General features: G+C 44.7%; 3 protein-coding genes across 3 annotated transcripts in view; 2 read left to right on the forward strand and 1 right to left on the reverse strand.

Moving 5' to 3' along the window:
• The window catches only part of gins3 (GINS complex subunit 3), a 6642-nt gene extending 4056 nt beyond the window's left edge, over positions 1–2586 (reverse strand). Inside the window, exon 1 of the mRNA XM_033036081.1 lies at positions 2329–2586. Coding sequence (XP_032891972.1) covers positions 2329–2499 — 171 coding nt within the window. The 5' untranslated portion in view covers positions 2500–2586. The remainder of the gene's footprint in view (positions 1–2328) is intronic.
• A 12592-nt stretch (positions 2587–15178) lies between these two features.
• Positions 15179–17278, forward strand: LOC116982910 (diacylglycerol O-acyltransferase 1-like). Its single transcript, XM_033036463.1, has 3 exons — positions 15179–15366; positions 15801–15888; positions 17198–17278. Exons 1-3 carry the CDS (start codon positions 15194–15196, stop codon positions 17276–17278), a joined length of 342 nt encoding a protein of 113 aa, XP_032892354.1. The 5' UTR covers positions 15179–15193.
• A 4375-nt stretch (positions 17279–21653) lies between these two features.
• On the forward strand, positions 21654–100928 carry LOC116982911 (diacylglycerol O-acyltransferase 1-like). The gene is made up of 14 exons (XM_033036464.1): positions 21654–21731; positions 26467–26519; positions 31719–31824; positions 37377–37505; positions 37590–37685; positions 38692–38795; positions 51917–51955; positions 57274–57315; positions 57406–57450; positions 75373–75485; positions 79614–79679; positions 83532–83619; positions 86857–86919; positions 100779–100928. The coding sequence occupies exons 3-14, from the start codon at positions 31737–31739 to the stop codon at positions 100926–100928; spliced, it is 1023 nt and encodes a 340-aa protein (XP_032892355.1). The 5' UTR covers positions 21654–21731; positions 26467–26519; positions 31719–31736.
• The last annotated feature ends 18148 nt before the right edge of the window (positions 100929–119076 follow it).

Below are 119076 nucleotides of genomic sequence, written 5' to 3' on the forward strand. Positions count from 1 at the left end.
CTGCTGGCTATGCCAAGACAGCGTGAGGTATAAATCGAGTCAATAGAAGGGAGGTTGGTTGTGCGATGGTCTGGGCTGTGTCTACAATTTGCTGCAATTTCTTGCGGTATTGGATGGAGCAGTTCCCAAACTAAGCTGTGAAGCATCCTGATAAAATGTTTTTTAGGGTGCATCTGTAGACGTTGGTAAGTGTTGTAGGGGACATGTGAAGCTTCCTAAGCCTTCCAAGAATGTAGAGACCGTTGGTGTGCTTTCTTCGTCATTGCTTCAATATGGGTGGTCCAGGAGAAGTTGTTGGTGATATTGACTCCTAGGCGTTTAAAGTTTTCAACCATCTCTACTTCGGCATCGTCAATGCAAAATGGGGTATGTGTACCCCTTCGCTTCCTGAAGTTGATCACTATCTCTTTCGTCTTGCTGACATTGAGAGAAAGGTTGTTGTCTTGACACCAGGACACGAGGTTCTCAATCTCCTTCCTGTACTCCGTCTCATCATTATTTGATCGGGACATTTCCTCAGACAAATTGTAGGATAATTATTGGTACTGTACTACACACGTATGTTGGGCTGAATGGTATCTTTCCGTTGCATGGCTCTATTCATAAACATAGTGAGATAGTTTATCTATATTATAATATAATCTATAATATAGATAAATGTGAGGTTATCCACTTTGGCGGGAAAAATAAGGGGGCAGATTATTATCTCAATGGGGTTAGATTAGGTAAGGGGGAGGTGCAGCGAGACCTTGTACACCAGTCACTGAAAGTTGGCGTGCAGGTACAGCAGGCAGTGAAGAAAGCTAATGGAATGTTGGCCTTTATAACAAGAGGATTTCAGTACAGGAGTAAAGAGGTTCTTCTGCAGTTGTATAGGGCTCAGGTAAGACCACATCTGGAGTATTGTGTACAGTTGTGGTCTCCTAATTTGAGGAAGGACATCCTTGTGATTGAGGCTGTGCAGCATAGGTTCAGGAGGTTGATCCCTGGGATGGCAGGACTGTCATATGATGAAAGATTGAAAAGACTAGGCTTGTATTCACTGGAGTTTAGAAGAATGAGGGGGGAATCTTATAGAAACATATAAAATTATAAAAGGACTGATCAAGCTAGATGCAGGAAAAATGTTCCCAATGTTGGTCGAGTCCAGAACCAGGAGTCACAGTCTTAGAATAAAGGGGAGGTCATTTAAGACTGAGGCGAGAAAAAACTTTTTCATCCAGAGAGTTGTGAATTTGTGGAATTCCCTGCCATTGAGGGCAGTGGAGGCCAAATCACTGGATGGATTTAAGAGAGAGTTAGTTAGAGCTCTAGGGGCTAGTGCAGGGGAGGGGACCCTGCGGCATTAAGTGCGGCCTTTTGAATAAATCCAAATTTTGTAGAACAAATCCTTTTATTTTTATTAATATGTTTTTGTTCGTTTTTTTATCATTTTTATGTTAATCTTAAAATGAACGTATTTAAAATACCAAAGAGTGAAAGAAGATTCAACAAAATAATCCTCCCCGACTGACGGCCACAATTAAAACATTAGTAAGTCATGAGGGCTATTTTAACAAAATAATGTACATTATGAAGTATATCTGATTGAAGTATCTTGGATGCGGCCTTATTAGATTACAGCTAACTTAAAGCGGCATTCCAACATGAAAAGGTTCCCCACCACTGGGCTAGTGGAATCAAGGGATATGGGGAGAAGGCAGGCTCGGGTTATTGATTGGGGCCGAACAGCCATGATCACAACGAATGGCGGTGCTGGCTCGAAGGGCCGAATAGCCTCCTCTACACCTATTTTCTATGTTTCTATCTCTTCTTAGGGATGGTGCCTGTCTTGCAATCTAACATTTTCTGTTTCATTTCGGATTTGCAGCATTTTATAATCTGTTTATGGATATTTTTAGTTCATGAATAAATTATTAAGGGTAAAACAAATCAGCAGGTGTCCCCTGGCGAGCAGATGTAACAGTATGAAGACTAATACAAAGTAAAAGTATCACACCCCTGTAAGTATGAAGAATGATCAGTCTGAAGAAGGGTTTCGGCCCGAAACGTCACCTATTTCCTTCGCTCCATAGATGCTGCTGCACCCGCTGAGTTTCTCCAGCACTTTTGTGTACCTTCCTGTAAATATACCTATGTTTTGGTACCCATAGGTCCCGTGATATACCAATGCGTCTCATTAAAAAATCTCTCTGATTAAACGATTCCAAAATAAAATGTCCATCTAACAATGGTGTGTCCGGAACAACTCTTGCACGTATGCCAAGCACACAATTCCCTGACCAGCCGGTGTGCACACGCCTTGCAGCGGTAGGCCCGCTCTCTTACCTCGGGGATGAGATCGGCCTCACTTCCCTTGTCCAGGAAGCCAAGGCGTGGTAGCGCGATCTCAGTCCGACAAGGGATCTTCTCCTGAGTCATCAGGATGTCATCCAGGCTGAGGAAATTTTCTTCAAGCCCCCCCGGAGGCACCACGATATACGATTCGGACTGCAGCATTGATCTGCGAACAATTATAAACGGACTCGCCGCCGCTTAAACCAGGCTTAAACGTCGCGCCCTGGCCGCTAGGCAGAAGCAGTCGAATATCGATACCGCGAACGACGGCAACAAACGCTGAGCGATTTACCCAGTCACGTTGACTCCATACATTTGTGAATATCTCGGAAGATTAGCTTCCAAAATGTAATTTGAAAAATGTAGCCGATTATTATCAGACAATTCTCATTCCTTTATATGCACTGATTCGCACGAAGCATGCAGGTGATGTAGACACAAAATACTAGAGTAACTCAACGGGACAGGCAGCATCTCTGGATGGAAGGTTGTTACATGACATCTGTCCGCCTTGGGACTCCGCCCGAAACGTCACCCGTTCCTTCTCTCCAATGATGCTGCCTGTCCCGCTGAGTTACTCCAGCTTTTTGTGTCTACCTTATTTTACCCGCAGACGTTTATTCAGACTGAAGGGTCTCGACCCGAAACGTCACCCATTCCTTCTCGCCAGACATGCTCCCTGTCCCACTGAGTTACTCCAGCATTCTTGTGTCTATCTTCGTTGTAAACCAGCATCTGCATCAACACATGCAGCTGATGTAACCCGGTGACGCAATAAACCGATGCCGTTTGCGCCCGCATGAGCGCACGTGCTTCCAGCTCGAGGCGGGTGGGCCGTTAGAGTTTGAAAAGGAGACGAGGGAGGTGCGCCTGAGACGTTAGCGAAGGACAGCAAGGGACTGGAGAATGGACGACGACGGCAGCAAGAAAACGTCGTCCCACGGCGTGTCTCCAAAACCGAAGAGAAGAGATGGTCCCAAATTCTCAACCACGGCGATCAGGACTCACAATCCCGATCGGTCAAAGTTCTATGAGGACTTGGTGGAGGAGATGCGCAGGAAGATGTGGTGAGTACCAGCGCAGTCTCGGTAGTCACGACCCACCCGATGGTTGCCGCTCCATCCATTGGATCAGTGTCACTGGTGTGAGCAGTGCTTCGGCAAAGAGTACTCTAACGGAAACGCTCCCTTCCCAACAGGAGCAAAACACAAACGTGCTGGGGGAACTCAGAGGGTCAGGAGCATCTGGGGAGGGAATGGCCAGACGACGTCCCGAGTCTTTCTTCAGTAGCAATGTTACAAAAATTTGAGATTTAAAAATCAAGTCTGCAATTTATCCCATCAGGTAAAGCATAAAAAGAAGTTTAATTTGACACCTAATTCACTTTCATATCTTCAGTATTAAAAAAGTTATGGCCATTTTCATACTCGGAAATTAGCATCTTGTTTTTCTGAAGCTCCATTTACCATTTAAATAATCGTAAACTATCAATGCGTTTTGAAATAAATTTTACTCAGATGCAAGCTAAGGAATGGGATAATTGTCAGCTGTTAATTGGACAAAATCAGGACATTTTATTATTTGCCAAAATATATTTCTCAATGCTCACAGTGGGTGCCCAATCAGGATTGTTGACATCATTCCATGCTGCAGGCTTGTCTGTTATCAGATGATAAATAAATAAGTAGTTTGGGTGATTGTGCAGGCTTTAAACAAGAAACATTGAGAAATATATTTTGGCAAATAATAAAATGTCCTGATTTTGTCCAATGAACAGCTGACAATTATCCCATTCCTTAGCTTGCATCTGAGTAAAATTTATTTCAAAACGCATTGATAGTTTACGATTATTTAAATGGTAAATGGAGCTTCAGAAGCGTTTTCATTTTGCATGTTAAAACCCACCTGAGAACCATGGGCGATTTTGCAATTTTACTGACGGATTTTTCACTTTTAAAACTTTTCATATAACAAATGAATAAAGATAAAAAGTCAATAATGCCTTACTTTTGATGAAATGCAGCGAGCAAACGCGATAATTCCCGATATTTTCCATCTTTAAATCTCCACGGCGAATGTCCGCTAAGCACTTCCGCTGTTTTTGCACCTTTAGCTCCCTCTTGAATTTACCTTCGTTTCTATCTTTCATTTGGACTGTAAATTTAGGTAGCTGTGCCTCACGGTCACCCCGGCTGGCACAGTAAATTACAGCTCAAAAACTGGCCGTTTTCGATGTTTTTAACGGGTGTGAAAGTGTGTGTTTTCAGCATCACTAACATGTACCGGAAGTGACGCATGTACCCCAGTTAAATTTTGCGGTCACGTGGGTGAGGATCTACGCTCCAGTGACCTTTCGTGAAATCACCCTATTATATGCTGCAAATCCATAACAGATAGGTAAATAAATTACAATTTCTAGCAATAAACCAAGTCTTTATGGAAAAGATCAGCTGGTACATTGGCATATCATAATCAGTAGCATCATCATACTCCTCAGATTGTAACCAATAAGCGACTCTGTACACCTTGTTTTTCCTCAACTTTTCAATTTTGGCATTGTAAACTACAAGTTTTTGCTCTTCAAACCACACATGACATGCCTTTCTGCCCGCTACTTTCCCATTAAGAATGTCCTGTAGATTCAATTTCTTTGAAGTATAAGAAGTAAAGTAGATGAGCTTGAGGCTCAGTTAGAGGTTGGTAGATATGACATTGTGGGGATTACTGAGACGTGACTGCAGGAGGATCGGGCCTGGGAACTTAATATTCAGGATTATACATCCTATAGAAAGGATAGGCAGGTGGGCAGAGGAGGGGGGGGGGGGGTAGCTCTGCTGGTGAGGGATGGAATTCAGTCCCTTGCGAGGGAAGACATAGGGACTGACGAGGTAGAGTCACTGTGGATTGAGTTGAGGAATTGTAAAGGCAAGACACTAATTGGTGTTATGTACAGGCCCCCAAATAGTAGCCCGGATGTAGGGTGTAAGTTGCAGCAGGAGTTAAAACTAGCATGTAACAAAGGTAATGCCACTGTGGTGATGGGGGATTTCAATATGCAGGTAGACTGGGAAAATCAGGTTGGTTCAGGTCCCCAAGAAAGAGAGTTTGTAGAATGCCTCCGAGATGGATTCTTAGAGCAGCTTGTAATGGAGCCGACCAGAGAAAAGGCAATTCTGGATTTAGTGTTGTCCAATGAACCAGATATGATAAGAGAACTTGAGGTAAAGGAACCGCTTGGAGGTAGTGATCATAATATAATTAGTTTTAATCTGCAATTTGAGAACGTTAAATCGGAAGTGGAAGTGATGCAGTTGAACAAAGGGGACTATGAAGGCATGAGAGGGGAGCTGGCCAAGGTAGACTGGAAAGGGATCCTAGCAGGAATGACGTTGGAACAGCAATGGCAGGAATTTATCGGCATAATCCAGAAGACGCAGGATCATTTCATTCCAAAAAGGAAGAAAGATTCTAAGGGGAGTAGGAGGCAACCGTGGCTGACAAGAGAAGTTAGGGATAGAATAAAACTAAAAGAAAAGATGTCGCCGGAAACCAGAGGATTGGGAAACTTTCATACAACAACAGAAGGAAACAAAACGGGCACTACGGGCTGAAAAGATGAAGTACGAAGGGAAGCTGGCCAGGAATATAAAGGACAGTAAAAGCTTATTTCGATATGTTAAGGGAAAAAGAGTAGCAAAGTCAAATGTGGGTCCCTTGAAGGCAGACACGGGTGAAATTATTAATGGTCAACAAGGAAATGGCAGAAGAGTTGAATAGGTACTTTGGATCTGTCTTCACTAAGGAAGACACAAACAATCTCCCAGATGTGCTGGAGGACAGATGATCTAAGGGGGTAGAGGAACTGAAAGAAATGTTAATTTGGCGAGAAATAGTATTGGGTAGGCTAATGGGACTGAAGGATGATAAATCCCCTGGGCCTGATGGTCTGCATCCCAGGGTCCTCAGGGAGGTGGCTCTAGAAATAGTGGACGCATTGGTGATCATTTTCCAATGTTCAATAGATTCAGGATCAGTTCCTGTGGATTGGAGGATAGCTAATGTTATCCCACTTTTCAAGAAAGGAGCGAGAGAGAAAACGGGGAATTACAACCAGTAAGCCTGACTTCGGTGGTGGGAAAGATGCTGGAGTCAATTATTAAAGAGGTAATAATGGGGCATTTGGATAGCAGTAAAATGATTAGTCCAAGTCAACATGGATTTATGAAATGGAAATCATGCTTGACTAATCTGGAATTTTTTGAGGATGTGACAAGTAAAATGGATGAAGGGGTGCCAGTGGATGTAGTGTATCTAGACTTTCAGAAAGCCTTTGATAAGGTCCCGCACGGGAGACTGGTGACAAAGATTAGAGCACATGGTATTGGGGGTAGGGTGTTGACATGGATAGAAAATTGGTTGGCAGACCGGAAGTAAAGAGTAGGATGGCAGGCGATTGGAGTGCCGCAAGGCTCGGTGTTGGGGCCGCAACTGTTTACCATATATATTAATGATTTGGAAGAGGGAATTAGGAGCAACACTAGCAAGTTTGCGGATGACACAAAGCTGGGTGGCAGTGAACTGTGAAGAGGATGTTAGGAGGTTGCAGGGTGACCTGGACAGGTTGAGTGAGTGGGCAGATGCGTGGCAGATGCAGTATAATATAGATAAATGTGAGGTTATCCACTTTCGCAGCAAAAATCAAGGGGGCAGATTATTATCTCAATGGGGTTAGGTTAGGTAAGGGGGAGGTGCAGCGAGACCTGGGCGTCCTTGTACACCGTTCACTGAAAGTTGGCTTACAGGTACAGCAGGCAGTGAAGAAAGCTAATGGAATGTTGGCCTTCATAACAAGAGGATTTCAGTACAGGAGTAAATAGGTTCTTCTGCAGTTGTATAGGGCTCTGGTGAGACCACATTTAGAGTATTGTGTACAGTTTTGGTCTCCTAATTTGAGGAAGGACATCCTTGTGATTGAGGCAGTGCAGCGTAAGTTCACGAGATTGATCCCTGGGATGGCGGGACTGTCATATGAGGAAAGATTGGAAAAGACTAGGCTTGTATTCACTGGAGTTTAGAAGGATGAGAGGGATTCTTATAGAAACATATAAAATTATAAAAGGACTGGACAAGCTAGATGCAGGAAAAATGTTCCCAATGTTGGGCGAGTCCAGAACCAGGGGCCACAGTCTTAGAATAAAGGGGGGAGGTCATTTAAGACTGAGGTGAGAAAAAACTTTTTCACCCAGAGAGTTGTGAATTTATGGAATTCCCTGCCACAGAGGGCAATGGAGGCCAAGTCACTGGATGGATTTAAGAGAGAGTTAGATAGAGCTCTAGGGGCTAGTGGAATCATATAACCATATAACAATTACAGCACGGAAACAGGCCATCTCGGCCCTACAAGTCCGTGCCGAACAATTATTTTCCCTTAATCCCACCTGCCTGCACTCATACCATAACCCTCCATTCCCTTCTCATCCATATGCCTATCCAATTTATTTTTAAATGATACCAACGAACCTGCCTCCACCACTTCCACTGGAAGCTCATTCCACACCGCTACCACTCTCTGAGTAAAGAAGTTCCCCCTCATGTTACCCCTAAACTTCTGTCACTTAATTCTGAAGTCATGTCCTCTTGTTTGAATCTTCCCTATTCTCAAAGGGAAAAGCTTGTCCACATCAACTCTGTCTATCCCTCTCATCATTTTAAAGACCTCTATCAAGTCCCCCCCTTAACCTTCTGCGCTCCAGAGAATAAAGACCTAACTTATTCAACCTTTCTCTGTAACTTAGTTGTTGAAACCCAGGCAACATTCTAGTAAATCTCCTCTGTACTCTCTCTATTTTGTTGACACCTTCCTATAATTGGGCAACCAAAATTGTACACCATACTCCAGATTTGGTCTCACCAATGCCTTGTACAATTTTAACATTACATCCCAGCTTCTATACTCAATCAAGGGATATGGGGAGAAGGCAGGCACGGGTTATTGATAGGGGACCATCAGCCATGATCACAATGAATGGCGGTGCTGGCTCGGGGCCGAATGGCCTTCCCCTGCACCTATTTTCTATGTTTCTATGTTAAGAAAAGGATATATATTTTTAAATAGCCTAAGTATCCAAATTTCAAACTAATCCCATTCACACAAGAATTCACAAAATAACATGATTTTTAAATCTCACTGTCATGAATTTATGCCAGATGGAAGGAATTTAATGTTTAATTCCCATAAATTAATCTAGAAACATCCACTCAATATAATTAAAATTTATTATTTTTGTAGACAATAACATAAAATATAGACGATTTAGATGCTTTTATGACATGATTGTCCAAAAAAAAGAGCATTAAAATCATCTTGCGAGCGGGTTTTTCTGGAATGCGATCGATTGGAACGTTGCATTTGCGGTGAATTTGAACCCCATATCGGCAAGAAAAACACTGCCGGTTTGTATGGGGCCCAAATCACATTTTCGCAAAGGAAAATTTGATTAAAGCCATCCCGAGTAACAACTTTAAAAGTAAAATAAACGACATACATTATGTTTTGTCCCCTTCATGCGATCCGTCACGTTGTAGGCATTGTTAGAAGCCACTTTTTATTTTAATGCAATTATTAAATTGTCTCGCGATTAAATAAATTAAAAAATCGGGAATGAAAGTCCGATCAATTGTTCTTCAGCAGCTTAGCAGCCCGAGGAAAGCTGCCTCCGATAAGCAGGAGAAAACGAAATTTTTATCTCTTCCCCCACCCCCCCCCCCCCCCCTCAAAGGCGCCAAAGTCGAGCACATGGCCAGTGGCAGAACTGCAGCGCCGCTGAAGGTAAGTTTTGTAATATCGCTATCTTCCGACTGATCAGAAAGCTGCCTGACAAACTGGGTCCTGTACTGTAGCACTTTGTGTTTTGCTCCAAATTCCAGCATTTGTAGTCTCTTACAATCTCTATCACCAGGAAACAGTTTGACTAAATCTTCCTGAAAATGCGCATATAATATACTTTTTTTGCTTGGGAAATTCCTTCTAATATGCGAGTTCGGCATTCCGAAAAACGCAAGGAATCATGGAATTCATCAAAGGTCGAACGCTATAAATGAAAATCGAACAAAGCGCTGTAGATTTAGTGAGTATTGTTTGGGTCCAATCATCTGCAGCCAGGATCGAACCCGTGTCCCCGGCGCCGCAAGCGCTGCCACTGGACCGTCCCCGGTTTCCCCCCTCCCACACTCGAGTGTTCCATCCCCGCCCAGGGGGTGGCCGGAGATGTCTGGACCGACGGGACACCAGCCCCCAGGCCCACCGCCAGCGTGGAGAAGTGCCAACCCCAGCTCACCTCCGCCTCTCCCGCCGGGCCAAACGACAGCTCCGCGTGACGACACCAGCGGCCCCAGACCCACTGCCAGCACGAAGAACCCACAGACCCACAGCCAGCGCGGAGAACCCACAGTCTCACAGCCAGCGCGGAGAACCATCAGACCCACAGCCAGCACGGAGAACCAACAGACCCACAGCCAGCACGGAGAACCAACAGACCCACAGCCAGCTCGGAGAACCCGCAGACCCACAGCCAGCACGGAGAACCAACACACCCACTGCCAGCGCGGAAAACCAACACACCCATAGCCAGCATGGAGAACCCGCAGACCCACAGCCAGCACGGAGAACCAACACACCCACAGCCAGCATGGAGAACCCGCAGACCCACAGCCAGCATGGAGAACCCAAGACCCACAGCCAGCACGGAGAATCAATACACCCACAGCCAGCATGGAGAACCCGCAGACCCACAGCCAGCATGGAGAACCCGCAGACCCACAGCCAGCACGGAGAACCCACAGACCCACAGCCAGCGCGGAGGACCAACACACCCACAGCCAGCGCGGAGAACCAACACACCCATAGCCAGCGCCAACTCCAGCTCAACCCCGCTCCAACTCCAGAGGAACCCTCTCCCCGATGGACCGCTACGGCGACAAGTGGCAGTTCGCCCACTGCCTGGCCAAGCTGCGCTCCCTCAGCCGCCACCCCAAGTACAAGACGAACCATGCACACCACCGGCTTCTGCCCCTACGGTACCCGCTGCCACTTCATCCACAACCCCGAGGAGGTTACAGCCTGATAACCAGTATACTCTTTCTAAAATGTAGCTTTATCTCAGTATCTTAGGATATTTGGAGTCTCGGATGTTTTATTAAATTATTTTTGCCACAAGGAACTTTAGGGATGAAGCACAGACCAAAAGGTTCATCATATGCTCTTCCTCCTATCTTCCTCCATTTCACAGCTCGGTGCTTGTAACATGAAGGAGGTAGGTGGGTAAATAGATCGATAGGTAGAAATTGGGACTGTGGGAGTATTTATGGTTATGGGAGGAAGTAGGAAGTTGAGACTAAGATCAGGTCAAGAATTATGTTCCATGGAAGAGCAAACATTATGCACATGAATTGTGGAATATGGACGCAAGTTTGAGATATTTAATTAATGATAAAACTACCATTCCAGTAATCTAAAAACGTAGCCTAATGATCTAAATAACAAGTTCATCTCCGCAACGGCGATTGGGCAGTTGGATTCAATTAATTAAGTCACGTGGAATTTTCATAACAATGAAAATACTGAATTGTTAAAAATCCTCCATATTTACCAATGTGCCTCAAGGAAAGAAATTGGCCTCCCCCACTGAGTCTTGCCAATGGGTGTTTAGCTCTGAACTGAAATCACAGAATGGTTACACAACATGGAAAGAGTCCATTTAGCCTATTAGATCCATTACAGGAGCATCTAAAAGGAAAACTGCAGGATACGAGGAATGGATAAGAGCAATCCACTCATCACATCCTGCAGTTTTCCTTTTAGATACTTTTTAAACTCCCTTTTGAATGCTATAGTTAAATCTGCAGCCATTTCTACCTTGGGCAATTCATTTCAGATCATAACCATCTGCTTTGTAAATATGTTTAGCTTTGTCATTTTTTATTCTTTTGCAAGTCATCCCCATCAAAGATCCTACGTGTTTTGCGTAGGAGTAGGCCATCTTGCTCTGCTATAAGATCTTTGATCCCCATTCTAATAAAAACACAAAGTGCTGAAGGAAATCAGCCAATCAGGCAGTGTCTGGGGAGGGAATAAACAGGCAGCATTTTGAGTTGGGACCCTCCTTTCGACTGAGGTTTTGATAAAAAAATTCCAGCATCAGCGGTTCTTTCCTCTCCATTCCATTTTTTGACTTTTCTGCCAACGGTAACATTTTCTCTCCATCGGCTTTTGATGTAACCTTCATGATTTTAAATACCATTCTCAGACCTCTTCACAATTTCCTCTCCTTTGAGTAGAAGGACTCCAGCTTTAATCCACACTTCCTCTTCCCTGGAATTTTAGTAAATTTGTCCAGCACATTCTCTAAAGCCTTTACATATTTCCTAAAATGTGGCCAAATTGTAGACATTTCCTAAATTGTAGACATCTCTTGTGTAAAACACACACTTGTTCCCCCATACCATCCAGCCTCCAATGGGGCGGCGGAAAGGTCTATGGAATTGTCAAAGATGCCCTCAAGAAACAGGTTTTGCAGGGTAGTTCAGGCTAAAAATACGCCTAAGTCTAGTTCAACCCAATTTGCCCTCCCACAAAAAGGAGAGGTACTTCAAGCCAGATGAGCAGGTTTGTGTTCTCAGTCCTCCCAACCAGTCCAGTCGAGACAAATGGGATGTTGGGAAAATAGTGGACGTGTGTGGAACAAAAAGATACTTAGTTGAAGTTTAAGATAGGATCAAAAATGTCCATGTTGAACAAATGATTCCAGCCAAAGATGAACCAAAAACTGAGCATGAAGTCCTAATCCCTGAGTTTTTATCTGAAAGTGAGTTGGAAGAGACCACTGTGATTGAAACACAAAGTTCAGTTAGTACAGACAAAGAAACAGATTCCTCTGGTCAAAGTCAGGGTACTAAAACAGAGCCAAACAAGTTGAGTCAACACCTAAACCTGTTACACCTGTTACTCTTAGATCTAAACCTGTTACACCTGTTACTCTTAGATGATCAGGCAGGATCCATAAACCAGTAGTCAGGTTAGGTGTGTAAGTTAAGTAACTCACTGTATAAGCAGTGGCGGAAATCCCGGGGGAGGGGCAGTGGGGACACGACCCCCTTCTGTTTTGAGAGGTGGGGGGTGATCCCCCCATTTGTTGTAATCCGGATTTTAAAACCCGGTAAAATTTCCGATCTCCGCAAGACAGTGGGGGTGGGACTGCTGATCGAGGGCGCCGATTGGACGAGAGAGACGTCAGTCAGCAGGCAATGGGGGCGGGACATGATGATTCAGCGCGATGATTGGAGGAAGGTGGTGTCTGTCAGAGGCGGAAGTATGGGGTGGGACTGAGGATAGAGTGCGGTGATTGGAGGAGGGAGACGTGCCCAGGTCATAGGGTCACAACGGCAGCCCTGGACACAGACCTGTGCCTCATCTGCGGCCAGGATTGATCCCGGCCGGCTCTCTGGAGCTGCAATCGCTGCCGAACTGCCACTGGACCATCCCCGTCCCCACCCGAGTGCCCCCCCCCCCCCCCACGCCCGGGGGTGGCCAGAGACGTCGGGAGTCAGACGGGCACAGTGCCGCCAGGCCCACAGCCAGCGCAGAGAAGCAGCGCTAAACCCAGCTTAACTCTGCCTCTCCCGCCAGGTTAATCTCCAGCCCTGCCTGGACTTAAGGGAAATATGGCCCAGGCTTACAGCCAGTGCAGAGAAGCAGCGTCAGTTCCACGGCTCCGGACTGGTATTCCGTCAGTCCAGGCGGGGCTGTAGGTTAACCCAGCAAGACAGGCAGAGTTGATCTGCATTTAGCGCTGGATTGAGCTGTAATTACCGTTCACAGGGCCCACGGTAGAAGCCTTCGAAGCTTCGTGTGTGTGAGTGTGCTCATGCGCACGAGGCCGCCGAGAAATTGTGTCCCCCCCTGTCCCCTTCATATTTTGATAGCGATTTCCGTCACTGAAACGAAAATGTGTAGATAGTAAAATAAATATATCATGTTTATCATTTAAGATTTCATAAATACTGGTTTAAATCAAGTATCACAACAACAAAATTGTAACTGAGTACTTAGATTTAATACTTAAAAAAAGGAGAGCAGTGTAATGTATCCATACATATTCATGTATATATTAATGAGATGGTGTTCAATATAAGCAGGGAATGTTGGGCAATAAACTTCTCTCGTGATCCAGGCAACCTGCGTGCAAGATGTTATTCATTCTGCCATCCGGAATATGACAGTATATAGATACTAGACCAAGTGGGATCCGTTGGGCCCCGTTCCCCCAACACAATAATCCACCACTCACCCGTTCCCGCAACGCAACTCGTTTCCACCACTCATCTGTTCCCCCAATGTAACACGTTCCCCCAACGCAATATTCCACCACCCACCCATAGCACTAATGGGAGGCCTGGTCCCCCAACGCAACCTGTAAGATTCCACCACTCACCCATAGCCCCCAACTGAGCAGGCGCGGCTGACGAGTTCCCTTTGTGACATAATCCCCCCACACACACACTAACCCCCCTCCACACACGCACACTAACCCATCCCCCACACACACTAACCCCTCCGCCCACACACTAAATCCCCCCAGCACTCCCTCCTCCTCCTCTTCACCCACCCTCTTCTTTCCCCTCTCCTCCCTCACTCCCTCTCACCTTTTCCTCCCTCTCCTTTCCCCTAACCTTATTTATTTGAAGGTTACTGACTTATAATCTATCATATATATCTATTAAAACTGTGTGTGTGTGCGTGCGTGCGTGCGTGTGTGTGTGATGCAGCATGTGAATATCCTCGAAAACCAGACGCCAAAACGCGGAGAGCTTGACCATTTTGGTAGGGATTTAACTTATGAGTCCAGAAATCCACACCTTGGTCAATTATCTCCATAGATTTTGAATAAAGTTGATCACAAAACTCTTTTTTTTAAATATAAAATATAAACGCCGCTCACCAGCTGCTGATGCCACAATGCCCACATGCCCACAAATCCAGGCCCACCTGCCTCCAGCCCCCCCCCCCCCCTCCCCCACCGCTGTGGATTAAAATGCGCAGAAAGATCGAGAAAATTCTGCAGAACAAACAATCTACAGCTCCGTTCCGCTAGAGCTTCTTTGTTATAGGGGCAGCGACTCCTCAGGCTCTGAATCTACTCATAAGTTCTCATACAGCTCCGTTCTGCTATAGGATCACGCGCTGAATTTTCTCATCACTGTTGGCGCAGTTCTTGAAGCCCTGCACGCTCATTCCAGCTGTGGGTTTCCAGAGTCAGAAGCCGCTTCTCTCTCTCTTCATTTGGCAGCCCGGCTCCCCCCCCACTCCTCTTCTCACCTCCTCTCCTCTCCTCCCTCCCTCTCTCCCTTCTCCTCTCTACCAAAGATCCTATACACGATACTGCACTTGGTCTAGTATTATTATAAAACTGATCTTAGATGTTTACTTGTGGGTTTGCTTGCTTGCTTGAACTTTTTCTTTGATTCACATCTCGAAAACCCGAAGCGGTAACGGTGAAATTTTTACATATTCCAGTAGAGATTTACCTCATGATCTCAAAAAAACCCCCATCAGAAAATTTGTTTTATCATTTCCCGAGTTTTTTACTAAAATTGTTCACCAATCTGACATCTTTTTAAAATCTAACGTGCTGAAGCGCGCTGGATGACGTCACAATGCCTCTGCTCCTCGAGGCAAGCTGTGCAAAATTATCAACACGCAGCCCCACCGTTTTCCACGAGCTGCGAGTTAAGTGGCCCAGCAGCCCTCCCCCCCTCCCCCCCCCCCCCCCCCCAGGGCTCTGGATTGAAGCCGTTGAACATGTGCTCAAGTCGTGCAGCGCGCTCTGCTGGGTTCCTTCAAGTTCTACAACATGGCGGTGGCGGTCATTATCGCCGTGTGGGTGCGGACAAGCACAGTGGAAAAATAGCCGTGGCGGCCGTCACAGGGGATGACCTCCTCTCCGTCTCCCCCGACGATCGTCTGTCTCGTTGGTGGGTGAGCTTACCCTCACGGAAGCCACGATTGGCCGGCCCTCAACTGCTTTTCACCGTCCTCAGATCACTCCGTGCCTCGCTCTCCCCCCACCTCCCTCTCTACCTCCCTCCCCCTCCCTCTCCACCCCGCCTGCCCCCCCCCCCCCTCGCCTGCGCAGTCGGTTATGCGTGAGTGGATAGGGCGGGGGATGGGGTAAAAGGAGCGAGGGTTAGTTATCAAGGGGGGGGGGTTAGTGTGTGTAGGGGGTGGTTAGTGTGTGTGTGACGCCGAAGGCCGACCCCCCCCCCCCCCGCAACCGCGCGTTGAGGGGACGGTACCCAACGGGTCCCCCTTGATCTAGTTACAATTAAATATATTAAAATGCAAAATACATAATAATAGTTGTAATAAGGTCATTTCAATTAGATTGGATTTCTGCTTTTTTATATAGTTGCCACAAAGCACGAGAATCTCTGTTAAGTTCCTCCAGTGGATTTCTTAACTACCGTGGGATTTTGAATTGGGCTGTGGTTGTGCTGGTAGGTACTATGCTCAGATCTAACTGAGTAAACAATAGTGAGAACTATAATTACATGCACTTACAGAGTTTTTATTTAGATTTAATACACTGTATATAGTTACAAATGGAAAAGAGCTTGCCAGAGACATCTACTTCTTGGTCCTTTTACAAAACAGTGTGGCCTGTAAAAGGTGGCTAGGTTTCAGGTGGCAGAACCCAACATTTTACCCAAGCAATGTCATGATGATCTAGTTGGACTTGTTAGGTTCTCATTGGGGTGTCAGGTTGTCTGATCCTTTGCATTCAGTAAAATTAAATTTTTAGCAGGCGAGGACGGCAGATATTGTGGCTACAATGATTCAACACAATACCTTAAAAACATGTGCACATTCAAATTCTTTGAACTTCCAGCTACCTAAAGTTGATATAGCGAGCAAACTAGATAGGTAATTGACATGAACTGATTTTGCTGAATACTAATAACAGCAGGCCTAGATAGAGTGGATGTGGAGAGGATGTTTCCACAAGTGGGAGAGTTTAGAACCAGAGATCATCGGCTCAGAATTAAAGGATGTTCCTTTAGGAAGAAGATTCTGCTTCTATCACTTATGAACTTATGAACCAAAATGTACCCCGAAATCAAAAACTGAAATATTCACGCCATAACCTTGATATCAAGATATGTTCATGATATGAATTGTGATATTAACCTCAGGTTACCTCTATGTTATTGACATTGAGTGTCTTGAAATCAAATGAACAGACCAAAGATGTTTTTTAAAAACTGATTGTTTAATTATATTTAAACAGGTTCAGTTGCTGTGGAATTGGATTTTAATGATGTACAATGAATGACTTGTAAGGTGGGTAGGCATGGGTGACAATCATTTGGTAAACAATGATCTTTTAGATTTAGAAGAGTTAGATTTTTCAGGCTTTTTGACGCAGTGCAGTAGTAATTCAAGTATTTAAAATTACCCAAAAGAGAACTAATTAATTTCTCGATATTACGAATTGTAATATTCCAGAAGAAATTATTGGTATTCAAGAAATATCAGATATCTCTAAACCGATACTGAAGGAGTATCCCAAAAGTAAGGGAAAATATCACTCGCAACCTGCAATCATTTGTAAACCGAGAGTATTTAACTATGAATACACGAATGATGTATTTCCTACTAATTGGTATAATTTTTTCTGTACGCCTACTGACAACTTATTGCATTGCTGTATGTGGTATTAAAGTGATTTAAGAAATTTAATATAAGATACAGCTTTCATTTTATTACATAAATACATTTATGGTGATTACCTTATTTTCTTCGTAGGTTTTGACGCACACACAAATGGTTTTAGAAAATTTGATCACGTATGTATTGTACCTACAATTATCTAGGTTAAGACTATGAACATTAGGGATTTTTTAAATTATTAAGCTTATCATTTGTAAATTGATTTTCTACTAATCCATGTATTTACATTTGATTGCTCTGTGAAAGCTTTGGCTAATGTAGACTGATCTCTCAAATATTGAGTTTTCTGCCTTCGGCAGTTTCTAAATTGAATCATACATTTTTTAAGCCTTTAAAACTAACTTCTTAGTTCTAATCACTTATATCTTTCCTATCCCAGAAAAAAGATTCAGTAACATTTGATTTTTGTGATGTCAAACTATGAAAGTTTGAGTGTCAGCTGTCAGTCACATGTAAACCAAACCCACCAAATTAATTAATTTAAAAATATCCCAGCATGCAAATTTGTGCTGGAGCAATAATTTGAAGTGTAGCTCTTTTTTCCAAAAATGTAACCATAGCAAACCCTCGTTATAACTGATCATAGGAAGGGGGAATTGGAGTTTGTTATTGCCGATTGACTGATATAACCGAGTACGGTATAATCATTGTACATAATTGAAACAGAACTGCAGATTGTAGTTAAAACAAAAAAGACACAAAGTGATGGAGTCACTCACAGGTCAGGTAACATCTCTGGAGAACATGGGATAGGTGACATCGGGAATCTTCTTCAGACTGTTTCAGTCTGTTGTGTCACTGTTGTGTTACTTTGTGTCATTTCACCTTGAAACTAGGTACCGATGCCACTAGTCTGCACCAGTGAGCCCTTCACTGGTTCATGCAGCTGTAGCTGCGGCTCACGTTACAGCATTTGGGGACAGGGCTTTCTTCAGGATGCTGCCAATAGCAGGTCACCGTGGACCTCTATCCTCTCTCACCAGCTGCCGCTTCCAAGGTAGAGAATGTCGGCAACTTGGGAGAACGAGGAGGAGGATGCGGCGGTGGAGAGAGAGAGAGTGGGGGAGGGGGGGAGAAAGGCCAAGTGGACAGAGCGATGGAAGAAGGAGGAGGCAGCTCCAGTTGAGCGGAGAGTAGACAAAACAATAGCCGACGGGAAGCTTCCGCAGGTGGGAGAGGACGAAGCCCTACGGAGACCGAGTGTGTCTTATCGATGGCGGCGGCCTGAAGAAATGCTGTCCCCGGAGGTTATAACGTGAGAACAACAACAGCCATGTCAATGGACTGTGCGATGGGTGAAGAAGGGCTCGTTGGAGCACCTTGCGAGTCGGGAGTGGCATCGGAAGCTGGGTTGGGGAGAACTTGTCAAAGTAAACAGGGTATTATAACTAAAAAAATATTGCACCATGAAAGTTAAGGTTTTCTTTTCTTTTAGGCTGTGGGCCGAGGAGCTTTTTCGTGCAGTTTCGTGACCCAACTCACGGAACTACATGAAATTTTCACATATTGTGTAAAAATATATAAATCATCCCTGAAACTCGTCAAGAACAAAACTTGCACATTTTTATTAAATTAGAGAAAAAACTTGGCTGAGAGTGTTTCTACTGATGCCTGTTTTACTGGAGATTCCGATGAAAGTTCTTTGTTGTTCTGTGGATTACATGTCGTGGAAACTTGCAGCAGGGTAATTGAATTTAGTGGGAAAAGCATTAAGAAATCTGAAGAATGTGCAGCTAAGTGGATAGAAGTGAAACAAAGCCTTGAAAGCAAAGTCCCTGCTGAGCTGCTGCAACACAAAGAGGACAGCCAATTCGTGAAACCAGTCAAACTTTGTGAATTAACTGGAACTGAAAGGTAAGATCTAAAGTCTGAATTTATGAAAATGAATCTGTATGGACTTTAATTAATTTAATTGCACCCTTTTATAATGTGAAAAATTAGATTTGGAGGCTGTACATTCACTCATTCATTCACTCATTCATTCACTCATTCACTCCCTCATTCATTCACTTATTCATGAAGTTGAGGGCCTAAACTATGTGTATCCATAACAAAGTAAATTAAACATTTCCACTAATGCCAGCTTGTTGAAGTCTAATAAGTTGTCTTTAACATCTATTCTCGGAGCTGCCTACGATAACTTACCGGGAAAAAGTGCTCGGACCTTTTCTCAATTAAGAAGCGGCCGATTCGCGAATGGAGCCACGGAGTGTGTTTGGATCATCTCCGCGGGGGGGGGGGGGGGGGGGGGGGGGGGGGGGGGGCGGGAAGGCTGTACATAGTGCCGTCCATAGCGGCAGTTTCCAGGCCCCGACCACGGGAGAAAAACGGAGGAATTATTCACTGCACTTTATAGGCTTCCATGGGAGTGAGAAATGGTCAGAAATGGATGATGTTTATGTAGAAATGAATTGGTGTATGTGAACTTGAACTTGAACTAATTTATCTATGGTAGTAACAATGTTATTCTCATTAACATTAAGAAGAGGTTGAAATTTTATGAACTGAAGTCCATGCAGACTTAATGACTGAGATGGGGTTTTTTTGTAGCCTCTGCCTGACCCTCCACTTGAACTAACTTATCAATGGACTTATCAAAACTTATCAAATGACTTGGAATCTAAAGAAGAATATTCAGATGAAGATCAGATGTAATGTAAACAAATAAATTGGGGAAATAAATGATTATATAAAGTTTTATTTTAATGTCGATCGTTTCACTGTTTATTTGGTCAAATTATTTAAACAATGAGTGAATTACTTATGATAATGGCATGCTTGTGAATGACAGTGCAACAGTCCACCCACCCATCCACACATACATACATCCATACACACATCCACACACACATCCATCCATACACACACTTCCATACATGCACACACACACACATACATGCACACATACATCCGCGCACACACACATCCATCCGCACGCAGACATACATGTACACATCCATGCACACACATCCACACATACATCCACACATACATCCACACATACATACATCCATACGCACACTTCCATACATGCGCACACACACACACACACACACATACATGCACATATACATCCGCACACACACACATCCACACATCCATCCGCATGCAGACATACATGTACACATCCATGCACACACATACATCCACACTTACATCCACACATCCATCCATTCACACATACATACATCCACACATACATACACACTTACATCCACAGATACACGTTTGACAGGTATACACAGACAGACACACAAGCTACAGATACTCAAACAATGCAACACTTTTAGGGTTATTTTAGGTTAAAGGTAATAGCCCTCATTTGCAAAGGCACCATTGGGGGGGGGGGTCTCTGACATAAATATAGGCTCATTGTAGCTTAAAATGAGCATCAGAGCATTTGATTCTTGATCAGGATGTGACATTTACATCAGAAATATGTCTTATTCTCTCTTACAGGTCTGTCACCCAGCCTGGCACTGCCCCAGTCCCACTATGGCCATTACCCCCACTCTCCCCACTATGGAAGTCAGTGGGGTTCAGTAAACGGGGGAACCCAGAGGATCTGTCCTGACCCGTTAATTAGGCAGGTTCATGAGCCCTGAAAACCTGGGACCTCTGCTGCAGTCTCATTAAATTTCCTATTAAAGCGACTGGAAGATGCCTTGCAGGACCGTCCCCCAGCCTGGCACTGCCCCAGTCCCACTATGGCCGTTACCCCCATTCTCCCCACCATGGCAGTCAGTGGGGTTCAGTAAACGGGGGAGCCCAGAGGATCTGTCCTGACTCTTTAATTAGGCAGGTTCATGAGCCCTTAAAACCTGGGACCTCTGCTACAGTCTCATTAAATTTCCTATTAAAGCGACTGGAAGATGCCTTGCAGGATTGTCCCCCAGCCTGGAACTGCCCCAGTCCCACTATGGCCGTGACCCCCACTCTGCACACTGGCAGTCAGTGGGGTTCAGTAAAGGGAGGAACCCACAAGAACTGCCCTCACCCATTAATTAGGCTGGTTCAGGAGCAGGACCTCTGCGACAGTGTCATTAAAAAAACTCACAATTATATTCATCATATTATTTTTATATAATATAATTATACTTAATTATATATGATTACAGTCATAGTTACAAGTCATATATATATATATATAGGTATAATAATATATAGTTTAAATGGACTGCAACATGGAAATAGGCTGCCCATGGTGTAATATAAATTGGCCACTAGATGGCGCTTACTTTCCCGATCTCATTTTCTAATTAGTTTAAGTAATTAATGTGCAACTTTCGGCACTGACGAGTTATGACATCCTTCTCAATTATATTTCATCTAAATCTGTGGAAGATTTCATGTAGTTCCGTGACGTGGGTCACGAAAATCGATTTCTAGACATACTTTTGATGCTCGGCCCACAGCCTATTTAGTATGTCAATGATAACATTTTTTTCAACTTTGTCTCAATGAACATTGTTTAGTTTGTAGGTTCGGGTGTGATATTAATGACAACTAAAGTATCTACACAGGTATGGAATTCTTGTGGATCCAGTTCAGATTATTGCATTTGCTTTGAGTGACCCCAACACTTGGCCAGGGTCATATCTGATTATTGGTGAGTGGAACCACTTGGATTAAAATAGTTGCTAAATTACATTTTATTTTCATTGAATTTGAATGTCTTCAATGCTCTTGCATCTAATGATTTTAAAGATATATCATTTAAAAAAAATTGTTAGTGATATTTACAAACTTGCTTCATGTAGCATAAATGTAAACAAAATTAAAATCCTATTCAGTCATTCAGCAAAGCTATATTTCTAATATTTCAATATTGAACAAATTCTTTAGATAACTAAAGGCATAAATCACCTTAAGCAGAGATAAAGTATTTCCTGAAAAATACACATTCGTCATTGTGCTCTGTTACTGATCTCATTATGATTACCCATTCTGTGCAAAACTATTTATTTACAATTCACTTTAATTAGTTGTAAATGGCACCAAGTGATGCTTCCAATGTCATAATTTGCAGTGTCTACATAAAACCTTTCATATTGTAAATTACTTTAGTTCATCAAGTGAAGTCATAAAGACATTTCCATTACTGAAATGGAATGGGATTTTCCAGTTTATTTTTTGGGGGGGGATTTATTCCAAAAAAATCCCATTTATTTTTATTTTTTTTAAATAAAAATTTGTTTTTTGGGATATGACTTTCTGGTGCTAATGAGATTTTATTTCCATGTAATGGATATGATTTTCATGTTCTTGCCTGCAGTAATGGAAATTTGGGTAATGCAGTTCAGTGAAAGGTTAAAAAACAAGACACGGTTAAGTGATATTTCCCCCTGTTTCAGTTGAGGAATCCAAGTCAGGACCAAGATTCTTTCATACAATTGAAATGGAATATAGTGTTTAGTTTTTTGGTACACTGCCTTAGGAAAGATGTATTTATCACTGAAGGGACCCAATGCAGGCTCACCAGAATTGAACCAGAATCAAAAGATTAAAGTAGAAAGATGGGTTTCAAAACTTGGGGTGTATTGTCTTTAGTTTACCAATCAGATGTTGATTTAATCAAGCTGTTAAAATAATAAACACATTAATTAAGACAAATATTTAAAAGTAGTATATGTTAGGGGAATTGCAGACAGAAAGGCTGACAGAAGTTACAGCAAAATATAGATCATCTGCAGAAATGGTTGGAGAAATGGCAGATTCCAAGCAAGTGCGAGGTGTTGCACTTTGAGAGATTAATGTAAGGGGAGAGTATACAATTAATGGCCATACCCTTTACAGCATTGGGGTCTTCAAGTTCATAGCTCACTGAAGGTGGAAGCAAAAGTAGATAGAGTGGTAAAGAAGACATATGGTATGCTTGCATTCATTGCTGAGGCATTGAGTATAAGACTTAGAAAATCATGATGCAGCTCTATCAGAATTTGGTTAGGCCACATTTGGAGTATTGCGTGCATTTCTGGTTTGCAGAAAGGATGTGAAGGTTTTGGAGAGGGTGCAGAGGAGGTTTACCAGAATGCTTCCTGGATTAGATCGCAGGGAGAGGTCAGATAACTGTGGATTGTTTACTCTGGAACATTGGAGGTTGAGGGGAGACGATAGAAGTATATAAAATCATGAGATTGTGGACAGTCACAACCTTTTTCCCAGGGTGGAAATGTTCAACACTAGAGGGCATAGCTATAAGGTGAGAACTGGACAGTTTAACGGAGATGTGCAGGAGCACGTTTCTTATACAGAGAGTGGTGGTGGAAGCAGATACGATAGTAGAATTTCAGAGGACATAGAAGTGCAAGGAATAGAGGGATATGGATCATGTACACGCAGATAAGATCAGTTTAGCTTGACACTGTTCGACACAAACATTGTGGGCCGAATAGCCTGTTTTTGTGCTGTACTGTTCCGTGATCTGATGTAAATAGTAGTGTTTCCCAGGATTTGTATTGGGATGTCATTCTTTTTACATAAATTATTTGGGTTTAAACTTTGAGTGAATAATATTAACAGTTGATAGCAAAAATGAAGGGTATTCTATTAAAATATATGGAAAGACAGAACATCATTGATTGTGTACAGAAACGGGAACATTTTGGAAAGCAAAGTCCAATACAAGTCAATGCTAATTGTCGTACCATTTAAAAATAATAGAAAATCTATCTATCTTTTTTTGGACCACCTTACTCACAATTGTCCTGTGGTGTGTTTAATCACGTTTCGTTCAGATTGATGTTATATTTTACAAGTTATTCATATTTTCAACTTTACAAAACCCCACTTTGAGAAAAATCACTTGAACTTGCAGTGGCAGTTAGCAGGGTATGATGTCACAATGGGATCTAATTTACATAAATTGGCCATCAGCAGTGCTTCACCCCACAATGATGTCCAGGGGGTAGGGAGGGGAGAGGGATTATGGAGGGTAGGGAGTGACTGAAGGTAGGGGAAAGGAGAGGGACGGAGAGGTGAGCGGAGGAGGGAAGGACGAGAGGGGGAGAAGAGGGAGGGTGAAGAGGGGGGGGAGTGATGGGGAATGAGGGGAAATGAGCTGCACCTGCACAGTTGGGGGCTATGGGTGAGTGGTGGAATATTGCATTGGGGGAACGGGTTGCGTTGGTAGAACGGGTGAGTGGTGGAACGGGTTGCGTTGGGGGAACGGGAGAGTGGTGGAATATTGCGTTGGGAGAATGGGGGGTATTGCGTCGGGGGAACGGGGCCCAAAAGATTGATGCTATATTTTACGTTATTCACATTTTGAACGTTAAAAATGTAACTTCTCACTTTAAAAGATTCAATTCCCTCGCCCGTTACAAAGTCAGGGCACTGAGTCCTGTCATTTGAAACATAGTAACGGGCAGGAGCAGAGCAAGGGAATTTGATTTTTTAAGTTTTAAAAGAGGGAGGGTGAAAAGGAGGGGCAGGGAATGCTGGGGGGATCAGGGGAAATGAGCCGCGCCTGCGCAGTTGGGGGCTATGGGTGAGTGGTGGAATATTGCGTTGGGGAACAGGTTGCATTGGGGGAGCGGGTGAGTGGTGAAATATTGCGTTGGGGAACGGGTTGCGTTGGGGGACCAGGCTTCCCGTGTGACAGGGACCCAACGGGTCTTACTTGGTCTAGTATATATTCGTTTGTTTGTATATATGTATGTGTGTTCCCGAAACTGCCAAAACGGTACACGATAGCGCTACAATATTTGGCCCACCTTACTCACCATTGTCCTGCGATGTAAATTAAACAAGTTTAGTTCACATTGCCTGTGCCTGCGCAGTTTGGGGAGGTCCGTCAGTCCCGCACGTTCGCCTCCCCCGAGCTGCGGTGGGTACGGGGGCGGGGGAGGCTGCGCCGGTAACCCGGGGCCTGGGCACTGGGGCTGGGTCTGAGGGCGGCGACGCTGCTGCTCCGGGCCCGCAGGGAGGGAAATGAACGGAACCCGGGGCAAGGACTAGGACGCAGACTCGGCCTCTCCCTCTCCCGGCTCCATGCCTCTTGGCCCATCCCCCTCACAGCCCCCTGCCTCAAATACAAATTCCCTGTAATACAAGAATGAATAAAGACATTGAGGAGGTAGCTTCTGGAGTACTGTTCTGTTGTATGCCATAAAGATAAATACTGGAGACAAATAATTCTGAATAGGGATGAAGGTTTGCAGCTTAATGCAAAAAATCTATTCTACTGCTCTTTGAAGAAAAAGGTTATGGAAAATCTAAAGAACCTGTTCAAATTGTGAAAGTTAGAGGATAAAAACAGGTAGTTCTGCTATAACATGTCTTTCCACAAAATAATTAGGAATTAATGACTTAGGGAACATTTTTTTGCATTCCACAGGTCTAATTGGTTTCAGTGCAATTTTATTTGAGAACGAGAGAACGAATTGAATGTTACTTTGGAAATTGAAAGCAGAAAAAATGCTGTCTTGGCGGGAAAAATATATTTCCATGTGGCATCCCCTCAGTAATCAGACGCCATTGTCTCTTAAGAACACAGCTGCTACTTTCACCATGGGAAGCAATTGAAATTGGCAAGCAATCACTTTTAGACAATTGACAATAGGTGCAGGAGTAGGCCATTCAGCCCTTCGAGCCAGCACTGCCATTCACTTTCATGGCTGATCATCCACAATCAGTATCCCATTCCTGCCTTCTCCCCATATCCCCTGACTCCACTATCTTTAAGATCTGACTCTCTTATGAAAGCATCCAGAGAATTGGCCTCCACTGCCTTCTGAGGCAAAGAATTCCACAGATTCACAACCCTCTGTTGGAAAATGTTTTTCCTCATCTCCGTTCTAAATGGCTTACCCTTTATTCTTAAACTGTGGCCCCTGGTTCTGGACTTCCCCAACATCGGGAACACTTTTGTTGCAAAAATAAAATTACAGCTATTGAAAAGAGATTTATTTTCATAAAACCTGTCGGGCAAAAATAACTTTGCTATTACGAGTCTGAAACTGTCTAGCCCCTAACCCCATTTAAACAAATGTTCTTATAACATGAGCATCTTTAGGAATACAACTATTGTGTTATAACAGAACAACTTGTATAACAAAAATTATTTCCATTGATTAATAAATTAATAACAAGCCTTTTATCTGGATTATATGACAGGCATATCACGACAAAACAATTGAACTAACGAGATAACAAGAGTAAATATAATTAAGAGGTTGTAAAGAGGATTTCTTTAGTAAAGGCACTTAAGAATGATGGAAGATTACGTATGAATTGATTAACATCATTAAATGTTAGTGTGATGCAGTCAGTCCAGTTAAATAATAGTTGCAATTATATAAAACTTGTATCAAGTCAGCAATGTGACTGTTTCTCTTTTTCAGTGTCAAGTGTATTTATCCTTATTGCTCTTCATGTCGAAAGATCGCTGTCAGCGGTAGGTGTATTTCACGCTATTTTATAAAGGTGTTATTTTCTACGAAGATGAAACAGAATGAATTTTAATAGAGATGCCAAATAATTTATGCTGATAATCAATATAAATATATAGAAACATAGAAAATAAGTGCAGGAGGAGGCTATTCGACTCTTCGAGCCAACAACGCCATTCATTGTCATCATGGCTGATCGTCCCCAATCAATAACCCGTGCCTGCCTTCTCCCCATAATCCCTTGATTCCACTATCCTCTGGAGCTCTATCTAACTCTCTCTTAAATCCATCCAGTGATTTGGCCTTCTCTGCCCTCTGTGTAAGGGAATTCCACAAATTCACAACTCTCTGGGTGAAAACGTTTTTTCTCACCTCAGTCTTAAATGGCCTCCCCTTTATTCTAGGACTGTGGCCCCTGGTTCTGGACTCGCCCAACATCGGGAACATTTTTCCTGCATGTAACTTGTCCAGTCTTTTTATAATTTTATATGTTTCTATAAGATCCCCCCTCATCCATCTAAACTCCAGTGAATACAAGCCTAGTCTTTTCAATCTTTCCTCATATGACAGTGCTGCCATCACAGGGATCAATCCCGTGAACCTACGCTGCACTGCCTCAATCACAAGGATGCCCTTCCTCAAATTAGGAGACCAAAACTACACAATACTCCAGATGTGGTCTTACCAGAGCCCTACACAACTGCAGAAGAACCTCTCTACTTCTACACTGAAATCCTCTTGTTATGAAGGCCAACATTCCATTAGCATGCTCCACTGCCTCCTGTACCTTCACGGCAACTTTCAGTGACCGGTGTACAAGGACACCCATGTCTCGCTGTACCTCCCCTTACCTAACCTAACCCCATTGAGATAATAATCTGCCCCCTTGTTTTTGCCACCAAAGTGGATAACCTCACATTTATCTATATTATACTGCATCTGCCACACATCTGCCCATTCACTCAACCTGTCCAGGTCACCCTGCAACCTCCTAATATCCTCTTCACAGTACACACTGCCACTCAGCTTTGTGTCATCCGCAAACTTGCTAGTGTTGCTCCTAATTCCCTCTTCCAAATCATTAATATATATGGTAAACAGTTGCGGCCCCACAACAGAGCCTTGCGGCACTCCACTCGCCACTGCCTGCCATTCTGAAAAGGTTAATCCTACTCTTTGCTTCCTGTCTGCCAACCAATTTTCTATCCACGTCAACACCCTACCCCCAATACCATGTGCTCTAATTTTAGTCACCAATCTCCCGTGCGAGACCTTATCAAAGGCTTTCTGAAAGTCTAGATACACTACATCCACTGGCTCCCCTTCATCCATTTTACTTGCCGCATCCTCAAAAAATTGCAGAAGATTAGTCAAGCATGATTTTCCTTTCATAAATCCATGCTGACTTGGACTAATCCTTTTACTGCTATCCAAATGCCCCATTATTACCTCTTGCAAGGTTAAGAAGGAGGCATGGGACAGGTACAGGCAGCTGGGATCAAGTGTACCCCTGGAGGAGATTCGAGAACTAAAGGGCCTGTCCCATCAGCATGCGACTGCATGCGGCTAGCGCGACCTAACGTGGTCGCTTGAGCCGTACGGCCTCGCGAGGCCGGTCCCACTTCGATCGCCGGAGCCGTATGGAGTTGTGCGGGGCTGGTCCCGACATCGCGTGGGGCTCCGAAAAACTGACACTGTCCAAAAATTCCGCGCGACAACGGCCTATCGGCCCGCAGCCGCGTTGAGGCCGTACGCAGCATCTCGACGGGCGTACGCAGCGTCTTGACGCCGTACGCAGCATCTTGACGGCGTATGCTTAGCGCGTGGCATTGCGCGATGACGTCACTGCCCGGAGTGCCGTTGCGCGATGACGTATGCAATCACATGCTGGTGGGACAGGCCCTTAAGAAGCAAACTAAAAAAGGAAATCAGAATGGCAAAACGGGACAGCAGATAGCTCTGGCAGATAGCATTAAGGATAATCCCAAGAGATTTTATGTACATAAAGGGAAAACGGGTAACCAGAGAGAGGGATAAAGGGAAAACGGGTAACCCTTAAGAATCAAAGTTGTCAACTTTGTGTGGAGCCTCAGGAGATGGACAAGGTCCTCAGAGAATATCTCTATTTTTAGCATGGACAAAGGCAGGAGAACTAAGGGGTTGGCAGACAGGAAGCAAAATTAAGCTTACAAACTCCACCTCACTGACTACAAAGATGCTCTCATTGCTGCAAAATCTGCCTACCTCTCCTCCATATTCACCGATCCCTGCCTAAACCACAGAACCCTCTTCTCCACAGTGGGCAACCTTCTCAAGCCTCGAGCCAACACTCTCCCTACCTCTACTCCGGATCTCTGCAACTCATTCCTCCACTTTTTCGCTGATAAAATCAGCACCATCTATCAATCTTTATCCCCTGTACCTGACTCCCCAGCTGACGGCCCCCTCCACCACCTACCAAGGCCCCTCCTTTCAACATCTCCACTGACCTCCTTACCCCTCCTCCACACTGCTTCCTCTCCCAGTTTGACCTGGTCACCCCTATTGAAATCTCCAAACTCATCAGCTCTTCCAAACCCACTACCTGCTCCCTCGACCCTCTCCCCACTCCCCTGTTGAAGTCCTGCCTCCCCGTTCTCTGCCCCTACCTCACTAATCTCTTCAACTCCTCATTGTCCCCTCCGCATTCAAAACTGCTGCCGTTACACCAATCTTAAAGAAACCTGGTCTTGATCCCTCCTCTCTCTCATTAACTACCGCCCAATCTCAAACCTCCCCTTTCTTTCAAAAACCCTGGAGCGTATCGTTGCGTCACAACTTCATTCCCACCTCCTTGCGTATAACCTACTTGAACCCCTCCAATCTGGCTTTCGCCCCCTCCATAGCACAGAAACTGCTCTCCTCAAAGTCCTCAACGACCTCCTCACCTCTGCTGACACTGGTTCCCTCAACATCCTCATCCTCCTCGACCTGAGCGCAGCCTTCGATACAGTGAACCATAACATCCTGCTCACCAGACTCAAAGACCTCGGCATTGAAGGCTCTGCACTCAGCTGGCTCCGTTCCTACCTTTCCAACAGATCCCACCATCTCTCTCCACAACCACACCTCTGCTACAGCCGCAGTCACTCAAGGCGTTCCCCAAGGCTCCGTACTCGGCCCCCTCCTCTTCATCATCTACATCCTCCCCCTTGGTCAGATACTCCACCACTTCAATCTGGACTTCCACTGTTACGCTGATGACACCCAGATTTACCTTGGCACCAAATCCCCCCACAACCCCCCCCTCTCCCATATCAACTCCTGTTTGTCAGCTATAAAAACCTGGATGCAACATAATTTCCTCAAACTCAACAGCGATAAGACAGAATTCCTCCTCATAGGCTCCAAAGCCACACTCAGCAAAATCAATAACCCCACTCTCACCATCGACGGCACCACTGTCTCCCCATCTCCCCAGTTCCCGCAACCTTGGCGTGATCTTTGATTCCACCCTCTCCCTTGAGCCTCACATCCGCCATGTCATTAAAACCTCCTTCTTTCATCTCCGCAACATCGCCAAACTCAGACCCTCTCTCACACCGCCTGCTGCTGAAAGACTCATCCATGCCTTCATCTCCTCCCGACTGGACTATTACAACTCACTTCTCCTTGGCATCAGCTCCACCTACATCAACCGACTCCAACTGGTCCAGAACGCAGCCGCCCGACTCATCACCCACACCAAATCCTGGCATCACATCACTCCAGTCCTCAAAAAACTTCACTGGCTTCCCATCTCCCACCGGATCACCTACAAAATCCTGGTCCTCACCTACAAAGCCCTCCACCATCTGGCCCCCCCATATCTCACTGACCTCCTCTCCCCCTACCAACCCTCACGGTCCCTCAGATCCACATCAGCCGGTCTCCTCTCCATCCACAAGTCCAACCTCCGCAGTTTTGGGGACAGAGCCTTCTCCAGGGCAGCTCCCAGGCTCTGGAACTCCCTCCCCCAACTGATCCGCAATTCCGTGTCCCTCACCATCTTCCAGTCCCGCCTCAAGACCCATCTCTTCACCTCTGCCTATCCTTAGCCCCACGTCCCCGTCCCTTTTCATCTGTGCATTAATTGCCTCATACTGTGTTTTGTATTGAATTCTGTCTTTACTTTGTGTACTAGTCATGTCTCTACTATTTATTTCATTCCCCTTACATGTTTTTCCTCTACATGCTCAATTTTTGTAAGGTGTCCTTGAGACTCTTGAAAGGCGCCCATAAATAAAATTTATTATTATTATTATTAAGGAACTTAGGGCAGTCAATCGAAGTAGTCAGTATTACGGCCGAAGAGGTGCTGAAGGTCCTGACACGTATGAAGTTAGACAAATGTCCCGGGCCGGATCAGATATTTCTGAGGATACTCGAGAGGAAATTGCAGGAGCCCTGGCTGAAATTTATCATTTGTCATTAGACACAGGCGAGGTCCAGGAAGACTGGAGGGTGGCAAATGTTGTGCCTCTATTCAAGAAGGGCTGCAGGCAAAAGGCTGGGAACTATAGGCCAATGAACTTAACATCTGTAGTCGGAAAGGTACGGAAGAGTATTCTGTGGGATAGGATATACATGCATGTCTCATAAATATGAGTTTTTTGAAGATGTGACCAAAAAGGTTGATGAGGGCAGAGCTGTAGATGTATATACGAAGTGCAGAGATCCACATGGTGGGCTGCTCTGAGTGGTTAGATCGCATGGGATCCAAGGAGAAATAGCTGAATAGATAGAAAATTGGCTTCACGGAAGGAAACAAAGGGTGATGGTAAAAGATTGCTTCTGGAGGCTTTTGATCGTTTTGGCTTTATTGCTAGTGCACTGAAGTAATTCAACAGATGACTTTGCATTGGAAATGTAATTGAAAACTTAATTTCAAATTAGCAATTACACAATTTTCAAAAATAACCAACTTATTTGTACTCATAGTATTATTCTATAAATTTTAACTGGATTACCATTACCCCATGGGTAAAGACATAGTGAATGCATGACTTTTCAATCAGTATATATCTAATGTATTGTAAGATTTTTATCTGCATACACTGATATGTTTCTTTACATGATTATTTCTATCCAGTTTACAATAATTTATTTGGAACTAACTACAGTTAGAAGGTTGGGAAAAGTTAAAAATGTGGTCAAACTTAGCAGGTTTTGTTTATGTACCGCAGCTTTCAATCAGTGAAAAAATGGGATACACTATGCAGATGATCAATCTTGGAGCAATTCTGTTTATTCCGCTATTTGTGCTTAAAGTGTTGACAACATCTACTGCAGGTTAGAAATTCTGTTTTTTGTCTTTTAAATGTTACTGGACCAAGTGCAGACCCGTTGGGTCTGTTTCCCCAACGGCGTTTGCGGGGGGAGGGGCTGAGGCATCACACTCACATTAACCACCCCCCAAACACACAGGTGGGGGGAGGGGGGGTGATAAGAGGGGAGGGAGGGGAGAGGAGGAGGAGGAAACGGGACAGATTTGGGAGGGAAAGGAGAGCGGGGTAGGGGGTGAGAGAGGGGGATGGGGAGAGATGTGGGGGGAGGGGTTGGGGAGGGAGGGGAGGAGGGAGGGAAGGGGAGAGGGGTGGGTGGAGAGGGGAAAGAGTGGGGAGGGGGAGTGGAGGGGGAAGGGGGGAGAGAAGTGAAGTGGAAGAGAGGGAGGAGAGAGGAATGGGGAGGGAAGAGATGTGGGGGGGAGGGATGGGGACGGAGAGGAGGAGTGAGGGATATGAGTGTGGAGGGAGGGGGAGAGAGGAGGGGGGAAAGAGTGGGGAGTGATAGTGGGAGGGGGGAGAGGTGGAAGAGTTGGGAGGGTCAGAGGGGAAGGGGTGGGGGGGAGAGGGGAGGGGGGGAGAGGAGAGAGGGGTGGGGGAGGGAAAGGGGTTGGCGTGAGGGAGAGAAGTGGAAGAGTGGGGAGGGAGGGGTAGGGGGAGTGGTGGAAGAGGGACAGAGGGGTATGGGGAAGGGGGCGGGGGGAGAGAGGGAAGGGGATAGGGTAGAGAGTGAAGGGGGGTGGGGGAGAGAGGGATGGGTGGGAGAGGGAGAGGGGTGAAAAGAGGGAAACTTAGAAACATAGAAATTAGGTGCAGGAGTAGGCCATTCGGCCCTTCGAGCCTGCACCTCCAGTCAATATGATCATGGCTGATCATCCAACTCAGTATCCTGTACCTGCCTTCTCTCCACACCCCCTGATCCCTTTAGCCACAAGGGCCACATCTAACTCCCTCTTAAATATAGCCAATGAACAGGCCTCAACTACCTTCTGTGGCAGTGAATTCCAGAGATTCACCACTCTCTGTGTGAAAATTTTTTTTCTCATCTCGGTCCTAGAAGATTTCCCCCTTATCCTTAAACTGTGACCCCTTGTTCTGGACTTCCCCAACATCGGTTTCTATAAGATCCCCCCTCAATCTTCTAAAATCTAGCGAGTACAAGCCGAGTCTATCCAGTCTTTCTTCATATGAAAGTCCTGACATCTCAGGAATCAGTCTGGTGAACCTTCTCTGTACTCCCTCTATGGCAAGAATGTCTTTGAGCATTGGGCATTGTGACATCACACAATGGAACGTTCACCATGGGCTGGGGCTCCTGCAAAGGCATATGTAAATGGATCCATTCCGATTGGACATATGTGAGCATTGGGCATTGTGACATCACACGATGGAATGAATCAAAAGCAAGAAAGGCAGCCGGTAGCCGTACGGACGGACGGCAGGCGGCAGGCACACACTTTTAATATATAACTAGACCAAGTGCAGACCCGTTGGGTCTGTTTCCCTAACGGCGTTTGCGGGGGGGGGGGGTGGCTGCGGCATCACACTCACATTAACCACCCCCCAAACACACAGGTGGGGGGATGGGAGGTGAGAAGAGGGGAGGGAGGGGAGAGGAGGAGGAGGAAACGGGACAGATTTGGGAGGGAAAGGAGCGGGGTAGGAGGTGAGAGAGGGGGATGGGGAGAGAGACGTGGGGGAGGGGGGGATGGGGAAGGAGGGGAGGATGGAGGGAGGGGGAGAGGGGTGGGGGGAGAGAGGGGAAGGAGTGGGGAGAGAGGAGGGGGAAGGGGGGATAGAAGTGGAAGAGTGGAGAGGGAGGAGGAGAGGGGTAGGGGGAGTGATGGAAGAGGGACAGAGGGGAAGGGGGCGGGGGGAGAGAGGGAAGGGGGTGGGGTAGAGAGGGAAGGGGGGTGGGGGAGAGAGGGAAGGGGGGTGGGGGAGGGATGAGGAGAGGGAGAGGGGGAGAGGAGTGGGGAGGGAGGGAGGTAGGTGGAGTGGTGGAAGAGGGACGGGGAGTGGTGGAAGAGGAACAGAGGGGTAGGGGAAGGGGTGGGGGAGAGAGGGGAAGGGAGGGGAGGAAGAGGGGTGGGGTAAGGGGAGAGAAGTGGAAGAGTGGGGAGGGAGGGGTAGGGGGAGTGGTGGAAGAGGGACAGAGCGGTATGGGGGAAGGGGGCGGGGGGAGAGAGGGAAGGGGGTGGGGTAGAGAGGGAAGGGTGGTGGGGGAGAGAGGGATGGGAGGGAGAGGGGTGAGGAGAGGGAAACAGAAATTAAGTGCAGGAGTAGGCCATTCGGCCCTACGAGCCTGCACCACCATTCAATATGATCATGGCTGATCATCCAACTCAGTATCCTGTACCTGCCTTCTCTCCATACCCCCTGATCCCTTTAGCCACAAGGGCCAGATCTAACTCCCTCTTAAATATAGCCAATGAACTGGCCTCAACTACCTTCTGTGCCAGTGAATTCCAGAGATTCACCACTCTCTGTGTGAAAATGTTTTTCTCATCTCGGTCCTAAAAGACTTACCCCTTATCCTTAAACTGTGACCCCTTGTTCTGGACTTCCCCAACATCTGGAACAATCTTCCTGCATCTAGCCTGTCCAAACCCTTAAGAATTTTGTAAGTTTCTATAAGAGACCCCCTCAATCTTCTAAAATCTAGCGAGTACAAGCCAAGTCTATCCAGTCTTTATTCATATGAAAGTCCTGACATCCCAGGAATCAGTCTGGTGAACCTTCTCTGTACTCCCTCTATGGCAACAATGTCTTTGAGCATTGGGCATTGTGACATCACACAATGGAACGTTCATCAGGTGCTGGGGCTCCTGCAAAGGCATATGTAAATGGATCCATTCCGATTGGACATATGTGAACATTGGGCATTGTGACATCACACAATGGATCGTTCACCAGGGGCTGGGGCTGGGGCTGCTTCTATGGGTGAGAAGCCAGTATTTTTTGAAATATTGGTGGGCGGGGGGGGCGGGGGGGCTGCGGCATAACACTCACATTAACCACCCCCCAAACACACAGGTGGGGGGAGGGGGGTGAGAAGAGGGGAGGGAGGGGAGAGGAGGTAACTGGACAGATTTGGGAGAGAAAGGAGAGCGGGGTAGGGGGTGAGAGAGGGGGATGGGGAGAGAGATGTGGGGGAGGGAGGGGAAGAGGGAGGGAGGGGGAGAGGGGTGGCGGGAGAGGGGGAGAGAAGTGGTAGAGGGGAGGGAGGAGGAGAGGGGTAGGGGTAGTGATGGAAGACGGACAGAGGGATAGGGGGAAGGGGGCGGGGGGAGAGAGGGAAGGGGGTGGGGGAAAGAGGGATGGGAGAGGGAGAGGGGTGAGGAGAGGGAGGGTGGAGGAGAGAAGGGGGAGAGAAGTAGTAGAGTGGGGAGGGAGGGAGGGGTAGAGGGGTAGCGGGAGTGGTGGAAGAGGGACGGGGGAGCGGTGGAAGAGGAACAGAGGGGTAGGAGGAAGGGGTGGGGAAGAGAGGGAAAGGGAGGGGAAGAGAGAGGGGTGGGGGAGGGAGAGGGGGGGGGTAAGGGGAGAGAAGTGGAAGAGTGGGGAGGGGGGAAGGGGACGGGGAGAGAGGGAAGGGGGTGGGGTAGAGAGGGAAGAGGGGTGGGGGAGAGAGGGTTGGGTGGGAGAGGGAGAGGGGTGAGGAGAGGGAAACATAGAAATTAAGTGCAGGAGTAGGCCATTCGGCCCTTTGAGCCTGCACCACCATTCATGGCTGATCATCCAACTCAGTATCCTGTACCTGCCTTCTCTCCATACCCCCTGATCCCTTTAGCCACAAGGGCCACATCTAACTCCCTCTTAAGTTCCGATTGGACATATGTGAACATTGGGCATTGTGACATCACACAATGGAACGTTCACCAGGGACTGGTGCTCCTGCAAAGGCATATGTAAATGAATCCATTCCGATTGGACATCTGTGAGCATCGGGCATTGTGACATCACACGATGGAACGTTCACCAGGGGCTGGGGCTGGTGCTGCTTCTATGGGTGAGAAGCCAGTTTATTTTTGAAATATTGGGGGGGGGGGGGGGGAAGGATTTGATTAAAAACGTGTACTTAAACACGACGAAATGTAATGAGGAGCGGATACTTAGAAAGAAAAGTGAAATCTCTACCGAAATGGAAAAGATGTCGGCGATTCTGCATCTGGTTTCGGAGTCTCATTTTTTAAATTAAATTTTACATATTTTGTAGCCATTGACAAAATATAGCCAATGAACTGGCCTCAACTACCTTCTGTGGCAGAGAATTCCAGAGATTCACCACTCTCTGTGTGAAAAATGTTTTTCTCATCTCGGTCCTAAAAGATTTCCCCCTTATCCTTAAACTGTGACCCCTTGTTCTGGACTTCCCCAACATCGGGAACAATCTTCCTGCATCTAGCCTGTCCAACCCCTTAAGAATTTTGTAAGTTTCTATAAGATCCCCCCTCAATCTTCTAAATTCTAGCGAGTACAAGCCGAGTCTATCCAGTCTTTCTTCATATGAAAGTCCTCACATCCCAGGAATCAGTCTGGTGAACCTTCTCTGTACTCCCTCTACGGCAAGAATGTCTTTCCTCAGGTAAGGCAGACCAAAACTGTACGCAATACTCCAGGTGTGGTCTCACCAAGACCCTGTACAACTGCAGTAGAACCTCCCTGCTCCTATACTCAAATCCTTTTGCTATGAATGCTAACATACCATTCGCTTTCTTCACTGCCTGCTGCACCTGCATGCCTACTTTCAATGACTGGTATACCATGACACCCAGGTCTCGTTGCATCTCCCCTTTTCCTAATCGGCCACCATTCAGATAATAGTCTACTTTCCTGTTTTTGCCACCAAGGTGGATAACCTCACATTTATCCACATTATACTGCATGTGCCATGCATTTGCCCACTCACCCAGCCTATCCAAGTCACCTTGCAGCCTCCTAGCATCCTCCTCACAGCTAACACTGCCCCCCAGCTTCGTGTCATCCGCAAACTTGGAGATGTTGCATTCAATTCCCTCGTCCAAATCATTAATATATATTGTGTGGACTCGATAAGAAGAATAAGTACATATGATGGACACTCACTAACAGTCAAACAGGGAAAACTGGCCCTCAATGATCAGTGTTTGACTGAAATTGGCATTTAGCTCATCATGTGTATGCCGGTTTTAGTTTTCTTTGTATTTTACCTAATCACCATAATCTGAGTCAGATTTTGCTTTCTTGCAAGCATTGCATGTAGGTGTTAGGTGACCCTTATCTCTTTAAGCATCCATAATATTGAAGAAATATTAAGATTATTTACGGTTCTTCTTCATATCTTTTTCTGTAGTTATCTTTTCTGCAATGTGATTATGAAACAGCGAATATTTATTGTGGTTGAAAATTCTTCCTTGGTGCCATCTCAATTGAACTCTAAAAGTATTGTAATGACGTGGGAGTGAGTAATAGAAATTAAAATATCAACTCATAGGCACACAATACAAAAATAACAACATATAAAATGATTCATTATATCACTGTTTTCCTTTCTCCCTTTTTAATTATTTATGCATGCAGTTGGATCAGCAATGGTATTAACATTGCACAGCATCATTTTCATGAAGTTGTACTCGTATCATGAGGTGAATAGGTGGCTTCGTGAAGAATGGGCTCCTTTAGGTCTAAAGTCAGCCATGAAACAGCCAGGTATCCTCACATTTAAATAATCTGAGGTCGTTTTATACATTATTTCTTTTTTTTGTCATTTTAATACATCAAATATTTTTACAGGTATTACATCATGTGTATTTGAAAATAGAGAACGTAATGGTAATAGGAACAACCTTGATGAAGTAATTACTTATCCAGACAACCTGACAGTAAGAGGTATAGATTTTAACCGTGTTCTTTTTTGAAGCATGTAATGTAATGTAATTATTTAACTGTTATTATCGAAAAGGAGAGGAATGATTTAATTCATTTACAACCCCATTTTCAATTTATATTGATTTAAATTTTCTTTTAGAGTTTTAAAAAGCTGTTTTTCAATGGTATAAAAAAAAATAGCACATTCAAGAATAAGATAATAGAATTGCCTCTTCATTTTGAAGCCTAATCTGCAATTTTTTTTAAAGCATTCTTCTGATATGTTCAACGTACTGTGCTCAGTGAGAACAGTTCCAGTCATATTTTCTAAGAAAGGGGATTATTTTCAAAGTGGAGATCTGGAATCTTTGAACCTATCGATGAAACTTGTTCTCTGTCCACCTGGAAAACTTCCCAAATAGATATGAAATATGTCTGTAATGGAAGGCTGGACATGGGCGTGTGAGCAGTGTTGCTTCCCTAGTCTGAGTGTAGCCAGTTCTCAATTCTGGAGGATTCCATGGCGTACGTTAAAACATTGTATTTGAAGTAATAACATTTAAATTAACAATTCCTGTCAGTCAGAGTACAAAATTATTGCTACTCAATATATGACTTCACCCATCTGAGGAAGCCTTAAGTTTTAACTCCATCCTACTTTTCCTTCTTGTTACAAATATGCGATAAAAACTAATCACATAAGAAGTAACTGCAGAGCAATTAATGTTCTTCTAGCTAGTTTGGCACGTGTTCTTTTTGGTCTTTCACCTTGCACAAAATAGTTGTTGCAATTTTTTATGCTAGGATTTGAGTTAATGCCTTAATTAAAATTGGAAACAAAGAATCTTCTTAATATAGTATTGGCAGATTTAAATCACACTTGAAATTGATGCTATTAATTGTATGTTTCTCAATTTTTCATACAGTGCTAGTTTTTCTAGAAAGGTAAACTACACCTAATTTTAGGACATCTTTAATTGTTATCACTAGTTAATGAAATTACATTTTTTGTGAATTTTCTTTTTAGATATTTACTATTTTTTGTTTGCTCCAACACTCTGTTATCAAATGAATTTCCCAAGATCCGCAAAAATACGCATACGTTTCCTTCTGCGACGTCTATTTGAAATGGTAAGCGGTTGAATGCATTGCTCTGGAACATCAAATGTAGACATTTTTTTCTTGAGGCCTCTAGCATTGTGTTCCACATGTTGCTATGAAGGTGGGTAGATAAGAAGTAATTAGGTTTTTATAAGCTGATGTACAGTGAACAGCTGCAATTCAGTGTAAACAAGTTGCAATTACAGTGTAAACAGTCTGTAGGGAATCTCCCTTTAATTTTACAATTTTACCTTATTAATCATAAAGATACACTTGATTTCACAATCAACTCTTATCGCATGCCACAAAAATGAAATAATTTTGGGAAACACTTGATTTTATGCCAAGTAATCAACCATTCTTTAGTCATGCTCACAGAAACAAGCTGATCTTACACTTCTATATAAGATCTTCTCATTTAAATATTTTAGTGTTACTTCCACTGGTTATTGTGCGACAACTTGAGTGTTGCATAGTCCATTCACTGGTATATTAAGCATTGGGAAATGAAAGGTGAACTGACTGCTTGCTTTGTGCTGTAATTATTTTCATTCAATGTCAATTAAGTTACAATGACGGATTTAGTTATGGAAAGAGGAATGTAATTGGACTATCAGCTTTGCTGTAGTTCAACTTGAAGGGTGGAATAATCTCCTGTGGTGTAACAATTCTATAATTCTAATTCTCTGGGTTTTATGAGAAGCATTGGAATATTCTAGTGCATGACTTCAAAACCTCTTCCCATTCCCACACCATCCTAACCTGTCTGTTCTCGGTCTTCTTCACTGTCAGGGTGAGGCCCAATGCAAACTAGAAGAATAACACCTCATATTCCACTTTGGTATCTACAGCATGGTGGCATGAAACTGGTGCGTTTCTTCCACTCTGCCTATTCTCTCTCCTTGCGATCCTCCCATATTTGTCCCACTCCCCCCTCCAGACCCCATCTCCAACGTTGTCCCTCCCCCCCCTCCTTGTTCTCCACCCACTGTGCACATATTCCCTCCTCCACTCCCTCCCCCACCACATCTACCATCTGGTTCTGATTTCATCTGAAATTCACATTTATTGTAGTGGTTTCCTTCCTCACATCAGATTCATGCACTGGTAGCTTTTGTGCTCCTATTTATCACCTGTCTCCATCTGATCCCACCTCTCCACTTCCTAGCTCCATCAGCCTCTTTTATTTTTTGGCTACCTCCAGGTATCATGCCTTACCCCTCTCTCCCAACACCACCCCATCTCTCTCTTACCTGACAACCTGCTACACCTCTGTCTACCAATCACCTTTGGCTCCTATCTCACCTATGTATCTCACCATTTTCCCTTTCTTCACACAGGCTGTCTCCCCTCTCCAATGTCAGTCCTGATGCAAGGTTTTGCCTCAAAACGTCTCCCATCCCTTCCCCCCCGACAGATGCTGTTCAACCAAACGTGTTCCTTCAGCTGATTGATTGTTGTAATGGTTACACTCAGTTGGCTCTTTTGGGCAGATCACGTTGTTCACTTGCCCAATACCTAACTCCTGTGTATTGTCACTGGAAGAAATCACCAGTTGGACAGAAGAAAAGATTCAAGGATGTGCTCAAAATCTTCTTGATCAATTGCAATATTCCCATTGACTTCTTGGAATCCCTGATCATAATTGTAAAAGTGGAGGAGGAGCATTTGGGATAGAACAAGTACAGTACGGGAACAGACTCTTCAAGCCACAGCACCTGTGCAGACATGATGTCAAGATAAACTAATCTCATCTGCTTACACATGATCCTTATCCTTCATTCTGTGCATATCAGCATATCTATCTGAGACAATCCTATGTACCACCATCGTATCTGCTTTCACGACCACCCGTGGCAATACATTCCTGGCATCCATCACCCTCTGTGTAAAAACTTGCCCTGCACATCTCCTTTAAATGTTGTCCCTTTCCCCTTAAAGCTATGCCCTGGTATTTGATGTTTTCACCCTGGCAATAACGTTCTGATTACCTACCCTATCTATGCCTTTCAAAAGTGTTACTTCCATCAGGTCTCCCCTCAACCTTTGGTGTTCCAAAGAAAAATTATCCATTTGCCCAACTTCTCCTATTAACTAATTTATCTATTCATCCATCCATCCATCCATCCATCCATCCATCCATCTTGGTTTGTGTCAAGTTTTGTTCAGATTGATGTTATATTTTACAAGTTATTTCACATTTAAAACTTTACAAAATTCTGTTTGAGTAGGAAGCACTGCAGTAGCAGATGCTGGCAGCTAGCAGCTATGATGTCACAATGGGATCTCTTTTACATAAGCTGCAAATCAAAGCTACAATGTTGCTATCCCAGGACCCTGAGTCCTTCAGGGTAAGAATCGGCCAGCCTAACCCAGCAAATATGTGATTGCAAAGCCACAACAAAGTTTAAATGCCTTGTCAGTGGCACCTACATCACATTAATTGCTTTTTTAAAAAGTTTATATGAGGGAGGATGAAAATATGAGCCGACCTGCACAGTTGGGAGCTAAGTGTGAGTGGTGGAATATTGCACTGGGGGAACGGATTACGTTGGGGGAACGGGTTACTTTGGGGGACGGGTGAGTGATGCAATCTTATGTTGAGGAATGGGTTGTGTTGGGGGACCAGGCCTCCCGTGGGGGCTCTGGGTGAGTGGTCAAATTTTGCGTTAAAAATTAGCCGACCTACAAGGTTGGGGGGTATGGGTGAGTGGTGGAATATAGCATTGGGGGAACAGGTTGTGTTGGGGGAATGGGCGAGTGGTGGTCTTACGTTGGGGAAAGGGTTGCGTTGGGGGACCAGGCCTCCCGTGGAGGCTATGGGTGAGTGGTCGACTATTGCCTTGGGTGAATGGATTGCGTTGGGGGACCAGGCTTCCCGTGTGACAGGGATCCAACGGGTTCCACTTGGTCTAGTATATTACTAAAACTATCGTCTTGTTTGTTTCTATCTATCTATCTGTGCACACATATGTATGTGATCCCGGAACTATGCCAATACGATATATGATAGCGCTAGAATTTTTGCAACACCTTACTCACAATTGTCCTGTGGTGGTTTGTGTCAAGTTTCTTTCAGATTGATGTTATATTTCACAAGTTATTTCACATCTTTAAATTTAAAAAAAAAACAAATTTGAGAAAAAAAAAATTGCCTCTGCAGCTATGACTTCACAATGGGTCCCACCTGGTCTAGTATATTACTAAAACTCTCATCTTGTTTGTTTGATTGTTTGTATGTGCATGTGTTCTGGAAACTCCGCCAAAATGGTACACGATAGCGCTACAATTTTTGGCTTACCTTACTCACCTTTGTCCTGGGGTGTGCATAAGTCAAGTTTTGTTCCCGTTGACATTTTAAACTTTACAAAAAACACTTTTCCACTTGCCCTGCCAGTTAGCCGCGTTCGACGTCACAATGGAATCCTGAATCTAATTTTTTCTTAAATCGCGATTTTCATCGACATTGATTTTATTCTAACAAAAAACCTATTAATCAAATTCTTCTGTTTTCATTAACAGTTAACATGGTGTTTAGGTTATTTTAAAGAAAAAACGCAAATTTTCATTGAGAAATCCATTAAAAAAAACCATTGCGATTTTCATTGTGAGGGGCAGGATGGGATAGGGGGGAGGTGAGGAGTGGGGTAGCAGGGGGAATGAGGGAGGGAGGGGGGTAGGGAGAGGAGAGGGAGGGGAAAGTGGGGGAGGTGAGGAGAATGAGTGGGGGAGGAGGGGGGATTGGGGGAGAGAAGGGGGGTAAGGAGGGAGAAGGAGGGGAAAGTGGGGGTGTGATATAGGGGGAAGGTGAGTGGGGGAGCAGGGAGATAGAGGGAGAGGAGGGGGTAGGGAAGGAATGTGGTTATGGAGGGAGGGAGTGACTGAGGGTAGGGGAAAGGGGAGGGAGAGGTGAGGGATGGAGTGTGGGAGTGAAGGATGAGAGGGGAAAGAAGAGGGAGGGTGAAGAGGAGGGGGAGGCAGTGCTGGGGATGAGGGGTAATGGAGGAGGATATGGGTCCGAAGAGGGATGGTGAAGTAATAGATGAGGGGTGAGGGAGGAGGGAGGGAGGGGGTGAGGGGGTGAGGGGAGGAAGCGGAGGAGGGTTGGTGGAGGGTGGGAAGAAGGAGGATAATGGAGGAGGGCAATAGCAGACCGAAGAGGGAGAGTGAGATGCATTCACATTGATCTTATATTTTGCAAGTTATTGCCATTTTGAACTTTAAAAACGTTGCAGTCGCCTTCCCACTTGCCGGCTGCGCCTGTACAGTTGGGGGAGAGTTGCCATGACTCGTGTCACAACAGGGATCTCTGGCGTCACATCGGAAACCCGCCAGCCGCGCCCGCGCAATTGGGGGCTATGGGTCAGTGGTGGAATATTGCTTTGGGGTTGGGCTTTATTTGGTGAAATATTGTGTTGGGGGAATGAGATCCAACAGGTCCACACTTCGTCTAGTACCCTTTAATCCAGGCAGTATTCTGGTAAACCTCTTCTACACTTTCTCCAAACTCTTCATACCCTTCATGTAATGGAGCGACCAGATGCGGCATAACCAAAGTTGTATAATGCTCGATCATGACTCATATACTCAATACCATGGCCAAAGAAGGCAAGCATCCCCTATGCCTACTTTCCCTCTCTATCTACTTGCATTGCTATATCGAGGCAGCCACAGACTTAGACCCCTCTACTTTAAACTTTGGTGGGTTACTCCAGATAGGCCCTTGTGAATTGTTGTAGTGCATCTTAAATACTTTATTGTAACTGTATTGGATGGAGTGATTATTAAAGATGTTGGATAGAGTGCCCGTCACCAGAACTGTTTTGTAGGTGTTGGGAACTCGACGATGTATCACTTACCAAAGTGTAACCAACTTTTGACTTGTTCCTGCAACACATAAGCAGATAGTCTCCTAAATGTTATGGTCAGTGAAGGCCACTTCTGGGTTGAACATGGAATGAACAGCTGTTTGTGAGCATGGCTCCCGATTTCTGCTCAAGTCTACTTGTTTATCTTTGTTATATTCTTGAGATAACCCACTATTAACCACACTATGAAGGACTCGAAGCAGTATTAAGCACCTGAAACAATAAGTAAAATGAGCCGTTGAGCTAAAACCGGGGGGAAGACAATGAAGTCTCAAGCAAGAGTGCTGCAGCTTTGGCACCGCTGCTTGAAGCTGGGCTTGAACTACCAGAAGATCTCGAGAGGCTTCGTTTAGCACTCCTTGCCGATATGACACAAGCAGTGAAATCTGTCCTAAAAAGAGAACTTGAAGAGGCTTTGTCGCCGGTGAACACCAGTCTGGAGCAAGTTAAATCCTATTACGAAATGCACGATGAACGCATTCGCGAGGTTGAAGAAGGCCTGAATGACCACAGTGACAGACTGGTGAGCGCCGAAACTGCCATAGCTACATTACAGAGTGAAAACGCACTCCTGAAAGTGAAGCTAGATGACCTTGAGAAGCGGTCGCGGAGATCCAACCTAAGGGCGGTCGGGATTCCCGAAAAGTTGGAAGGTTCGGACCCTGTTAAATTTATGACTGACAAGAAGAGCTGGGGGCTGATTTCTTCCCATGACCTCTTATGCTCTTGCGTGCCCACCGAATTGGACCTACACCAACGAACGTCCCGAATATCAAGCCATCTAAGCCAAGAGTGTTCCTGGTTCTGTTTCATTACTTCCAGTATAAACATCGTACCATTACCAAACAGAGGCAGGAGCTATCCTTCCAAGGGTGTTTTTTCATGAGGACTTCAGCGCAGAACTGGGGAGAAAACGTGCAACTTTTAGGGAAATAAAATCCCAGCTCTACGAGAAAGGGGTTTGGTTTGGACTCCTGTATCCTGCCCGGCTCCAGGTCACTCATGAAGGTAAAAAGCACTACTTCGATACACCAGAGGCTGCCAGAAAGTTTTACTACTCACGCTGGGAAGGTGACGGCCGTGAAGAACAATGACCTTTTAGGATATTCATGCGGCATTGGCATGGCCTCCTGCGGAGTAAACTGTTAATCTTTGTAAGATTTGTTCATTCTTCAGTTTAGTTTGTGGAACTCGACTGAGCTGAACTGCCATGCTACAGAATTTGAGTAATGAGCCGAGGACTTTCAACCAGTGAAAATGTAAATGTCTATAATTGCTCTCTGGGATACAATTTTTACTCCCTTCTTTCTCGTAATGCTTTACTTGTCCAGGGTTATCTTTAGCCTATCTATTCTATATAATATTAAAACTGTGTGGCTGCTGGCTTTCTGCCTGACTTGTGGTTGCCAGCCTGTGGGTGCCAGCCTTTGATTCGTTGCTACGCCAACGTCAGACCCAGAGACGCCGAGTTTATTTCCATTTTGGTGGAGATTTCACTTTTCATTCCAAGTATCCACTCCTCATTAAATTTTGTCGTGTTTATCTACACATATTTAATAAAATCCTTATTACCCCCCCCCCCCCCCACTCACTCATTTTGTCACCTCCTGCTGGCCAGCGACCATAACGGCTGCTGGCGCCCGCATCTCGCCTCAAAGACGCCATTTAAAAACAGCCGCACTGCTGATTCCTGAGCCGCTTGAGTTGGAGGACCACGTCTCCCCTGGGGGCTACGGGTAGGGAACGGCTGCGTTTGGGGAGCAGACCCAAGGGGTCTGCACTTGGTCTAGTATATCTTAAAAGTAGAACAAACCACTGTACAACTTTTAAAGAAGGGAGCCACCCTCAATTGGATCTAAAATTTTAGTTAGGGAACACTTTGGAAGCGTTTTGTTTTGTAATGCCTGCGATCGTCCTCAGTTGGGGAAGAAGATCTAGGTTTTTGGGGGTTAAATGTTTTTTTTTGTTATTGTAAGGGGATGAGGGAAAGGTTTTTGGGTAATGGCAGCTTATTCTTTGATTGTTACAAATGCACTCGACTTTCTTTTCTTTTTTCTTTTTTTCCCATTATGGGCACTCACATGCAGCCTTCGCGTTGTTTTGAATGGCAGACCCTGTGTGTATTTTTGAAATATATATTTTGAAATATGGCTAATGGTGATATTGATGGAGGCTATCCTGTGAGGTTTATATCTTGGAATATAAAGGGGCTTAATGGTCCTGTTAAAAGAGTTAAATTTTTTCTCATGTAAAACAACTAAAAACAGATATACTACTTTTACAAGAAACTCACTTAAGACTGCAAGATTGTAATAGACTGCGTAAAATGTGGGCTAGTCAGATCTTTCACTCCAGATGGTCTAGGGGTGTGGCAATATTAATTGCCAAAAGAATACAGTTTACACCATCCGATGTAGTCAGTGACCCTAATGGCCGGTTTATTATAGTTTCCGGGTGTCTTTTTCAAAAACCTGTAATTTTAGTGAATGTTTATGCCCCTAATTGGGATGATGTTCACTTTGCAAATAAGGTTTTGTCATTAATACCCGATCTGAACATGCACCAACTAATTTTTTTGTGAGACCTGAACTGTGCTTTTGATCCACTGCTTGATAGGTCTAGTTCTAAGGGGACACCTTCTGGTATGGCAAAGACCTTCTCATTGTTTAAGGGCCTGTCCCACTTACGTGTCCTTAGCACGCAAATTACGCGACCTCATCATCGCGTTGAGGCGCACGGGCATCGTGTGGCCGCGTGAGGCCGGTCCCACTGAGAAGCGCGGAGGGGTATGCAGTTGTGCGCGGTATCACGCGGCACTCTGAAATTTTGTAGCGAACAAATTCTTTGCGCGCCAACGGCCTGTTGCGTAAATGACGGCCAAAGTGGGACAGGCCCAAGACCCTGGCGTAACGCAACGTCTCACCTCCAACAGCAGCAGAAGCAGGCAAACTATCGCCGAGCTCGGCCTTGGGCTCACGGCTGTTGCGGTCCAGATCCGCCCCCACTTCTACGCCCAGAGCGGGGCCAAGAAAATTGAAGGAGCGCCTGGAACGCGTGACGTCATTTGAAGATGGACACAAAATGCAGGAGTAACTCAGCGGGATCGGCAGCATCTATGGAGAGAAGCAATGGGTGAGCTTTCGGGTCAAGACCATTCTTTCAGACAGAAGAAGAGTCTCGACACGAAACATCACCCATTCCTTCTCTCCAGAGATGCTGCCAGGCCCGCTGAGTTACTCCTGCATTTTGTGTCCATCCGCATCACGACACAAATCCAAAAGAAATAAACAATACTTTCACAGCCTTTTATTCTTCTCTTTACACCTCAGAATTCCCCTTAGATACAATGAATATGGAAAATTTCTTAGACAATTTGGAAATACCCACTCTGGAATTAGAAGAGGTAGAAGATCTAGACCAGGCCCTTGGGCAGGAAGAGATTAATAATGCCATTATGGCGATGCAGAGTGGTAAAACCCTAATGGCTACCCATTAGTATTTTATAAGAAATTTAAGGATAAGCTATTTAAGTTATTTTAGAAATGTTTCAAGAATCTTTGGAGAATGGTTCAGTACGCCCCACCCTTTCACAGGCATCTATTTCACTTCTTAAAAGAGACAAGGATCCTACTCAATGTGGATCATACTGCCCCATCTCACTTTTGAATGTAGATGTAAAAATGTTGGATAAAGAGCTGGCTTGCTGTTTAGAATGCCAACTTCCCAAAATAATCTCAGAAGATCAAACAGGTTTCATTAAAAATTGTCATTCCTTTCCTAATATCCGCCAGTGTGGTCTATTTGCCCAGTGCTCCTCTGCGCCCAGAGGTTGTTATCTCTTTGGACACGGAGAAGGCATTTGATCAAGTGGAGTGGCCATATTTGATCAGCGTCTTGGAGAGATTTGGATTCGGCAAAATAATTGTAGCCTGGATTAAGTTGTTATATCATCCACCTTTAGCATGTATACAGACAAATTATTTGCGACCTAATTATTTTCCATTAACACGTGGCACTCATCAAGGCTGCCCTTTGTCTCCGCTTCTTTTTGCGATTGCAATTGAGCCTCTTTCTATTGCACTTCGATCAACCACATTATTCCAGGGCATTAGGAGAGGAAACATGGAACATCGTGTGTCTCTATATGCCGACGACCTCCTTCTTTATGTGAGCGATCCTACAGCCAGTGGCCCTGCAATTGTGTCCTTGTTAGATCAGTTTGGAACTTTCTCTGGCTATAAACTAAACCTCCAAAAAAGCGAATGCTTTCCCATCATGTGCTAGATTGGGGCTCATACAGTTCAAAGTTTCACACAAGGTTCATTTAAGCAAAGCCAGGCTTGCTGACATATCCGGGGGCAGACGCTGGTTGTGACAGGTGCTCCTTCTCTCCAGCCAATCTAGCTCATGCATTCTGGTCTTGCCCAAACTTGGTAACTACTGGGCAGTGGTTTTTAAAACCATCAGTGAAGTCCTTGGAATGACAGTGAGACCTTGCCCGCTTTTAGCTGTATTTGGTGTAGCAGATAAAACCTTGGGTTTAAATACAACCCAGTCTGATATCATTACATTTACATCACTTTTGGCCCGTAGGAGAAAGGCAAATTGGAGAAACAGTATATTTTACTTCTCTTGGGCAGCTTGCAACCCAGGATTTGAACGTTGATTTATTTCATTTCAAGTAACGCTTTCATTCACTCCCTTTCATGAGAGAGGGAGGTGGAGTCGGGGAGGGAAGTAGAGTAGAGGGGAGGGAGGTTAGAGAGGGAGGGAGGGTAGAGAGGGAGGGAGTAGAGAGGGGGAGGGAAGGTATAGAGGGAGGGGTCATGAAAGGGAGTGTACACGTTTGAACAACTCTCCCTTCCCACTCTCCCTCAATCCCTCCTCAACTCCCCAGGATTTCTTTCCTCTCTTCCACTCCCCCAATCCCTCCCTCACCTCTTCGAGCGAAGCCGATGGAGCTGGGCTTAGCAGGTCCGAGCCGCGCGGGTCTGAGTGGAGCTGAGCTGAGTGTGCGGGGCCAAACGGGCCCCAGCGGAGCTGAGCGGGTTGGAGTGCTGGGTAGAGAAGGAGGGGGAGGGGGGAGGGGGTAGAGGGCGGAGAGGGGTGTAGAGAGGGAAAGGGGCATAGAGGGAGGGTGTTAGAGAGAGGGAGGGAGGTAGAGAGGGAGAGGGCAAGGGATCCCAGTGAGGCCAAGCGGGTTGGAGTGCCCCCGCGCCTGGAGTATGCGAGAGGATTGTGAAGTCAGTCTGAATTTTTTTCTTAAAAATGGGTGAGCTTGAAGAACTTTAATTTTTTTTAATTGTTTTTAAAAGATTAGTAACTTGGGAAATATAGGTTGAAATGCGACGGGAAGATATCGCTTCTGCGGGAAAAATGTCAGTAGCATGTGTGAAAATGGGAAGGCTGTGGCCTAGCGTTGGGAAGAAAATAGGAATTAAGGAGATTGACAGAAATCTGGCACAACCATGGCCCACACAGACACAAGAACAAAGGGATGAGTTTTAGTATAATAGACAGACAGACAAAGATGGGTGAGTACTTGGAGTGTTAAAAATGGACATTGACCTGCACTCATTAATGGTTCCATTTTTCTTTGTTGTCACATGTACATTGGTACAGTGAAATTCATTTTTTGCATACAGTTCAGTTAAAATCTTACATTATATGGACATAATTATACTCAAGTATGAATATAGAATAAGAATAGTAGATTACAGTGGCAACACCCAGGAGTCGCCTTGTTTCTGGCGCTATTTTGTTACCCTTTAAGTTCAATGCACTGAATTATGGACGCAGACGAGACCATCACACAAACCAACCTCCCTTCCATTGACTCCATTTATACCTCACGCTGCCTCAGCAAGGCCAGCAGCATAATCAAGGACCAGTCGCAACCTGGCCAATCCCACTTCTCCTCTCTCAGATCGGGCAAACGGTATAGAAGTGTGAAAATGCACACCACCAGATTCAGGGACAGTTTCTTCCCAACTATTATCAGGTAACTGAACCATCTTACTGCAACTAGAGTAGTCGTGAACTGGGGTCAAGGAAAGAGCGTTCACGTCACGGCCCTGTTTCCACCAATCTTTCCACCACCACGCACAAGAAGTGACAAGACAGACACCATTGTGTGCAGATGCCGAGAAGTGTGTTCAGCTCTGGCTGAACAACTTCTCATCTTGTGTGCGGACTCGATAAGAAGAAGAAGTCATGAACTATTCCATCAACCACATTGGTGACCCTCGGACTATCTTTGATCAGACTTTACTGGTTTTATCTTGCTCTAAACGTTATCCCCTTATCATGTATCTGTACTCTGTGAATGGCTCAATTGTAATCATGTATTATCTTTCCGCTGACTGGTTAGCACGCAACAAAAGCTTTTCACTGTACCTCTGTATACTTGGCAATAAACTGAACTGAACAAAACTGAGTCCAAACTTGACCATAAAGGCCCTTTGCTCGGGTGCAGCACTGGGTTGGAGTTGCAGGGTCAGCCAAGCCAGATAATTTTGTCGATGTCCTCCAACGCTGCTCCAAGCCACTACAGGCGGCGTCTCAGGCACTTGAAGCGACACCCATTCTAAATGAGCCCCATGTTGCTGTAGGAGCCCAGTTCTCCTCTAGTGGCCTACTCCACCAACTCAACAATCCAAGCACATCATCCAGCAAACACATTATCCCTCGCCTCACCTGGACACCGTTCAGCCTCCATGCCTCGGGGCACAGGAGGTGAGCCCCCAGCCCACTCACCAACAGCGTCCCTTTCCTTTAGTTTTTTTTTTAGTTTAGAGATACAGCATGGAAACGACCTTTGGCCCATCGGGTCCGCGCCGACCAGTGATCTTCGCACATTAACACTATCCAACACCCACTAGGGACAATTTTTACATTTACCAAGCCAATTAACATACAAACCTGTACATCTTAGGAATGTGGGAGGAAAACGAAGATCTCAGAGAAAAAACCCACACAGGTCAAGGTGAGAACATACAAACTCCGTACAGAGAGCACCCGTAATCGGGATTGAACCCGGGCCTCCGGCATTGCATTCGCTGTAAGGCAGCAACTCTATCGCTGCGCCACCATGACTGCCCTCTGTCCACCTCAGCTACCTTGAAGGCAACATGTGGGGCAAGGGTTATCCCTTTTCAGTTTAAGCCTGACTTATTATGTGAGGAGTCTAAAGAAGGGTCCCAACCCAAAATGTCATCTCTCCAATTCCCTCTGCACCGAGTTCCTCAAATGTTTTTTTGCTTATTATCTCAGGAGTTTGGAATGGAACTGAACTGTGCAATCTGAATGGAGTGCTTCTGGCCTTATTAATCAAAAGAAATGTGTTGATAAAGTTGATGACTGGGCCTAAGGCTGCTGTGGAAAACTTATGCAGCTGAGGATGAGATGTTTACCTCCAGCACCCATAACATTGAGCTTCTTATGTTTAGGCTGCTAAGGGGTTTGCTTACCCTTGATGCTTACTGGCTTCAATTTTATCAGGGATACTTGATGCCACAATCAATCACATGTTGCATGGATACCAAGTGCAGTTATTTTTATTTCATGTTTGGAATTGCTTTCGGTTCATGTTTTGACCAATTCTGTCGAAAGATCTGGAACTGAATTGTCTTGATGAAACCCAGACTGAGCATTGATGTGCAGGTTACAGGTGAATTAGTTACCACTAACATTGTAAAAACATTTTCCAGCAGTTTTCTGGTGATAAAGAAAATAATTGTTTGCTAGTTATGAGCTGAATTTAATTTTTTTCTGCTTTTTGTGGATGCGATGTAACTGGACAAAGGGCTCGAAGGGCCGAATGGCCTACTCCTGCGCCTATTGTCTATTGCAAGGTTGCCACCAGTATTGTAGATGTATTGCACAGCGCTGCAGTCTTACAGCTCCAGTGATCTGGGTTTGATCTTGATGTTAGGTCTTGTCTCAGAGTGGAATTTTTCACAAACTTTCCCTAACTGTGTGGATTTCTGTGGGGTTCTATTTCCTCACATATTCTGTAGGTTATTGGCCACCATTGGTTTTGTGGGTATAGTTAAGTACCCTGTTTAATTTTACAATAAATCACATTATAGAGTTATTTTTAAAAATGATTTTTTTAACAATCAGTAAGACAGTTAATTATTGAATTGTGTGTTTGTGAAAAGCAGTAAGATTGGTGAGCTGAATGGGTACAATATTACTAGTATTTTCAAATGTATTTATTTTGTTCATTAAAAGATAATGTAGTAATTTGAAAATATTTAAAAACTTTCTCCTGTATTCCAGTTTTTTTTAATTCATCTTTTTGTTGGACTGCTTCAGCAGGTAAGACAGAAACTGAGTAGTATGCATTCTATGAAGGCATTTTATAAACATTAAAATTCTAGTATTTCTTCTTTGTTATTCTCAACAGATGTATTGATTCTTGTATTGATATAATAGGGTAGATTTTCATCATGTAGCCAGGAAGCGAAATTGGCATTGCAGATTGTACACTTCGCATCATAGAAGCTGCCATATTATTTTTAGTTTCTCTTCCCAAATACCAATATCTAGTCAATAGTTCTTGATGAAGTTATTTTATGTTCAACAATAAGTTCTTTCTTATGAAAATAGTGCTTTAAAAAGTTCCTTGTATAAATATATGTGGTCAATCATTACAGTGCTTGAATGTAATGTTTCATTCTCATGATAAATGTCAGTATAATAATAATAATAATAATAATAATAATAATAATAATAAATTTTATTTATAGGCGCCTTTCAAGAGTCTCAAGGACACCTTACAAAAATTTAGCAGATAGAGGAAAAACATGTAAGGGGAATGAAATAAATAGTAGAGACGTGACTAGTACACAAAGTAAAGACAGAATTCAATACAAAACACAATATGAGGCAATTAATGCACAGATGAAAAGGGAGGGGGACGTGGGGCTAAGGATAGGCAGAGGTGAAGAGATGGGTCTTGAGGCGGGACTGGAAGATGGTGAGGGACACGGAATTGCGGATCAGTTGGGGGAGGGAGTTCCAGAGCCTGGGAGCAGCCCTGGAGAAGGCTCTGTCCCCAAAACTGCGGAGGTTGGACTTGTGGATGGAGAGGAGACCGGCTGATGTGGATCTGAGGGACCGTGAGGGTTGGTAGGGGGAGAGGAGGTCAGTGAGATATGGGGGGGCCAGATGGTGGAGGGCTTTGTAGGTGAGGATCAGGATTTTGTAGTTGATCCGGTGGGAGATGGGAAGTCAATGAAGTTGTTTGAGGACTGGAGTGATGTGATGCCAGGATTTGGTGTGGGTGATGAGTCGGGCGGCTGCGTTCTGGACCAGTTGGAGTCGGTTGATGTAGGTGGAGCTGATGCCAAGGAGAAGTGAGTTGCAGTAGTCCAGTTGGGAGGATAAACTACCAAGTAAGGTGGATAATGCAGCCAACAGAAATCTGATCACGAGTGGTGGCGCCATCGAGTGTGGCAGCCTCACCTGCAGCCTCGTCCTTTCATCCTTTTTTTAATTTTTAGTCTGTCAAAATGTTTTGTTTTGGAGGTCGTTTAGTCTTTTTATGTGGGGGGTGGGGGGGGACGGAGAAACTGTTTTTCTCAGTCACTACTTTGTTGAGGATACGTCTTTCCTCCGAGCCACTTCTTTGCCTCCTCTCCGCAGCCTACCATCTGGATTGGCGCGGCCTTTCCTGCCGGAGACTGGCCAAAGCTTCAGCTTCGGCAGCGGCGCAGCACTGAAGTACCATCGCGGAGCAAGCGATGCCTTACCGGGGTCGCTGTGTTGGAACTCCGGAGTGCTGGGACTGCCAACTTAAACACCGTATAGCTGTGGTCTGCAGAGTTTCCAGCCGCGGGCAGTGCTGACTTTAACATCGCGGAGCCTGGGATCTTTCGCCGAGGATCGCCTATGTTGGAGCTCCGCTCAGCTTGGCCTGTGGACTTCGGGAGCCGTGGTCTCCGGTAGGAAGCGGCTGATTCGGAACTCCAGGCCGCTGACAGTGTTCTTCCGACGCCGGAGTTCTATCTTCCCGGCGAGAGGGCCTGAAACATCGGGCCACCATTGCGGCGACTGCGGAGACCTCAATAGGCCCCGACCACGGGTGAACAAGAGGAAGAGGACTGAACTTTGTTGCCTTCCCTCACCGTGGGAAGGTTGATTCCGCTGTGGGGGGTGTTTTTTATGTTTAATGTTAAATTCTATAGTGTTGTGTTTATGTTATCTGTGTGCTGCATGGTAACTCAAATTTCACTGCACCAATTGGTATATGTGACAATAAATATATTTTGTCCTTTATAAAAGATTTATTATTGTGTTAATTTATTATTGTATTGCCTATTGTGTTAAAGAGTGATACTCAAATAGATAGCTTGTAAATGTTGCCTAAAATCTTATCATTCAGTTGACAGCAAAGGACCTATTTTCAACTTAACTTCATCTTTTGTTCTACAATTGCTTGAAAGAGATGACTGACACCATACTTACTTATGATTAACCAACTTATCATTTGAAACCATTAAATTACTTCGCTGGAAAATGAACCTTTGATTGTTCCATTTTGTTAATCAATTAGTGTTATACAAATGCATCAAATTAACAGTGTAAATATTTTTCATGCCCTGAATAATATGTAAAACAATATCACTGAGGGACATAAACCTTCTAAGCCCCGTGAGCCACAATACAAAGCAGTGCACAGAAGGAGAGGAAAATTACTATATGCCTTTTTACAGCAAGAACATTTTTTTGGTATTCAGTTTTCAGTTACCCATGTTCTCAGCCTTGGTATGTTTTGAAGTAGAGAGAAGACAGATTCTTTCTGAACTGGTCACTTCTATACTTCAAAAATAATTGGATGTTTTCTGAAAGTCCAGTTTTGTTTTGGATTCTTTTGGGTATTTATGGAACACTCCACCAGAATGTTTATCAGTAAAGTCAGAAGCAAACTGAAGTCCAGTTTGTCCAATTAGCAGATTTGGCAGTCTGCCAACACCTGTTTAATTCATGCAGCCAGAAGAAGCAGGTAAGCCAGATGAAGGAGTGGCACCAGAGGGAGCCATGGAATATTTGACAGGTAAGCCAGGCGGAGAAGCAGCCTACCTGGAAAAGACCCCAGAAGGATAGAGGCAAGTTATGGAAGAATATGGTCCCAAAAATCAAGAGCCAGAAGAAACTGATGGAATCCTCAGAGAACGTGAAGACAGTGCAATCTAATCGGGGCAATTATTCAGCATTGGTCACGAGATTGGAGATAAGCAAAACTCATTGGTGAGTTCACAGCTGTCTCAGGAAGCTCGAAAGACACACCCGGTGGTTCAAAGAAAAGGTGGAGATATTTGATGATTTTATGGAAGATGCGAAGAGATGGTTAGATGAAGTTGAACAAATGACCGCGTGTGCTATAGCAGGAGATGCTACGCAACAAGGTGTCGAAATAGAACAAGAAGTAATGCCACAAGATAGTATCTCAAACGTTTCAACACGAAGATCAAGACTTAAGTCTGGTTCAGAAGCCAGTTCAATTTCAAGAGCCTCTGCTCGTATGGAAGCTGAAGCAACCATGACTGCTTTTTCGCTACGAGTTGCCGCCTTGACGAGAAAGCATGAGATTGAAGCACAGGAAGAACAGTTGGAACAAATGAAGAGAGAGGCCGAGGCACGTGCGGAACAGATGAAGTGTGAGGTTGAGGAACAAAGAAGTCTGTGATCTGATGTGGAATCAAATGAGAATTAGCGAATCTCTAGCTCAACATAATATCTCTTCCACATTACCTCCAATGGAAATTCCTAAGTTCAATGTTGATCCTTTGCAGTATGAAACTTTCATAGACCAGTTCGGGGATGGAGTGGAAATGAAAACTACTAATGAGAAAGATTGCTTACGAAATCTGGAACATTACACAAACGGATATCCAAAGGAGCTTGTTGGAAGTTGTCGGAAGTTGTCTGCTGGTGAGGGCTATCGACGGCAAGAAGATTGTTTAGAAAACAGTTTGGTAATGAGCACCAGATCGCAAATGCATACATGAAGAAGGCCTATGCTTGGTCAGCTATCAAGCCAGAAGATGCGAAAGCATTGACTATTCTACCCTGGCGAAGGCTCAGCTCACGGACGGTGAGATGCCCGCCTAGTGGTTTGCCATCTCCGGCCTTCGCCTTGATGATGTCCCTCTCAGCCCAGGAGGAGCAACAATCCTGTGCGATGTGTCGTCCGCGCCCCATCGTCCCTGCCGCCTGGCGCCGGAGGGTTTTCGATGTGATCCATGGGGTGGCTCATCCATCCATCCGGGTGACGACGGTACTTGTGGTTGCTTGGTTCATGTGGCACGGTCTGCGCAAGCAGGTTGGCACCTGCATTCCGTGCCAGACAGTGAAAATCTAGTGCCATGTCCCGGCGCCCCTCCAGGAGTTCGGTCTACCACGCCAGCGTTTCGACCATCTCCACGTGGACATTGTGGGGCCTCTCCCACCATCCCAGGGCATCACCCATCTCCTCACGATGGTGGACCGCTTGTTGGGTGCGCACTGGATTGCTCGCTTTGGGGTGCTGGTGGACATCTCCTCGGACCGGGAGCCACAGTTCACCTCTGAGCTGTGGTCGGCCATGGCTCACTTGTTGGGTGTGCGGTTGCCCCACACCACGGCCTGTCACCCGCAGGCAAACGGCCTGGTGGAGAGGTTCCACCGGCAGCTCAAGGCAGCGCTGAAGGCGCGACTCCGGCCCGGACTGGATGGACGAACTGCCGGGGTCTTGATGGGAATCCGAACTGCGCCTAAAGAGGACTTGGCCTCATCCTCAGCAAAGCACGTTTACGGGTCGCCACTCACGGTGCCCGGGGAGTTTGTGCCGTCAGCGCCGGGGCAGCAGGGAATGCCCTCATCCACTCTACAGCGCATTCTTGAGCGAATTGGCAGGCTCACGCCCGTGCCAACGTCCCACCCGCACGTGCCATCGGCCCTCTGGGACTGCCCCTTTGTGTTCCTGCACCGTGATGCCCACCGGACGCCGCACCAGAGGCCGTTTGAGGGCCCGTTCCGGGTGCTGGATCACAGACAGGCAACCCTTGTGTTGGACATGGGGGGCCGGCCCGAGGCCGTGTCGATTGACCGGTTAAAGCCAGCACATTTGGACATTGACTAGCCGGTGCTGGTTGCCAAGCCTTGGCCGCGAGGTCGCCCCCCTTCGTGGCTCCCTCCACCTGTCCCTCCACCTGTGCCTCCGCCAGCCCCTCCGTCGGCCGACTACCATACGTGGTCCCGTCGGGTTGAACGCCCGCCGGTGTGTTTCGTACCTCCGGTTCTGGGGGTGGTGGGGGTCCTGTGGCGGCTCCCAAGGGTCGGGCCATTTCCACTATCGAACCCCTCGGCATGGGAATGGATGAGTCCGGGGGCGGCCCTTAGCTACAGGGATAAAGGGCAGGGGTTTCGGTGCAACCTCCCTCTTGCAGACTCGTCTGTTCAGGAGAAAGACAGCGATTAAAATACCGCCCGAAACACCTGGCATCTCGCCTTCATTTTGGGATTATCGTCATGCTACAATATATATATTTATATATAGTATTTAATATTGCTAAATTTTACGAACATTAACAATGCTATGCTTCTATAGTTTTATCTGACAACAATTATAAAAAATATTTATTTTTATCTAGTGGGTTTTACCAGTGACTCAACATCAAATGATGCCGTTTCTTGTGAGTAAGCCTTTCAAATTTGCTTTTGTACTTTTAAAATTATTTGATTAACTTAATTTTTAATTAACTTTGTATTTAAACTAATTTCAGGAGATGAAGCTGACTGTAATGGTTCACCAGCTGTTTCTGATAGCGGTGAGTAACGTCATCCTTAATCAATTGTGCTTATATTTGTAACCGAGGCAATTCAATGATTCAATTATTCAATTCAATGATACTTTATTGTTACATGTACCTAGGTACAGTGAAATATTTTTTTTCTATAATGTTTGAAATGTAAATATGAGACATTATGATGCTAATCAGTATAAATATTTACATTTTATAGTGGACAGCTAAACTATAATGATTTTAAGAAGTTTAATCTCATTTGTAATACTACTGTCTATAATATTGTGCAGCTCAGTGAATTAATTGATGAGTAAGTAAGTGAGTGAGAAGAAAATGATCAATTATGGAGAAAACTAGAGTATTTTCAATTTTGGCACTCCCAAATGTCCAACAAATCTAACCAATCATAGTGAGGGCAATTATATTTATTTGAATGTATCAAAATGACCCATAAAAGGTGAAAAAAATCATCTGGGCACAACTAGCTTATTAAACAAAGTTAAATGTTGGTTTGAGACCTGGTCTAAGCGGAGAAATGCAGAAAACTATTTATCATCTATCTTGACAGACTTAGTTCCTCCCACACTGTTGAGTGCATTGGGCAGCAAGCTTTCGCCGTGTCTGTTCGGTCATGTGCGACGTGTTCCTCGATAGGTTAGCGTCCCGGGCTTCCAAATCCTTCTGGAACGTTCGCCTCCATGTGAGTTTTGCTCGGCCTCTTTTCCTTTTCCGTCAGGTTGCCATGTCATTGCTATCTTAGGTGCACGTTCTGGAGATATTCTGAGTACATGTCCTGCAAATTTCATCCTGCATACCTCTATGTCCTGGCTGAGAGGCTTTGTTGCAGTTTCCCGGTGGATAACCTCGTTTGTGATGTGGTTTCTGTAGCTAGTCTTCAGGATCTTCCTCAAGTAGCGTTGTTGGAATGCATCCAATTTCTTTTTCATCTTCACATTGATTTCCCATGTCTCACTGGCATAGAGGGCTGTAGGGAGGACTACGGACTGGAAGAGCTTGACTTTTATTGAATATCCTGTCACTAGGACCATATTGGCTGCATTCTTCTGAAGACTGATGCAGCTTTACCAATTTGGGAGTTGATGTCGACATCTACATCTCCATCTGCTGTGAACATGATGCCAAGATAGGTAAATCTTGTGGCATTTTCCACAGGTCCCCATTGATTATCAGGGTCTATTGGCTGCTGGTTTCCAGTCTGCATGGTCTTAGTCTTCTGGTAGCTGATCTTTAATCCATCCTTTGATGCATTCTCCTCCAGAGTGGTTGTCATCTCTTGAAGGGTGTGTCTCGACTCTGCTAGTAGTGCAATGTCATCGACAAAATCTAGGTCCGTGAGGCATCTTCCTGTTCTCCATGGTATTCCAAAGTCAGGTTTGTTCATTGTCTTCCGCATGACATAGTCGATCGTGACAATAAACAGTATGGAGGATAGAAGGCAACCTTGTCACCCCTGTGACAATGTCAAAGAATTCTGCGTTTCCTGAGTCAACCTTGACGCAACAACTGGATCCCTCGTAAAGGTTCTTGAAGATGTTGATGAAAGCCTCTGGGATGCCATACACTTTAAGAATTTGCCACAGGGTGTCTCTATGTACAGCTACCTTGACAGGTAGTCAAAACCAAAAATCTGCTCATGAGAGCATCAGGTAATTTAGATATGTTCCTGTTTTGAGTCGACAGGGCTTGGATTCAACGGAATTCAGAATGGTGAAAGGGAATCTTATAATAATAATAATAATAATAAACTTTATTTCGGACTCAAGGTACAAGGGACAACATTACATAAGAATACATTGCATATTAAAAATCATAAAATACATATAAAATCTTAGTATATCACTTACAAAAGCATCATAAATTATATATTAAAAAAAAACACAATACATGAATTAAAATCCAGAATAAAAAAAGAATGATCAATGTCCTACAATGAGACAGCGATACTGTCTGTACAACTGGGATTCGCAGCGTGTAGTGCCAAACCGTATGTTTGACAAGGCCACAATAATTACATTTTTAGAGTCATTTATCCTGCAAATGAATTTATACATATGATTTCTTAGGATAGCTAAGATGATACATGATACCTGTACATGATATCTCTGGTGTGATGGCCAATACTTATGCTTTAACCAACATAATTTATTCTGAAAATTGACTGATGCTTCTAGTGCCATACTTGAAAGCAGTTTAGTGCAGGCAGAGGTTGCACAAGGCAATGCACAAACATATATATTTAAATTGGCACCTGTAGATTATGGTGTTCGGTAAATGTATTGCAGCAGATAAATGAGTGTTTAGTACCAGTTGGAGTAGATGGGGGCAACACAACAGGATGGCATATGGCATGGAAACATTGAATTGTGGTCCAATATGTGAAAGCATAGACATTCAAGGTGTTTGTTGCTGCACTGTATGTTCTGTATTAAGGAGTAAAGGGCTCAGAAGATCTCCCAGACACACACTCAAAAGCATTAGGAGCAGATAGCTGTGGAAAGCCAGGATATTAGTTAAATTTATTTCAAAGTATCCTGGGAGATAGTTGTACAAGCGCTGGTGTCAATCCTAGCATAAAATAGGTGGTTTTGGTGGGTTTTGGAAGCAAGTAATCTGAGTATCCTTTGTTGAAGTTACTTAGCAGTGTTGTAAGTCTAGTCATCTTCTCCTGCTTCTTCGAAGTAAGATTCAAAGTGTTTTGTTTTGCTGATTGTCACATAATATTCAACTTCATTCACAAATAATGAAGCAGTCCATGCCCAAAGCGATAAGTAATATTTATGCTGTTCATACACATGTACATGAATGTCTGTCATCAGCAGAGAGTGTAAACACCACTCTTGCATTAAGCTTTACTGTTGTCACTAAATTTCAACATTGACCAAAAACTTAACTGGACATAAGCAATGTGATTCCAAGAACAGGTTATGCTGAGTATTCTATAGAAAATGACTTACCCCTTGACCCTCTATTGCCTTTCCACCTTCTGCAAATTATGGGCCTGTCCCACAAACACGATATTTTCGGTGACTTGCCGGCACCCGTCATAGTTGCAGCAGGTCGCCGAAAATTTTCGACAAATCGTGGCGACCAGAAAAAGGTGCGACTCTTTGGGTGACTACTCATGACCATATAGGCTTCACCTCGCGACATGTCGCCAGGGTGTCGCCTGTATGGTCGTGAGTAATCTCCTCAGTCGCCCAAAGAGTCATAGTGTCTTTCTGGTCACTGCTGAATTTTCAACATGTTGAACATTTTCGGCAACCTGCAACAACCTGTGGCGGGTGCCGGCAGTCGCTGAAAAAGTCGCGTAAGTGGGACAGGCCCTTAAGATGTGTATTGGAATGCATTTCACTGACCTGAAGGAGTGTAGCTATAATAACACTAACTCCATACCATCCAGGACAAAACAAATTCCATGACTGTTATTCGTTATTCACTTACTACACCATGTCATGTCATGTAGAAGCTGCATGACAGCAATTCACTAATGCTTAATCTATGACAGTTATCATCCAATATGGATTTGACGATGCTCACTATATTCCCCAATTGACAAAAGTTTAATTCAGCAATAGTGTGAAGAGATGTTTAATGGAGACTGCTATGTTATTAAAAACTTGGAAATCATGTCAAAAAGTATACATTCCATAAAAAAGTGTGTAGAAGACTTTGCATTAGGCTTTGTTCAGTTTTCTGATCATCTTTTCATGCACATCATGGCCGTCCGAAGGGGGGTGCGCTGGGTGCGACCGCACCCCCCTTTTTTTCCCTTAAGAAAAAAGTCACCCAAAAAAAAAAAGAAAATCGGAAAAAAAAATCGAGATTTTTTTTTTTTAAATCAATGTTTCCACTTTGGAAACGGCCAGTTCTCTGTTCTCTCGTCCCCGGGCGGGAGTGGCTGAATCTGAACCCAACGGCTGTAACCCCAACACCAGTCGCCGCTGCGGCGGAGCCCGCTCCCCTCGCCTCCCTCTGCCGCCGGGGCCCAAGCCATCTTCCCCCCACACCACCCCCGCTGACCCCCGCTGGGCCCATGCCACCCCCGCTGGGCTCATGCCACCCCCGCTGAGCCCACGCCACCCTCGCTGGGCTCACGCCACCCCTGATGGGCCCACGCCACACCCGCTGGGTCCACGCCACCCTCGCTGACCCCCGCTGGGCCCACGCCACATTCATTCCCCCCGCCCACTGGGCCCCCGCCACCCTCACGGGGCCCACGCCACATTCATTCCCCCCGCCCGCTGGGCCCGCGCCACCTTCATCTTCGCCCCCCCCCCCAGCCGCAAGAAAGAGGGGGGATGTGAGAGGGGGGAGGGGGGAGGGGGAGAGATAGAGGGGAAGGGAGAGGAGAGAGAGAGGGAGGGGAGAGGGAAAGGGGAATTATCTTGAGTGAGATTGCAAAATTAAGGTAGGTTTTAGAGCTATTATATTTTCTCCTCCATATGAATAATATTAAACAATATCAAATAATATCAAACAATTGGAACAGCTTTCTTTTCCTTGATAACAATACTGAAAAATATGAATTCCATAGTTTATGACATAAATACACATTTTAATGGGATCATTATATACAGATGTAACATTTCCATTTTGAGATCGGGGGGAGTGCTGGGGGCAAATATGCGTCAAGCCGATAACCTAATTGTTAAAGAGTTAAAAGATAGCCTAATCGATAAAGCGCTGAGAAGAGGAATCAGAGCTGCCAAGGAAAGATACTCTGAGAAGTTGAGGAGCAAGTTCTCAGCTAGTGATTCTTCTTCAGTTTGGAAGGGCATGCAAGAAATCACCAGCTATAAGAGGAAAGCCCCCCGCTCTTTGGACAATCGTCAGCTGACGAAGAACCTGAATGAGTATTACTGCAGGCTTAAAAATCAGAAACGTAACCCTGAAACCCCCTCCCCAACAAACACACCCAGACCCCAGTCTGCAAAGAATGGACCCAGCACCCTCTCCTTCCCATTCACCACTTCACACCTACTTAAGGCAAGACTCCAGTATGAAAAGAGTGGAACCTTTCCCACCCCACCCAACCACTTCACACCCACTCACAGCCTGACCTCAGTCTGCAAAGACTGGGCCCTTCTACACCCACCCCACTCCAATCACCACTCCACTCCAATCACCACTTCACACCCAATGACTGCACCTCCACAGACACCTCTGTCAAGCTTCTCAAGTTTGTGGATGACAAAACCCTGATTAGTTAAAACAAATGTAGGTCCCTTGCAGTCAGAAACGGGTGAGTTGATCATGGGGAACAAGGATATGGCGGACCAATTGAATAACTACTTTGGTTCCGTCTTCACTAAGGAAGACATAAATAATCTGCCGGAAATAGCAGGGGACCGCGGGTCAAAGGAGTTGGAGGAATTGAGTGAAATCCAGGTTAGCCGGGAAGTGGTGTTGGGTAAATTAAATGGATTAAAGGCCGATAAATCCCCAGGGCCAGATAGGCTGCATCCCAGAGTACTTAAGGAAGTAGCTCCAGAAATAGTGGATGCATTAGTAATAATCTTTCAAAACTCTTTAGATTCTGGAGTAGTTCCTGAGGATTGGCGGGTAGCAAACGTAACCCCACTTTTTAAGAAGGGAGGGAGAGAGAAAACGGGGAATTACAGACCAGTTAGTCTAACATCGGTAGTGGGGAAACTGCTAGAGTCAGTTATTAAAGATGGGATAGCAGCACATTTGGAAAGTGGTGAAATCATTGGACAAAGTCAGCATGGATTTACAAAAGGTAAATCATGTCTGACGAATCTTATAGAATTTTTCGAGGATGTAACTAGTAGCGTGGATAGGGGAGAACCAGTGGATGTGGTGTATCTGGACTTCCAGAAGGCTTTCGACAAGGTCCCACATAAGAGATTAGTTTACAAACTTAAAGCACACGGCATTGGGGGTTCAGTATTGATGTGGATAGAGAACTGGCTGGCAAACAGGAAGCAAAGAGTAGGAGTAAACGGGTCCTTTTCACAATGGCAGGCAGTGACTAGTGGGGTACCGCAAGGCTCAGTGCTGGGACCCCAGCTATTTACAATATATATCAATGATCTGGATGAGGGAATTGAAGGCAATATCTCCAAGTTTGCGGATGACACTAAGCTGGGGGGCAGTGTTAGCTGTGAGGAGGATGCTAGGAGACTGCAAGGTGACTTGGATAGGCTGGGTGAGTGGGCAAATGTTTGGCAGATGCAGTATAATGTGGATAAATGTGAGGAAAGCAGACTATTATCTAAATGGTGGCCGACTAGGAAAAGGGGAGATGCAGCGAGACCTGGGGGTCATGGTACACCAGTCATTGAAAGTGGGCATGCAGGTGCAGCAGGCAGTGAAGAAAGCGAATGGTATGTTAGCTTTCATAGCAAAAGGATTTGAGTATAGGAGCAGCGAGGTTCTACTGCAGTTGTACAGGGTCTTGGTGAGACCACACCTGGAGTATTGCGTACAGTTTTGGTCTCCAAATCTGAGGAAGGACATTATTGCCATAGAGGGAGTGCAGAGAAGGTTCACCAGACTGATTCCTGGGATGTCAGGACTGTCTTATGAAGAAAGACTGGATAGACTTAGTTTATACTCTCTAGAATTTAGGCGATTGAGAGGGGATCTTATAGAAACTTACAAAATTCTTAAGGGGTTGGACAGGCTAGATGCAGGAAGATTGCTCCCGATGTTGGGGAAGTCCAGGACAAGGGGTCACAGCTTAAGGATAAGGGGGAAATCCTTTAAAACCGAGATGAGAAGAACTTTTTTCACACAGAGAGTGGTGAATCTCTGGAACTCCCTGCCACAGAGGGTAGTCGAGGCCAGTTCATTGGCTATATTTAAGAGGGAGTTAGATGTGGCCCTTGTGGCTAAGGGGATCAGAGGGTATGGAGAGAAGGCAGGTACGGGATACTGAGTTGGATGATCAGCCATGATCATATTGAATGGCGGTGCAGGCTCGAAGGGCCGAATGGCCTACTCCTGCACCTAATTTCTATGTTTCTATGTTTCTATGGACTGATCCAGGATGGGGATCCAGGATGGACATCTTTCCTATAACATGGTGCCCAGAACTGAACACAATATTCTAAATGCGGTCTCACCAACGTCTTATGCAACTGCAACATGACCTCCCAACTTCTATACTCAATACTCTGACTGATGAGGGCCAAAGTGCCAAAATACTTTTTGACCACCTGATATACCTGTGACACGACCTTCAAGGAACCATGCAACCATCAACCATTCCTCTGCCCACCTGGCTAATTGATCCAGATCCTGCTGCAATCTTTCACAACCATCTTCACTATCTGCAAAACCACTCACTTCTGTATCATCAGCAAATTTGCTAATCTTGCCCTGTTCTGTGACGTTTCAGAGTGCTGGAGTAACTCAGCGGGTCGGGTGAGTATAGAAGTTGGGAGGTCATGTTGCAGTTGCTTAAGAAGTTGGTGAGGCCGCATTCAGAGTATTGTGTTCAGTTCTGGGCACCATGTTATAGGAAAGATGTCATCAAACTGGAAAGGGTACAGTGAAGATTTATGAGGATGTTGCCAGGACTAGAGGGCCAGAGCTATAGGGAGAGGTTGAGTAGGCTGGGATTCTATTTCATGGAGCACAGGAGGCTGAGGGATGATCTAATAGAGGTGTATAAAATCATGATTTGAATAGATATGGTTGAGCCTTTTGCCCAGAGTAAGTGAATCGAGGAGCAGAGGACGTACGTTTAAGGTGAAGGGCAAAAGATTTAATAGGAATCTGAGGGGTATGTTTTTCACACAAAGGGTGGTAGGTGTATGGAACAAGCTGCCAGAGGAGGTAGTTGTGACATTTAAGAAACAGTTAGACAGGTACATGGATAGGACAGGTTCGGAGCGATATGGATCAAACGTGGGCAGGTGGGACTAGTGCAGATGGGACATGCTGGGCCGAAGGGCCTGTTTCCACACTGTATCACCCTATGACTCTATCTTTCCCTCTCAAACCCATTCTCCTGCCTTCTCCCCATTACCTCTGACACCCCTATCAATCAAGAATCTATCAATCTCCTCCTGAAAAATGTCCATTGACTTGACCTCCACAGCTGTCTGTGGCAATGAATTCCACAGTTCACCACCCTCTGACTTAAGAAATTCCTGCTCATCTCCTTCCTAAAGGAATGTATTTTAATTCTGAAGCTGTGGCCACTGGTCCTAGACTCTCCCACTAGTGGAACCATCCTCTCCAAATCCACTCCATCCAGGTTTTTACCAGGTTGGGACAGACGGCAACAGCTTAACACCATTTCCCAAAGCTTGTGTCCTGTCCTGCATCACCCAAGGCAGCAGAGACGTTATAGGAGAGGGCAAGCACTGTAACAAAGTAGCTCACGATGGTTTGGGTAACATTCAGGAATGTCTATGCATGGCACATCATGAATATTACTGAAGAACGGTCTTGACCCGAACTATAATCTACCTTTTCTCCAGAGATGCTGCCTGACCCACTGAGTTACTCCAGCACTCTGTGACATGTTACCTATCCATGTTCTCCACAGATGCTGCCTGACTCACTGAGTTACTCCAGCACTCTGTGATATGTCACCTATCCATGTTCTCCACAGATGCTGCCTGACTCGCTGAGTTACTCCAACATTCTGTGAAGCGTCGCCTATTCATATTCTCCGCAGATGCTGCCTGACACGCTGAGTTACTCCAGCACTTTGTGACTATTTTCCCTTCACCCATCTGCCCAAGCCCACTTCCCCCTCCTTTCCTACGTTCCTTTCCATCCATAAACCTCTCTCTGCCTTTACATTTCACTCCTCTTTCAAATCTGCTCTACTAATCTACATGCATTTTTCTTCTTCACTATTTAGTCATAGAATGATGCAGTGTGGAAACAGGCCCTTCAGCCCAACTTGCCCACACGGACCAACATGTCCCATCTACACTAGTCCCACTCACACGCGTTTGGCCCATATCCATCTAAATCTGTTCTATCCGTGTATGTGTCCAAATGTCTCTTAAACATTAGGATAGTCCCAGCCTTAACTACCTCCTCTGGCAGCTCGTTACATACACCCAGCACCCTTTGCGTGAAAAAGCTACCTCAGATTCCTGTTAATTTCTGAAATATTGGTCATAAATTTGGTGCAAAAATGCTCCAAAACAAGGCTCAGAATGCATCAGAGAGCATCTAAAACCCCTGAGCCAGGGGCGGGCCCTGGACCCCGGCATCGAGGGACTTCACGCTTCGCACTCGTGATGTGTGCAGCACACACATTATTTCACATTACGTTTTTTGTAATTCTTTCATGCCACCCCCCTTTTTGAAAAGCTTCGTACGGGTCTGTACATATGTGATAGCTAATTACAAAGAGCTCTTATTCAAACCTACCAGTCAGCCAGCCAACTAAAAGCTATATTATTTATGCTGTGATAATGCACTACACTTCAGCTGCTTGAAGTAGTTCTTCAAATCAATATGTAGTCTTCTGCATTGAAAGTCAGTGCCAAGGTAGGCAAAGCTTCAGAGAAAACTGGTACTGAAAAAATGCACAGAAGTGATTATATTACTCTAAAGTGTTGAGTTTGCAGTTATTCTTATTTTGATATTTTTATCAAATAGACTTTGTGATTGGCAGTGACAAAGGGATTTGGTGTAGGGTGGTATGTGAATAGGGAATTGGGTTTGCATTTGGTGGTATTGCAATGATGAATCCTTCATAAACAACCAAAGATGCAAGGCGTCATCGAGACTTAGTCATTCCTTCTTCTTTATTCTCCTCCTCGTGTTCCTTTTCCTGTAATTCATTATGCCACTGGCACTTCACAATAAAAAGGCTGTATATCACCAAGACAATCATCCTTTAAATTATTCCAGAGTATCTAAGTAAGGAAAAAACTTCGACAAGTCGACTGTCCACTCTGCTACGTTATACGGGCCATCTATCTGTCATTGAACAAATTTTGCACATTTTTTTTCCCCTCAAAGCCATGAGCCACATTGTCCCTGAATAGTCCTTGACACCTTCAAGCCACTGTGGTTTACTACCTCAAATACAAACATAACCAGTTTATGCAGAATTAAGACGTTGTGAGCAGTGTGTATTCAGGTATTCAGGATACCTGCATAATTTGCTATCTATAGTTACATTTCATGAACATTGAGAGAATGAAATCTGTTTAGGTTCTGGTGTAAGGCAGAGTGGATATGCAATATGTGTGAAGCGATGTGTATGATCAGTGATATCCTGCACCATGGGGAAGACTGCAACTATAGTAATGCCATTTGATCATTCCGGCAGGTTCTCTCAGTCAAGGGTGAATTAAATATATTTTGCTGTCTTTGAATAGAGAGCGTCAACATCCTATCTTACACAAATGGGAAAACGGGAAATGGTCCAACGCCAACCTGTAAAGAGCCAAACACATTGACGCAGTTATGAGCGTAATTATAATCTTTAACTTTACTCTACTCTAATTGCAGATGTGACTGAATATGGTGTCAAATTTCAATGGGAATGGCCTTATTTAAACATGAACAATTCATATAATGTTTCCCTTACATGGTGATGTAGGAGCATTGCACCATACCAGTTACTGCAGAGGCAGCTTTTGCTCTACAACTTCCTGCAGATGTAACGTGAAACAATTGTAGGAAGAACAAATACATATAGTGCAGCAACAATGAGAAGAAATTAAAGCCCCTGTCCCACTTTCACGGCGTAATTCTCGACCTCTGCTGAGTTTGCCCTTGACTCCTACTTGCAGCATGGTCGCCACGAGGTCATAGGAGGTCGTAGTAGGTCGTGATGCTAGTCGTAGGCACTCGTGGCATCAAGTAGGTCGCGGCGTTTTTTCTAGCCTGATAAAAATGTCCATGAGTAAAAAAAAGGTTGGCATGGAAAAAATCGACCCTTTTTACTCGTAGGTAGGTCGTAGTAGGTCATGATGCTAGTCGTAGGTAATCGTAGGTGGTCGGAGGTAGTCGAAGGTAATAGCTCCGGGGTGAAAAAAAGGTCAGTAGAAAAAAAAGGTTATTTAAATAGCAGAACGCCACCTCTGTCACTCGAAGTCCAGAACAAGGGGTCACAGTTTAAGGATAAAGGGGAAATCTTTTAGGAGCGAGATGAGAAAAAAAATTTACACAGAGTGGTGAATCTCAGGAATTTTCTGCCACAGAATGTAGTTGAGGCCAGTTCATTGGCTATATTTAAGAGGGAGTTAGATGCGGCCCTTGTGGCTAAAGGGATCAGGGGGTATGGAGAGAAAGCAGGTACAGGATACTGAGTTGGATGATCAGCCATGATCATATTGAATGGCTCGAAGGGCCGAATGGCCTACTCCTGCACCTATTTTCTATGTTCTATGTTTCCAAGGCATGTTCATTCATAGCTGGATAGTTTTTTGGAGAGGAGACTTGTGTTTTAGCGATTACACCAAAAAGGCAGCAGCGCAGGGGGAGGGCACAACCTTAAAAAAAAATGGCCATGCAGGTGTTACCCACCCAAGATGAGGAGTGGCAGGAGGTGATGCCACAGGAGTGCAGGAGGAGGTAGCCCTGCATGAGAGACCTTTGGAGGAGGAGACCAGGGTGGTAGTGTATGTCCCCACCCACACCCCATCCTTCACTGCCTCATTTGAAGGCAGCAAAGCAGCCCTTTCTCCTGTGTCTGACACAGCATCAGAGGCAGATGTCCCATTGGTGGTGAGGGAGGGCTGAGGAAGGTTATACCCTACACCTTCACCAGGCAGCAGGAGGGGGGAGGCTTGAGGAATGGTCCCAGCAGAATGCCATCCTGTACGAAAAGGAAAATGAGGGGTACAGGGACAGGGACAAGAATGACATGCTTGCCATCCACTGCCCCACATGTGTGCTTAAAGTTCCATCTTTTGTCAAAGCCCAGCACCACTCTCTTCCAGTCATCTGGTGTACTGGGACAGTCCATCACATCATCTCCATTCACCCATTGAGACCTCTTCTTGTGCTTCCTCTTCACCTTTGCTCTTCCCCTTCTGCCTAGCAAAAGGGGTACTGCAAACAGCAGTAAAACGTACATGGTCGAAGCCAGTCTTCAACATAGTCGAAGGAGGTCTTCTTCATGGTCGTGGGAGGTCCTCAATATAGTCGTGGGGGTCTTCAGCATAGTCGTGGGAGGTCGTAGACGTAGTCGTGGAAGGTCGTAGGAGGTCGTACACATAGTCGTAGGAGGTCGTATGTTACCGCGACCTTGATTATTTTAGGTCGTTTAAGGTCGTCAGAGGTCGCAAATTAGGTCATGAAAGTGGGATAGACCCTTAACCTATAACTAACATGTAATCAGCCCTCCCCTCGTAAGCTGTGGGCCGAGGAGCTTTTTCGTTCAAGTTTGTGACCAAACTCACGGAACTACCTGAATTTTTAACATATTGTGTAAAAATATTATATAAATCATACCTGAAACGCGTCAAGAACAAAATCTGCAATTTAAAAAAAAATATTACAAAAACTGAGTAGTGATTGTCCAATCAACGCACATTTGACATTGAGGTCGGATGCAAATTGACCAATCCCGCGATTTGTTTTATGGTCGCTAGGCAGCGAGGATCCTGGGATCATGGCTTCCTCCTCATTGCATCAAAACAATAGCAAGGTTTCCAAGGAATAAAGGTAATGCTCACCTTGCTGATCATTTTGTTATCCAATTGATTTATCTTTATAAAGTTATGATGTGAACTGTTAAATAAAAATGATATATAACAAATGTAGAGCTAGGGTTAGGGTCAGGGTCAGTTGGTCGGTCAGTCAGTCTGTCGGTCGGGCTTGTCGGTAGGCCGATGGATGCTGCGGAGGATCGTTCGGGCTGTTGGGCCATCAGGCCGCCGGTGGGTGGTGAGAGTGGCCGGGCCACCGGTGGGTCATGAGAGTGGCTGGGCCACCGGTGGGTGGTGAGAGTGGCCGGACCGCCGATGGGTGGTGAGAGTGGCTGGACCGCCGGTGGATAGTGAGAGTGGCCGGGTGGCCGGTGGTTAGTGAGAGTGGCCGGGAGGCCGGTAGATGGCGAGGCTGGCCGGGCCGCCGTTGGATGATGAGAGTGGCCGGACCGCCGGTGGATAGTGGGAGTGGCCGGGCGGCCGGTAGATGGTGAGACTGGCCGGGCTGCCGTTGGATGGTGAGAGTGGCCGTGCCACCGGTGGATGGTGTGAGTGGCCGTGCCGCTGGTGGATAATGAGAATGGTCGGGCCGCCGGTGGGTGGTGAGAGTGGCCGGGCCACCGCTGGATGCTGCGAGGGGTCGGTCAGGATGTCGGTAGGCTGGTGTTGCAGCGAGCGAGCAGGCGGTCTGACTGAGCCGGCGCTTTGGTGTTGCTGAAGGCGGCCCGGGCGGCATGCAGGGCAGTGCTGCTCCCCTCCATCATCACCACGATGATCGAGAAGGGCATGCTGGCCGAGGTGGACACGCTGCGGGGCCACACGTACGGAGCCCGCAGCCAGTCCCAAAACAGCTCCAACTGACATTAAAAAATGTTGAGATTCTCTCTCCTATCAATCATGCCATGAAGACCACGCCCCTTCCGGTGGGACTATAAAACCCGGAAGTGTTGAGTGCCTCAGTCAGTCTCTGCAAGATGGAGGAGCGAGAGGGTCACGTCTCTCAGTCTGAGCTGTGAATAACACTGAACATGTCTACTAAACTGTGAGTGCCCTTAATGTGGTTTGAAAATGTAGTTTGAAAATGCAGTTTGAAAATGCAAAAGTGTTTGTTGGTTTGAAAATGCAAAAGTGTTTGTTGGTTTGAAAATGCAAAAGTGTTGCTTGCTTTGAAAATGCTAAAGTGTTGCTTGCTTTGAAAATGCTAAAGCGTTGCTTGCTTGCTTTGAAAATGCTAAAGCGTTGCTTGCTTGCGCCCCCAACCCCAACATATAGTCCATTGATTGGCTCTGGGGAGCACCAATGCTGCTCCCCCACCCACGTGGGGCCGATTGATTGCCTCCGGGGAATGCCGACTGAGGGAAGGGGAAAGGAGAGGGAGGGAAACATGAGGGAGGGAGTGGGGAGCAGAGGAGAAATGTTATTTAAACATTGTGTTTAGTGGGGGAGTGCGATAGGTGAGAAGTGGGGGAGAAGGGAGATAGATGGAGAGGAGGGGGAGGGGAGAGGGGTTATGGAGGGAGGGAGTGACTGAGTGTAGGGAGAAGGAGAGGGAGGGAGGAAGTGGGGAAGGAGAAGAGGGAGAGGGGGAGGGAGTGCTGGGGGTTGAGGGGAAATGAGCCGCGCCTGCGCAGTTGAAGGCTATGGGTGAATGGTGTAATATTGTGTTGGGGGAACGGGTGAGTGGTGGAATATTGAGTTGGGGGAACGGGTCCCACTTGGTCTAGTATCTATTATAATATAAAACTCTGATCTTGGATGTAGATGTAGATGTATTTGTGTGTGTGTTTTTCTGTGATTCACATCTCGAACACTAATGGTGAAATTTTTACATATTCCGGTCGAGATTTACCTGATGATCTAAAAAATCGCCTCATCTGAATATTTGATTCATTATTTCCCGAGTTTTTTATTAAAATTGTTCACCAATCAGATCTTTTTAAAATCTAACGAGCTGAAGCGAGCTGGATGACATCACAATGCCTCTGCTCCTCGCGGCCAACTGCGCAGAATTTTCAATGCGCAGCCTGCTGGGCACTGTTTTCCACGAGCTGTGATTTACGTGGCACAGCCGCCCCCTCCCCCCCCAGTGCTCTGGATTGAAGCCGCTAAACACGCGCGCAAGTCGTGCTGCGCGCTCTGCTGGGCTCCTTGAAGTTCTACAACATGGTGGCGGCAGTCGTTATCGCGGACGCGGGGAAACGCGATGGAAAAGTGGCCGTGGCGGCCTACACAGGGGATGACCTTCTCTCTGTCTCCCCCGCCCGATCGTATGTCACGCTGGTGGGTGGGCTTCTCCTTGCGGAAGCCACAATTGGCCGGCCCTCCGCTGCTTTTGACCGCCCACAGATCGCTTTGTGCCTCGCTCTGGTCCACGCCGGCCACTGCCTAGCTTGGGCCTGGCGCCTGGTGGGGAGGCTTCTGTTCTACCCCCTCCCCCTCTCTCTCTCTACCCCCTCCCCGGGCAGAGAAAGAGAGAGTGGGGAGACAGGGGTGGTGGAGGGAGGGGGGTGAGGGGGTTGAGAGGGGGGAGATGGAGAGGGGGGGAGGAGGGGGGGAGGAGAGGGGGAGGAGAAGGGGAGGAGAGGGGGGAGAGGAGAGGGGGCCCTCTCTCTTCCCTCTCTGCCCCTTCCCTCTCTGCCCCCCCCTTCTCTGACCCTCCCTCCCACTCTACCCCCTCCCTCCCTCTCTGCCCCACCTCTAGGGAGTGGTGAATATTGGGACCCATGGGTGAGTGGTGGAGTATTGTGTTCGGGAACCAGCCCTCCCCTGTGACGACGCGCCCCCCCCCTCCCAACCCCTCAATCACTACCCCCCTCCCCCTCCCTCTACCTCTCTACCCCTCTCCCCCTCCCTCTCCACCCCCCCTTCTCTAGCCGCACCTGCGCAGTTGGGGGTTATGCGTGAGTGGATAGGGCGGGGGATGGGGTAAAAGGAGCGAATGAATAATATTAATATAATATCAAGGGGGGATATTGTGTGTGTGGGGGGGTGGTTGGTGTGTGTGTGACGCCGAAGGCTTTTGCCTTCTATGTGTGTGTGATGCCGAAGGCCGAAGGCCGCTTCCCTCCCCCCCCCCCCCCCCCCCCATGGGTCCCCCTTGGTCTAGTATATTACTAAAACTCTCATCTTGTTTGTGATTCTGTCTGTGTGCCCATGTGCTCCTGGCACAATGGGATCCCAAATCTCATTTGCATTAAAAAAAAAATCACGATTAAATAATTAAATAAACGTTTTAATCAAAATCGTCCATTTTCATTAACAGCTAACATTGTGTTTAGATTATTTTAAAGAAAAATCGCGATTTTCATTGTGGGGGGTGTGGGATAGGGGGGAGGTTTCATTTTACAAAAAACATCGCGATTTTCATTGTGGGGGGGGTGGAATACGGGGGAGGTGAGGAGTAGCGGAGCTTGGGGATAGAGGGAGAGGAGTATTGGGAGTGGGAGGGGTAAGTGGGGGAGGTGAGGAGGAAGAATGTGGGAGGAGGGGGGATAAAGGTGGAGGAGTGGGGGAGGTAGGGAGTGGGGTATACAGGGAGAGGAGGGCAGTGGGGCGGGCGAGGAGGGAGAATGGCAGAGTGGGATAGGGGGAAGGTGAGGAGTGGGGGAGCAAGGAGATAGAGGGAGAGGAAGGGAGTAGGGAGGGGAGAGTGGTTATGCAGGGAGGATACGAGTGACTGAGGGTAGCGGAAAGGCGAGGGAGAGGTGAGGGAAGCAGTGGGGGAGGGGAGGATGAGAGTGGAAAGAGGAGGGAGGGTGATGAGGAGGGGGAGGGAGTGCTGGGGATGAGGGGGAATAGAGGAGGATAGGGGTAGGAAAAGGGGATGGTGAGGCGCAGTTGCGGGAGGGTTGCCATGACTCGTGTCACAACGAGGATCTCTGGCATTACAAATGTCAAAGTTTGTTTTTTAAAAGCAGACAACAACAAACTGGTTATAGGTAAACCAAGCCGATCTTTAATCGATTCATCAGACGGGAGTGGCAAGTTCTACATTGGGCACAAACATTGCTCAGTGCATCTCGGGCTACACTCACAGAACAAAGGAAATTTTGTACAATTATATATTTTTCGTATCAGTAATACACTCCTACCAAGCCTGAATATGGCATGATTGAAAGATTCTATTGCCTTTCAGAATATAGGAAAAGCTGGGTCAAAATCAAGCTCATCCAATAACAAGTTATTGCTTATCTCCGGAGCGTCAGCTATTTTTAAATCTTGGCTTCTTAATGGCCTTGAAAGAAGCACATGTTATTACGCAGGATTCCATCTAAATGTCTTTATTAAAAAGACAACCTGTCCTCCATATTGTGTTACCATGCTTTTGTAGAAGAACGACTCCTTTTTTAAAAACTATATTAGATTTGACTATTAGCTCTTTCATAACGGGAACCCCTCTGCCCTGCCTGCGCAGTTGAGGGCTACGAGTCAGTGGTGGAATATTGTCTTGGGGGACGGGCCCAATTGGTCCACACCTGGTCTAGTTCAAAATAAAGTTGATTAGGTAATTCTTTATCAATATTTTTCTTATTTCATTAAATTTTAATATGGCAGGCCTTTAAATAATTTTAGAAATCTGTACAACTTGGTTTTTGCACAACTCAGTAGAATGAACAGTAGTAAAACAAATGAAACTCAATTTATGTTATTTTATGAACACTATTTTTTGGATACTATTTTGTCTATAGATTGCTACATTGGTCATTGGTATCATACTAGCAGTAGGAACCCACACCCACTTCATGCCACTGACAACTAAACTTTAAAGGAAAACTGATATAGAAACCAAATGACTGAGTCCAATTGCTCTTCATCTGCAGAATTTGAGTCGGTGTTGATTCATGCCCAGTCTCTTTGCCTTGACCTATTACACCTCACTTTATCAAGCTTTGCAGTAAAGATTCTGATGTGTCTGGCCCTTTCCTGTATCTTACTCATCCAGGGGGATCCCCTGTTCATTCAGCGCTGCATGCATGACAAAGCAATCCTGGCAGTTCGTGGATCAGTGCCAGCAGAGGTCAACTGATACACAATGAAGAGCAAATAACATATTCCCAATGGCATGGTAAGGAACCAATGAGCAGGTGGTCAGAGGAATGCCAACTTGGAAGTAATTCAGTCATTCGGCACATCTTCTGAGGGAAAAAAACATAAGACAGTTACAATTTTGGACCAGAATATACGATCCACCAACCAGTAGACAGTTACAATTCTGTCTACTGGTTGGTGGATCATATATTCTGGTCCAAAATTGTCTCTACAGTGTGAAAATTACTCATTTGTTAGTTGAGGGATATTAATTGACATTTGGATCCTTCCACAGATACCAAATCACTTCATGTGGATCATATTTTTCCATGGCTTCTTTCACTCAACTTTGAACCTTCTTGCTGAGCTGATGCGATTTGGAGATCGGAGGTTTTATCGAGATTGGTGGTGGGTGTCTAGTCACACAAAAACATCCTATGTGAAGAGGAATTACCAAATACTGTTTAAATTGAAGAAAATGTTTACCTTTGGCATTTCAGAATGCGATTAGGTGGTTTTGGAAAAGGTTTCTATATTAACTGGTAACCTCTTGTGGGCCATTTTCTCAGATTGCATTTGAAGCATTCAATTGATTTGAATATTTTATTGCCACATGTGACAAGTCACAGTGAAATTATTTGCTTGTATACTGAAGGTATGCAAATAGTCACTAAAGAACGGATGCTGACAAAGTTACAAAGTATCCCACGCCAGATCCATCCTTGTTCCCCCCCTCCCCCTTCTCTCCTCACGGCAGTTCCCCACGCCGGGTTCTCCTTTGTTCTTCCCGATCCCTCTGACATCCATTTTCAGCACAAAGTCAAAAACTATTGCAGAAAGTGAGAACGGAGTAGAAAATCGACATAAATATTAGTCACTAATTAACAAATGAGACTTAATTCTTTAGACTTAAATTGTTACTTAAGAATTGTTGAATTTCCTGAAAATGGGTATGGGGAATTCTGATTCACCTGTTCATTATGTTTCAGGCAGTGAGTTTCATTGGAAGCCTGGTGTCATAAATGGCCATCACTGCTTAACAGCAGTCTGATTTCTTGAATAGGAGGTGCATTATGTTTGTAGGAGCCATTTTAAAAGTAAATATGTGCTTTGAAACTTTTAACAATGGTTGCAAATACAAGTGAGTGTTTTTTGATAATTAGTCCAAGACATGATGAGTTAGATATTAAAGCCACAGAAGGTAAGAAGAGCCTTCAGATATGTGCCCATGAGAGTAGGGAAGATTCAAACAAGGGGACATGACTTGAGAATTAAGGGACTGAAGTTTAGGGGTAACATGAGGGGGAACTTCTTTACTCAGAGAGTGGTAGCTGTGTGGAATGAGCTTCCAGTGAAGGTGGTAGAGGCAGGTTCGTTTTTATCATTTAAAAATAAATTGGATAGTTATATGGATGGGAAAGGAATGGAGGGTTATGGTCTGAGCGCAGGTATATGGGACTAGGGGAGATTATGTGTTCGGCACGGACTAGAGGGGTCGAGATGGCCTGTTTCCGTGCTGTAATTATTATATGGTTATTATTATTATATGGTTATAAGTTGCTGCCGATGTTAATGACAGGTGATATTTCAAGAAATGAAAAGCAATCCATGAAAAGGATTCCATAAAATATGAGTTGGTAATATTAGTCAGCAAATGCTGCATCTCTACTGAATGCATTACAATATTTATCTAATGCTCAATCCATTGCACTCAATTACTCTCTTTGAAGAATCTATCAATTAGTACTCAACCATTTTGAGGTCTTTCCTCACCATTACACAATTATCATGTGGGAGAGCTCCATGGTAACAACTCGCATGCAAATACAATGATGAATTCACACAAAATATATTCACAGAACTTTTATTGTCACAAAATCAAATTTCCATGCATTTTGTAATAGAAAATAGGTGCAGGAGGCCATTTGGCCCTTCGAGCCAGCACCGCCATTCATTGGCGTTCATGGCTGATCATCCATAATCAGTAACCAGTGCCTGCCATATCCCTTGATTCTGCTAGCCCCTAGAGCTCTATCTAACTATCTTTTAAATTCATCCAGTGAATTGGCCTTTACTGCCTTCTGTGGCAGAATTCCACAAATTCACAACTCTCTGGGTGAAAATGTTTTTTCTCATCTCAGATTTAAATGGCCTCCCCTTTATTCTTAGGGGAGTAACGTATTGTATAGGACCGGCACTGGCACATGATTCCTCCCCTTGGTGAAGAAAATGCGAATCATGATGAGAACACGTACCACTGAGGCTGCTGGTTGGGATTATGTTCAATGATGGGTTTTCTGCATCTCTTCCCTTTTCACTCAGAATCTTCTGATTCAGCTTGCTGAGGGTATAAGTACACACTTACCAATTCCCTCCTCTAGACATTCAGCCTTAGTTTCGTTTTCATTTTTCTGCCAAAGTACTGGAATCTTCTCAGCTATAAAGTGAGAAAATGGAAGATAATAATAATAATAATGGATGGGATTTATATAGCGCCTTTCTAATACTCAAGGCACTTTACATCGCATTATTCATTCACTCCTCAGTCACACTCGGTGGTGGTAAGCTACTTCTGTAGCCACAGCTGCCCTGGGGCAGACTGACGGAAGCGTGGCTGCCAATCTGCGCCTACGGCCCCTCCGACCACCACCAATCACTCACACACAAGATGAAGCAACATTATGTCCTGATCTTATATTTGGAGAAATCAGCACTGAGATTGATATCTCATAATGCAGAGCCTGGTAGAGGAGCGGTCTGAACACAATGAGGCAACATTTAGTTTACAGAGTAAAAACATAGTGTGCTGGAGACCGAGATTGCGCATGTTCTTTTGCACAGAATTATGTTCTTGGGGGAAATAACACAAATCCAACCTGCCAGAAATCCAACACATAAATTCAAGGAGCATAGTGGAGTCTGGTGTCAACATTGGAAAATGACTTTGCACACAAATTTGGCCACTATCCTTTAAAATAATCATATGTGTGGTGATTTCCATTTGCGCAGCTGTGGTACTCAACGGGGGGAGGGTCTGGTGGCCAATTCCAAAGCTTTCATTGCAACACACCAATGTACATCAAAGGCCTAATTGATGCAGGGGAATCTCTCTTGTGATTCTGGATACATTTCAAATAAAATTCCAGGGGTTCATATCAGTCCATTTATCTGAACTCTAGCTATCAGTAGAATTGCTGAAGTACCATCCAGATAAATGGCAGTTGTTCCGTAGAGCATAATACTTATGTCCATTCCTGTCAGTCACCAGTAGTCTAGCTGTTGCCTATCAGCCAACCAGCCCTGACCATTTCAGCCCAAACAGATTGCAATTTGAGGGCGTCTACCCCAAGCCCAGCAGCTCAGCCTCCTCTCATCTCTCTTGCAGAGAGGCTTAGAATCATAGTCATAGAGTGATACGCTGTGGAAACAGGCCCTTTGGCTCAACTTGCCCACACCGGCCAACATGTCCAAGCTACATTAGTCCCATCTGCCTACATTTGGTCCATATCCATGTACCTGTCTAACTGTTTATTAAACGTTGGGATAGTCCCTCCTCAACTACCTCCTCTGACACCTTGTTCCATACACCCACCACCCTTTGTATGAAAAAGTCACCCCTAAGATCCCTATTAAATATTTTCCATTTCACCTTAAACCTATGTTCTCTGGTCGTCGATTCACCTACTGTGGGCAAGAGACTGTGCATCTCCCCGATCTATTCCTCTCATGATTTTATACACCACTTAAAGATCACCCCTCATCCTCTTGTGCTCCAAGGAGTATAGTCCCTATAGCTCAAACTTTCTACTCCTGGCAACATCCTCGTAAATTTTCTCTGTACCGTTCCAGCTTGACAACATCTTTCCAATGGCATGGTGCCCAGAACTGAACACAATACTATAAATGCAGCCTCACCAATCTATATGTTCCCTTTTTCTTGTCATCTCCCTCCAGCTACTCTCATCTGGCAGCACAACCCCCATCTTACTTGTTCTCCATAATCCAATCCTATTCTCAAATTTCTCAGCCTAGGAATCTCAAATTTAGCTGCTGATCCTGTCTCAATCCAGTATACTTAAAAGGTGGAAGTAGGTTTTACATATAGTGTTTTTCTCTGCTTTATTCCTACTGTATTGCATTACGTTCTTGTGTGCGACTCCATCATGCCCCAATATCATTTACTCAACTGTCATTTGTAATAGCTGCATTTGTAATATCTATCATCCACCATAATGAGAAGTACATATTATTCAACCCAGGCTAAGAAAAATGCATTTCATTTGAAAAGAGGCATTGATCTTTAGAAAATCACACCCTGGTGATATACCTGAAAATATATTGCTGTATGATATGGGTTTACTCAACAGATTATTGTTGGATGTCCTTAATTTATTTTTCACTTCCTATGGTCAATATATGATTTTCTGAAATGTACTATTATCTTACTGTAACCTCAATGTCTTTGTGAATAGTAACAGAAATTCTCCTCAAGTCAAGGTAAAATTGAAGCTTTCAAAACTTTTATATTCTGTGCAGGAACTCAGAGACTCTCATTTACTTCTGGTCAAATTCAAATATTATTTTTCACACCTGGTGCATGAGGTAAGATTTAAAACTGAATTTTGCTAGTTATAGTTTCAACTTATCTGAACGTCACTGTCGGTCTGAGCTCTCATCTATGAAATTTTGATTGCAGAAATAAGAATTATACTTTATTTTATCTCATCCTTAGGGTTGTCCAAAATGTATACATGCAATGAATTGCTTTCAAAGTGCAATCTTAGTATTTAAAGGAGCAATAGAATGAACAAATTTCTGTGCAGCAAGATCCCTTAAGCAGAAAGGTTTCAGGTGACCTTATAAAAAAATAATTTAAACTAGTTCCTCAGTAGAACTCTCTTTTAACACCATAAAGATCCATGCATCCTAGTTTAATAACTTATCTAAGATTTCCAGGCCAAGGTTTTGGCTTGCCCGATCTATTTTCTTCATTGATTGGGGTTTCATTTCCTCCCTTATGTTATATCTCCCTTAAAATGTACTAATGAATGGAATAATAAATAAATGTACTAATAAATGTAAAATTACTAAATGTACTAATACTGAGGCACTGGTCAGACCACATTTGGAGCATTATGAGTATTTGGAGTTTTGAGCCCAAAATGGGAGGATATGCTAGCATTAGAGAGGGTCCAGAGGAGGTTTACGAGAATGATCTCAGGGATGATTACATGTAGGTTAACATATGATGAGCGTTTGACTACTCTGGGCCTGTACTCGCTGAAGTTTAGAAGGATGATGAGGAACCTCATTGAAACTTGTCGAACAGTGAAAGGCCTGGGTAGAGTGGATGTAGAGAGGATGTTTCCACTAGTGGGAGAGACTAGGGTCTAGGACCTGAGGCCATAGGCTCAGAATAAAAGGATGGATGTCAGGGGTTATGGGGAGAAGGCAGGAGAATGGGGTTGAGAGGGAAAAATAGATCAGCCATCATTGAATGGATGGGCCGAATTGCCTAATTCTGATCCTATAATTTATGAACATAATAATACAAATTCTAGTGGAAATACAGTATTAAGACATAATGGTCGTTACTGGGGAAGAAGCAATAAATTTGTATGGTGGAATTCCTTTTTATTATGCCTGTCTATATAAGTAACAACATTATTTCCCCAAATACACATCTACGTTTTGGCAAAATTCAGTATTAAATCTTACCTCATGCACCATTTTCCTATATTGAAATGGCCTGTCACCACTACATTTAAATTTAATCCTAGATTACCTGCTTATTACTCTGAATAGAGTTTAGCAAGTACAACCTTTTTTTCAAAGGCATTTAGTGATATCTCAGAGCACTAAGCCAAACTATACATGTGCATTTGTGTAAATAATGTTACTTGTATAGACAGGCATAATGAGAAAGAAGTTTACCATACAACTTTATTGCTTCTTCCCGAGTAACGATAATTATGTCTTAACATTACTACGAGAATTTGTATTATTCGTTTAAGGAAGATATGACATAAGGGAGCCCCAATCAATGGAGGAGATCAATGGGGTGATCCAACAATTTTGACAAGATGTCTAAGAGGAGAGGAACGTTGAATAGGTAAGGCAGCGGCAGGCATGGAAATCGCTATCAAAATATGGTGGGGCAGAACTTATTGGCGGCCGCGCGCGCATGCACACACACGCGCACACACGCGCACGCACACACGCGCGCGCGAGTCCCACCTCCCCACAGACCCCCAAAGCACAGCAATGTTTTTCAGATACTTTTCCAGTCCCTTTTTGGATACAACAATTGAATCCATCTTCAATATTGTTCCAGCTTCACTATTATTCCAGATCGTAACTACTTGCAACCGAAATAAATTTACCCTCATGTCATTTTTGGTTCATGTACCAATGACATTCATTCCGTGTACCCTAGTTCTTGATATTCATGTTAATGGAAAAACCTTATCACTACCTAATCTTTTATAGCTTGAAATACATCTATAAGGTTTCCAGGCAACTCCTCTGACGTATAGAGAACAGCCAATCTCTACAGACAATCAACTTAAGTAAATTATTTCATATTTGACTTAATATTTCATAAATATTTCATATTTGAAATAATTTTGGTAAAACTCTTCTGTATCCATATTAAATATTGTGTAGTGCCCAAACTGAACACTATATTGCAGTTGAGGAAGAACCAGTGTTGTATAAAGCTTCATTACAACTTTGAGACAAAAGGAACTGCAGATGCTGGAATTTTGTGTAGAACACAAAGTGCTGGTGTAACTAATAAACGTTGGGATGATTGACTTCTATCCTATAACCATTCTGATTCTTTTGATCTTCAGAAAAAGTAGCCTTTTTCTTCAGAGAATGTCTGTTTCTTGCCTGAAACTAACCCCAGAGTTTTTAGCAATTTATTTCCTATATAGCTCTTTACTCTGCCTGTGCTTAGTTTCTTCTCGAGCCACAGAGTTGGACTGACGGGAAGCAGTCCCGTCAGTCCAACTTTTCCATGCCGACCAAGATGCCCAATCTAAGCAAGTCCCATTTTCTTGCATTTGACGCATATTCATAGAAACATAGAAAATAGGTGCAGGAGGAGGTCATTTGGCCCTTCGAACCATTCATTGTGATCATGGCTGATCGTCCCCAATCAATAACCCGTGCCTGCCTTCTCCCCATATCCCTTGATTGCACTAGCCCCTAGAGCTCTATCAAACTCTCTCTTAAATCCATCCAGTGATTTGGCCTCCACTGCCCTCTGTGGCAGGGAATTCCACAAATTCACAACTCTCTGGGTGAAAATGTTTTTTTCTCACCTCAGTCTTAAATGGCCTTCCCTTTATTCAAAGACTGTGGCCCCTGGTTCTGGACTCGCCCAACATTGGGAACATTTTTCCTGCATCTAGCTTGTCCAGTCCTTTTATAATTTTATATGTTTCTATAAGAACCCCCTCATCCTTCTAAACTCCAGTGAATACAAGCCTAGTCTTTTCAATCTTTCCTCATATGACAGTCCCGCCATCCTAGGAATCAATCTCGTGAACCTACGCTGCACTGCCTCAATCACAAGGATGTCCTTCCTCAAATTAGGAGACCAAAACTGTACGCAATACTCCAGATGTGGTCTTACCAATCCCTATACAACTGCAGAAGAACCTCTCTACTCCTATACTGAAATCCTCTTGTTATGAAGGCCAACATTCCATTAGCTTTCTTCACTGCCTGCTGTACCTGCACGCCAACTATCAGTGACCGCTGTACAAGGACACCCAGATCTCGCTGTACCTTCCCCTTACCTAACCTAACCCCATTGAGATAATAATCTGCCCTCTTGTTTTTGCCACCAAAGTGGATAACCTCACATTTATCTATATTATACTGCATCTGCCACGCATCTGCCCACTCACTCAACCTGTCCAGGTCACCCTGCAACCTCCTAGCATCCTCTTCACAGTTCACACTGCCACCCAGACAGTTCACACTGCCTCTAACCCTTTCCCAACCATGTTTCTGTCCAAATGTCTTTTAAAATGTCTCTACTAAAACCGTTTTTTCCTGCAGGCTACCATTCATTTTTATAGCTTTTAAGGCTAACTCAAGCACAACATACTTACAAGAATTATCCAATTTATTAAACCATAATTTTCTGTATGTTGATGGAAAACATGTTCGGAGAAGGAATAACCATGGATAAATAATCAAATATTTTGAATCTCTCCTTCAGAATACTGATGGAGTAAATTAATCATTATCCAACCATCATACCATCACTGCAATTATAATTTGCAGTGACATTGGACAATAAGCATGTAGTCTTAGTTTTGGCAGGTGTAAGGTTCCACCTACATTAAAAGTTAAATACTATTAGTGCAAAGGTAGTTGCATAATCAGACTAATAAGTAGTTTGCTACAACAATGATTATTATTTTTGTTATTCAACAGACATATTTATAGACCACTGGTTGAGAATGGTTATTCAAAATGGGAAGGACAAGCCTCAGTATTCCTAATATCAACATTATACCATGAGGTAAATGAAAACAGTTGCACAGGGTTAGTGAAGGGGCATAATGTTTTGGCCATCTTTTGATCCATTCTTGGCCTCTAATAAACTGTCCTTCCAATTTATCCACTAGGAATGGATTATAAAATTACCAGGTGACTTGTGAGGCTTTATCTTCCTAGTGCCAACATTAGCAGTCCTGCACAAATAACACCTAGAAAGAACAAAGTGTTGGCATTTACATCGCACCATTCGTGATCTCAGGATGTGCCAAGGTACTTCTCAATCAATGAAGTACTTTTGATATAGCTCCTGTTTAGTATAGAAAACATGGCAACCAAGTTGTCTTTAGGAAACTCCTGTAAATGACCGGAGATATTGACCATATTGTACAGTCAAAGAGCTATACAACATGCAAACAGGCTATTTGGCCCAACTCCTCCAAGCCAACCAAGTTGCCTAAATGAACAAGTCTCGCTTACCTTGCCTGACCCCTATCCCACTAACTCTTTCCTATCAAGTTCTTATCGTTGATTCAAATACCTCTGTTTGTGGCACCACAATTTCTTCTCTATCTTTCCACAATGTCCCACGATACACCTGATCCCATTTGTATCTGGAAAGTTAAAATCTCCCACAGTTACCAACATTTTTCTTGCAGCTATTTGTGATCTCCCTAATATTAATTTCTCTAATTCCTACTGACTGTTGGAGGACTTTAGTACAATCCCATTAGAGTGAACACCCTATTCTTATTTCTCAGTTGCACGCACATAGCCTCACTGGATGATCCCTCCAAATGTTAAACAACATTCATGCTTTTCTGTAAAATATTACAGCAAATTTTAAATATTAACCTGAGAGCAGAACATTACATTCTAACCTAGCTTGATTTGGTGCCACGTGAATCTCAGATCCATCTATTCATGAACATTGAGCCCTATCTTAACAAGGATCCTATTATCCAAGGATCCCAATTCCTATTACTCGTCCATCTACGCTTCACACTGCCTCGGAAAAGCGACCGTACTCCTGTCTTCTCCCTGCTTCCATCAGGAAAACATTTGAAAACGTTCATCACCAGACACAGGAACAGCTACTTCCCCTCTGTTATCAGGCTTCTGAATGGTCATTCCATAAGCTAGGGTACGGTCTGATTCACCTCTGAACATATTGCAGACATTGAAAAAGTCTACATGGATTTAATAAGGCATTTGATAAAGTCCCCCATGGTAGGCACAGTACTTAGTCATATGGATTCAGAATTGGCTTATTCATAGAAGACAGGGTCTTATAGGGGAAGTGTGTTCTTCTGGGACAATTGGAATTCCACTGGGATCTGCGCTGCCACCTCTGTTGTTTGTGATATATATATAAAAGTGACTTGGACATAAATATAGATGGATTGGTTAGTAACTTTGCAGATTTCAAGATTATTGGTGAGGAAGGCTGCCAAGTAACAGCAGGATATAGTTCAAGTGAGTTTATTGTCATGTGTCCCTGATAGGACAATGATCACCTTCAGAAATTGGCAGAAAAATGGCAGAGTTTAGTTTAAGCAAGCTTGAGATGTTGCACGTTAGGAGGTGGAATGTACGCAGAAAGTATACAGTGAATGACGACGATTAAGAACTTTGATGTACAGAAGGATCTTGAGGTCCAAGTCCATAACTCCCTAACGGTGGCAACTCAAGTAGAAAGGTAAAGAAGGCATATTGTATGTTTGCTTTCAGTGGTTGGGCAATGAGTATGAGTCGGGAAGTTGTGATGCAGCACTGTAACACTTTGATTAGGCCACATTTGGAATATTACACGTGGTCCTGTTACAGGAAGATTAGTGAAGGCATTGAAAAAGGTGCAGTAGAGGTCTACCAGAATGCTGCCTGGATTAGAGGGTATTAATTATAAGGAGTGATTGGACAGACACAAATAATTTTCTCTAGAGCATCGGAGGTTGAGGGAAGAAGTTGACCTGATAGAAGTATATAAAGTTATGAGAGGCATAGATAGGGTGGACAGCCAGAACATTTTTCCACAGGGTGGAAATGTCAGACTAGAGGGCATAGCTTTAAATTGAGAGGGGCAAAGTTTAAAGATATGTGGGACAGGCTTTTTGCACATAGGGTATTGGGTGTCTGGACCACATTGACAGGGTGGTGGAAGCAGAAACGATAGTGGTGTTTAATGGGTTTTTAGATAGGTACATGGGTATGCAGAGAATTAAGGGATATGAGACGTGTGCAGGCAAATGAGATTGGTTTACAGTGGCATCATGTTTGGCGCAGACATTGTTGCCGAAGGGCCTGTTCCTGTGCTTTACAGTTCTATGTTCTCTCTGTTCTTTGACTCAGTGGAGAGTGCAGTGATGAAGGAGGGCGATTAAGCTGCATATGGCCTCCAATTTATCTCTAATAACTGTTCTATGTATGTTTTAGCTGTTAAACCTTGAATATATTCACAGATATTTCATCTTAAACCCACATGAATAAAAATACCCTAATTGCAATGAATTAAAATACTTGTTGGTTCTTTTACTCATTTAGTCAGTTTTGTGGCAGAAGCTGCAGATCATTGAAGATGAATTTGCTCAATGAGAAATGTCAAAAACATTCCATCAAAATTTAACAATATGAAACACGGAAACATAGATGCAGGAGTAGGCCATTTGGCCCTTCGAGCCTGCACCGCAATTCAATATGATCATGGCTGATCATCCAACTCAGTATCCTGTACCTGCCTTCTCTCCATACCCCCTGATCCCTTTAGCCACAAGGGCCACATCTAACTCCCTCTTAAATATAGCCAATGAACTGGCCTCAACTACCTTATGTGGCAGAGAGTTCCAGAGATTCACCACTCTCTGTGTGAAAAATGTTTTTCTCATCTCGGTCCTAAAGGATTTCCCCTTTATCCTTAAACTGTGACCCCTTGTCCTGGACTTCCCCAACATCGGGAACAATCTTCCTGCTTCTAGCCTGTCCAACCCCTTAAGAATTTTGTAAGTTTCTATAAGATCCCCCCCTCAATCTTCTAAATTCTAGCAAGTACAAGCCGAGTCTATCCAGTCTTTCTTCATGAAGATTCAGTGGAAAATACAATGGTTTTGTGTCTCTACAAAGAACTGTAATTGATATCTACTGGCAAGAGCTGGCTTTAGTATAAATAGACTTTTCTAAATGCGTTTTTGAACTAGACAAAATATAAATGAATTCTTTCAGCTTATGTAATAAATAACTATACGTTACATATTTTATTTGGATATAGTATCTGCTTGCAGCGCCACTTGGCATGTTCCGTTTCTGGATGTTTCTGGAGATGATATTTCAGGTAAGGCTACTTCACTTTTTTGTGATCTTTGTTATATGTTATTCATTATTTTAGTAAACATCAGTAACTTCCTGTTGTAAATTACACCTTAAGTCCTATCACCAACATACACACCAAGGGTCTAGGACAACTAGATTGCAAACATAATCATAAGTAGAGCCAGGATTTTACCTTAAATGCCATGTGCCTTTTCATGCCTTTTTTGATGATTTCACCAGGATAATCATCAAAAATAATTGAGTGCCTAAATCAGCCTTTTTTTGCCGTTTTGCTAAAAGGTCGTGTTATTTTCTCTAGTTGTACCATGATTACAATGATGTTCTTTATGCTAACACGTTAATATTAATAAGTTGTTATTAACGTGTTAACATAGTATAACTTACAAGGAAATTTCCACCACCGGGGGGGTGCCACCGTCGGTCGTTCATTCGTTCGTGCTGCTGCTCGCTGGTTCAGTCTTCTCCAAGATATTTTTAAGAAAGAACTGCAGATGCTCGAAAAATCGAAGGTAGACAAAAAATGCTGGAGAAACTTCTTCTTGCATATGGCGTGCACAGCCTAAAGTTGTAGGACAACTTGTTCTATTTGATCTTATTTGATTGTGCACGCCGGGTTGATTGCATTCGCCAAACAGGGTGGACCACGTGAAGGTTGCAATCTTTCACCCCCTGGAGAAACTCAGCGGGTGACGCAGCATCTATGGAGAGAAGGAATAGGCGACGTTTCGGGTCGAGACCCTTCTTCCGACTGATATGGAGGGGGGGAGGGAGGAAGAGGCGGAGACAGTAGGACTGGAAAGAGAGTTGGGACGGGGGAGGAGGGAGAAGATAAAGGTTATCTAAAATTAGAGAAGTCAATGTTGATACCGCTCGGGTGTAGACTACCCAAATGAAATACCCAAGCTTCTCTCCTCACTACATTTACTGCTGGCTCCAGTCGCAAATCTGAGTTTTCAAGTGATCTGTGGAAGGCATTCATTGATGCTGGAATTTCACTGTGGAAATTGGAAAACAAATCTCTCAGAGGTTTTTAGAGAAATACACAGAGGAACATATACCAAGCGAGTCATCATTACGGGAAAATTATGTTGACAGCAACTTCAACATTGTTGTGCAGAAAATTAGAGATGAAGTTGCATGCAACAAAATATGGATCTCAATAGACAAGACAACCAATGCTGTGGGGAGATATGTTGCCAATGTGGTCATCGGTGCACTGGAGGCAAGTCAACCATCAAAGGAATTTTTGTTGACATCGGAAGTATTGGAGAAGTCAAACAGCTCAACTATTGCTCAGTTGTTTACATCTTCAATTGCTGTACTTTGGCCAGAAGGTATAAAACACAAGAATGTTCTTCTGTTTGTGACTTACAGTTTTATTCCCCAAAATGTAGCATTTGTCATGCTTAGCTCAAAGACTTCATAGTATTGCCAAGCACATACGTAGCTTGTTTCCAAATGTTGATCGCCTAGTTTCCAATGTCAAGAAACTCTTCCACAAAGTACCGTCACGTGTGCAGTTGTTCAAGGAAATGGCACCCGAGATTCCGCTACCCCCTCAGCCCGTTTTGACTAGGTGGGGTACATGGTTCTCTGCTCTACTATGCTGCAAATTTTGAAAAGATAAAATAAATCGTCAACTGTTTTGAAGAAGAAGAATCTGCTGCAAAAGGGAACTGCAGATGCTGGAATATCGATATTCCAGCATCTGCAGTTCCCTTTTGAACACTTTGTCTACTCCACTGCGATATCTTCTCAAGGTATGCCTACTTTGAAGAAGTTCTCCTCCTCTCTCCGGAGACAGTTTCACAACCTCCTCTCTAACTGCACACCTTCTGTGATCCCCCCTGCCCTCCAACTGTACGACCATACCCTTATCCAGACTCGATACCACAGCCACATTTGCTTCCTCGGGGCCTGCCTGCGCCATAATCTCATACCCCACGGCTTACAGCTCCAGTTCCCTACCTCCCAGTTCGGATCCCAACCGGACCATCGGTACCGACTGGCCATCCACCAGCATACCCAGCAATTCTCCAACCGGGCACTGAGATCCACCCTGGTCGCGATGCGCCGGCACCAACAGGACCTCACATCGACACTCCCTGTGCTGCAGGCCTCACTAACCCAGACCTGCAACGGACCCCAGCTGTATTTCATCCGCCGGAAGATCCACCTCTTTAATAAAAAATTCCTGGCCTACCTCAATTCCACCAAGGACCTTAAATTATCCCGACTCCAGGCCGCTCCCGACGCCTACACTCCGCGACTCGACCGCCCGCAGACTCCGGGCCCCAACTCTGGCCCGCATCGCCTGCCCGAGTCCCGCGACGCCATCTTGGCCACTAGGAGCGACTTCCATACTCACCGGGACGCCGCCTTCACCGACCTCCACATCGATGCCGCCGCCGACCCTCACCTGCCTACCGATGACGCCCAGCCTCGCAGCTTCTACGGTAACTCGGACTTTCTCCCCCTCGCCGATTCCTCCGACATCGCCGCCCGACCCGAACTACCCGACAACGCTGCCGGACCGGGGCTCTCTCAACATGGCCGCCGCTACGCACCCGATTCATCTCGCCGCCGACCTGCCGACCATCCGCCCACCGGGACCACCCACGCATCGCCCGCGGACCCCGACTCAACCACCACTGGACTCCGACCATCGGGTCCGGTGACCCGCGCCACTCGACTCCGACCATCGGGTCCGTTGACCCACGCCACTGGACTCCGACCATCGGGCCCGTTGACCCGCGCCACTCCAGCCCCCTCCAGCAACCCACAGCCGTCGCCTTACCTGGAGCCTGGACTCTGCACTGGGCCTGGAGCCTTCACGCTGCTTACTCCCACTCTCCTGGACTTAACTCCACTGGGTCCTAGCGCCCGTCTGCCCAGCCGTGCTAACCTCAGTGGCTGCTCCACTGACCCTCCCCCATCCCCCCCCAACCATGTCACACCCGCTCTTCCCCACCCACCTTACAGCCCTCTCTCCCCCCCACCCCCTGACCACCCACCACCCCTCCAACACCCACAACCCCCCCCCCCCCACACATCGCCCCGTCCCCAGTCTACCCACCTGCCTTCCTCTGGCCCCAACTCCCACCCCTGCCGGGTGTTCACCATCCCCCCCGACCTCCCCCTCTCCCCCACCCAACGGTCTGTCCTCAGCAGAGGTCTCACCTTTGTCCCCCTCCGTCCCCATCTCAATGAGTTCCGCGCCCACCATGACTTGGAGCGCTTCTACCGTCGTCTCCGCCTCACAGCGCACTTCCATGGGAAGGAGTCCTCGCCCCCTAATGATGACCCCTTTTCTCGTCTCCAACGCACCCCGTCCTCGTGGAACCCCCCTAATAAAGTCCCGGCTCTGGAACTCTTCATTCAGAACTGCCGCCGCGACGTCAACCGCCTCAACTTCTCCACTCCCCTGTCTCACTCCAATCTTTCCCCCTCTGAACGCACTGCCATCGAATCACTCCGCAAAAACCCAGACTGGGTCATCAAACCAGCCGACAAGGGAGGTGCCGTGGTAGTCTGGCGCGCCGATCTCTACAAAGCTGAGGCCACGCGCCAACTCTCGGACACCTCCTCCTACTTACCCTTGGACCATGACCCCACTGACGAGCACCAGGCCACCATTTCTAGCACCATCACCGACTTCATCAATTCCCACGCCCTACCTGACCAAGCCTCCAAACTCATCGTTCCCCAGCCCCGCACGGCCCGTTTTTACCTTCTCCCCAAAATCCACAAACCCGGCTTTCCCGGCAGACCCATTGTCTCTGCGTGTTCGTGCCCCACCGAACTCATCTCCACATACCTTGACTCCATCCTATCCCCCTTGGTCAAATCCCTCCCCACCTATGTTCTAGACACCTCAGACACTCTCCGCCGCCTCCACGCATTCCACTCTCTGGGCCCTCACCCCCTCATCTTCACCATGGATGTCCGGTCACTCTACACCTCCATCCCCCACCAGGATGGCCTCAGAGCCCTCCGGTTCTTCCTCGACCAGAGGAGCAACCTATACCCAGCCACTGACACTCTCCTCCGCTTAGCGGAGTTGGTCCTCACCCTCAATAACTTTACATTTGACTCCTCCCATTTCCTCCAAACACAAGGCGTAGCTATGGGCACACGCATGGGCCCCAGCTACGCCTGCCTCTTTGTCGGGCACGTTGAACAATCCTTGTTCGAGACGTACTAGGGCCCCATCCCCGACCTCTACCTCCGCTACATTGACGACTGCTTTGGTGCCACCTCCTGCACCCACACACAACTGACTGACTTCATCCACTTCACCACCAACTTCCATCCGGCACTCCAATACACCTGGACGATTTCCGACACTTCCCTACCATTCTTTGACCTCACCATCTCCATCGCAGGGGACAGACTCCTGACCGACATACATTACAAACCCACTGACTCACATGGCTATCTGGACTACACGTCTTCCCACCCTGCCCCCTGTAAAGACTCCATCCCCTACTCCCAATTCCTCCGCCTACGCCGCATCTGTTCCCAGGATGAGACATTTCATACCAGGGCATCGGAAATGTCCTCGTTCTTCAGGGAACGGGGATTCCCCTCCGCCACCATAGATGAGGCTCACACCAGGGTCTCATCCATACCCCGTAACACTGCTCTCTCTCCCCATCCCCGCACACGCAACAAGGGCAGAGTCCCTCTGGTCCTCACCTTTCACCCCACCAGCCGGCAAATACAACACATAATCCTCCGCCATTTCCGCCACCTCCAACGTGACCCCACCACTCGCCACATCTTCCCATCTCCCCCCATGTCTGCCTTCCGCAAAGACCGCTCCCTCCGCAACTCCCTCGTCAATTCTTCCCTTCCCTTCCCTCCCGCACCACCCCCTCCCCGGGCACTTTCCGTTGCAACCGCAAGAAATGCAACACCTGTCCCTTCACCTCCCCCCTCGACTCCATTCAAGGTCCCAAGCAGTCGTTCCAGGTGCGACAAAGGTTCACCTGTATCTCCTCCAACCTCATCTACTGCATCCGCTGCTCTAGATGTCAGCTCATTTACATCGGTGAGACCAAGCGTAGGTTGGGCGATCGTTTCGCCGAACACCTCCGCTCAGTCCGCAATAACCTACCTGACCTCCCGGTGGCTCAGCACTTCAACTCCCCCTCCCATTCCCAATCCGACCGCTCTGTCCTGGGTCTCCTCCATTGCCAGAGTGAGCAACAGCGGAAATTGGAGGAACAGCACCTCATATTCCGTCTGGGGTCCTTGCGTCCTTATGGCATTAACATTGAATTCTCCCAATTTGGCTAGCCCGTGCTGTCTCCTCCCCTTCCTTAACCCTCTAGCTGTCTCCTCCCACACTCCCATCCGCCCGCCCTCGGGCTCCTCCTCCTCCTCCCCTTTTCCTTCTTTCTTTCCCCACCCCCCATCAGTCTGAAGAAGGGTTTCGGCCCGAAACGTCGCCTATTTCCTTCGCTCCATAGATGCTGCTGCACCCGCTGAGTTTCCCCAGCAATTTTGTGTACCTAAGAATCTGCTGCAGTCAGGATCGTAACTGAAATCATGCAGAAAAAGTCGCTCCACCGCCGCGATCTTGTGTTTATTACTGCTTCCAATTTTGCAAACTTCCCACAATCTATCACTTCCGTTGAGAAACGTGGCGAAAGTCCCATTAGTGAATAACTTGCAGGTTTTCAACTAAGTAGCTGACGATATTCGTAAAATTTTAATTAATTAATTTCATTTTAATTCATTTATTTCGAACAGAATAAAAAATAAAAAGCAAGTATGAGACAGCATACAAAAAAACAAAACAAGAATATTTATAAAGTGCCATAAACAATATTTATAAATAAATGAATCGTATGTGTCCGAAAAGGAGCAGGAAGAAGCCAAAGCTTATTAATTTCCACCCCTTATTCAACTGCTTATAATCTTCTATATTACTAAAACTCTGTTCTTGACTGCTTTTGGCGATCTGTGCTGCGATTTCCGAGAGAACGCCGCCACCTACGGCCGTCATTTTTGGCCACCTCGCTCAGAGCCCTCCTCCGCCGCATGTGTGCCGAGGATTTTTCCAGTCGATGAAAAATTACAGAGATATTAATGATTTTACAAAATTCCCCATTCTCTCTGCTGCCCCCGCTGGCGGCAGGGGGGATGGACTATAATACCAGGAAGTGGTATGCCTCAATTAGTCTGCAAGCTGGAGGAAGGCAGAGGGTCACGTTTCTCTGAGCTGTGAAACACACTGAACACATGTGCACACAACTGTGAGTAAGTACCCTTAATGTGGTTTGAAAATGAAAATATGGTTAAAGTAAAAAAGCACTGCCTGCAAATGGTTGTTTGGGGGGTTTGGGTTGAAATAAAAAGGCACTCTCTCTCCCCCCCCCCCTCCCCTCCCCTCCCCTCTCCTCTCCCCCCACTCTCCTCTTCCCCCCTCTCCTCTTCCCCCCTCTCCTCTTCCCCCCTCTCCTCTTCCCCCCTCTCCTCTTCCCCCATCTCCTCTCCCCCCTCTTCTCTCCCCCTCTCCTCTCCCCCTCTCCTCTCCTCCTCTCTCCTCTCCTCCTCATCTCCTCTACCCCTCCTCTCCTCCCTCCCCTCTCCCCTCACCCCCTCTCCTCTCACCCCCTATCCTCTCCCCCTCTCCTCTCCTCTCCTCTCCTCTCCTCTCCCCCCTCTCCTCTCTCCCCCCCCTCTCCTCTCCCCCCTCCTCTCCTCTCCCCCTCTCCTCTCTCCCCCCCTCTCCTCTCCCCCCCCACTCCTCTCCCCCCCTCTCCTCCCCCCTCTCTCTTCTCCCCCCCTTTCCTCTCCCCCCCTCTCCTCTCTCCCCCTCTCCTCTCTACTCTCCCCCTCTCTCTCTCCCCTCTTTTTCTCCCCCTCCCCCACCGTCCCTCCCCTAAACCCCCCTCCCTTCCACACATCCCTACCCCCTTCCCTCCAACCCCCTCCCCCTCCCTGCTCCCCACCTCTCCCCCTCACCTCACCCCTCTCAGCACTCCCCCTCTCCTCTCTCCCCTCCTCTCCCCCTCTCCTCTTCCCCCCCTCCCCCTCTCCTCTCCCCCCCCTCTCCCTTTCTCCCCTCTCTTTTTCTCCCACTCCTCCCCTCCATCCCCTCCCCCACCGTCCCTCCCCTAAACCCCCCTACCCTCCACACACCCCTACCCCCTGCCCTCCACCCTCCCTGCTCCCCACCCTCCCTGCTCCCCACCTCTCCCCCCTCCCCTCCCCTCTCCCCCCTCCCCTCACCTCTCCCCCTCACTCTCACCCTCTCTCTCTCCTCCCCTCCACCCCCACCTTTCCCCTCTCACCCACCCTCCCTCTTCTCCTCCTCGCCACCCCCCCTCTCCCTCTTGCCCCTCCCTCTGTGTCTCTGCCCCTTCCCTCTCTGCTCTCACTCTGTACCCCCCCCCCCTTCCTCCCTCTCTAGATGTGACTGCAAGTTGGGGACTATGCGTCAGTAGATAGGGTGGTTATGGGGTAAAAGGAGCAAATTAATAATATTAATATAATATCAAGGGGGGTAATTAGCATGACTGCGGGGGGGGGGGGGATAGTTAGTATGTGACGCTGCATGCCACCTCCCCCCCCCCCCCCCCCCCCCCCCCACAACCGCACGTTGGGGGAACAGACCCAACGGGTCTGCACTTGGTCTAGTTAACTTATACAATTTTAGCAGCTACTAGACTAAGTGGGACCCGTTGGGTCCCAGCATCACACGGGAGGACATTGTGGGCCGAATGGATTCTTGGGCTGGCGGCTCAGTCACTCAAGCCTGTTGTGCTGGCAGCTCACTCACTCACGGCTGGTGGGCTGGCAGTTGACTCACGGCTATTCCTTAAAATTCAATTTCAAGCTGGGTGCAAGGCTACCAAATTCAAGTGCAGTTTCTTACCACTTCAAGCAGGGTGCAAGAAGGGTTTCGGCCCGAAACGTTGCCTATTTCCTTCGCTCCATAGATGCTGCTGCATCCGCTGAGTTTCTCCAGCATTTTTGTGTACCACCAAATTCAAGTGCAGTTTCATACCATTTCAAGCAGGGTGCAAGGCCACTAAAGACAGCAAGTTGTGACCTCTCCCTCCTCCATCTTGCAGAGACTGAGTCACGCCCACACTTCTTGGTTTTATAGTCCCTCCCACCAGAAGGGGCGTGGCATTCAGGGCATGATTGACAGGAGTGAGAATCTCAACATTTTTTAAACACTAATAACTTTTATTTTTAATCGATGGGAAAAATCCTCGGTACCTAATGAGTGAAGGAGAACTGTGCGTAAGATGGCCAAAAATGACAGCCGTACGTGGTAGCATTATTTCTAAAATCAATATAAAACGCTAACGCAAACAAGTGGTCAAGATTAGACTTTTAATTATATAGAAGGCAAAGCAACTTTAATTAGGCAAGGCAACTTTAATTACGCAAGGCAACTTTAATTAGGAAAGGTAACTTTAATTAGGCAAGGCAACTTTAATTAGGCAAGGCAACTTTAATTAGGCAACACAGCTTTAGCATTTCCAAACCAAAGGCAACACATCTTTAGCATTTCCAAACCAAAGGCAACACAGCTTTAGCATTTCCAAACCAAAGGCAACACAGCTTTAGCATTTCCAAACCAAAGGCAACACAGCTTTAGCATTTCCAAACCAAAGGCAATACAGCTTTAGCATTTCCAAACCAAAGGCAACACAGCTTTAGCATTTCCAAACCATATTTACAAACCACATTAAGGGCACTGACAGGTCAGTAAAACTACTCACAGTTTAGTAGACGTGTGTTCAGTGTTATTCACAGCTCAGACTGAGAGACGTGACCCTCTCGTTCCACCATCTTGCAGAGACTGACTGAGGCACTCAACACTTCTGGGTTTTATAGTCCTTCCGGAAGGGACATGGCCTTCAGGAGAGAGAATCTCAACATTTTTTAAACACTAATAACTCTTTTATTTTTCATCAATGGGAAAAATCCTCTTGTCCTGCACAGCGGAGGGGGACTCGGAGTAAGATGGCTCAAAATCACAACCGTAGATGGCAGCGTATATATAAATCAATATATAGAACAACAGGAAGTGTTCAAGATCAGACTTTTAGTAATATAGATAAACACCTATTTCCATATGTACACCAAATTATTTACATTTATACACTAATCAAATATTTACAAAGCCATACAAAAAAAGAGGAAAAAAAGTAAAAATCCTCATGTACTTTACAGTATCTCTTAGTCATATATACAACCCATCACCCTATAATCACCCTTCCCGATACAATCAGTATATCCCATTCAAAATCACCTAACCTCATCCCAATATCCTTTAAAAAAAAAAAGTGTTTTTGTACATCTTTTTAAACTGAATTGTGTTTGTGCTAAGTTTTATCTCCTGTTCCAAACCATTCCACAAATTCACCCCAGATTGCTATGCACATACTTATAAAAGTTGTTCTGACATTGAGTTATTTTTAATTAAGTTCCCATCTCAAATTATACCCGCCCTGTCTTTCCATAAACAGTTTTTGTATGTTTCCCGGAATTAAATTATTTCTTGCTTTGTACATGATTTGTGCAGTCTTAAATTTAACCAGATCGGTGAACTTCAGTGTATGTGACTTTAAGAATAATAAAATGGTATGTTCAAGATATCCAACGTTATTGATAATTCTTATTGCTCATCTTTGTAATGTGCATAACGGCTGTAGGTTGGTTTTGTTCCTGGCGATGTAGGTAAAGACATACAAGGAAAATGTGAGAGAGTGATTTTAGCTAACAAAGATCTTGAAGAAATAGAAAACATAGCTAAAGTTCTCAAAAGTAGTTGTAATGCCACAAGATATCGACATGAATATAGAGTCTGCAGCTTGTTTTGGGTATGCACCAGTGACCTCAGCTAAGGTAGAAAGAAGTTTTTCACAACTGAAGCATATTCTGCATGACAGACGGCATAGTTTAACACCAGATTATTTGGAAAAAAATGCTTGTACCTTTGTGCGACCAGGCAACTTTGGTCATTTAATGCAGTATACCTTTATATTATCATTTTTAACCATATTTTGTGGTGGAAATAAATGCATTTTATGCCTTTTTTGTCAATAAATGCCTTTTTCATGCCTTTTTTGTAATTTTATTATGCCTTTTTGCCTGCATATTTCAGTTTTTTAGTGCCTAAGCATCCTGGCACTAATCATGTCAAATGCAAAAATAATGATTTGCATTTGTACTGCATTTTCACGATCACAGTAAACGTAAAGATTTAAGAGTCAAGAGTGTTTAATTGTGATATGTACTCAAACGGAACAATGAAATTCTTACTTGCAGCAGCACAAGTTTGTAAACACTGTACTCAATAGATAACATAAACAAAAAAAATCAATAAATAAAAAACTCAATATAGTGCAAATCAAAACAAACCCCAAAGTCCCTAGTTGTGCAATCAAGTTGAACTAGGTAGTTCAGAATTTATAGCAATGTTACAAAATTTTGAGATTTTAAAAATCAAGTCTGTAATTTATCCCATCAGATAAAGCATAAAAATAAGTTTAATTTGACACCTAATTCACTTTCATATCTCAAGTATTTAAAAAGTTATGGCCATTTTCATACTGGGAAATGAGCATCTTGTTCTCTATTGATTTTCTGTAATATATTTTTTTATTAAAGGTAATCAATTACAATGCTTCAAACAACTTTATATCAAATTAATTCAATTTGCATTAAGTAAAACACTAATAATACTTATCTACTATTTTTTTTTAGAAATAATGATAGAAAAAGAATAGAACAGTTATAAACCGGATCATGAACCGACATGGTTAAATATAGAAAAGGAAGACTGTCTACCTTTCAATGTAGGTTCGATAATTTTTGCACCAACGGAAGTACAAAAAAAAAATTATAAAGACAACCTAATAATATATAATAATAGACGTATTTGGAAACAAATAGTTAAGACTCTACATTTGGATAATCTCTCATTTAGATTACCAATTATGAATAACCCATTGTTTAAACCTGCTATATTAGATGGGGGGTTTAAACAATGGGATGATTTAGGAATTACAAGGATAGAACACCTTTATAGAAAAGGAACATTTCTTTTATTCCAGGAGTTACAAGATATTTATGGATTGTCTCCACAACATTTGTTTAGGTATTTACAAATTAGAGATTATATTAAATCCAATACACAAGATTATAAAAATAAAGAAGCAGGACTGTTAGACGAACTGTTTAATTTATATCCAAATACAGAAAAATTAATAGCCTATATATATAACATCATTTTGGATAAGGAGAATCCAATAACGGAAATATATCGTCAAGCATGGGAAAATGAAATGGGATTGGCTATAACAAAAGAAAACTGGGAAGAAAGTCTACAACGAATACACTGGTGTTCATTAAACGCCAGACATATATTGATACAATTTAAAGTATTATATAGGTTACATTATTCGAAAACTAAATTAAATAGTATTTTTCCGAATCTCTCCGCTATTTGTGATAAGTGCAAGAAAGCAGAGGCAAATTTAATACATAGTTTCGTTACATGTCCTAAATTGAATTATTACTGGACAGAAATTTTAAAAGTTATTTCTGAAGTCATCAAAGTTAAATTGGACCCTAACCCAAAGCTAATAATATTTGGAATTCCGGATTTACATCTATCACTTACAGTAAATCAAAGAAATTTCTTTGATTACTGTTTGATAATTGGGAAAAAAATCATATTGAAATTTTGGAAGGGAACATTATCCCCCACAACCAAAATGTGGGCAGCAGAGATGATGGAGACGTTACATCTGGAAAGAATTAGATTTGTCCTATTGGACAAGTATAATTCTTTTGAACAGATATGGTCTCCATATATACAGTATTTAGAGAAGTAGCTCTATTGATTTTCTATGGACATAACAAAAAAGCTGTGATCGTGAACAGTCAAAAGCCCATAACTTTCTTAAAAATTAAGAGAACTGAATGAAATTTTCAGTTATCATAGATTGAAGCATTCTGAAACAAATATAAAATAATCTTACTTGGATGACCTGAAATTAAAGCATATAATTAGTTAGTTACCTAATTGTAGCTAATTTCAGACTTCAATTACTAGATCTAAACATCTATCCATTTCTTAATAAATGATTAACATTTTTAAATAGCCTAAATGTCCAAATAATATTCACAAATAATTCACAATAAAACATGATTTTAAAATCTCATTTACATTAATTTATAGGCCAAATGGAAGGAATTTAGTGTTTAATTGCTGTAAATAAATGTCCATTTAAATCAGCTTTCCAGTGGGTCCCTGTGGAACGCGCTGGTTTAGAACGTTCACATTGCGGTAGATTTGTGCCCCAAATGCCCAGAAAAATACTGCGGGATATAATGGGTCCAAAATGAGCTACTCGCAATATTAAACTTTGTATAAAGGGATCTTTAGAAGCCCTTTTTAATGTAAAAATATACAGCCAACCTTCTGTGGTTTGCTTTATGAGACCCTGCGGTTGCTGGCGGTCGCGGGTTTAGAGATTGATTTTTAAACTACTATAACTATTATTCAAGGCCTTTAAACCTAATAATAGCTTTTGCGACGGGGTCTTTCAGCGATTTTTCGTTAATAATTAACTAGGCTGAACATTTTCGATTGGAACAGCTTAGAGAAAATCGCGTTTTAAACCCGCCCCCTCTAAACGGCGCCAAAATCGCGCACACCCGCAACGGCAGATTTTCACCGACGCTTCAGGTAGGCTTTGCAACATACCTAGAATTTAGTTAGCGTTTGTAGTGTTCAATAGCCTGATGGTTGTTGGGTAGAAGCTATTCCTGAACCCGGACGTCATGATTTTCAGGCTCATATACCTTCTTCCCGATGCCAGGAGTGAAATGACAATATGGCCAGGGCGGTGTGGGTTCTTGATGATGTTGGCTGTTTTTGAGGCAGCGCCTCCTATAGATCCCCTTGATGGTGAGGAAGTCAGTACCCGTGATGGACCAGGCAATGTTCACCACTTTTTATAACCTCTTGTGTTCTTTCATCATTAAAAAAAAAAGAAACAACCAAGACCCAAGAAAAGCTCAAGATCTTTAAATACAATTAATTTAGTATTACAATAAATTTAAGATAACATTTACAAAATATAAATCACAGGAAAATTATTCATCTCTTTCAGAACCATTCTTCTTTATTTAAATGAGTAATTGAATGTGTACTATATCCAAACTGATATGGGTTGAGCATGCAGATTTCCCAAATAACTGCTGGGAAATAGCAGTATGTTGATAGTTTGCTTTTGAATTCCATTAGTCCAATATTGCTGTGACAGAGTACGACACAGATGAAGATCTCTCAAGAGGTATAGAATTCCATGATTGTGTAAGTGGTCATCAGAAATGTTTTGTGTTGCCAGTCTAACCTCTCTGCAGAATCACACACCGCTGGTTGGCACTATCTCAGATTAGGTGGCTGCTATTGTGGAACGATTTGAGAAGAATTACATTTCTTTACACGGGTTGAAAAACTGCAATCCTTTGCTGCAAACGGCTGTCAATGTTCCATCGCTGAGTATATTCATGGTTGATATAGATAGACATTTGGACAGAAATGTAATCAGTCAATATGGTGATTATATGAGGCAGAATCAGCATGCAAATTGAATTGGAGTGTAGGGCGAAACGCCATTTATTCATAAAACCGAATAAAGCTTTGCCAAAATGGAAGTTTATGTTGCAATGATTTATGACTGTAGATTTTGATCTTCAGAAGATAATCTAGCTGTAACATTGGCTACTTTTAATGTACTTCTAGTAATGGCTTTTTTTTTCTCGCTTAAGATCTTCTAAACTTGACTAATGCTGTTTTTGACTTTTTTTCCACAGGTTCCCACTGCTTGGATTCTAAATAAATATTTAAGAGGACTCTATGGAAATGCAATTGTGTGGATTTGCATTATTTTAGGCCCTCCTTTACTAGTGCATATGTACATTCATGATTACTATATTTATCTAGAACGTAAGGCAAATGCATAACATTCATTATTAAAAAGAGAACTTTATTTTATTTTATGGTTTTTGTTTTCTATACCATGCATACTTTCCTACTGCACATCCACTCCTGTCGGCAGGTGTCGGCTTGATTTTCTCTAACTTCCTCAGTCAGTTGCATTTAGGATTTTGCTCGTGGTGTACTTCGAGTTTACCAAAATCCTTACTTAATTCAACAGGACAATTTTGGAGTATGCTGATCACAACTCTGATATAGCAGTAACTAGAGTGAAACACAACCCGGATTTAGTGCAGTAAACACAGTCACTTCAGTTACAGTGCATTCAGAAAGTATTCAGACCCCTTCACTTTTCCACATTTTGTTACATTACAGCCTTATTCTAAAATGGAATAATTTATTTTACTTTTAATCATCAATCCCCATAATTAAAAAGCAAAAACAGGTGTTTAGAAATTTTTGCAAAGTAATTAAAAAGAAATAACTGAAATATCACATTTACATGTATTCAGACCCTTTACTCAGTACTTTGTTGAGGCACCTTTGGCAGCGATTACAGCCTCAAGTCTTTTTGTGTGTGACGCTACAAGCATGGCACACCTGTATTTGGCTAATTTCTCCCATTCTTCTCTGCAAATCCTCTGCGTCGATGCACAGATATTTTCAGGTCCCTCCAGAGATGTTCGATTGGGTTCGTCCGGGCTCTGGCTGGGCCACTCAAGGACATTCACAGACTTGTCACGAAGCCACTCCTGCATTGTCTTGGCTGTGTGCTTAGGGTCGTTGTCCTGTTGGAAGGTGAACCTAGGCCCCAGTCTGAGGTCCAGAACACTCTGGCAGGTTTTCATCAAGGATCTCTCTGTACTTTGCTCTGTTCATCTTTCCCTCAATCCTGACTTGTCTCCCAGTTCCTGCCGCTGAAAAACATCCCCACGGCATGATGCTGCCACCATCATGCTTCACCATAGGTATGGTATTGGCCAACTGATGAGCAGTGCCTGGTTTCCTCCAGCCGTGATGCTTGGCATTCAGGCCAAAGAGTTCAATCTTGCTTTCATCAGAACAGAAAATCCTATTTCTCATGCCTTTTGGCAAACTCCAAGCGGGCTGTCATGTGCATTTTACTGAGGAGTGGCTTTCATCTGGCCACTCTACAATAGAGGCCTGATTGGTGGAGTGCTGCAGATATAGTTGTCTTTCTGGAAGGTTCTCCCATCTTCACAGAGGGATTCTGGAGCTCTGTCAGAGTGACTATTGGGTTCTTGGTCACCTCCCTGACCAAGGCCCTTCTCACCCGATTGCTCAGTTTCGCCGGGCGGCCAGCTCTATGAAGAGTCCTGGTGGTTCCAAAGTTCTTCCATTTAAGAATGACGGAGGCCACTGTGCTCTTCGGGACCTGCAATTCTGCAGAAATTGTTTTATACCCTTCCCCAGATCTGTGTCTCGACACAATTCTGTCTTGGAGGTCTACAGACAATTCCTTCATCTTCATGGCTTGGTTTTTGCTGTCAACGGTGGGATCTTATAAAGACAGGTGTGAGCCTTTCCAAATCATGTCCAATCAATTTAATTTACCACTGGTGGACTCCAATCAAGTTGTAGAAATATCTCAAGGATAATCAATGGAAACAGGATGAACTAAGCTCAATTTTGAGTATCATAGCAAAGGGTCTGAATACTTATGTAAATGTGATTTTTCAGTTATTTATTTTAAATTTGCAAACGCTTCTAAACACCTGTTTTTGCTTCTTCATTCTGGGGTATTGTGTGTAGATTGATGATTTAAAAAAAGTTTAATCCATTTTAAAATAAGGCTGTACTGTAACGTAACAAAATGTGGAAAAGGTGTACTTTTCCTGGGATCGACTTCGGGAGCTCCAACCGTGGGAGCTTGCGGACTTAATTGACTGATTCCTGGGATGTTCTGGACTTCCCCAACATAGGGAACAATCTTCCTGCATCTAGCCTGCAAAACCCCTTAAGAATTTTGTACGTTTCTATATGATCGCCCCTCAATCTTCTAAATTCTAGCGAGTACAAACCGAGTCTATCCAGTCTTTCTTCATATGAAAGTCCTGACATCCCAGGAATCAGTCTGGTGAACCTTCTCTGTACTCCCTCTATGGCAAGAATGTATTTTCTCAGATTAGGAGACCAAAACTGTACGCAATACTCCAGGTGTGGTCTCACCAAGACCCTGTGCAACTGCAGTAGAACCTCCCTGCTACCATACTCAAATCCTTTTGCTATGAATGCTAACATACCATTCGCTTTCTTCACTGCCTGCTGCACCTGCATGCCTACTTTCAATGACTGGTGTACCATGACACCCAGGTCTCGCTGCATCTCCCCTTTTCCTAATCGGCCACCATTCAGATAGAGTCTACTTTCCTGTTTTTGCCACCAAAGTGGATAACCTCACATTTATCCACATTATACTGCATCTGCCATGCATTTGCCCACTCACCCAGCCTATCCAAGTCACCTTGCAGCCTCCTAGCATCCTCCTCACAGCTAACACTGCCCCCCAGCTTCGTGTCATCCGCAAACTTGGAGATGTTGCATTCAATTCCCTCGTCCAAATCATTAATATATTTTGTAAATAGCTGGGGTCCCAGCAACTGAGCCTTGCAGTACCCCACTAGTCACTGCCTGCCATTGTGAAAAGGACCCGTTTACTCCTACTCTTTGCTTCCTGTCTGCCAGCCAGTTCTCTATCCACATCAATACTGAACCCCCAATACCGTGTGCTTTAAGTTTGTATACTAATCTCTTATGTGGGACCTTGTCGAAAGCCTTCTGAAAGTCCAGATATAACACATCCACTGGTTCTCCCTTATCCACTCTACTAGTTACACCCTCGAAAAATTCTATAAGATTCGTCAAACATGATTTACCTTTGATAAACCCATGGTGACTTTGCCCTATGATTTCACCACTTTCCAAATGTGCTGCTATCCCATCTTTAATAACTGACTCTAGCAGTTTCCCCACTACCGATGTTAGACTAACTGGCCTGTAATTCTCCGTTTTCTCTCTCCCTCCCTTTTTAAAAAGTGGGGTTACATTAGCTACCCTCCAATCCTCAGGAACTACTCCAGAATCTAAAGAGTTTTGAAAAATTATCACTAATGCGTCCACTATTTCTGCGGCTACTTCCTTAAGTACTCTGGGATGCAGCCTATCTGGCCCTGGGGATTTATCGGCCTTTAATCCATTCAATTTACCTAACACCACTTCCCGGCTAACCTGGATTTCACTCAGTTCCTCCATCTCATTTGACCCCCAGTCCCCTGCTATTTCCGGCAGATTATTTATGTTTTCCTTAGTGAAGACAGAACCAAAGTAGTTATTCAATTGGTCTGCCATGTCTTTGTTCCCCATGATCAATTCACCTGTTTCTGACTGCAAGGGACCTACATTTGTTTTAACTAATCTTTTTCTCTTCACATATCTATAAAAGCTTTTGCAGTCAGTTTTTATGTTCCCTGCCAGTTTTCTTTCATAATCTATTTTCCCTTTCCTGATTAAGCCCTTTGTCCTCCTCTGCTGGACTCTGAAGTTCTCCCAGTGGTGAAGTGGAGAGTGGTGAATCTCTGGAATTTTCTGCCAAAGAATGTAGTTGAGGCCAGTTCATTGGCTATATTTAAGAGGGAGTTGGATGTGGCCCTTGTGGCTAAAGGGATCAGGGGGTATGGAGAGAAAGCAGGTACAGGATACTGAGTTGGATGATCAGCCATGATCATATTGAAAGGCGGTGCAGGCTCGAAGGGCCAAATGGCCTACTCCTGCACCTATTTCCTATGTTTCTATGTCTAATATCGTGGAGCTTGCGATCCCTTTGTCAGGGTTCGACTTCGGGAGCTCCAACTGGGGCGATCGCGGAAGCTTCGATCGCCCCAACCACGGGTGGTTTGGCTGCCCCGACCACGGGAGAAAAGGAGGGAAGAAGATAATACCTTGTTGCCTTCCATCACAGTGCGGTTTGGTGGATGTTTATGTTAATTTTTATGTAGTTGTGTGTCTTGTTGTTTTTTTGGTATAACTAGGGTAAATCAAATTCCTTGCATGTTTTTACATACTTGGCTAATAAATTAAATATTATTACAAATAGCAATATTTTTGTGCACCAGCGTCAAAATAGATACAGGTCATGTTTCTATGGGAACATGGCTACAATGGCTACAGTTTACAAACATTCAAATGTATTTATTTGCTATATTCCATGCTTAATACATATAGATCGATTAACTAGAAATCGGGTATAAAACCAGAACATGAAGAAAGCATGAAAATAGTTGCAACTTTGCAGTTGGATATTTAGTAAAATATACATAAAATGACACTTATTTGAAAAAAGTATCCGTTCGTTACATTTTATTAATTTGATTGTTTCTCACCATTTGTTGCATTATAGATTCTCTAAAGTTATTATATAGGCATTATCAGGGCTGCCAACATTGGGTGAGAGTAGGGAATGAGAAATTGCGAGAGACCACGCCCGAGGGAGCGTAGCGACCGGGGGGGGGGGGGGGGGGGGCTGGGAGGAGGGTGTCCTCCACCCATTGGTACGGAGCTTTTGCATTTTTCAGCTTGAAATTGTGCAATATGGTGCATACTGTAGCGAGTCTTTTAACTTACACTTGAATGCAATATATATGCTTTAAATTGGATTAGCTATGAATAAGGTTAGACTAAATTACATTCCTAATTACATTCCACAGTAGAGCCAGGCTCTGATCAACACGTGCAGCACATGAATGATCTTAGTATATTCATGTATGGAAATCAGATTATAATCAAACACTTGGCCCATGTTGACCAACCTGGGTCTCACTGCACACCTGGTACTACTCCTGACCCTGACTCCAGTTGCATACCTTCTCTCATTCCTGACCCTGAGTCCAGTATTACACCTGGTCCCAGCTTTGACTGCACACCTAGTACTATTCCTGACCTTGACTCTGGATGCACACTTGGCCTTGCTCCTAGCCCCTCTGCACTGACAATATATCTGGCCCACACATAAAGCCCCATATCTGACCCCCTGGACGTAAACTATAACGTTCAAGTCCACAGGTGCTTATCTAATGTGGTAATCTTTTATGGGGCACTTCACAGACCAAATTATGTATAACAAAATTTGCTACATCCATTGGCTTCCTTGTTATCTAACATGCTAGTTACTTTGTCAAAGAAGTCATCAATTGGTTGAACACAATTTCTCGTCCATAAAATTATACACACTCAGCTGTATAATTATTCTGTTACCATTTCCTTTATTTTCCTAACAAACTGTCCTGAAGTCATTTCCACCCCCAATATTTTCAGTATTTTGCTGTCTTCCTCTCAGCTGACTTTTCTGAAATGCAAAGTCCAATAACTATATATTCAAGCAATATCATTCTATTAAATGTGATCTTGAGAGTACATAATATTTTCTGTGGTATTCATTACACAACAATGACAAAAATATATTTGTTTTGATTGCACCTACCAACATGCAGACATTATATTACAGTTAATATGTACCAAGGGCAAATTTTTGTTCCAATGCACCCCTTTCCCAATTACTTTTACATTGAAGTGATTGAAATCCAAGTGAAGTTTAAATGGCATCAGAAAAATAAAACCTCCAGAATGGATGATATTCATTATCAGTATCAGTATCAGCATAATTACTATATTAAACTTTGAATCTTCAGATGTCCTGGTTCAAGCTAAAACTAAAGACAAATAATAATCTCCTCACACATTCCCCTGCAAGTATCTCTGTCACTCCTTTAAAATATGCCTCTTCTTTGAAAAAGCCCTTAAATATCGCATCTGAATCAGTTTCCATCTGATTACACGCCTTGAGAATGTTCATCTACGTGTTCAATAATAAAACAATGAGATTAGGGACATTTCTATTCAACCTGTCAAAGGAATTGGGTGGCATTTAGAAATAGTCAGTGAGGTAACCGAACATAATAGTTGAGTGGCAAATGACAATAGTGCTACCTTCCCAATATTTCTGAAGGAAATAATGGGTTAAGGGTGCTGTATGTTGTGACAGACTGCCTGACACCTTGCATGTCATTTTAATATTACACATCTCATTCCCCTGATATTCCGGATGAATAAATTAAGGTTTGTCAACTAATTACAAATCAGGCTAATTACAAATCAATAACATTAGCCAACTTCGAAACATGAAAAGCTAAGCATTGGGATCCAGACATCACGGACAACTGGCCTCAGTTCCCCGCTCACATCTGGCAGTGTTCTCGTCTGAACCAGGGGCCGCGGAGCGTTTTTGAAAGTGGGGAGGCTGAGCCCGGTGAGGGAGTGGAGCAACCGAGTGGTGAGAGAGTGTGGAAGTAGGGTGTCCCCCCTCCCAGGGTAGGGACTGTTGCATATGCTACATATTCATTGTAGCAGTCCCAACCTCCTGCACTACTTTGTATCAGGCACACTCACCACACACCCACACACTGTGATTAGGTATGTAAGCACTTTCAGTATTACTACGCCACGCAGGCAAAGGAGCTGAATAAAGGAGTACAATAAGGCAACTTAAACAACCTGAATTGTGTCGTTATTATCAGGATATCAAACACGAAGACACAACATGGTGGCAGCGGTGGGATTCGAGTAAAAAACCGCGCTATTGAGAATCGCTATCGGGAATTAGGAACAGCGGCTGCAGAGAAATTGATTTTTTTTTGTGCACCCGCCTAACAACACAAGATGGCGGCCTCCACAGCAGCAATGAGCCTCCACCCTACGATGAACTGGGACGCCGATGATGTGGTGGAGGCGTTCAAGAAATTCAAACAAAAGAGCCAGCTGGCATTCAAAAGCTTCCTGAAAGGAACTGCAGATGAAGAGAAGGTCAGTTATATTTTACTATGGCTCGGGGAGAAGGGTCTAGACATTTTTAACAGTTGGAGCTTAACAGAGCCCGACTGCAATAATCCGGGAATAGTCCTTGAAAGGTTTGCGAACCATATGGAGCCTAAATCAAACCACAGAATCCATCGGTATGAGTTCCAAGGGCTAAGACAAGACCCACAAGAAACAACCGACACTTTCCTGTCGAGACTAAGGAACGTGGCCAAGAAATGCAGATTTGGTGATGAAGATGACAGAATTGTCGACCATCTAATATGGGGGTGCGCCCACCAAGAGGTCCAAAAGTCCCTAATAGGGAAAGACACCCTCAACCTAAAAGACGCCGTAGATGCTGCCAGAGCTTTCGAAGCCACAAGGAAACAAATGTCCTCCCTCTGCCTTCAAGTTGGCTCATCTCAGAGCAGCACCAGAGTGAATATAGACGCTCTCTCAAAACGTGACCCTGGCTCCACCTTAAAGGCTCCAAAGCAGACATTTTCTAGGCATGCAAACAAACAAGCAAGCCAAAGAAGCTGCTGGAACTGCGGTACAGAGCATGCATTTGATGATCGCAGGGAGTGATGGACATGTACCCAGAGTGTTTTGACGATACCGTTGGTTGTTTTGAGGAATACGAATACCATATCACAGTAGACCCCAGTGTGAAACCAGTGATCCACCCACCCCGCCGTGTTCCCCTTGAACTGAAAGAGAGGCTAAGGGAACAACTAAACGAAATGGAAATAAAGGGCATCATCACAGCAATAACTAAACCAACTGATTGGGTAAATTCAATTGTTATCAAAGAAAAGCCAAACGGAAAACTAAGGATATGCCTTGATCCCAGGGATCTGAACAATGCATTGAAGCGCGACCATTATCCAACTCCAACCCTTGAAGAGATCACACCAGCACTGGCCGGTTCCAAGGTGTTCAGCAAGCTGGATGCTAGCAATGGATATTGGAACATCAAAATAGACCGGAAGTCATCAATGCTCACCACTTTCAACACGCCATTTGGCAGATTCAGATTCAACAGGCTCCCATTCGGGCTGAAGGTGAGTCAAGATGTCTTCCAGCGGAAAATAGATGAAACATACAAAGGCTGTAAAGGGGCAATCGGGATAGCAGATGATATCCAAGTATACGGCAGAGATGAAAACACGCATGATTACAACCTCCATGAGGCTATGGAAAAAACTCGAAGAGCCGGCATAAAGCTCAATGCAGACAAATGCATAATCAAAGAAAGGGAGTGCAAATTCTTTGGACTGATTTACTCTGCAGAAGGAGTGAAACCGGACCCTACAAAAGTGGATGCTATCAACCACATGGAGGAACCCAAAGACAAGAAACAGCTAAGAAGTTTCCTAGGGCTCATACAATACATGGGAGTCTTCATACCTAAGCTTGCTAATCACACAGCAAATCTCCGTGAATTGATGAAAGACGACGCTGAATTTGATTGGTGTGCTTCACATAGCCAAGATTTTGGGAAAATAAAACAACTCATCAGCAAAGAAACGATCCTGCAGTACTATGACAGACAGAAACCTGTAACACTCCAAGTTGATGCCTCCATGAGAGGAGTTGGAGCAGTACTGATACAAAATGGCCGACCTATTGCGTATGCATCCAAAGCACTCACTCCTACAGAATCAAGGTACGCAAACATAGAGAGAGAACTCTTAGCAGTAGTCTATGGCTGCGAGAAATTTCACACTTACCTATATGGAAGGTATTTCGACATTGAAACAGATCGAATCGATTGAAACTAGAACAAATCGGAAAAAAAAACCTCACCAAAGCACCAGCCAGACTACAGAGACTATTACTGAGGCTACAGAACTACGACTACAACATCAGATACAAGCCAGGAAAAGACCTGCTGCTAGCTGACGCCCTATCCAGACTATCAACACATGACAAACAAGAGATGGAAGGGCTGAGCATAAAGATCCACCACATTGTGAATGTGACAAGTGTGAAGCTGGAACAGATCAAAGAGGAAACAGCCAGAGATGAAGAACTCCAGCTCCTCACCCAAATGGTAATACAGGGGTGGCCAGAAAAGAGACAACAAGTTCAGCCTCTCCTCCGCGAATACTGGACCATCCGTGATGATATTTCGGTAGAGAATGGAGTCCTGATGGCCGGATCACGAATCATCATACCCAAGTCCATGAAAAAAGAAATCCTCGAAAAGATCCACCAGGGACACTTAGGAATGGAAAAGTGCAGACTCCGTGCTAAATCCGCTGTGTACTGGATAGGCATGTACAAGGACATAGAAAAGCTGGTATCTACATGCCACATATGCCAAAAATACAGGAATTCACAACAGAAGGAGGAAATGACACCCAGTGATATCCCAAGCCGGCCATGGCAAACCATCGGAGCAGACCTGTTCACAGAGAACCAGCAATGGTATTTGATTATGGCCTGCTACTACTCCAAATTCCCATTTGTGAGAAACGTAAAGGACTTGAAAGCTAAAACAATTGTGTCAATTGTTAGAGAGTTGTTTGCAGAGCAAGGAATACCTGATCAGATTGTATGTGACAATGGAACCCAATTCACATCTCGGGAATTCAGAGAGCTAGCCACCGAATACGGGTTCAAAATCACAACATCTTCACCACATTACCCAAAGGGCCATGGGTTTATTGAAAGGCAAGTACAGACAGCCAAGAAAACACTAATAAAATGCCGAGAGGCAAAGGAGGATCCAAACCTGGCACTTTTATCCTTACGGGCAACTCCACTAAAGGCTGACATGAAGTCTCCTGCAGAAATGCTAAATGGCAGGAAATACAAAACCACCCTGCCAAGCAAAATCCAACCCCCTATCGACCAAGAAGAAACAAGGGCAAAATTGGCAGCTGCCCAGGAGGAGGGGCTGAAACAATACAACAAAAATGCACAGTATTTACCTGAACTATTTCAAGGCCAAAACGTACATGCTCAGGATCCAACAACAAAGAAATGGACCCCAGCACAAATCACCAGCAGGGCTGGAACCCCAAAATCATATATCATAGAGACAGAACCAGGCAGGCAGTTGAGACGAAACAGAATTCACATCCGCCCGACACCTGACATGTCAACACCTGCAACTTCAAAGACAACACCAGCAACTCCTAGGACACCACCCACAGCAGCAGCAACACCTGCCATTGATGACAACACATTCTCACAAACTGCTACCAGTGAGTCATATAGTCAACCAGCACCAACCAATGGCCAGGAAACAACTCAACAAGTTACCAATACATCGAGTGCAACACTGCAGGCAACAACCAGATCTACTAGATCCAGGAGCAACATCTTACCCCCAGCGCGTTATCGCTAGCACTGGAAGGGACAAGTCACGCCAAGACATGACTCTTGACTGGCTACGCACTACCTGAAAGAAAACAAGCTGCCATTATATATTTTGTTGTGTAGTATAGTAGCAAGCAGAATGCCATGAATGTGGGCAGAATAATCCCACGGTATCTGCTACAGGATTGCCACCCTCGCTCTGGCAATCCTCTAGTGTCACTAATTTTTGTTCCTTTCTTTTGAGAAGGGGGGATGTTGCATATGCTACATATTCATTGTAGCAGTCCCAACCTCCTGCACTACTTTGTATCAGGCACACTCACCACACACCCACACACTGTGATTAGGTATGTAAGCACTTTCAGTATTACTACGCCACGCAGGCAAAGGAGCTGAATAAAGGAGTACAATAAGGCAACTGAAACAACCTGAATTGTGTCGTTATTATCAGGATATCAAACACGAAGACACAACAGGGACTTTTTGAAATTTGATGTATTCAAATCATGTTTAAATGAATTGTAGAAGTATGATTTCAATGTTTTTTGTAAGAAGTATTTTTAAGAGGTAACTTTTTAAGGAGTAACCTTCTCCACACAAAGGGTATATGGAACAAGCTGCCAGAGGAGGTAGTTGAGGCAGGGGCCATCCCAACATTTAAGAAAGTTAGACTGATACATGGATAGGACAGCTTTGGAGGTATAGACCAAAAGCAGGTAGCGTAGCTGGGACATGTTGGCGGGTGTGGGGAAGTTGCACCGAAGGGCCTGTTTTCATACTGTATCACTCTATGACTATATTATACCTCCACCATGCATGAATGCTTCTAAATCAAGTGATCGAGTTTTATTGCCATACACTCAAGCATAGAAACATAGAAAATAGGTGCAGGAATAGGACCTTCGAGGCAGCACTGCTATTCAATATGATCATGGCTATTCATCTAAAATCAGTACCTCTTTCCTTTTTTTTCCCCCATATCCCTTGATTTCGTTAGCCCCAAGAACTAAATGTAACTCTCTCTTGAAAACATCCAGTGAATTGGCCTGCACTGCCTTCTGTGGCAGAGAATTCCACAGATTCACAACTCTGCGTGAAGAAAGTTTGTCCTCATCTCAGTCCTAACTGGCCTACCCTTTATTCTTAAACTGTGCCCCTGGTTCTGAACTCCCCCAACATCGGGAACATTTTTCCTGCAGTTACGGTAAGTGAAAATCTAGCAGGCAAGCAGGATGCTTTCTCCAACCACCCCCATTTGAAGTCCACTATCTTCCACCGTTTCTACCCAGTGCTTGGTACTTACTTCCAGCAACCACTGGTTGTCCTCCAGGATGCACCAAGCCGCAGCCTGATCCATGCCGGTCACCTGGCTGAATTTGGCACAGAGACTCTCACGGCAGCTGCGCAATGCTTCCGACGCCTCCGACGGCCCGGGACTCTTGCACTGAGGCTGCTCCATGGACAGAGCTGAAGTGAGCGACTCGCCAGCCCAGCAAACACTCGCCAGCCCAGCTCCCCGTCCGCATCTGTCCCTGCCGCTGCTTCTGCTTCCAACACCCGCGGCCCATGCAGTTGATATGAGTTTTGAAATTTTCGTTGATCACAGAATTTCTCACGACAGAGCGTGAGAAATTTGTGATCAGTGTGAGAATTTTGCAAAATGCGTGATTCTCACGCTCAATGCATGAGAGTTGGCAGCCCTGCCTCTCTATCCCCCTCACTCTCCCTTTCCCTCTCTCTCCCCTTCTTCCTCTCCTCTCTTCCCCTCTCTCTCCTCTCCCCCTTCCTCTCCTCTCTTCCCCTCTCTCTCCCCCTCTCCTTCCCACCTCACTCCCCCCTCTCTCGCCCCCACTCCTCTCTCTCCCACCCTCCCCTCTCCCCCTCTCTTTCCCCTAACTCTCTCTCCCCTCTCTTTCTCCTAACTTTCTCTCTCTCCCTCCCTCCCCCCTCTCTTTCTTCTCCCTCTCCCTCCTCCAACTCCCCCCTCTCTCTTTCTCCCTCCCTCTCTACCCCCTCTCTCCCTCCCCCTCTCGCTCTCTCTCCACACACTCTCCCCTCTATCTCACCTCTTTCTCCCCTCGCTCTCTCTCTCCTCCTCTCTCCCCCCCATCTCTCCCCCATTTCTCCCTCCCACCTCACACTTCCCCTTGCTCTCTCTACCCTCTTTCTCCCCTCACTCTTTCTCATTTGTCTCTAGCTCCTCTTTCTCTTTGCCCCCCCTCTCTCTCTCTCTTTCCCCCGTTTCTCTCTTTCCCCCCTCTCTCCCTCTACCCCCTCTTCCTCCTCTCTCTTTTACCACCCCTCTTCCCCCTCTCTCTCCCCCTCCCTCTCCTCTCCTACTCTCTCCTCCCTCTCCACCCCTTCTCTCTCTCCCCCCCCCCTCTCTCTCCCCGTCTCTCTCCTCTCACCTCCTCTCTCTCTCTTCCCCTTGTCTCCCTGTCTCCTTCCCCTCTCTCTCTCTCCCCCTCCTTTTGAGAGTCTCTGTCCCTTCGGCACAAAGACGTCACGGCAGCGACGCAATGCTTCCGACGCCTCCGACGCCAGCCTCTTGCACTGAGGCTGCTCCATGGCCGGAGCTACAGCGAGCGACTCGCCAGCCCCGCAAACACTCGCCTGCCCCGCAAACACTCGCCAGCCCCGCAAATACTCGCCAGCCCCGGCTCCCCGCATCTGTCCCCGCCGCTCCATCCCTCCCTCAGCCCTGGCTCTCCAACACCCACGGCCCATGCAGTTTATATGAGTTTTGAAATGTTCGTTGATCCCAGAATTTCTCACGACAGAGCATGATAAATTTGTGATCAGCGTGAGAGCGTGAGAATTTGTCGAAATGCGTTATTCTCACACTCAAAGCTTGAGAGTGGCAGTCCTGGCATTATTCACCAATAATTCATAATTTGAGGAAATGTCAATTGCTACGTTGAAAAGGAACAATCAATAATAAAGATTCTTATCTTTAAATTTGGTGCAGTTAAAAAAAGAAAATTCTGTCAGTCAGTTTCAACAATATTCCAAGATGGATAATTAGAAGTACATTAACTTTATTGTAATTTCAGTTTTGAAACAAAGGGTTGAGTCCAACTCAGGATGGTGAGGTGAAATTAAAATTAAAAATCCAAAATATACTCAACAGCTCAGGCAGAGAGAGTGTTAATATTTCAGGTTTCATCAGAATCAAAAATTAGAAATTAAACACATTTTGTGTTACAGAGCAGGGGACTGCTAGAGGAAAGGAAAGAAGAACTAATAGGTTGGAGATTAAGAGAGTGAATTGCAGAAATGGTGGTGATGAAAGAGAGTGATGAAGACTAGCAAATGACACAATTTATGTTTTGAGTTAGTTACAAAAAGGATATATGAATGAAATCTGAAATTACAGAAGTAAAAGTGAATGCTGGAACGAGCAACAGAACTGGAATTGCTGATCATCATAAATTGTTGAATTTAGCATTGAATTAACAATGAGCCAAATTGGAAGATTGCATACTTTCTCCCTAAGTTTAAACTCCATATCCCAAATCTCAAATATTACCATATAAAGGAAAATTAGAAAAATAAAATCATCTATTATCGTTCCCAGCAACTTTAATGCAGATTAATTGAGAGCATTGATGATGAACGGTGAAGGTTATTTGACCCCATGCTTAAGATCTAAATTTAAACTCAATTATCCTTAGGTCAAACAACAATCAGAATAATAAAAGGTAAAGTGTGAGTCATCTTAGTCTTAAAACGGTTTTAAAATGTTTTTCAAATGCTTTAAAACACCTGAATGCCTATTGAGATTTGTAAAATATATGAAGCAATGAAAGGTGAGCAAAGGCTGCTCAGTATCACAGGATCAGATTCTTCCCCTCGTAACAGGCTTCCCCTCTTATAAGGCAGGGTATAGTCCGATCGCGAGACGCAGAGGTCTATAAGAAGTCTAGATACGACCTTGGCAAGGCCATCAAAAAGGCCAAAAGGCTCAAAGCTGGAGGATGGGGCGGAGGTTCGGCAACTGTGGCAGGGTTTGAATGCCATCACCTCCTACAAGGCAAAATCAGGAGGCAGCTCAAGCGACACCAAAACTCCCTGATGAGCTCAATGCGTTCTACGCCCATTTTGATAGGGAGAACACTGATGTGCCTTCCCGAGCCCCCATACACCCTGATGGTATTACAGTCACAGTCACAGTCACAGAGGCCGACGTCAAAAGATCCTTCAGGGGGGGTGAACCCTCAGAAAGCGCCTGGACCTGATGGTATACCTGGTCGAGTTCTCAAAACCTGTGCAGACCAACTGGCCGGGGTTTTTATGGACATTTTCAACCTCTCACTGCTAAGGTCTGAGGTTCCCAGCTGCTTTAAGAGGACATCAATAATACCAGTGCCCAAGAAGAGTGAGGTGACGTGCCTCAATGACTATCGACCAGTGGCACTAACGTCCGTGATGATGAAGTGCTTTGAGAGGTTGGTCATGGGGCATATCAACTCCTACCTCAATAGGAATCTCAACCCACTACAGTTCGTCTACCGTCACAATAGGTCCACGGAGGATGCGATCTCACTGGCTCTCCACTCCACACGACCACTTGGACAATAAAAACACTTACGTCAGGCTATTGTTTTATAGATTACAGCTCGGCGTTCAATACCATAATTCCCTCCAAACTGTTTACCAAGTACCCGAGCCGGCTGCCTGCCCCTTTTCCGGGGATACGTCCGTGCCCGGGTGCGGATGGAAAGGGAATACGCCCTGTCTACGGGCACCCTGAGGGAGTTCCGCGACCGCTGGGCACCGAGGGGGGTTGAATGTATCCTGGACAAGGATTGCAATATAGTTGTTTAGCAGTTGCTTAGCATGTTTGTTTCGTCTTGTATTATGGTGCTGTTTTGTTTTATTGTATTGTAAATACTATTTTAATATTTGAATAAATATTTTTGATTTTTAAAAAAAATCAAAAACTAAAAAAAAACTGGTTACCAAGTGCCTCTTTTCCAGGGTTACGTCCGTGCCCAGGTGGGGTTAGAAAGGGAATACACCCTGTCCATGGGCACCCTGGGCTTCGCAGGGTGTTGAATGCATCCTTGACAAGGACTGTAAGATACCTGTGTAGTAGTTTATTAAGGATATTTGTTTGTATTGTATTATGGTGGTGGGATCTGGTTTGTTTTATTGTCGTGTAATATTATTTTTTTAATAATTTAATACATTTTTTGAATTAAAACAAAAACTGGTTACCAAACTCACTGAACTGGGTCTCTGCACATCCCTCTGCAATTGGATTCTCGACTTCCTCATCCACAGACCACAGTCTGTTCGAATTGGCAGAAATGTTTCACCCTCAGTAATAATCAGTATGGGACACTTCAAGGCTGCGTGCTCAGCTCCCTGCTCTACTCACTCTATAATCATGACTGTGTAGTCGGACATAGTGCGAACTCCATTTTCAAGTTCGCCGAAGACACCACCGTTGTGAGACAAATTGCAGATGGTGATGAGTCAAAGAGTATAGAAGTGAGATCGACCGATTGACCAAATGGTGCAAGTACAAGAACCTGGCTCTCAATATCAGCAAAACCAAAGAGCTGATTGTGGACTTTGAAAGAGGAAGGTTGAGGACCCACAATCCTGTTTACATCAATGGGACGATGGTGGAGAGTCAAAAACTTCAAATTCCTGGGCGTGCATATTGCCGACAATCTTTCCTGGACCCAGCACACTGATGCAATTATAAAGAAAGCACATCAGAGCCTCTACTTCCTGTGAAAGTTACGGAGATTCGGTATGTCAAAGAGGATTCTCTTGAACTTCTACAGGTGCACAGTGGAGAGAATATGGCCTGGTTCAGCAACTTGAACATCCAGGAGCGGAAAAAGACTGCAAAAGGTTGTGAACACTGCCCAGTCCATCACCGGCTCTGACCTCCGCACCATCGAAGGGATTTATCGGAGTCGCTGCCTCAAAAAGGCAGCCAGCATCATCAGAGACCTACACCATCCTGATCACACACTCATCTTACCATTGCCATTGGGAAGAAGATACTGGAGCCTGTAAACTGTAATGTCCAGGTTCCGGAACAGCTTCTTCCCTACAACCATCAGGCTATTAAACGCTAAAACCTCATAAGCTATGAACTACATTGTAAAAGACACCAATAGACTATTATTATTATTATTATTGCACTGTTATTGTTTGATTTTTTGAGTTTTGTTATATTATTTATTATGATTACATACTCTGCTGTGCTGCAGCAAGTAAGAATTTCAATGTTCTATCTGGGACATATGACAATAAAACACTCTTGACTCTTGGACTTTGTCTCTGGAACTGTTGCGCTATAATACTGTGAACTATAATCTGTACCCTGTATCTTTCCTTTTGCTCAACCTATTGTACTTTGAGTTTGGTTTTATTGCATTTATGCATAATGTGTGATTTTGATTGCGTAGCACGCAAAACAAAGTTATTTGTTGTACCCCGGTACACGTGACAATAAGTCTAAACTTAGAATCAGACGTGAAGTTCGTGGATATCAGGTCCTTCGGTTTAATGCCTGTAAAGTAAATTATATATATGGTGCACTGCAACCACAGATGGCCTGGAATTTTGCAGTCGGCTCTCCACTAGCCTCCAGATTTAAAATATTCTCAGCAAAGGACCCAAGAATCGTCCCTGCTCTGACCTGCACCTTTTGGAGTTGCTCTAGGGTGTGCATCTAGAGCATCAAAAATGTGTCTAGAAATCAACTTTCGTGACCCATGTCTCGGAACTACATGAAAATTTGCACAGATTAGATAAAATATAGTTGAGAAGGAAGTCATAACTCGTCAGTGCCAAAAGTTGCACATTAATTGATTAAACTAATTAGAAAATGAGATCGAAAAAGTAGCCTCCATCTAGTGTTCAATGTCCATATTACATCATGGGGTGCCTATTTCCGTGTTGCAGTCTCTTTAAACCATATATTATTATACTACTATATATATATCTTGTGAATATCATTGTAATCATATATGATTATGTAAAATTATATTATATAAAAATAATATAATGAATATAATTGTGAGGTTTTTTAAAATAAGACTACCGCAGTGTGCAGAGTGGGGGTCACGGCTAAAGTGGGAATGGGGCAGTGCCAGGCTGGGGGAAGGCTAAGGCATCTTCCACTGACAGGAAAATGCCTAACCCTAATCCTAACTCACCCCCCTTCCAGAGTTGCCCATGGCTGGAGCCGCTTTGGGACCGGCTGCGGGCTCCGTACGTGTGGCCCCGCAGCGCGTCCACCTCGGCCAGTTCTGGTGGTGATGATGGTGGGGAGCAGCACTGCCATGCATGCCGCCCGGGCCGCCTTCAGTATCCCTATAGCGCCGGCTCCGTCAGACCGCCCGCACGCTTGCTGCAACACCGGCAGCCTGACAGCTCGACCGACCACTCGCAGCACCCACCGGAGGCCCGGCCCAACGCTCACCACCTGCCGGAGGCCCGGCCCGGCCCAGACCAACGCCCCTCCCCCTCCCCCTCCCCTCCCTCCCCCCGTACTCGGGGTCTGAAGCACGTTCGGGGACCAGACTCAACCGGTCTGCACTTGGTCTAGTATATCTTTAAAATGTGCAGGGTTTGGCCTTGACGAGTTTCAGGTATGATTTATATATTATTTTTACACAATATGTTAAATATTTAGGTCGTTCCGTGAGTTGGGTCACGAACCTGAGCGAAAAAGCTCCTCGGCCCACAGCCTACTCGGTTAACTGGATAATTACTCAAATCTCCCTCCAACACCTTCCTCATCCGTCTTCTTCCGGCAACAGGCTCCATAATGGATATCGAAAAGGTAGTAATGCGGCTGCGTGCACCCATGGAAACCAAGCATACACAATTGGAGAGAGACACAAAATGCCGGAGTAACTCAGTGAGACAGGCAGCATTTCTTGCGAAAAGGAATAGGTGACGTTTCACTAATTTCTTCTCTCCAGAGATGCTGCCTGACCCGCT

The sequence above is a fragment of the Amblyraja radiata genome, chromosome 17 (assembly GCF_010909765.2).
Source record: "Amblyraja radiata isolate CabotCenter1 chromosome 17, sAmbRad1.1.pri, whole genome shotgun sequence".
Taxonomy (NCBI): domain Eukaryota; kingdom Metazoa; phylum Chordata; class Chondrichthyes; order Rajiformes; family Rajidae; genus Amblyraja; species Amblyraja radiata.

Excerpts from the sequence above, each read along its gene's own strand:
- LOC116982910 (XM_033036463.1), top strand. The coding sequence starts at position 15,194 with ATGTGCTCAAGTCGTGCAGCGCGCTCTGCTGGGTTCCTTCAAGTTCTA. Across the intron at positions 15,367-15,800 it reads GACGATCGTCTGTCTCGTTG|TTGCCACAAAGCACGAGAAT; the intron begins GTGGGTGAGCTT and ends TTTTTTATATAG. Across the intron at positions 15,889-17,197 it reads ATTGGGCTGTGGTTGTGCTG|GTTTTGACGCACACACAAAT; the intron begins GTAGGTACTATG and ends TTTTCTTCGTAG.
- LOC116982911 (XM_033036464.1), top strand. The coding sequence starts at position 31,737 with ATGGGATACACTATGCAGATGATCAATCTTGGAGCAATTCTGTTTATT. Across the intron at positions 51,956-57,273 it reads TTGTTGGACTGCTTCAGCAG|TGGGTTTTACCAGTGACTCA; the intron begins GTAAGACAGAAA and ends ATTTTTATCTAG. Across the intron at positions 57,316-57,405 it reads ATCAAATGATGCCGTTTCTT|GAGATGAAGCTGACTGTAAT; the intron begins GTGAGTAAGCCT and ends AACTAATTTCAG.